The sequence below is a fragment of the Acipenser ruthenus genome, chromosome 14 (genome assembly GCF_902713425.1).
Source record: "Acipenser ruthenus chromosome 14, fAciRut3.2 maternal haplotype, whole genome shotgun sequence".
In the NCBI taxonomy this organism is placed as follows: Eukaryota; Metazoa; Chordata; class Actinopteri; order Acipenseriformes; family Acipenseridae; genus Acipenser; species Acipenser ruthenus.
The window spans coordinates 10,078,602-10,222,780 of NC_081202.1; the positions used below are offsets into that span (position 1 = coordinate 10,078,602).

General features: G+C 35.6%; 3 protein-coding genes across 24 annotated transcripts; 1 reads left to right on the forward strand and 2 right to left on the reverse strand.

The window, feature by feature from the left end:
- Positions 1-1,348: 1,348 nt before the first annotated feature.
- On the reverse strand, positions 1,349-92,660 carry LOC117419619 (neuronal cell adhesion molecule). 20 transcript variants are annotated; one of them, XM_058985760.1, is made up of 35 exons: positions 92,462-92,660; positions 73,298-73,372; positions 52,616-52,683; positions 49,218-49,296; positions 31,131-31,320; positions 29,818-29,835; positions 28,743-28,848; positions 28,250-28,443; positions 27,118-27,240; positions 26,497-26,667; positions 26,116-26,172; positions 25,473-25,584; positions 25,052-25,236; positions 23,150-23,281; positions 22,919-23,062; positions 22,381-22,492; positions 21,811-21,977; positions 21,510-21,657; positions 20,213-20,337; positions 18,625-18,654; positions 17,614-17,715; positions 16,933-17,130; positions 16,721-16,791; positions 15,973-16,198; positions 15,402-15,517; positions 15,077-15,281; positions 14,266-14,388; positions 13,694-13,870; positions 12,757-12,792; positions 10,956-11,021; positions 10,324-10,446; positions 9,039-9,197; positions 7,424-7,555; positions 6,785-6,863; positions 1,349-3,749 (listed from the first exon to the last, which is right to left on the reverse strand). In XM_058985760.1, the coding sequence occupies exons 5-35, from the start codon at positions 31,219-31,221 to the stop codon at positions 3,515-3,517; spliced, it is 3,963 nt and encodes a 1,320-aa protein (XP_058841743.1). In that variant the 5' UTR covers positions 31,222-31,320; positions 49,218-49,296; positions 52,616-52,683; positions 73,298-73,372; positions 92,462-92,660; the 3' UTR covers positions 1,349-3,514. The 20 variants fall into 20 exon arrangements, with proteins under 20 accessions (XP_058841743.1, XP_058841745.1, XP_058841742.1 ...); XM_058985762.1 differs by lacking the exon at positions 73,298-73,372; XM_058985759.1 differs by lacking the exon at positions 52,616-52,683.
- Positions 92,661-98,769: 6,109 nt separating this feature from the next.
- On the reverse strand, positions 98,770-120,732 carry LOC117419995 (calcium-independent phospholipase A2-gamma). 3 transcript variants are annotated; one of them, XM_058985781.1, is made up of 10 exons: positions 120,497-120,732; positions 116,248-117,432; positions 115,421-115,570; positions 114,987-115,138; positions 114,185-114,279; positions 113,155-113,326; positions 112,598-112,676; positions 110,858-111,052; positions 101,322-101,517; positions 98,770-99,180 (listed from the first exon to the last, which is right to left on the reverse strand). In XM_058985781.1, exons 2-10 carry the CDS (start codon positions 117,316-117,318, stop codon positions 98,906-98,908), a joined length of 2,385 nt encoding a protein of 794 aa, XP_058841764.1. In that variant the 5' UTR covers positions 117,319-117,432; positions 120,497-120,732; the 3' UTR covers positions 98,770-98,905. The 3 variants fall into 3 exon arrangements, with proteins under 3 accessions (XP_058841764.1, XP_058841765.1, XP_058841766.1); XM_058985782.1 differs by lacking the exon at positions 120,497-120,732 and adding an exon at positions 119,424-119,529; XM_058985783.1 differs by having other exon boundaries at positions 98,772-99,180; positions 112,598-112,655; positions 120,497-120,731.
- A 12,928-nt stretch (positions 120,733-133,660) lies between these two features.
- On the forward strand, positions 133,661-138,438 carry LOC117419705 (arg8-vasotocin receptor-like). The gene is made up of 2 exons (XM_034032717.2): positions 133,661-134,703; positions 136,842-138,438. The coding sequence occupies exons 1-2, from the start codon at positions 133,794-133,796 to the stop codon at positions 137,042-137,044; spliced, it is 1,113 nt and encodes a 370-aa protein (XP_033888608.2). The 5' UTR covers positions 133,661-133,793; the 3' UTR covers positions 137,045-138,438.
- Positions 138,439-144,179: the final 5,741 nt, after the last annotated feature.

Genomic DNA, 144,179 nt, shown 5'->3' on the forward strand with positions numbered 1-144,179 from the left:
TGCCTCTTCCTCTCAAGGTTAACACAGGCAAGCTTTTTTCCTAACATTAGGTAATGCCTGCTCTCTCTTCTCTGCAATAGTTGTTTTGCTGGCTTTAGATTCTTTAAAACATAGTACCGTTATTACAATATCTTAATAGTGTTGCAGTTTCACAAATGTTCAATTTGTATTCCAAAGATCGTCCTGCTTCCAGCATCGGTGACAGTCTTGGGTCAGTTTCTGCTCACAGGTGTGGGTGACAGTCTTTAAAAGCCTGATACCTGCAAAAACTTAAATCTTGTTAGCCAGACTCCCATCTCTACTTTCTCATTCCCATCATCAGTGGGAAAACCTCAAATAAATCAAGCTGGTTCTATCAAAGAGCCATGCATCTCTGCTGCATACACCTTTCACTTAAAAAGGTGCTCGCACCTTGTACAAGGGAAGAAAGGTTTTAGGGTCACAGGTGACAAGTCCCTCAAATGAATCAATTAATTACTAGGCAGTCAAATGGAAATATCTGCCATCACAATACATACATAGAAGTCAGAGGACAATGATAAGTGTTCAGGAGCAGGAAGTGCTCAGCTAGATGACTGATTACACCACCAATGTCTTTGGAAATTCTTAAAGTGGTAGGTTAAGCAAAACATTTTAAAGTGATGCAAAAATGATGCACTGTTGAAACAAGTGTAATGTTCTGGGTATTTCACGGATGGAGCAAGGCTTTGAAACTGTGAGTCAAACATAGATGATGAGGGGCCTGGATAGGGTGATTAAATAATTTTAAAAAATATATATCAAGCATGAATAAAAGCGGAGCAGTTGTGTATTTTTAGAGACGTTTCCAAACCCATACAAGACTTACATATTAGACAGAATGTGAGATATGAGATGACAATGTGGCTTAAATGTGAAATCACAAGGAGTTTAGCTTCCACTGCTATAAAGATTGGTAATCAAACATTACTTGTTTTTTTGTATAACTGTATATCTTTCAATTAGAAAATGTCCCAAGTGTATTACAGGGAAAATCTTTATAGTCTTGGTATGACTTGTTAGGTATTGGAAACCCCATGATTGTTGTATGTTATACAGTAGTACTGTATAGGTAGTATAATTTAAGATATCTGGCAGTACACCTACTAAAACTCTGTGACAATAACACAGGAGCATACAGGTTTTTCCAGAGAAACACACCCTATGACAGGACTGGCACAATAAACCTTACGAATAGTTTTTTTTTTGTTTGTGGGGGTTTGCTTTTCCGAAATCTGAAAGCTTTTTCTAAAATACAGAGGTCAGTCATCTCATAAATTCTTTAAAAAAAAAAAAAACGAAAAAACCACAAGTGAGAAATCAAAAAAAGTGATAGTGAAATTCTGAAACCACATTTATTTATATATTTTTTAATACAAAATCTTTTGCAATAATATTATAGAGTAACCAATTTGGCAGCCTTTCATGCACAGATTAGTTTAGCATCCACAGTTACCAGAGTATCATTCCTCTCTTACATCAGTAGCAAAAAAAAGGGGGATTTTAAGAAATCGTCTGCTGGATGTGCTGTTGCTTTTCTGCAGGTCTTCTTTGTATTGGTTGATTTTCAAAAAGAATACAGGAAAGGAGAAACTGGTTCCACTTGACAAACAACATTATTTGAAAGTTGCACTGTGCCTATCTTCTGATTTTAAGCTTGTGAAAAAAACAACATTTGAAAGGCTTGCCGTTTGTGAGTAATAATTTACGAAGTTCACAGCAAACAAACTTGTATAGTAGATAATATTCACTGCAATTCACTCCACTGGCCATATCATTTCATACACAGTACATGTTAGGCTGTCTTCTAATTTCTTCAGGCCTTAATGAGTCTACAGCAGAACAGGCTATATTTACACATTCAACAACATATCGACACGTAAAAGCATAACATTAAAACTTAAACTTGATGCAAGTCATGAAAACCAAATTATGAAATCCTGTAGTTTCAACCATAAGGCTATTACATTGTCTATAAGTACTTTAACACTAATCTATTTTAAGCCACATTTAAATTTGTACCTTTGCAAAATAGTGATGTCTTTAGCATGTTGTACCAAAGCCATTTGTATTGTATTGTTTGCAACTGAACACGCATGCCCTACAAGTCAATGGAGGAAACTGTAAAAAATTTATCAGAAAATGTTAAGTGCTTGGAATATATTTCCAAAATGGCAGTGAATCAGTTCCTTAGTTAGAAGCTGCCAGATATATAAATAGCAGATAATAATCCTGAAGGTTCTGTAATCAGGGTGTCTAAAACTGTAGCATATTGTTAACAAAACATGGTTATACTGTATATTTACAGAACATCATTATAAGTGATATCTATCCACATCTTGTAAGAGACTTTTAAGAAATCCCCTGCATTGCCATTACACAATACAATTGTATTTGTATTTTAAATATTCCCCCATAACTTGCAGTACTCAACTCAAAATGTATTCACTTGTATAGTAGTCGATGAAAAACACTGTTCACTACAAAGGCACTATTTACTGAGGGTCACTCACAACACTTTTCTTTTTTTTTTTTTTTTTGAGAATGCAACTAGACATCTGTGAAGTTTGATGCCACTTTAACCTTAAATGTAAGTACCAAACAACTTTTTATATCACTGTTCACATAGTCAGCTGGAATGTGAAACAGACAAAGGCAATGCAAAGTTATGTTAATGGTATTTTAATATTTTGACACATGTAGCGTGTTGAGTATCCTTATTAATTAGTGCAATTGCAATATGAAATAAGTCAGCCATACAAAAAGTCCTTTAAAATCTAAAAACCTATTATCTTATATATGTAAGACTGCTGAATGCTCGAAAAGTGAAGGTGACTATAGAGTACTTACACACTGAGAACAGATGCATAAAAACTATTTCCCCAATTTCGAGGTTCTACAGGTTGTCCTTTGTAAATACTGTATATACAAACAGCTCCTGTCTTGCAAAAAATACATATAATAGCTATACATTTAATCACACTTTTCATAACAATGTCCACGACATTGATGCTTTATATAATACCAATATAACACTTTGACAGTAAAACTAAAATGCATATCAGTAATTGAGATGTGCACTGTATAGTCTAAAATGAATCCACTGTTTTACAGTATACACTGATCTGTCTGTGTTAAGTGCGGCAAACATTGCAGCTTTTTCTGTTCTCATGCACTATTAGAGAAGCTGATGAAATATGGATTGGGATTATGTAGTTGCCAATTCATTATATATATATATTTTGACAAAAAATGATGTATGCAAAGCATAAGACGGCAGTTACACAACCCACTTTCTTTACCTCACACATTAGGCAGCCTGTGTGTACTTGGAGTACAAATCCCCCCTATTGCTTTAATGATCATTCGTAACATTAAACATCTTTCTCTATTTTCAAAAAATTTTTGTGCAGGGGATGGCAGGTCACAGTGTACATGGATCAGCCTGTAAGGTAAAGGTGTATACAGCCACTTGAAAAGTTTCTATTTCCCCAAGTTACACAAAGGAGTTCATCGCATTAACTGGAGAAGGGGCCTCAGAGCTCTCATTGCCTTCTGCAGTTTCTTTTTCTTTCTTTCCACTATACTGTCCAATAAAAGAGCCATCTTCATTGAACTGGCCGTCTCCTCCTTCACCGTAGTCAACTAAACTGTCATCACTATCCTCTTTTTTTACAGTCCCATTGGATGGGGTCCGGCTTCCTTTTAAAGGTTTATGGTCCTCTGTGTCACTAGAAAAAAAATAATAGGTCAGGCATTATATCTGTAAAACACAAATACAAATCTGTAAAGATTTCTTTTAGTCCCAAATAAAAAAGCATGCCACTGATGCCCTTTGCATGTGTATTTTCTTCTCGTGTAGCTTGACAATCAAATCTAGTCAAAATATACACTGTAATGAATCTGACTTATTTACTAAGCCAGTAAACTGTGATGTTTTATGCAATGGTGTTATGAATTTGCTGGCCGCTTGTTCTTCTTTAACACATTTTTATATTTACTTGTACTTATTGTTTTTTAATATGACATACATTGGAAGACTAGAAACACAAAGAAATTGAATTATTATTATTATTATTATTATTATTAATAATAATAATAATCATAATAATAATAATAATAATAATACATCCTCAGCCAAAAAAACAGTAACTGCAAAAACAGAAAGCTTTTTATGCTGACAGTTAGTCTGTGTTAACCTTAAACGTGGAATAGCCAGTGATGTTTCATGGCAGTGAATGTGAAATGAAGAATAGTTAAGCAATCATTTAAAAAGTTTTCCATGGGGCAAAAAGATTAAGCAAACACCACTGCCTTTCAAGTCGTGTGTATTAATTATGCATTCCAGGCTTGCGGATACCATCTTACCTTTCAAGTGACCTATATGTTCCGTTAAAAAGAATGCAGGAACAACAAATGAAAATTGTCTAAGAGGAAAAGCAAAGTCTTATTCCTATCACTCATGACAACACAATCTGCCACGAAATGCCACAACCGGGTAATAATATGCTGTAGTAATACTGAAAGTAGCATTTATAATTACATTTAAAAGACATATTCTGATTGATCAGTCTCACTTTATGTGAATGAGCACAATGCTAACGTCATTGGGACCTTAGGTGTTTAGTATTTAGTTAATTTGTTAAAATTGTATATACTGTGGAGATTTTACAAACTGTTAATGTTGGCTGTTTTTCAAACTGTTTCAGCAGTGAAAGTAGCTCTGGAAATTAGTAAAACAAAAACAAATATCCTGCATTCTAGACTTTGTATAATAACGCAAAAAAAAAAAAAAATTTTTAATGTGATACATTCTTGACAACAACACCCCCCCCCCCCCCCCATGACAATCTCCAATACTGCCCCCCAATCCCATTTATAGCTGGCTATTATGTACGCTCAGTGTGCTTTACTCCAGTTTTATCTGCCTGTTACATTCGGAGCATGCTAAAATGTGGGCTGTAAGGGACATCACAGGAAATGGCTCAACTTCAGGATCCAGGATTGGTCGGAAGTTCAACTCTTAAGCCAGAGAATGTGTGATCTTAACTGTTTCTTGCCATGTCCCAATCAAACACAAAACCCTGAATACAGCCTCCATAAAATGGTTCCAATAATTACACTATAGCCGTTATCAACTGCTAAGTGGTACACGCAGCTTTGGAGTAACAGATGGTATTATCTAATATTCCTCACTCACACTCAACAGACCCCACTGTGTAAAATGTGGTTGAAATTCGAAGATGACCAGGTTGGTGTAACTGGGAATTACAATACAAACTCATTCGACCATCACAAAACTAGACACTCTTCCTGCGTTATGTTAAGAGCTTAAAAGCAGTCATTTCTTCCCACTGTAATTAACCTTAAACTGAAAACTATTTCAATTGTGTGTCAGAGCGTGTTTGCATTTAGAATTATTTTGGAAAATATTCCAAAATGATTTAACAAGGTGACACAAGAGAATTACAGTAAAGTCAAACCAAACAAAATTTGTGCATTTCATTTATTTCTTTATTGAACACCAAAAATAGGAACTTCAAGTTATTCCTTTTCAGACCAAGTGAAATGATGTTGGTATCAATTCAAAAGGTCATGTACACAGCTGAACTCTGAGAAAGGCACCTGCCAGTACATGTTGTGCCTTGTCACAGTAAGTCATTTTTTAAAAAGTACTCTTTAAATGTTCTAAGTTTTAATTTTTCAGTAAATTAATTGTAGATTCCAAAATGTTCTTTTTCAGCAGATTTTTTTTTTTTTTAGCAGCCTATCATTTTCAATTGTGCTTTAAGATTTATTACATTTTAGTCAGCCATTCCTCTGAAAATGCTTGCACTAATATTAAACTGTACTCCAGTAGCCATGCAGAATAGATCAACATACATTTATCAATAGCACGTATGTAACTACAATATGCACTGAATATAAAACAATATTTAAATATATACTATATAAAAAGCAATACACTATTTAAAAATGATAATGCTGTAGAACTTCATCACAGGATCACAAAAAACAGGATCCGAAAAATACAAACTGCAATTATTACAGAAGAAAAAAGTGTGACAGCAATACAAAGATATCAGTATTTGGAAAAACAGCCTTAATATATGTCAGTAACAGACAAAAGGACCGCGAGTATTCAAAATCACCACTGAGAGTTACTTAAAATTGTGTTATACAACACAATTAAAACATTTTTAAAAATCCAATTTCCATTTTATATAAATATAATTAAAAATGAACAGTTAACACAACTGTAACAATGTAAATGAAAACATGGATTGCATTAAATTGTATTCAAACCTACATACTGTAAATCTTTTGTTTCAAAAGCTGCTGGATAAAAAAACATAACTCCACTTCACGCTGAATATAGAGCAAACGCAGAACACTGACACTGCTTCTCCAATAATGCAACACTATAAATACACTCAATGTACATGAAATACACGTTACCCGACACACAATACAGCAAAATACACCATTCCTTGGCACCTCTGTGCTTTGTTTTTTAAAATGTATTCAGCATCAGTTTCCGTTACTTTAATAATGCCCTGTGTGTGGTGGTGGCTTTTTTCAATTTTTCAATTTTTTTTAACAGTCCACTTTGAATTCAAGTCCAATGTTGTTATTTTTTTCACTTACAGACGTAGTTTAAAGATGGTTACTTCTCAACAATAAATAATATGATGGGCACCACTCCAGACCAGTTGGTACATCTTCAGCAGAGCATAGCAGTCGTTAAGGGTAAGTGGGTTCTCACCTGTATTCACCGAATGTTCCATCATCATCTTTCATAGGCTGGATTTCTGGATCAGGGTGGGCATCTTCTTTTTCTTTCACTGCAAAATGACATGTGCAGATACTTAAAGCAAACCAAATCAATACTATTGTTTCAGTCACGTACACTAATTCATTCATTCATTAATTTAAAAGGACTGTAATCACCCGGTGAAACTACTAAATACCAGTACATGGTTGTACAGTATTTAATTTACAGCTGTAAATTAAAACAGTGGATCCTGTATATCTCTGTTCAATGACTATGTTGTTAATAAGTACAAAAAACAATCAATTTTAAAACTGTTGCCACAACATGAATTTCACATTCAATGAAATATTATACATATACCTATACAATATTTTAAAGACTAATTGTACCTATTAATTATCCCATGATATGTGCTCTTCATCCTCATCCATTACCTCCTCTGCACTCCTAGATATACTGCATTCCCCCAATAACACCAATAAGAACATATATCATGAGATAGTACACAGATTTTTAAAACATGTATTGCGATCTGTTAGTGCTGCCAGGTTGCACGGTATGTTGTTGGTTTTGTAATATTTTTTTGTTAACCACAGCTATCAGTAGCAGACATTCAACAATGAAACTGACCTGGGTATTTACCACCTTTGTTTCTCTTGACAAAGCAAAAAATCAATAAAACCAGGATTAGAAGGGCAATCGCACACATCAAACCAATGAACCATCCTTGGGTGGCAATATCTACTTGTCGACTTGCCATTGCTGAAAGAGTGTTGAAAACAAAACAAAGAAAAAAGGAAAATGTGTGAAAATGCTGATTGAAATATGCTGCAAAAGACACAAACAACTTCCCATAAAAGATAATTTACTTGATAATCATTATGTTAACATATTATAGATAATAACACTTAACAGAAGGTAAGTAACTTCATACACCTCATCCTGCATACTGCAGAAAACACACATTTCAATCTTACATACATTCAATGTAAACATTCCATCAGATCATCTGAGTCAAGTGTTATGAAGTACACAGTGGACAAACAAAAAAAAGGTGACAGGTTAATGAATGCAAAACCAACACAAGAGGAGACATCAAGTAACATGCGCAGGTTCATGCTGGGAAACACAAGGAGTGCACAGGCTGATACATGGAAAGAAACATCATATTATATATAAGCAGCTTCCCGTATTCTGTGATTTCACAAATTAGTGCAAGTTATGGGATTTTAAGGGTTTTTGAAAAAAAGCTCAGAATAACTGGGTTCAGATGTACGAATGATTATGTGTCCTACCCGCATATTAATTCAGTACCATCAGGAAAAAAGGTTGGCTATCCGAGATGAACGCGTAAGCTGCTGATTCCACAGCATCCACACACATTACACAGAAAACAGTCCATTAGAAACCCAAACAAACCAACAAACTATAGATAGACTCATGGGAATAGAAACAATGTTTTGAAACTGTTCTATGTTTACCAATTAACTGGCCCTCACGAGAATTACTAATTAATATGAGTCTTTCTATAGTAGCAATGGTGTACAGTGCTCCCTCGCTATACAGCTATCTGATTTACACATTATTGAAAACAGTGACTGAATGGCCCTTATGCAGTATAGTACATGTCCTGACGGTGAATTACAGAATTGTGACCCAGTGAGGTAGCACTATATATGTATGTGGATCAGCTTTATGTTGACAACTATATGTTTAGCAGAACCAAAATGACAGTATAATACACATTACATTTAAGAGCATTGCCTGTGTTTATGTTTTTCCACAAACATATGTAAAAGCAATAAAAGTCTAGTTGAAAAAAAAACAAAACAATTTTCCCAAATCATGTTGTTTCAGCCTAATATACCAAAAAATAAATAAAACAATAAAAAACATCCTTAATTTCTTATGCAGAGATGAATATGAATACCCTTGTCACACAATGGTAGCATGCAGAAAACTGATTCCACTGCATACAGTATCATTGCAAGCCCTCTACACCTTCCATATGTTGTTGTTTGCTTTGCACCTCAAGAGGTTCACAAAAAACACATTTTTATTTATACAGTAAATGATCAATGCAGACACGGTTTAATAATTCATTTGTTGTGCCAGTTTGGATGGCGATCTTGTCATGAGTTCCTTAGTTAAGACTGAAACATGCAAAAAACTACTAAAAGCAAAATGATATATAATGCAGACAATGAGGCAGGATTTGCTTATTTGACAGGGTGTTCTGCCTCACCTGGATCGGTTTTAAAAACTTCTTCTGTACTCTGAACAGGTTCATCAGAATGACCCTTAGCAACAACTCTCACTTTATATGTGGTTCCTGGCATTAAGCCTTTTATCACAAAGAAGGATTGAGTGCCATTTACAAACTCTTTTTTCCAGTCTTCTTTACCTAAAAGAATTTTAGGAAGACAATGAATCCGAAACAACATTTGGTTCAATAGATGAAGCAGTAGTGAAAATGATGGTGAAATCATGCACCTGTAGTTAATCCACATGCAGATTATTTGGCATTTATTATAAAGCTCTTTCTTTTAGAATTACTCTTTCAGTCTTTATAAAATATGACTTCAGTAGTTGTTTATTTAATTAGTAAGTCTTTCATTTCTTGTTAATTGTGCATTCTGTTAATATTAACACATTACTGTATAACCAATGCTTTTCATTAAACAATGCCTGATTGCTGATTTCAGTCATGCATTTTCCAATAAAGCAACACCATCTTCCCAATATAATTAAGCACTTTTTAAAACCTCAATGAAATATTATTTAAAAAAGCAGGTTGTTAATACTAGCCTATATGCATGATATTAATAATGCACTTTAAGGGAGAAACATATTGAGTATGTTATATGTGTAGCTGTTGTTGTTATTATTATTATTGTTGTTATTATTGTTATTATTATTATTATTATTATTATTATTATTATTATTATTATTATTATTATTAGATATGTATGTTACACCCACTGAGGCAATATCTCATTTAGTGGGATGTCCACCATAATGAGGATTTGTATTGAAGTAAAAAAATAATTAGTAAAAAATAATTAGTAATTCTGAAATGTTAAATTCCTAGTTTAACTACAGTATGTCTGTATACAGTGTGAATCTTTGTGGCCATAAAAATGATCAATTCAAAAGTATTTAGTTTCAGTTTTCTGTTTTTTCTCCATTCATATTTACAGGAAATGATGTCATATTAGCGTGTGAGTTGAAAAGCTTTAAGACGCTGAAATAAAAGACAGGTGTCGGTACCCTCATATTTCTTTTTGTTACTGTTATCTTTACAGTTGTAAATGCTCATAAAACATCAATGTAACAAGTGTTTTTACATTAATTATTTTTTTTTATGTAACTGGTAAACAGTAATCAATCATTTTTAGAACTGAAAAGTCAAAATTGCAATACTGTCCGGTAAAACAATGTCTTCATTTTTGTATGTATGACTGGTTATATTTACTGGTTATATAAAAGTTTAAGATTGCTATAGAGGAACAAGCAAAATATGTTCTTACTGTCTTCTACCATATATTCAATATAAAAGCTCATATCTGGTCCCCAATACTCCCAACTGATATTTGCAAAGTCCTCCGAAGCAGTTGTATTAATGTTTCCAAATACTGGACCAACGGGGCGGACTGAGTATGCAATAAAAAAAGAACACATATTATGATACTAATAGTATACTTCAAGAAACAATCACATTCCTTATTTTATATATTAGAAAAAAGTCACTACACCAACTACAGTACCAACACAGATTAGTAAAAACATCATATTGCATCTTAATCAGAAAAACAAAATTAAAAGACATGTTATAATAATTACTGTAGGCTGTTTTGTAAGAGTAACACAACAATAAGACAGCATTCTCCATGAAAAAGATACAGCTCTCAATCTTGTCAACAAAACTTGACTACAGGTACTCCAAGATTAATGTTTACCAGGGTCTGTGAAACCAGCAAATCGCCAATAGTTATTAGTAAAAGGAAAATGTGTGTATATGTTAGGATGCCAGGTAGAAATATGACCCGGTCAGTTTGGGGATAATTGTGGAACGATCACATCGACGTGGGATCCTAACATGTACATTAATTAACCCGAGAAAGTGACAATGATAAATAGCTTCATCAAGAAATGACAGTACCCTTGTGGAATGTGGGACGGAGAGTATGCATTGGAAGGGAAGTTGCAAGAGGGGGTTCTGAATACCCTGGAAGAACATGGGAAGGGACAAAGAAGAAGGTAAACAACAGAAGACACATACAAAGACAAGTCATAGACAGGTTCTCGTAATGGGCCAAACAAGAACTAAATTGTAAAATATAGTCATTTTATAACCGAATACCGGTATACTGTAGGTTATTAAATTACTTTAGGAAATTCACAAAGCGTTTTACTCGAAAGCATAATTTTGTTTTCTGACGAGAAAAGCACCCTGCTCATGCTAAAATCATGTATTGTGTATTACCTGTTCAATATCCTATCCTGTCATGTCTACTAACTATTCCAGCAGAAATTGCTTCTGAAAAGACTTGTTAGAGCTGACTGTGGGGAAGTGAGGTGGGGAAGTATATTACTGTTGCGTTCTGCACTGAGCCTGTGCAACACTGATATACCTCCACAATCAGCCTTGAAGAGTCTTTTGAGAAGCCAGTAGTTAGTAACCATGGTAAATAATGATCTACTGTAAGCACAAACAACAATAAGGAATCATACAGAACACACACCATAGGATATTATACAGGTAATGCATCAATATATGGACAAAGAAGATGGTATGAGCCCTAAATTGTTATTTCACACGGCTTTGTGATTTCCCCCCTATCTGTGTATGCTAAGAGGGGTCAAAAAGTCTTATGTCCCTCTTCAACATTCCACTACTAGGTTTAGCAAAACTAATACTTATTTGGCCGCTTTTGAAAATCGTGCCGACAGTATTAAATCACTTGACAGGCAATAAAAGCAGTATTAAAAGACAAGAGAATAGAATTTGTAACAGCATCGTCATGCAACATTTGGAATTTCATGCAAGTTACAATACATAGTCAGCAAGCATGAGAAAATCAACATCAAGTATTAAGCCAACAGAAGTGAAAATCAGAAACAGGCCTAACATTCCTAATGATCAGTTCAATACTAATGATCGAAGAACACGTACAGAAGCATAAACAGTCAAACAATTTGGGGGAAAAAAGTGGTTCCATGCAGAAACTATAAGAAACGTGCCACAGAGTTCTTATGTGAAGTCTTATTTAAGGATAAAATAGTCTGTTTCATTTGCAATGTTCTGTGTTATAGACTGTAAAGGAATACTGTCCCTCTGAATCTGCATAACATTTCTTTTTTTCATCTGTTTATTATCCTATTATGGGCTCCATTCAAATGTATGTTTTAAGGGCTTTATTTTAAAAGATAGTTATCATACATTCTCTTGGGTTAAAAAGTGCTTCGAAAATTGAAAATAAGCTTCTCTCAAACAGTTTTTTAATTAATCAAAAAACAACAAAATATATTCCTGAAAGCAGTCCTTCAAGGTTTGTCAAGTATGTGTAATTATGATGTATTACTGTTTCAGCACTTCTGGTCATTTGACATGTTTAAGGAGCATATTTTACCTTTGTGGCTGTCTGATGAGACCAGTATAAAAATGACCACTAGGAGTGTGTGTGGGTGAGATTACTGGTGCAAACCCTAGTGAAACTACAGTGGTCATTTTTATACCTCATTACATATACTCTACCTTGCTTAGACTGCTGGGGAGTTATTAATAAACAATTTACAGGGAATAGATAGTAAAGAAAAGAAATATCACGCAAATTCAGAGAGCAGTCCTTTAACAACATGCTCTTTGGTTTAGTTGTTTACCAAATACACCATCCTGTCACACTGTATAGTTGCATTTAGTTTCCAACACTGCAAAAACCAAAATGCAGATCCTTTTTTACCTTTGTCTGCATCTACAGCAGGTTGATTAATACGAGCTTAAACAAAAGAACAATTATAAAAAGGGAACTGTAATTAGGCACAGCACACATGAATCACACTAGTAACCACGTATCATGCACAAACTATATCAAATACTGGTTATTGCACTGATATGCAGAGGACAGCCTTTACTGAATGATTTTCAATGGCAAAATACAAAATATGTTTATGAGGCAATTCATTATAGAGTTTCTGGGCCATAGTCTGATAAGCACAATACATATGTAATTATGCCATTTACTTTGTGTGAAGCTGTTTTGAAATTTTCAGGTGATGAACAATGGAGGTAACATAGAAAAATAAAGAACTACTGTAGACAAGGAACTTCAATTACTGCCTCGTAGAGATATTCTGAGGACAACTAGGTTAAGGCATAACATAGTTATGCTTGTCGATTGCCAAAATTGTTTAGAAACAAAAAACACCAAACACCAACGTTGTTAAATTCTTCCTGTTTCATAAGACAAGGAAATGATACGTAACACCACACAGGTTAGAAACAAACACAATGAAAAGTTATCAGCAGGAAAACACATAACATCACAAAACACATCCAGCAGCACGTACATCCTTCACATACAGACCGATAAGGACAGCATTTAATAAGGTTCTGTTCTCAACCTTTTCTTTTCAAATAAAAGCTACTATAGTCAGTAGGGCAGCTTTCAAGAGCTGTTGAGGATGGTGAACATGTTGGTTGATGTTCATGAAAGCAACTGTAATGTTTAAAAAGGTATATACCTTAACACCATACTATAAAACAATGAAAAAAGCCTACTGTTTACCCACTTGAAAAAGTGAAAACACTTGACTTAGGCCACTAAAATCTGTTTTCAGATGTTTTAAAAAGTATTATTAAAAATGAAACCCCCCATCATTTTATAAATTATATTATACCTTCATCCATAATTGTTACAGCTTCTTCTGTTATTATGTTTCCAGGTCCCTTTGATGTTTGGGCGTGAAAATAAAATTTATAGCGTGTGCTGTAGTTTAGGTTTTTCAATGTCCAGTTAGTTTCATTGGCAGGGATTATAATCTTCACCAGAGGACCCAGTTCATGGGTGTTGTTGACTTTAAAAGCAAGAAGGAGAAATGTTAACCCATGCAATGCATTTTAAATATACAAGACCACATATATTTTAATTTTACAAATTATTTTAAAAAGTACAGTAAAATGTGATATTTTAAGCATGTGTATGATGTTTTAAAAAAAAAATATTACTAAAACTTCACTTTGACAAAATAGTAAGGAGGCATCTGTAGCTTAAAATGTAATTTACAATTTCTGTTTCTACAATTTTTGGTGTTTGCAATCTTTGAGTGTTTATGGGTTTTGTTGTTCCAATATTTAGTTATTATTATTATTATTATTTGTTGTGTCTTTCCTGGCTCTTGGCTCTAGTACAGTATCCACAGAGTTTAGTTAATATTGACCTCTACATGTGTATTAGTCATTATGCACTCACTTGGTTGGTACTTCAGTGTGTAGCCGGTCAGAAGACCATTGCGATGAGAAGGAGCTCCCCACTCCAGGGTTAACGAATCAAGCATTGGGTTCAAAATCTTCAAAAACGCAGGAGCACTGGGTACTGGATTACAAACAAGAGTAATGAAACAAAAGCACAATACTTGAGTGAGCAGGAGGAAATTGTTAGTGAAAATGTACACTACTCTAGATGCGCTAAGGAAGCTGAGAGAAACTAAACTTTTGTGCCAAGTTTAAACATTTTTTTTTAATAAAATGAATGCTATTAGAAAGTACTGTAGTAAGAAATAACCTCTGAGCATGAATTTAACATTCAAAGGAGTTTGCCTGAATTTCTAAATTTTGCACTACAGTACAGTAAATATGGCCCACTGTATTCCAGATACATGAACACACACTCAGGTTTGTGGGAAAGACTTACTGCTCTTAATAGCAACAGGTTTTATTCTCACAATGAAATGGTTTATTAACACAGTATCTGATGGAGCATTTTGTGTATCAGCTCTTGTGTGCATGGTATCCCTACCGTATGCATATACATTACAAAAGCAATGTACAATCTGCAAACGTATAGGTTGGGGAATATTATTGTAGTTGATATATAAATCAAGAAGTACACAGACATTCTAAATCTATGAGCAGCACAGAGTTTGAGAGTGGTCCATGCTAGGTTAGATTTTAAAATGCTGCCATCCCAGCACTTTTCACGAGTAACAAAATTCATCCCAAAGAAACTGAAAAAAGTGTCCCTGAAGTAATGAAATTAATAAAATAAAGGTTTGTTGCCATACCTCCTTCAGGAGTTTCAAATTGTTCATCGGGGCTAGGAGGCCCTTCTCCTTTCCCGTTAAACACCCGCACGTTGAGTTTGTAAAGGCTGAAAGGTTCCAGTCCCGGTAGCTTCCCGTGAGTCTTGTCTCCACTGAATGTCAAGATCTTTTTCTCTACATGACGCCGACTCCGTTTAAATACACTTCTCTCTTTCCAGTAGTAAATCTACAATCGTGCCAAAAACAAAGTACGTTTTTTTTTGTGGAGGTAAATATTTCAGGTATAATGCATGTCTTTATCTAAACTGATATCTGTTTATTTTTTAAACCCAGTTTTTGCACTTACTTTGTATCCTTTCTGGTGCCCTCTAACACTTTTCGGAGAAACTGGTTCCCACTGGACTTCTGCCAGTGTGCTGTTCTCCACACGAACTCGTACATTTCCAGGGGCCGCCATTGGTACTGTAAAAGAATAAAATAATGATTTAAAAAAAAATCTTAGAGTGTTATAAAATGGCTTGGGCAACTTAAATGCTGTGATTGGCTGAACAAGATTAAATAACCATGCAGTAAAAATCGTTTTATTCCTCACTATGGGCTAATCACCTCTGAAAATCAAAGCGCATCGGGGTGAACAGCTTAAAACAATCTTCGTGCTACACAGGAAAGTACAACCATATAACATGCAGTATGTGTACTCTAAATAGTATTGACTTTTGCGATATTACATCTTTTTAAACTAAGTTGCTTGAAACCTTAAATTGTATTACTGTAATGAAACATGGAGCGGATGTGCAGTAGCATTGGACATCCACTAGATGGTGTATGGGCAAAAGGGGGCTTTCATAGCTTAAACTAATCTGTTCTTAAAGTGAACAAATATGGTTCTTTGTTGCAGTTACTCAAACAATACTCACAGTCTTCTCCTGAATATCCAACAACAGTAGAAGGCTCAGGAGCAATCCCAAGGTCATTTAAAGCTTGTACTTTAATCTCGTATGGGACGAAGGTCTGTGTACCCGAAACAATGTACTTAGAAACATTTGCAACCGTCACAGATGTCCAGTCATCATCCACATCTTTTTGTCTCCAATGAACTTTGTACTGGAGTCCTGGTCCATTTGACTGTATACCTGTTAGAGTCTGCATTAACAGAAAATATGTGAGCCCTGTGCACTTGCTACCACTCGCAACTGGAATAAAACATTGGCTTTGCAAATTACCTACTATGATTTTTATATTTTGAAATTCAGCAGTAGTCTATTGATGAAGCACAGAGATATTTCAAGTTTTGAAAGTTTGCTGTAAGAATGTTTTATTATTATTATTATTATTATTATTATTATTATTATTATTATTACTACTGACTGTTTCTGGGTCATGTATTGAGCACCACAAAGTTAGTAAGAGAAAATGCATTCATTACATTTTCTGTCAAAACGGAAAAGCATAAATTAAACACTGCCGGATGCTATATTACCAGATTTGCGACAGTGGTAATGTAAACGAGATGGAATTGTTTGACACATAAAAGGAATTAAAAATAGTCCCTGATTTTTCCTGATCAAATAAATGCTAATACGTAATTGTAACTCTTTTGGGTCAAGAGTACATTTTAATGAGAATTGTGTTCTGAATATTTCTGAAAAGATAACATATTCCTACCTCCCACGTTATCACCAGATTGTCAGGTTCATTTCCTGCACCTTCTACCTTTGATGGGTTTTCATCTGGTGCTGTGAGTATAAATATATATTAATTCAAGAACCAAGACCCTCTTTGAAAACATTATTGTTTAACAGTACTACTTCACAGAAACTATTTTGGAATCTATTTGGGGATTTCCTTGTTTTAAAACAGAATTACTTTTTACATACCGGCCGGTGCTGTTTGGTACTGTCGAGAGGGATAGCTAGGTTGGCTTCTTCCCACTTCGTTGACGGAAACCACACGGAATGAGTAGAGCACATGTGGAGATAGTTTTAGATGTGCATTGGTCTTTGTTCCAGGGACCTCGGTCAGATAGTGCCACACTCCTGGTTCATGAAGTCCATCTTCATACTCAACTATGTACTCTACAAAATCACAATAAATAGGCATTTGCATTTCTATCAACTGTCAACTGCGTGGTTCTTGTCAGACATCCAATCTTGTCTAGAAAAAAAAACAAATCAGCTTAACACATTTTAGGGTGGCAGTATTGATATCTGTTGCAGTTTATATTATTAAAAAAAAAAACTTTGGTTTCATATCCTGCTTTTATCTGGCTCATTTTCAGGATCTGACAGCACTGTTTCTAAAACTGTCAACACACACAAAACTCCCTAGTTTCTTCAATTCATATGTTATCACTACACCAGTGAGATTTTCTCTTAAATGATCTTAACAATTTTATGTTGGGTGTTTGTAAAACGCTTTAACTAAGACTAAAATACAACAATGTAAAAGTGACATGTTTACCTCAGCTTAGCAGGAACACAAACGGTTCAGTTGCGAAGCAGTCAAAATGTAAATTTTTCATAGGGCTAATAGTATTCTCAATAAAGAAGTAAGCCTACTTTGAATGATACTGTTGTGGTCAAACCCTGGAGTCCATGTGAGATGAATGCTTCTTTCACGTTCATCTGTCAGCTCTAAATCAGTGGACGGATCAGGTCGATCTGAAAACCAAAAACAAAAATGTCACCCTGGTCCAAAGTGAGTGAGTGTGTGCGTGCGTGTGTGCGTGCGTGCGTGCGTAGTATATGAATTCAATTTGACCAGCTACAAACATGTTACCAATTGACCTACAATAAGTAAACACAGAGATAGTGATCTATTATTCAGTCAATACAATAGCCATACTGAGAAACTGCTCTACAAATTTAAAGGCTTAGTGTAGCTGGTCTATTAAAAAAAAAGCAACCATGAATGAAAAAACAAATGACATTGATTTAAGCCAGAACAAAATCGCAACATGCATATTTTGAAAAAATGTAAACCATCACAGTGATATTTTTTAAACTCCTTTGGTTATGTCTTTAATATTTCAAAAGCGGGTATGCAAAACCCAATTCAAGAGAGTTATAAAACTACAAAGTGATGTTAACTGTTTCTACATCACAAATAACCTGTGTTTTTAATATTGCAGCAATCCATTTCTGGAAAATACTGAGGTAAATGTGATAAAGACATGATCATTCCACTAAAATAATATCAAAATAATTCATAGGTGACAACAATACTATGTACAGATGACAATAAACACAGTTAAGTTTCATTTGAAGGTCTTAATCATATGTGCAAAACACTGCATCACAGAATAATAAAACATTTTTAAAAAGCAATATGAATGATATACAGAAAACAGTGGAAGCAATGGCTCAGAACTGACGTGCACAATACGTAATCTTCCTGAATAACTACATGATGTGTCATGAATGGAATCATGTGCCATACTGGATGAAATAAACATTTCCCCGATAACAACAGCATGCTTCAATACAAAAAAAAAAAAAAAAAAAAAAAGTAAATGTCCCAAGTGAACTGAAAGTGAAATATGCTCAGACAGACACTTGCTGTTGGTTTACCGTAAATGACAGCTGGAGTTGGGGTAGCAGCTGAAAGGACAGCAATGTAGGGTTTACGTTAGCGTTAGTAGTTAGTAATACAAGCACAATAATACATTATTCAAGCCACAAACTATGGTTCATACAGTAGTCTGAAACTATCAATGCTTGATAAGTCCCACATTTAGGAATTAACATATATTTTAATGCTTTGACATTAAAACTTCAGTTTGAAGTCTGCCATAAAATCAATATGTTAGAAAACAAGATGACATGTGATGTACATGGATTCAACTGATAACATCCAGAAATCCCATGTGTAATTCTCAGGATAAGGAAATAAAACAGATTTTACAGACCCACTGGCAATTATTATTATTATTTATTTCTTAGCAGACGCCCTTATCCAGGGCGACTTACAATTGTTACAAGATATCACATTATACATTATTTCACATTATACAGATATCACATTATTTTTACATACAATTACCCATTTATACAGTTGGGTTTTTACTGGAGCAATCTAGGTAAAGTACCTTGCTCACGGGTACAACAGCAGTGTCCCCCACTGGGGATTGAACCCACAACCCTCCGGTCAAGAGTCCAGAGCCCTAACCACTACTCCACACTGCAGCGGCAATAATCTTAGACTAGCTAATCCAATATTAGTTCCAATTAGAGTGTGCGAAACCAGCCAGAAAATGTTTCTCCAAGATTTTAAACATATATGTATGAATACTGCAATATAGTTGTTAGTGATATTAAAGGAAAATGTTGAGGGATGAAGATAGTCACTTCCTTAATTCACTTGTCTTTGAAGGAAGACAATGTGTGTTTATTAACTGGAAGAATTCCCCCCAAAAGTTCTCACCATATCATTTTTTTGTAATTATTACCCAAATTGATATGCGCTACAATTACTTAGTATGTTAACATTATGTATATTTCATTACATTTATACTAGAAAAAATAATAATAATCAGCACAGTATAACTATTTGTGGAAAATTATATATTTCTAGAAATGTGTGTTTTGTTTTTTACTAAATGGATACTGATAACCAAGTTAACTGAAAGTGAAATATGCTCAGACAGAAACTTGCTATTGGTTTACCGTGCATTCTTCACATTAAAAAAACAATGTAGAAACACTGTACACCCACAAGTCCCCCTTGACATTCACTCATATATGAAAACCACCATGTCAACTAAAGGCTCAAACAGATATTAAAACACGGAGCACCAATATTAGTATTTCATTAGTATGTTTAAAAGTGAAATTACATTACTAAATACATTTAGTACCGATATGTGAAGAATACTTTCAATAAATGACAAGAATAAAATCAGTAAAGGTAAAAAAAAAAAATAGCAATCACTTAGACAACTGAAAGGAGTCTTTTTAATAGGATTGATTACCCCTAATTGGCCATTTCTACCCCACACTATTTTATTGCATTTCATTTTAATAAACCCCCTGCTGGGAGTTGGAACTGAGATCTTCCAGTGTTTTAATGCTGGCAATATATCTGTAGTTTTTCAAAACATATTATTTCTTAGACAAAACATATAAAGAAAAAGAAAAAAGACAAATAAAATGATCTTACCAACAACAGTCAGCTCAGCACTGGCAGAGTCCTTGTCCAATGAGGTGTTTGCTACACACGTGTAAGTGCCTTTGTCGATTTCAGTAACCTCACCAATAGTCAGACTGTCTTCACCAACTATAAATCTTAAACAAAAACAAAAACTACTGATTTGAACACAATGCTTCCATTTCCATGGTACTTTCTTACTATCTGGAAGACTGTACAGTGCTATCCAGAGACTAAGACAGTACCCATTTAACTACTTCTGTACTTCTGAAAGTAATGTCACATCACTGTGATCAACTCTATTCACAAAGAGTTTGAAAGACAAATAATTGTGTGCCAATGTGTTTCACACAAAATCACACACAACTGAATAGAGCTATAGTTAGTTATGTACTATGAAATTAGCTGGTGGATGTGTTGCAGGCTATCACAATGGCAGAGGCACAAATAATGGACGTTGCTTAGGGTTAACTTAATGTTAATAAACTGTCAAATTAAATACAAGACATACACATTATTTAACAGAATGGTGAAGCAACTCACCAGAACGGGAAACAACAAATTGCTTGGCGACTTGTGTCTGATTCAGGTTTTTTTTTCAAGAGCTTGGACAATTTCCAACTTTGTGTAGCAAGAGAAACAGCGCCGCATTTTTACATTTGTTTACATGTCATTTTGTAGCGATGACGTGCACTCGGACATCAGAATACAAAATAATTAATTTAATAAACCAATCAATGTCCCTCAAGACGCTCTTGCGATGAAAAGTCACTTTTTTACAAAACAGTACTGTATCCATTGTGAACGAATCGCTATCGGTGCCAAGAAAGTGTTCTTGTAAGCGAAGTTCCTGTTCCTTTAGCCACAGCGTTTACAATGGAAAAAATCAGTTTCACCACAAGGGTGTTCCCTTAGGCGAAGTGTTCTCTTAGGAGGTGTTCCTATACGCAGAGGCTACTGTATATACAGACACACATATACACATACACCTCAGATCCTACTGTTAAGCTAGTTACTTATTTTTACCTGCAAAACCTCATGATGTTACTAAACCCTGAAGGCCTGGAATGCCAGGATGCGTTAGCTAACTGACCAGGAGGGGTCGCCAAAGCATGATGAGCTAATTTTCCTCGCCCGTGGGAGTGCAAAGACTAATGCAGAGCAGTCTGTGGGTCCCAGCCAAGACCTACAACTTGGAGTGATTGGTATTCAAATCATGGTCACAAGACACAGCCTGCACTACAAGCACCAGTGCTAGGGACCCACTGATATGGCATTCTAATACTTTAAATGATCTACCAGAACATACCTCTCATCGTCTGGTAATTCTTCATTGTTCTTCAGCCACATAATTGTAGGTGTGAAGGTTGGATCATGTTTAACCTTGCACTCAAAAATAACTTTTCCAGCAACTTGTACAACTCTGTATTCAGGCTGTTTTATTATCCTTGTTGGGTCTGGAACATAAAAGAGTTGTTAAGAAATATTTCTCCAGAACTTCAAAATAATTGATTCAGACCCCTGATAGATTAAAACAAAGTCCTTTATCTATAATGGGGTTGAACCTTTACTGTACTTAAAATCTATAATAACAATTTGGAATGACTTACCTTTGACTTCCAGTTGGACACGGTTCTCTGCTTTTCCCAAGTCATTCATTGCTATACAGGTATATTTCCCGTTATTGTCTTTCTGTGCCACATGGATTTCCAGTGTGCCATTATCATGTATAACGTATGGGTCTCCATCCAGAATACTCGTTTGATCATCTTTGAACCTTGCATTGGAAAAATCTGTGTTTACTTATCAACAAAATGTTTTGGTTATTCCCCCAGTCTTTGTTGATCGGTTGATTCTTTAGTAAAAGTAGAGGAGTACCAATTGTTTTTCAGTTACTGTATTTATTTTCCAATGTATTAAAAAAAAGCAAAAGGGCCAATAAGTTCAGAAGACAAGACAGAGCAACCTGGGAATATGCTCAAAAACACACTCATATGTCAAACATGATGCAAAAAAAGTTACACCAGCTAGTTAACAACCTCAGGGTACGACAAATTGAAAGACCAATGAACATTAATGCTTCATTAACGCATTTCTCATTGGACCCTTCTAACTCTAGTACTGGGAGTTCTGTTATTCTAATGCAATACTTTGAAATCTTTGATCAAAAAGCATCTTACCAATTAATTTTAGGTATCGGAGAGCCAAAGGATGCACAGTCTAGTAAAGCACGGCTGTTGGTAATGACCTGATACATCTGGTTAGTTGGAGTCAGGATTCTTGGTGGTTCAGCTGAGATATATATATATATATATATATACATAAAGTTAGAATTTGTAATTGAAATTGAAACTGAATGGCATATACACAGAAAATGTAAATATCATTACTCTAAGGGATTAACACATTCACAGCTGTCTCTGTATTTTCCCCAAAGTGTTTATTATTGTTTTTTGATTAAATATAAATTGGGAGATTATCAAAAACATAAAACTATGCCTAGACAATGTTACAGATTGGATCAAATGTGCCAGAGACTGCTGAATTTGATTTAGAAATGAAAAGCTTTATTTGAACAATTGTCTCTTTTATGTTTGCTTGACAATATACCATACAACAGATGTTAAAAATAAATGCAATTGATACAAAAAATGCTACGGTATCAATTAAATAATTGAACTTACAGATTAGTATATTACAGAAGTTTAATAAACTTACCAAGTACATTAAGAAATGCATTTGCCAGCAAATATCCAAATTCATTGGAAACATTACACTGATAAACAGCACTGGATCCTGTTTGTACATCAGAGAATATTATTGAGTCACCGTCTACTTTCCTGCTGAGATCCTTAGGAGAATCTAAAACAAGGTAAAGCAAGGTACAGTTACAACATTGCAGAATTAGCTTGTTTAATCTTTTTTTTCTCTAAAATAGATTCAACTTACTTTCAATAGGAATACCATTCATTAACCAAGTGATGGAAGGATCAGGACTTCCATTGGCTCGACAGATAAGAACACCAGTCTCTTTAGGGGCTAATACAAGATTCTTGGGTTCAGTTATCCAATATGGACTAGCTATAATAATAAAATGAAATGCAAAAAAACATATAGTCAGTAATTATACAGCATGTGTTAAAATATACCTCATTGACTTTTTTTCTTTTTCAGCGCAACAATATATATATATTTAAACTGTATCTCATTTTGGGATCTATATTTAGTTTGTTTAAAACCAACAATAGAATGACTCACTGTTCCAAGTGATGCTGCGTTGCTAAGCAAATGTGAAGCTTGATATTCAGATTTAGGCTTATACATACCAGTGTTTGTGTTTTTTTTTGTCTCATGAGGACAGCCATAAAGAGCTTGTTTTTGGAATAACTACAGTACTCCATGGACGTTCATGAAGTATCCTCTATTTATTTTACTATTGTTATATTGTTCAACATAAAAGATGGTTAGAATATTCCCAGGAAAACTTGTCCATCACACATAACTGACAATCAGTGCTGGCCCCTTTATTTATGCCCATTTTAAAATTTACAAAGAGAAAACTACAGAGGCGAGGGAACCTGGAAGACATCCTTTTGTTCACAGTAAAGGGCTGCAAGCAAGACCTAGTAAACAAGATAAGAAGCGTTCTTTATCCAAACCACACAACGCTAGGGTGATCTAAAAGTCTCAAGATAGTTTGTTTCCAATATAATGCACTGTTGGTACATCTGTTCAAAAAAGATAGTACTGTTGCTCCCAGCATTATTAACCTCGCAGAGTGCTCGCAGAATTGGTCTTGACTGGATGAACTCCCAAGTCACAAGAAAGAAGCTGCACATTCAAAAAAAGCACTTGGGATTTTGCACCACATTATAACTCATTCAACATTATTTTCTATCTGTATTACTGCAACTTGCGATTAAAGGTTATCTATGTATGATCAATTACATTGCCAGTGCTTTCCTTTCAGACTGGGCTAGAAATACTTTAATGCACTGATCCATCATGGGTTAGTACCTATTATGAACCCACATTGCACTAATATTTTCTGGTGAAATCCTTAGATTGTTAAAGTAGGAGATGTCCTAAAAGCCTTCCAGTCTGACTACAGCTGTTGGAGCCATGGCACCAGCCTTAGCTGCATCCTTATGCTATAGTTTGCCTATTTTAATAACCATAATCATCATCATTTAAAAGGAATATAATAGGAGTGGTAAATAATATTCCTACAAAATATATGAGTACCACTGCATTTATTAATAGTGTTTTATCATGTGGTTAAGCACTACATTTTATAACAATACATTCGGCTCATCTAAGCTCGTCCGGTTCTTAGTAGCTGACTGATCTGAAAACTCTGTCAAGTTGGGAGTTAAAAGGTCCAAGTGATTCTGTCTCAACAACATGACTAAGTAACCCATCCCATACCCTCATCACTCTGTGTGAAGAAGTGTTTCCTTCCCTCTGTCTTAAGTCTACCTCCACCTAATTTCCAACTGTCCTCTGGTCCTGGTTTCTGTACTAAAGAGTTAACTCCTTTTAAGATTTTAAAGACTTCAATCATGTCCCCTCATTCTTCTTTGTTCCATACTAGACAGATTCAGGTCTTTCAGCCTATCTTTGTAGCTCAATCATAAGCCCTGGGATTTGTACTCTACACTTTTGGCTAGATAGAATTGTGTTTGCCTTTTTAATAGCTTCCACACACTGGAGGAGACTGTACCCATTTTATTTCTGAAAGTCAACAAACTTTTTTTTTTTTTTTTCTAAACGTAAATAGTTATAAAAAGTATATTATATATTTTGTGAGGAATGTAAACTAACTAATGCATTAAAAAATGCATAGCTTACCCATTACTGTAACGTTTATAATGTGGTGTATAGAGCCTAAACTGTTCTTTGCTATACAGCGATACAGTCCAGCATCTGCCTGTGTGACATCAATAATTTTCAGTGTCTTCTGAAAGTTTTCATGAAAAGTCCTCTTGCTTGGTAGTTCTCCACTTTCTTTCCTCCAGTGAATTTCTGGTGTTGGCCTTTAGAAAAGAGAAAATTAATTAAACCTTTTTTTTTTTTTTTTTTTTACACAGTAACTGAATATTACTACTAAGCAGCAAGCAGCATATTACAAAACAAGCTATATAACTAGCTATCAGATCCACACACATTTAAACTACAACATCAAAATGACAGACTTGACATTACAGTAATACACGGTTACAATGTAAACTGTGTTAAACTGAAAATTCAAACTTGTACTGTGATCACTTACAGCCCTTCTGCAATGCATTCCAGCTTGAGCACGTGTCCTCTCAATACCAGTTTATTACTTGTTCGTCCTTTTGGAATCATAAATGTTGGGTATCTCTCCCCTGCTGGGCTATCTAAAACATTTAATGAAAGCATCAGAAAAGTCAATATATTTCATCAGGCTTTTGCTATCACTTATAGGTCCTCTATTTCTGACAAGCCAATATGTGTTTTGCTCCACAGTCACTCTTAATGAAAGATGTGAGAAGTGACCTCTGTAAGTTCCTAGTGCTAGATTTCCAGTAAGGTGCTTCTAGCAGTTTTGAAATGTCCTACTCAGATCCAAGTTGCCGTAAGTTACTACTGTATTTTCATAAGATACACAGTTTTTCATACAACAGGAATTGTTCAATGGATGTCTATAAACACTACAACGGTCACTTTAAACTGAAAAAGAAAATGAGAAGGGAGATCATTTATGATGCTTACAGTAAGGGTCTTTCCTTCCATGTTCAATGATAATTAACCATATTTTGGGGGGGAATAGATGACAATATTAGGATTTCATATTTATTTATAATTGAACAGGGATGTGAAAGTGGTTAGTTATCTAGTTCTACTGTTGTTAGGCTACTGGGTTATCACTAGGGTTCGCCAGAACTCACCACTATAAAATTCAGTGTCATTCAAAAAAGCTGCAATAGTCTCATTGATTGCATCCACTGTAATACAACAAAAAATCATAAGCAGGCAAAGCAGTGGGGCAGAAGTCAGGTTGGCTTCAGAGATCAGGAACGTTCGGGGTCACAAGTGCTTCTAACTTCAAAATGTTGACTAAAGGAAAATCCAAAATTTTAAAAAAGAACCCCCACCTAATAAACTGCTCCCTACATAAGGTATCTGGAGAAGGGAAAGGCTACATCAGGTTCCACTCCTTCACAGGTATGGGTAATAATGCATTTTATTATTATTTTTTTTTTAACATAACATGTTTTGTCATAGGGCTTATTTCTGTGGAGATAAAAGTAGTTGGAAATGGTACTTACTGGACAAAACCTTCACTGAAATGGGTTGTTTCTGTTGTATAGTTTGAGTGTGGTTAAATCTGGCGTAACAAATATAGTCATTTCGAGTGTCTTCTGTTCTTACGTTAGAGAAATAGAGGTCTCCATTCAAGCCTTGGGAAACTCTCTCACTTTGTGTCAGTCTCTGAAAATCTAAACAGGGAAATAGTGTAAACTGAGAACAGTTTTATAGAAACCATATACATGTAGCCTATAGGTTAACATCTGGAACACTATTTCTGTCAGCATAAATAACTCATATTGCCTTTATTCCTAAGTGCCCTTTAACAGTAGATTCAACCACCTGGCTAAGTGAAATACACTGTGAGTCTACCCATTATTGGAAATCAAGTAGCTCTTATCATACCTTCAGTCTTGTAATTAGGGTGCATTAGTGAAAAAATGCTTATAACTGATATTTTTTAAATGTGAATAATCGGCTTGCGATTGAAACATCAACAAAAACAATTGAGTCTACAATCATATTTCACGGTTATGTCTGACATAACACAATTAGCCGACATCCAGAAGCACAAAGATGCTGAGGGGGAGGTTTATGAGTTCCGTCTGGACATTATTAGAACATACAATAACCATACTTACAATTATCCATCCAGAATATGATGGGTGGAGGGAGACCCACCGGGGGTCTACACTCAAGTATCAGTGAATTCCCCTCTTGGATTAAAATGGGATCAACTCTTTCTTTAGACCACAAGGGGGACCCTATGAAACAGAAACAAAATGAATATTTCCTCAATATTCATTCATACAATAACCTGCTTAAATTCCAGACCTGTTCTGTATTCACTGTAATATTTGGAATGCCTTTGACAACCTTTTCCTCAGTCTTTGTCCTTAGTGATTGTGAAGATAAATAAACAAGGCACTGTGTATTTAAAAACAAATGTAATTCAGTGTTTATTTTTTAAAGCAGTGCTAAGTGAGGTTTTATTCACATCTTATTAGCAGCAATATCATGGCTCTTCCTTTACTTGTGTTGAAGGTCTTTTGGTTGATTTTTCTACTTGTTCTTGTACCTGTTATCTAGCCACTTCTTGTTCTGAAGGCCATATACCTGGATTGAAGCTATACCATTGGTGTGAAACCAAGGTACATCACAGGAAGTGACTTGATACCAGGAACTTAACAACTTATTTGTCTTTATTGCTTTTAAAAAACATGCATATTCCATATTGAAGTATAAAACACAAAGAACCACAAATATATTTATAATACTGTTAGCTCTAATAAGAACCACCTGCCAAATCTTGGTTCATGCTCCTTTAAGTCCTGTAAGTGCTACGTTGAATGATATATTGAAAGAACCTAACAGAACGTATGTATTTAACAGGGAACAAAACAAACCAGGTAAACCACAGGGAATGAAAGATTTTCAAATCACATTTTGTATCACAAAGTCTTGAAATGGTGGGTGGAACAAGGGAGTGAAAAAATTAATATAGGAAAAATTATACAGATTTCATGCAGATTTCCCAGTTAGGCTGTACATTTACCTTCTAGATAGATGAATTTGATGATTAAAAATATATCTTTTTTAAAAGAGAAAAGAAAAGAATTACAGATGAACCAACCAGGTCAACGGAAAACACATATACAAAATGATAATGCCAAAAATGTAAAGGTGTTTCACAAAAACAGGTTATGAGTATGAAAGTTATAGTTGGCTGGCTTAGGCTTGCATTGTAAACTCTATAAAAGAGTGCTGACTTACTGGACTGTCGTATGACTATATTGTTAGAAATTGCTGTTCCGTGTTCATTCCTTGCAGTGCACTGATACACCCCTTCATATGCCTCGACTTTACCACCAGTAATGTCAATGAGCAGCGTTCCTGAATTGGGCTTCATTGTTACTTTTGCATCCTTCTCTATATCAAAATGTGTTCCATTTCTTGTCCAGGAAAAGCTGTGCATGAAAAAAAAAGAAATTAGAATGTCAATTAAACACAAAAAATATCATTATTCTCACTGTATTAGTATGGTCAATACTCTGCAATACACTTTTCAATGCTTAATTTTGTTTATACACAATTCAAAAATAAAATTAGGTAGGTTAGCATTAAACAATTGCACACAGTAATCATTGTTATCTATCTATCTATAAAGCTTTTTGTCTTGTGGCTTATTTCTTGTTTTGAAAAAAAGTTCAAACATTGCACAAGAGCAAAAACAAACAATATCTCGTGCCATATCCATGATACTTACCTGGGGGTAGGCTTCCCTTTCGCTTCACAATGTATAACTATATTCTCTCTAGGGTCTACTATGTAGTCCTTTGGAGACTGGTGAGTAAGGGTGGGTGGTTGTTGCACTGTATCAAAGACAACAGTATTAGACTTGTGAATATGTAGGAGGCAACTCCCGACATGCCACCACAATTGTTGACTTACAAATAAGCATGGGAAATCTATCATTGACAGCAATACCGAGTCAGCACACAGAGCACACATGTATATGTCATCTCATAATCAACACAAATGACATAAGAGCGTGTGCTAAGCCAATAGAAATTGTATTGCTTGAAAGCATCAAGTCCCTAATTATATTCACCAGTACATCATGCCATGTGTAGGCTTCATTTTGAAGCCCAGATATAATTGTAATAATTTAACAACACTTCAATTACACTCCAAGAACATGTAAATGCAGCCTTTGTATGCTTGTCTACCTTTGAATGCTTGTCATTTATTATTTTGCTACTAATGGTCCTAGCTAACATATTTCACAGTCTTTTACCTGATTAAAGCCGTGGGTTCAATGGCAATGAGGGAAACTGAATTACTGAGTTACAGTATTTTGCTTACTATTACGCCTTGCAAGAAACTTTAAGAAAATCTATAAAGCCTTGCTTTGCATCGGCGGCGCCAGATGCGTCTCATTTTTACCCCAGGTTCCAGATTCTTGCTTTCTTTACTGAGCTGAAACAAAGCTTTCCAATTGCTCTATTTAGTAATGTATTTATATCTTTTAATTCATAAGTGGGAATGTCAGACAGAATCCACAGCATTGTTTTGGTCAGAAGTAAGAGAATATGAAATATGCTTGTTAGGAATTCATATCTTGATTACAATGTCAAATTAAAACATAATACATGGGTATTCAATTAACAAAGCCACAGTAAACGAAACCACACACATTGTGATGCATGCAAATTCCACACAACTCCACATCAGCTCAGCTCAACATTACTTCAAAAAGTTTATAGAACAGCAAACAACAATGTGGTGAAGTTGCACAAGCCTTTACATGCACATCGCCGCACTGCACAACAGCAACTTACATCCTTCCAGAACTTTAGCTTTTCCCCCCCAGGAATCAGCAAAACAATTGGTAGACAAAGATTAAAGAAAACCAGATGTTAGTTTAGAGGAAGCAATAACTTATAAGCATATGGTAAATATTTCCTTAAAAATGGGGTTACTCATTAAGTTTAATGTGCACAGTGATTGAAATAGTGTACTGAACAGTGCTAGATATTTAATGAAATGTGCATGAGATGCCACTAAATCTCTAGATCAAAAGAAAGGCCACAATGGAAGAGTAAACTTTTGCCACGTGGTACCTTTGTTGCTCAATGTTACTCTAGTAAACAATGGCAATTAAACTTGTAACCACAGTAACTCTCAGAAGGTACTTAAAATGATTTTGGTAAAGACATGAAATGAGATTAGTAGGAAAAACCTAATTCTATTTTGATAGTTTTAGTTTTACAGCAGTGACTAAAAAGATAAGACTGTACTGTACCTGTCTGGTCAATACTAAAGCACATGTTATATTCCTTATGAAACATGTATTCAGTGATGGGACCAAATAGTCTTTTAAGAGTTAAAACAGAACCAGTCCTACTGTGTTTCTAGAGGCAGTGATTCATGGTGCTCTGTTGCATATTGCTGCCTTTAAAATATTTATTTCGCTCAATCTAGCCACCATGTCTTGCTTTTTATACGACTCAAATACACTGCAAATTTCTACATTGCAAGGGCATTGACTAATGTGGGCTAATTGGACAATCAAAAAGCATGTCAATATTATCATATTCATATATATATATATATATATATATATATATATATATATATATATATATATATATATATATATTTAAACATATAAACATTTCCTTAGCATACAAACAGCAGGATCAAAGAGGACCAGTATATCCCTGGGGTGATGCTGCATAATAAAGCACCCAAATAGATAGGAGGTAATATTATTTGAATTTTAAATCAAGGTCTTTCAGCTAGTCCTGCTGTAAAGCAACACTGGCTAAATAAATAAAATAAAAAAAGAAAACACAGTCAGAAGAGATTGTTTCTACTGTGAGTTTCCCACACTTTGCACTGAGCTCAATACTTAAGAGTTTGAATCCTTCTGCAGCTACTCTTTATTGATATATTATAATGTGGATTATTAAAATATCAACATTTCAACTCCCTTTCACACACTCATATTTGTTCTTACTGACGCTTTAAAAATGGTATTTGGAAAATTACCTTTACAATAATTTTGAATAGCAACTGCATTTGAACCAGTTAGAAATGCATTTTGTGTTCACCATCTTTTTTTTGTTTATTAAATTAATGTGTTACTTACGATCAAGCGGTACATCCAAGGCTCTAATTAAATGACACACAAGAAGAATCAATGGAGCTCCTCCAGGGGTTAGATATCTCTTCCTCAGCATCTTTTAATACTGTTAGTGGCCTCCCACTGAGAAAGTCCCTCTTCTCTCCTGAATCAGGACTATACCTTTAGGATTCAGCACATCCAGTAGATCCGCCAGCTGAAGGGAGAAAAGAGAGCAGTCTATTATTAATAATGCAGGCAGGGCTGGGAGACAGGGAAAAGAGGCTTCTAGAAATATTTAGGACATAACATCAAACAAAAAAGAAACACACATCTCCATGCAATTTTCAAAGTCTCCCTTTTTCAAATGGTCTTCAGAGGCGTCTGGCACTACAATGAGAATGGTTCTGTTCGGGGGGGGGGGGGGGGGTATACTGTATGAGCCTCTGGCAGAACAGTACCACATCGGTTTCTTCAGTCCAACAACCTGACATTATATTGGTATTTCAATGGCATTTGTCAAACATATACAGTATCAATAATATTACTGTGCTGTATTCAACAGTAATGAACACACATGCTGTGGTGTTTACCATCAACATCACTAAAGATTTGTACTTTATTTTAGACTGAAATGGTCTCTGCAATACAGTTCCCACAGTATGTGTTGAGATGGGAACAGGTTATGAGATCTCAGATACCACTATAAAACTGTGTTTAACAAACTAAATTAGCATTAGAAATGTTTCAAACAAAACCTTTATTTAAACAGATATTATAAGCTGGGAAATAGTTTGTTTCATACATATTTTCAGCACATATTGAACATGGAAAATATTGTACAGTACTATTTGCCCTGTTGCTGTGTGATTAAATCATCCTTCAGTTTTATTAACTATAAAATTAAAACAGTAACACAATAAAAAAAAAGGGTGATAGAATTTACTTTGTGCAGTCTTTGAACTGGCTAAGCAGATGATAATGTTGTTTTTAGCAAATAAGATCCTGTTTTATTTTGCCTTAATAATCTAGCATGTGTCACAGATATACTATGTTATAGGGTCTGTTTCATTATTTGCTTATTTAGCAGACACCTTTATCCAAGGCAACTTACAGAGACTAGGGTGTGTGAACTATGCATCAGCTGCAGAGTCATCACCTGAAAGACGGAGCACAAGGAGGTGAAGTGACTTGCTCAGGGTCACACGTGTCAGTGGCTGAGCCAGGATTTGAACCAGGGACCTCCTGGTTACAAGCCCATTTCGCTAACCACTGGACCACACAGCCTCCTTTAAGCAGCTATTTTTTATTCTTTAAATATTGTTTTAACCCTCCTTGCCCATTTATATGATTCAATAAAGCTGATATTTGTTTTAAATAAATGCAAGCATATAGTCAGATTTCAGTTCAACATCAACATTCAACATCTTTGCATTACGACAAAAAGCAGTTTGTAATACTTCTATGCAGCATACTTGGCTTCAACTAATAATTCACTATTACTTATTAATCTGTTAATAAAATGTATACCACTCACCACTGCGTCCTTCAGCTTGGAGGTACAGTTTAGCTTTAAATAAGTCAGACTGCTCTTTCCCAGGGTTATAAGCATTTGAAATGCATTTATTGCAGATTCCAATGTGTCTGTGCTGTTTGGCCATACACTAATTATTGACAGAACTGGAAGCTGAGTGCAATTTAATCTACTCACTGAAGCTCTAAACAAATGTGCTAATGTGATTTTGTGCATGATGGCAAATCAGTAGGCAGAGTGATTGATCAGACACTGGCGGTTCCCACTATCCCTTCACAAAACCGGCATCGCAAATGTCATTTCTGTATTGTACCAAACTGCTACACGTAGTCTTAGATGAAACGTCACAGTTAACTATCATATACTATCATTTTAAGGATGTTCTTCAGAGACAGCATTTGCTGCATGCAAGTATGCAGTGCATGTAACACTACAGACTATTTGCATACAGTGGTAGAAAATAAATTTCAGAAAATCATGAAGGAAATGCAGATTCACTGAGCTCATTCAATGTAGTGATTAAATGAACTGCGTCATTATGAAGCTTTAAAATGTACACAGCTGTGTCTTGTGGATCATTTTATTTTGTAAATCCTTTACATATGAAATGCCTGTCAGAGATTCAAATATGTATATTACAGTCACCAAAAAACTACATAAATGAAAATGGAAGTGGAAGCAAGCCTTATGTACATATTACCATCTGTGGCAGGGCAGGGCCCTGCCTGTAAATAATATTGTTTTGTGGTGTTTTGGTGGTGGTTGGCAGGGATGGGGTTAATTTCCTGTCCCTGCCAAAATACACTTGAGAATGTGGCTGGAGCTAATTGAATAATTGATGATAATTAGGCTCCAGCCACATGGTATAAAAGGGAGAAAAGGCCTGTGTTTGAGGGTGAGGGTGAGGGTGAGGGTGAGGGTGAGGGTATTGGTATTGGTATTGGTATTGGTATTGGTATTGGTATTTTGGCCCTTGAGCTGGTTAAACTGCAGCTTCATTGAGTCTTTCCCAGCTGACACCATCTGGGCCTGCAACACTACCCTGTCACACCACCCAATAAGTATTGGGGCATAGTGGGGCAGAGTATTGTGGTGTCCAAATACTGTGGCAATTAAACTTGTTATTAAACTTGTTTTTAAACTCAATCTAGTCCTCAAAGAGTTAACATTTCAAGCCTACAGCAGCATTTTCCCCAATGACATACTGTATGTTGGTTCCGGCTTCCCCCAGGTAAGTGGGCTTGCTTTACTTGCATTATTTACAAGTACTGAACTTTTCTGTAAATCGCTATGATAAATCATTAAGTACCAGAAATGATAGATTATTACCACATTTACCACATGCAATTTAGAGAAGCACAATTAAAGTCATTAGAAAGTTACATTATTCAGCTGCAATGCAATAAAGCAAACTGTTATCCAACTCAACAGGATGATGCCAATTACTTTCATCTCAATGACTGGTTCTGTTTTCACAAGCCATTAATTCACAGCTTCAGGGTTGAAAGATTAATTAATTTATATATATATATATATATATATATATATATATATATATATATATATATATATATATATATACACACACACATACAGCTCTGGAAAAAATTGAGAGACCACTGAAAAATTATCAGTTTCTCTGGTTTTACTATTTATAGGTATGTGTTTGGGTAAAATGAACATTTTTGGTTTTATTCTATAAACTATTGACAACATTTCTCCCAAATTCCAAATAAAAATATTGTCATTTAGAGCATTTATTTGCAGAAAATGACAACTGGTCAAAATAACAAAAAAGATGCAGTGTTGTCAGACCTCGAATAATGCAAAGAAAATAAGTTCATATTCATTTTTAAACAACACAATACTAATGTTTTAACTTAGGAAGAGTTCAGAAATCAATATTTGGTGGAATAACCCTGATTTTCAAGCACAGCTTTCATGCGTCTTGGCATGCTCTCCACCAGTCTTTCACATTGATGTTGGGTGACTTTATGCCACTCCTCCAAGCTCGGCTTTGTTTGATGGCTTGTGACCATCCATCTTCCTCTTGATCACATTCCAGAGGTTTTCAATGGGGTTCAGGTCTGGAGATTGAGCTGGCCATGACAGGGTCTTGATCTGGTGGTCCTCCATCCACACCTTGATTGACCTGGCTGTGTGGCATGGAGCACTGGAGCATTGTCCTGCTGGAAAAACCAATCCTCAGAGTTGGGGAACATTGTCAGAGCAGAAGGAAGCAAGTTTTCTTCCAGGACAACCTTGTACTTGGCTTGATTCATGCGTCCTTCACAAAGACAAATCTGCCCGATTGCAGCCTTGCTGAAGCACCCCCAGATGAGTCCAATTTTCAGCTTTGCCCAACACCTGGTTGTCTAATGGTTAGACGGAGACCTGGAGAGGCCTACAAGCCACAGTGTCTCACACCCACTGTGAAATGTGGTGGAGGATCGGTGATGATCTGGGGGTGCTTCAGCAAGGCAGGAATCGGGCAGCTTTGGCATGAATCAAGTCAAGTACAAGGTTGTCCTGGAAGAAAACTTGCTTCCTTCTGCTCTGACGATGTTCCCCAACTCTGAGGATTGGTTTTTCCAGCAGGACAATGCTCCATGCCACACAGCCAGGTCAATCAAGGTGTGGATGGAGGACCACCAGATCAAGACCCTGTCATGGCCAGCCCAATCCCCAGACCTGAACCCCATTGAAAACCTCTGGAATGTGATCAAGAGGAAGATGGATGGTCACAAGCCATCAAACAAAGCTGAGCTGCTTGAATTTTTGCGCCAGGAGTGGCATAAAGTCACCCAACATCAATGTGAAAGACTCGTGGAGAGCATGCCAAGACGCATGAAAGCTGTGATTGAAAATCAGGGTTATTCCACCAAATATTGATTTCTGAACTCTTCCTAAGTTAAAACATTAGTATTGTGTTGTTTAAAAATGAATATGAACTTATTTTCTTTGCATTATTCAAAGTCTGACAACACTGCATCTTTTTTGTTATTTTGACCAGTTGTCATTTTCTGCAAATAAATGCTCTAAATGACAATATTTTTATTTGGAATTTGGGAGAAATGTTGTCAGTAGTTTATACAATAAAACAAAAATGTTCATTTTACCCAAACACATACCTATAAATTGCTTGGACTGGATACCTGAGAAGTTGGTACAATATAAGAAAAATAATGTTCTCCTTTACAAATAAGACCATTTTTTTCTTATTAGACTACCAGCCCACCAGTGATAGATGAGGACCACTGAGATTGTATCAGCAGCAACACCAGTCAATAATCATTTCATCTGCTGGAAATGTACTTTCATTTTAATAATGAGAAATGAATCCATAAAAAAAAGACATAACCTACATTGAATATGTTTCTAATGTATTCCTGTTACTGTCATTCAACACAGCTGTAATAATTTGCATACTGGTGACATAAAAGGGCATACATATTGTTCTAGTATATGCTGTCTCAACCTGAAACTCCTTTTTTAAAAAAAAACAGCATTTAGCTGATTCATTTGTCAAACTTCGTGTCTTAAATATTTTACTGCACTGTATGCCAAAACTGCAATTGCAAAATTGAATTGTAGACAACAGTTCAATGTAAAAATCGAATATCTATCAACACAAATAAATGTCATTAAACTTGACTGACCTGCAACATTATTACTTATTTCTTAGCAGACGCCCTTAGCCAGGGCGACTTACAATTATTACAACATATCACATTATTTTTACATACAATTACCCATTTATACAGTTGGGTTTTTACTGGAGCAATCTAGGTAAAGTACCTTGCTCAAAGGTACAGCAGCAGTGTCCCCCTACCTGGGATTGAACCCACGACCCTCCGGGCAAGAGTCCAGAGCCCTAACCACTGCTCCACACTACTGCCCTGTAACATGCATTCTCTCAATAGGCGACTGATAACTTGGGATCAGTGCATCAAAAAATGCTAACCAAGAAACCAAACAAAAGAAGCAAACCAAATAAAAACCAGGGCTTGAAGTTAAAAAAAAAAAAAAAAAGGCTGAGGTCTATATATCAGCTTCTACACAGCTGAAACAAAGAAGTCTGTTACATAACTCCTATATAAGGTAACTATTTACATTTGAATATAGGGATATAAAAGAAGCTACACACTTAACACTGTTCAAGCAAAACATTCCAATTGATTACACAACAATACTAATAAATGTCAGCCTTATGCAATAGTGCTGTTTGCATGCAGTCAAGGTACTAATTTAGTTTAATCTGAATGACTAACAATGGTACCAACATTTTCTTGTTTTTCAGGCAGAATTGAAGTCCATTTAATGAACTGTAATACTTGTTTGGCTGTTTGTAAACAATATACTCCCATCAGATGATACATGTAAAGAGCACCAAACATTAAAGTTAAAGCAGATGAATTCTGTTTTTTTACAGTATGGCAAATAGCCAAATGATTTTGTGTATGCATTTGCATGTCACTGACCATATTATATCTTACAAATAATGCCATTATTTAACATAAGCAACTTTGCTCAACCTCACAGTATTTCATATAAAAATAAATGACAAAAGTCAAAGGCCACAGTGGGCTTTTCATGTAGTATACTATTTGCATATATCTGACTGGGTAAACCATGCAGCTGAGTAGTTTTTAAATTAAATCCATTGACCCATGACAAAGATCAGGAGTCTCTTATTTTCACAGTTTATGTATTATGTTTTTTTTTTATCATAAACTTGTGATATATACCATTGATTTTTGGGGGTTAAAAAAAGTCAACGAATGTATTCAGTGTGCAAAGAATGGATGCATGCCTCTAAATGTATCAACCCTGGTTTGGATCCGAGTATTGAATAGATCAGTCTACCGAGTCAGAAAACCAGAAATTTCAGCCCTTATTGCAATCAAATGACAGACGAAAGAAAAGGGTATTACTATGACTAAGTTTGAGCAATTGCAGTCTTTATTCCATTTCAAGATAAAGAAAGCACTGTGCTGGCAAAAACACATTAAAGAAGTATTTCCAATTGATAAGACACTGAAAATAAACCTTCACAATATCCCGGTACATATTTTGGTGTTGCATTCACATGGAACACAAGCATGTGATCTGGTCTACCGTGGAATATTGAGTGCTATTGAATTACTAGACGTTGCAATGTTGAGCTAACACTTAATATCAATCATTAACTACATTTCTGAACTATGTTAAAACCAATCCTTGCCCAGGACAACTGGAAGCTGCTAGAGACTGGAAAATGCTGGCAGATGTTGGTCAACGGCTTATTTTTCCAACTGAGATTGCCACCACTAACCTTCGACCAGATACTGTCTTGTGGTCTGGATCAGCATGCCTTGTTCACCTGGTAGAGTTAACAGTGCCATGGGAGGATGCTGTAGATGAGGCGTATGAGAGGAAGAAACTGTGGTATGCTCAACTAGCCTCTGAAGCGGAACAGCGAGGATGGAGAGTCCGGGTTTACCCAGTGGAAGTGGGTTGTCGAGAATTTGTGGCACACTCTACAACCCGGTTTCTCAGAGACGTCGGATTCAGTGGCCAAGAGTTGCGTCGCACAGTGAAGAACTTATTTGAAGTAGCAGAAAGGAGCAGCAACTGGCTGTGGTTGAGACAGAAAGATTCTGGCTGGGGATCTCAAGCACAATAGAAAGAAAGAAACGCTGATGTACAGGTAAGTAAGCTGGGCTGAGTTGAGTGGGGGACGGAGGGGGGTGATGCTGGGACGCCAGAATCACCGTCGAGCCCTCTTGAGGTGTCGTGGGCTAGTCGACGAAACACTGAGGATGGAAGGTGCCCACTTGAAGACCCCAGAGATGTACCCTACTTAGCTCAATCCAGACGGTTGTCATGCTGATGCGCTGGGGAGACCGCACTGTGGTTGATCCCCGGAGCCAGCATCGCAGCCGTTGTGTGTGCTGATGCGCCAGGGGAGCAAATAAGCTGATCCCTGGAGCCAGCATTACATTTCAGCCATCAACACCAGACAGAAGGATATCTACTTCATCATATGGAAGGAAATGCAAATGGATGGAGATGCAGATGGATCACATTAGTTTACTGTAAAGCTACGTCTTAGTTGGTGCTTATCTTGGCAAGAGCCGGGTTCAAATCAGCATGAAGTTTTAACATCTACTCTTGTGTAATGTAAATCATGTCGGTGGGTGTTGCAGCTGCTTGTCTTGAAGGTTTCTATAATTTTCTAAGACACCAACGCTGTTTCAGTTGAATCCTTGATCTCTACAAGTAGAAAAGGATGCAGGCATACTAGCTAAGTATCTATAGTTGAAGATGGGCACACAAGCATTTTTTAAAAATATGAAATCCATTTAAAAACTGTAGGATACAAGTAACACCTACAAGATTAACACTTAATAATAATGATAAAAAAAACACAATACTAGCTTTAAGAATTGTCCATTCAAATAAATACAATTAGATATCCAATATAACCGATAAAACAGTTGTCACTGTGGAATGATACAGGTAAATGCTTTGTGGGATATGCATGTGACATATGTTATTTTTGAAATGATGCCCAGTTTATTGGTTCAAATGGATATACTTAGATTTGTTTTTAAATACAATAGATTGTCCATCTTCCGTTGTGTTATACAATTATGTTAGCCTCATAAAAATTGCTTTTCAAAAGAGGACAGGACACAGATAAGCTCTGCTTGGTAATCTGACCTGCTCAAAATAATGTATACGCAAAGGGGAAGAAAGATTTACAGACCTTTAAAGATCAAAGCCTTGCATTTTGAAACTGAATGAACGACATTAAATGCCACAGTGAACAACGTTAAAGTAATATTAGATTAACTTGCCATAATACATTGTTAATGTTTTACACACTTTTACTTGTGCACTCGGTATTGGAATAAAATCTTTTAAAATCATGTCCTACAGTGACATTCCACCTTGTGTTGTGCCATCGTAGATTTCACCTAATCTTCTAGCTACTTCCCATAATTAGCAAGGAATGCAAATGAACGGTGTAGTTAACATATGAATGGGCAGTTGATTAGAATTGCATGCCCAATGGGTAAGATTATTAGAAGTATCCTAATAAATATTCAAAACAGGTGATTCCCACACAAAACAATCTAATGTGTAAAAGTTTAATGTGATTTTAAGGCAATAGTACTCAAAACATCTAAGGTATTTTACTAAGTAAAGCAAAATACAACAAAACATTAATACATTTTGAGTTCATTTATACATTTGTAATCCCCTTCCTTTGTAATTGTAAATGATACTGTTCATGGAAAATATGTCACTTGATATATCATTATCTCAAAGCTTTCTCATTTAAAAACAGAATGTTTATGTATGTGTTTGTTGTGTGTAGGGTGACACTCCCCGTTATTGGGCAATTCTAATCAAGCAAGCTCTAATTGTCATGCTTTAAGTGAAAGCTGTTTAGTATTCATAAAGCTGGTCTGAATTGCTATATAATTACATCATAAACGATGCTACAGTATTCAATGAAAATAGTACATAAAACTAATTCCAGCAATACATAGTATTCATTTTAATGTGATAGCCCTCAGGCATTTATTTCCTTTTTTATTACAAAAAAATACATAATAAATTTAACAGGGTATTTTATCTGCCTGAGAATACATTTAAATGTAGCCCTACTTGTGTAATATAATTGATCTACAGTACTTTAAATATTTATACAAGAGAGACCCTTTGGGATGAAGCATATCAAACACATGGCCATAGGGGTGTACTACTCAGAATAGGGCCACAGTAACACAAGCAAACTCTACAATCACACAATAATAAAATATAAAAACAGCTGCCCTATCCACAAAGCTTTAATCGTTAGTTATATAAAGATTTTAAAATGGAAGGGAATTTCAATACTGTGGTGCAGATAGGAAAGCCGTAATGAATCACATGTTTAGCGTGAGTAAGACCAGAGATGTAAGACACCAGTACTGCCTCTAAATCCAATGTAGTGCGATGAGAAACAGAACTGGGTCTCCACCATCTGTTAACTTCATCGTGGCTTAAAATACTATATTGAATCTTGTCAATTTCCTTTGCCAAGTAATGATGATTTACAAACAGTTACAGTACTGTAGCTATGCATCACTGTCATCCTTTTTCTTTTTTTCATCCCCATACCAGGTGTCCAGTGGCTAATGAGTGAGTAATCAGACTCATGACTATGAATGAGCACACCTTCATTTACTTCAAATCAGTTTAATCTGGTATGAGGCAGGTAGAAAACCACAAGTGAAGCAGGCTGCTATATTGAGGGATACCAAAGCTAGCATGTAAATTGCACATACTGAATCTCTACTTGTTAGTTCCTCATAAAATGGGTCAAATTTATTTAAAAACCATAGTCAGTAGGAATTCCGTTTCGTTGTGTCACAAATCCTCACAAATTTTGCCAGGGATCCCATGATAACAACCTACCCTTTTTAAAAAACTACATGTAAAACCTATGGAAATGCTTGGCCTAAAATACTGTGCCTATGTCAAACAGGACTCAAAACAGAACACATTATTAACACCTAGATAAACTACAGCCATTGTAGGCAAGATTCAATTGAAAATAAACCACACGTGGAACAGGTTGTACTTGCCTATAAATTATAGAACAAGTCAGTCTTTACAGAGGATTTTGTTTTCAACAGCACGGAATCCTTTTTTAAAAAAGGATTCAAATACTAAACCTTATTCATCATGTCAACACTGTGTTTTCCTAAAATGAGATCAGAAATAATGTATTTGGATTTCCTAAATCTTTAATAATTCCTATTTTATATGTAACTATTCAATATGCCTCAGGCAGATTAAGGGCTTAAGTTCATGTGTGGTATAACAGAAATTGCATATAGATGGTAATGCCCTCTCTGCCTTCAAGCTAATTATATAATGTCTTTAGAAATACATATTGTAATTTTGTAGCTATGCATCCTCATCTACTCGAGCTCTCAAGTGTTATTTTTCTTAATTGTTTTTTTACAAAAAGGGGGGCTTGTCTGGAGGTACAGCAGTGAAATAAACACATTTTGGAAAGTGCCAACTGAGTTCAGAGCTAAGGAAAGGAACAATACAATCATATTACCCACAGTGCTCTAGTCACACAGGTAGATCTGTTTAAACATACCTGCAGTACTACAGTACATGTGTGGTACCTTCCAAAATGGCAACACCTTGACTAGACGTTTAATGTCACAGGCTGCAAGGTCTAACCAGGTGAATCTCAAAAGCAATTTATTTGAATAAATGCTAGAATAATGTGGGGTTGTCATCAACTAATGTTCAGTTAAACTCTGTAGCTTCCGTCCTTTTCCATTTGTAATAAATGCTATGCAAAGACTGCCAAGGGTCTTGAGATCTAAACCTCAATGGAGAGCTCCAGTCCAATCAACAGGATACTGCAGATAGAGAAAGGAGATTCAAATCGTGGAAGCTGCCCAGCATCTTATTGTCAATACTGGTGGCATGATGCAGCACTGACATTAAAAGCCAGTCAGGGGAAAAAGCTCAGACGTGACATTATATTTATAAACTTGGCTTGAAAAGTTTAATTACTGTATACAGAATGATGGTACAAAACAGGTACAAATTAACGCAATTAATATGTGCAGAATCTGGCTTTCTAGCCACCAAAACTGACAAACAGTCTGCATTAAAATAACACAAATGCCAGAGACGGGACATTGTTTATGGACTAGCAAATTAGCCTTTATTTAAAGATAAGACAGTATCACTTGATCAGTTAATCAAAAGTTCTGGAGCCAAAGAAATTCAGTGTGAATCATGTAAATGACATCAGAAGAGTGGTTTGATCTCTTTGCACTAGATTTTCTTTTGTGTTGCTGGCATTAATTATGTATTCAAAACTGAATTATAGACTCCTATCTTATCTCCATTCAGCCATAATGAATTTTTATTTTCTTTTTTTTAAATCTGGAGATAATCCACAGACCTTCCTGTACAACCCAGGGACGAGCACACAAACTAGAATAGTAAACTTGCCCTGTTTATTGGTTTTGTGATGAGAAACTCTATTGAAAAATGTATTAAAACAGCACTTATCTGGGGTGACAAGTTTTGAAAGCACAACTAACAGCTTTATTGTGAATACTCTAACTCCTCCAGTTCTTATATCATCTCTGTAAAAATAAATTACATCAGCCCTTTTATTAGTAAATGTCTACCTATTCACAGTGCTGTCATTCCAGCACTGTCCTGAATCAATAACCATTCTCTCATTCGCTTTCCTGGGCTTTACGAACTGCACATTGTCAGCAGCATCCTATGCAAGCGAACGCCTACTGTATTGTTGCATTGTGCTGCTATGTTCAGCTGAACACACTGCATGTAACCATCAAACTAGCTGTGTTCTAGTTATATCACAGGGTATATCAGAGGTTTTACAATCTGTTAATAGCTTATCGTACTGAGAATATTAAAACTGGTAGATGGAAACATATATTTTTCCTTTTATATGAGCACATTGAATCTGTTTTTTTTATTGGTATTACTGCATCATGTTACTGTATAAGAATATTGCTATTTTAATTATTCTGAAACCTTCTGGAAGGCTTTCAAAAGAGTGTTATTCAGGTACATCTAGTTTCGACTCGGCAGCGATAACTTTTCAGCTTCCAAAACAAAACACGGTAAAAACTACTGTGGGAAAATATGTAAAAACTCCAAACAGCTGCTTAATATACAGATACTGTATGCGTAAAGCTGTTCCTCCTCGATTTAATTCAAAATGTTTCTTTTTAAAAAGAAAAAAAAAAATGTACCCCTAAGTGGCTAATTCAGTAAAGGCACCACCAGACTAGGTGCAGGTCAATTTATACAATCAGGAGTTTGCTGGATTGACTCCTGGTCGTGCTGGTTTAGGCTGGGAGGACTAAAACCCACTGGCATACAGAAGTTCATTTCATCATCAATTTGTTAGGCCATGCCAAGACCTAAAGCAAGTAAAAGGCAGAAAGATCACCCCTGATACTGGAAACCATGACACAAAGGTTCTATGGTACCCGATGGAAAGAAATAGGGGAAGAGCCAGTGAAAGGGTTAAGAAAGGACCACCCCTGTAATGAGAACTAAAAAATATAGAAGTGAACAAGCTGATCCAGGACAATCGTGGATTCACAGTGGGTTACAAACACAGGCAAAAAAACAAACAAAAAAAAACAAAACATTACAACTAACCATTAATAAAATAAGCACAGTTATATTTCTAACTATTAAACACTCTGAAGTGGCAAACATACATGTTGGATAGAATGTTCTCTTTTAGTTACTGCTTTGAACAAATCTTTACAAGTGACTGGTAATTTATCAATGACAAGGTCCTGTGTGAAAATATTCCCTAAGACCACATATTGTTTGTTAAGAAAAAGCTCCACCTTCTTTTGCATTCATTAACTTCACAAAAGAACTCTCCTCCTTTACAATTGTCGTTCAGTCTCAGCTCCACCTGCGCCTCTGAAGGGTCAAAGCAGAGGAGGTCCATAACTCCCACCAGCATTGAGCTTTCGGGTCTCAATGAACTGAATGGCAATATCTGCGAGCCAGGAAATGAAATCAAAGGCTCTTTGGGGTTCAGAGCTCTGAAAACCTCTCATTGTTCTGTTGGCTTTCTTTGCACAACTAAAACTAATACTATAACTCCAGTAGGCATTTCTACATTCCCTTTCATATTCTGCTCACTTTGTCTTCTTTGTATCTCTGATAGACTAATTTTGTGTGCCTTTAATGGAAAGGCTTGTAGATGAAATCAAGAAATCCCAGAAAAAAAAACGAAAGGCATAAAATTGGTCAACTGTGAAAAGTGTACACAACCCATTAGCAATTTTTATTATGAATGTGTTTTTTAAATACAAAATGGTATCATAAAGCAAAACTATCTGGTGCATTTACACTATACAGAAATCAATAAACTGTCTGAACCACACAAAGCCTTGAACATACTTTTATTATTTTAGTATTATTATCATTGGGTTCCACCATGCAAACAACATATTAAATAAAAAATCCACTGATGAATGCAGTGTAGAATGCTATAAATAACATTAACAGAAAACCTGTTTTTAATAAAGTGGCACACAGCCATGTGATAATAACAGACTTATACACGTCTTAGTATTTAACAAGGGCAATATCAAGGAAGCTGCTGGAAACAATAGCAGAACGAGCTAAGGGTATTCAAAACAAATACATAGAACAGGTGGAATTTCATGAACTTGCTATAACAATAGAAGGAATAAGAGGTTAGTCATTGGTTCATTTTGATAGCTTTTCCATTTCTCTGGTGTTGGAGTAGTAACATAAATGGCAATACATTCAGAATGAATAGCATCGAGCTTCTCAAAAAGGGCACACTGCAGTGTAAATCAAGATCAATCGTATGTCACGCCACAGTTCTCTGAATCCGTCAGCGTGCTTCACAATCAGCTTGTGTCATTAATTTCAGTAGAACACTTTGTTTTCCCTCTGGGTTCACTTTAACTCAAACAACTTTGTAAAAACTCCTTGGCAGCGCTCTACATATTGAAATTGTATGTGGATTCAAACTCAGTTTAATATGATTAGTTTAGTACAAATATTTGGCACCAGATTTAAACGGTACTGCTGAGCAATACAAATACAATAGCTATGTAAAATTACTGATCATGTAACAAAAAACAATTGCAAGAGACAGGAGATGGTGTGCCATAAAAATCAGTAATATCTCAATAGAAATCAGTGGAAACATACAATTAAAAGTGGATAGGATATGAACAAAATATAATAGCAAATGCAAAAAAAAATAAAAAAATAAAAAACATATATGTTGTCTAGATTGTTTCTAATGAGAATTCTACTGCTGGCACTCTGGTGTTTGTTTGCATATCTACACAACACCATTCAAGGACCAGCTATCATTTAAACAGGGTATCCAATGTAAAAAATGAAACACTGGCTTTCACCATCACATACCTCTTCATGTAAATTCCAAGTAATGCTTCTCTTGTTAAAGAGCTAAACATTACCTTCTCCCTGGTTTTAAACTACAATATAAAACTTCTGAAGCTACACAGTCAACCACAATACAGGTTAGTCTTATCCGAGTAGAAGGTATTAACTTCAACAAAGCCAGGGCAGTATTACCTTCAGCTCTCTGCAAAATCTTAACACCTTTTATGCAACACTGGAGTAAAAAGCTGTTGAAAACATGTCAAAGAGTAAATGATTAACATTAATGGTATGGTTATCATTTTTATCAGACAACACATCTACAGTAGCCACTACAATTGTATATTCATTTAAGCTCCAGCCTGCTGCACGTATAGCTATATCACCAAGTCTCTTTACAGCTGTCTTCAGAACTGTATTAATGAGAGTACTTCAGGAGTCAGAAAATCTACACACAGAGCATACAGTATCTCTGCATCATTTACATTCAGAACACTGTGCTATTTAAATGTGCTGCAAACATCTAAAGTGCTCAAGTGTGCACTTTCAAGATACAACAATGTGTTGTGGTACTGTACAGTATATATGGATATTCAATAATTTCACTGCAATCCATTTTAAAAAAGATACTATTCTGTTAGAATTGTGTGGTTTGCATAATTTTCTAAGGAATCTAAAAAACTGTTTAGAACCAAAATGTGTTGTTTTTCTGTTTATAGCAGAAAATCTTTTTTTTTATATATATATAATATGAGTATAATATCTGCTTTGTTTTAGTTTGCGGTCTATTCACAAAATGGAGAATGCCTCGTTTGAATATCAAAGACATCTAAAGAAGCTTTTCCTCTCTTGTACACATTTTTGGCAGTGTTCTCATCCTGGAAAATGTTATTAGAACTCTGTGGTAATGCTGAGAAAAAGCCAATGTTGATTAACATTATGATACCCTCTTTTCCTGTTCCCAAGAAGAACCAAAAGCACCAATACAAATCTTTAAGCATATCTTATCAGATGACTTCAAAAGACACATTTGCAGCTTACAGTTCCCTACCCACTAAAACTGTTTTTTTTTTTAAATCACAGCATAAGCTAAAGAAAAACTAACACCCAAGTCAATTCTGTGTTATAGTATGTTATAAAAAATAAAAATAAACAAACACATCAACAAAGCTCCAACAGGCAGCTATAGCTGCATAGGAATTCTTGATTATGTATTGCATAAGACAGTTACATAAACTATTTCTTTGCTATCAAATTTGCTTTATATAAAAACTTGGTATAAATGAATACCTTTTTGAGAAACTGCTAAAAAAAAAAAAAGAAAAGAAAAAGTCAGATGCAAAAAGAGGAACCCCTGCTAGTGCACAAATCTGAACCAGTTTCAGAATACAACACAAACAAAAGATGCATGCCTGACTGTTTTAAATTGCCAAATCAGTCAATCATTATTTTCCATTCACATTCTGACCTTCTAGCCTCCCTTGCTGGGCTGTTGCACCAGAGTACATATAAAGGGGATTCGGTCCCATTCTTTCTGAATGTATGACCCAGAAAATGTGTAAGCATACTGTGTGCAAGTACTGGATACATACATACCACCCACCTCTGTTTAAAGCTAACATACTGTAACTTGAGGATAGCCATACTGAAAATCAAATACATATGAATGGTTTAACATCACTTTCAGGTTAGCTGCTGTCTGTTACACCTATAAACAGTTCCAATTTTAAATTAGTTTTAAGATATCTTCCGAACCTTCATATTTTTGTCATTACCCCTGCACTGTGTCCACTGTCTTCCGGGTCTGACGTCACCACCAGCCATCCGTGTCACATGCATGTACAAATACTGTATTGTATTCATATTCTGTTTCTAGTTTATCCCAAGCAGTGCTTCATGTTCCATGTATTTCTGTCCTATGCTGACTAATCTATCAGCATATTACTAAAATCAATCCGATCATTACTTCAGAACACAAAACCTGCAACTCGTGTCCGAATCATTAACACACAACACATTTGACATGTTCAAAACGCTACAGGTTTTACAGAAAATGAATAAATAGCAAATAATTGCATCAAAAAATGACCAACTATCACATGCTCTTTTGTTGTACTGTATAATAAAATAGTGGTTTGTCTTGTGTCTGACTGCTGGAGAGCTGCTGATACAGTAGCTGGTTGTTGTGTTGTTCAATGACCTTTTGGGCTTTTTGTGCTGAACAGAAAGAAAAAAAGCATTTCAAAACATTCCAAAGACCTACAAACAGCCACTGACCAATGCACCACCACAATGCACATTGCCAAGAAAACAGTTTTTCATTCATTTATTTTTAAAACAACACACAGAGACAGGCCAGGAACTCAGAATGAGATGAATGATCTCAAGAGATGTCCACTTTCATTGTAGAACAGTTATAATGGGTAGAATTATCTCTTTAGTAACTACTTCTTGGATCTTAAATGGAGTGCACACCCTTTACAATTGAAAAAGAAAAGCGATTGTTGCTTTTAATGAATGTATTTTACTGCATATCCGAGATGTGGGAATATAACAGATTCCTTCCCCAGTCCACCATACACACACTGTTTATAGAACAGGGGTCAGTTTCACAAGCACATCTAGCAATTAGCAGTAAAACTTATTTTAGCCATCTTATTTCTACTTGTTTCTCAAACCTACTGTGCACATACAGTGCTCCCCCTTTATAAGACGGCCCTTTATACTGTGGAACAGGTTATAAGGCGGTACGGTCATGGCTCCCATTTGCCCCATAACGCCACTACACTAACACTAGTATCATTCATTATAAGGCGGAACACAAATAGCATGGTCTGTGGGCAGCAGTGTGGAGTAGTGGTTAGGGCTCTGGACTCTTGACCAGAGGGTTGTGGGTTCGATCCCCAGTAGAGGACACTGCTGCTGTACCCTTGAGCAAGGTACTTTACCTAAATTGCTCCAGTAAAAACCCAACTGTATAAATGGGTAATTGTATGTAAAAATAATAATGTGATATCTGTATAATCTGAAATAATGTGATATATTGTAACAATTGTAAGTCGCCCTGGATAAGGGCGTCTGCTAAGAAACAAATAATAATAATGGTCTCTTAACTATGTTTCCTGCGTTATGAAGGGGCAGCACAGTATATCAGAACAGAGCTGCATATTTTTGCAGAAAGCATCTCGGCTCTTTTTTTTGTATTTCTTGGGGTTTATTCAATTGATCTTAACATGGCGGCGCTAAAACACTGCCATCATTTAAAACATTAAAATAACACAACAACATCTATAACGGTGCGTGTTGGTCTCCTAAATGCATTCTTGACTTTAAAAGTAAGTATAATGCATGTTTGGACCTAATATTAAAACGGTGGCCACCGTTTAGATACATTGAATAGATCCCCTTTTTCTCCTATCAAATTAAACTGGATTTATTAGTCTGCTACACTACCTAGAAGTTTTTTTTTTTTTTTTTTTAATATGGCACCCAGGTTCTACCAATCTATTTTACATATGTATTCAATATTGTCATAACTGAACAAAAATATGTTCAAATGTAAAAATATATAATTGAAAATAACAACTGTGCATAAACGATATTGAATTTTGTCGAACCTGCAGTTCCTTGTTTTGTTCTCCACTTCTCTTCTTGTGAGTCTTTCTTTTAGCAAACCTCTTGGATGCACTTTGAAACCTGAAAGACAAAGTCACACATCAGGCACTGTGCAGTATTTTGAAAACCTGCTGAAGTTGACACAGTTTTTGAATAAAAGGTCTGTGGGTGAGTTCTGCAGCATGGAACACAAACCTAATCCACCTCCGTGCCTCGAAATAAAAATCTAAAGAAAATAAAAGGCGGCTTCAAATCCATTTGTGTTCTGATCTTTAAGCAGTGGAAGACCAAAACTAATAATGATTTCATTTTTGATTAGTGAAGTGAAACCTTTAATCACTTCAATCTTCTAAATGTACAGTATATGGTCCCTTATAAAAGTACCATCATTAATTTGCATGGTACTTTAGCAGTTTTTACTAAACTTTCCTAACACCAAAATTATACAACTAACATAGTTTACCATTGCAAGCCAAGGTTTTTACCATGCTTACATACATCTGTGCTTTATCGTGCTTGATCTATGCTTTACAACACTTTGTTATGTAAACCTTCTAAAGTCATCAACAACTATGTAAAAGATAATATTCAGCACATACAGCCTTACCAGAGATACCTGACCATTTTTGCCAAACTGGTTTGTAGACACTAATAATGTACTGTGCAAGGGTATTACTGCAAAGTCAATGAAAAAAAGAAAATGCTGTATGTGTGCTTTCTAATTATTATTTAGTAAATCAGCTTGTTTTCCAGACACTGACTTCATTATTATTATTATTTTTTTACGTTTTCCAATAAATCAGGAGCAGTGTTCCCAACCTGCATTATAAACTGTGTGGAAAAATCCTGCTCCTACAGCACCTCATACTAGCCTTGTTTTAATGTAAAAAAGAATGGTTTGGATTTTAGAGTTTTGCTATTCTTGACTCTGCTGCTCAATAATGTATGTTTTTTTGCTTAAAAAATGAGATTACATGGGAGTAACAAGATGAGAGTTTTAAAATCCCTTTAATTACAAAGTCTGTAAAATTGACTGAGAACAGATAATGAAAGCATATTGTACGACAGGAATACAAAATGAAAACTTCTTGGCTTGAGATTGTGAAAAGCTAATTTTAAACCTGAAAAAGGGTTATGTCTGAAAAAACAGTAGACTGAAATAAATAAGTTTATTATGCAACAAATAAAGTGTTAGAGACAGTACAGATCAATCCAGGCAGTTGGCTTTGTTCAGACAATCACACAGTACTTGGGGCAGAGTATACTGTACGGCTTCTCCTCATTTGCACAATTTGTTTTTTCTTTTTATAAATGGTAATAAAAAAATCTGAAAAATATCAGCTAAATTACTATTCAACAGTTATGTTTTTTAAATGTCAGTAGCAGGACAAAATTTAACAAAATTTTACATGTGAAGCAGTTGTGTTATTTGTATGTCTGTGTTCGGCAGTTGTAACACCATATTGTGATGAATGATGGAGGAAAATATAGATAACTATTTTTTAATATTCTAAGTTTTGAACAAAGGCATGACATTCTTAGCTTAGGAATGTTGTCACTGTTGCAACAGTATTGCTTTACAATTAGCATACATTTCTGACCTTTTCTAATCCCAATACAAATTAATATACATGTATTTCTTAATTATATATTATAAACATGACAACATATTTTCCATTTTGCAATATATATTCCTATTCTCTTTAAGGCCTACTGCCAATAAACACACGCTGTTTTTTGTATAACGACCATTCTTTTTTTTTATCTATTTAAACAGCAGGTATATAAATCTTAAATCAAATACTAACAGCTGTTCTGACAGAGCGCTTGAACTGCTGTGATGCTCCAATAAAATACAGCCCTGACCTGTGCTGTTGCTATGGATACCAAAGGAAGAAGGGTGCATACATTATTGAGTTAGAGCTAAAAATGCTTCACCCATGATGTACAACATTATTCATTTATGGATGTTCTTACCAAAATCAAGAAGTCTAAGGTTTAAGAATAGCATGATAAAATACCAACCAACCTACTTATCTATATCTATCTCTCTATCTATATATTATTTCTTTGTTTATTTAACAGACGCCTTTATCCACAATGACTTACAGAGACTAGGGTGTGTGAACTATGCATCAGCTCCAGAGTCACTTACAACAATGTCTCATCCAAAAGATGGAGCACATGGAAGTTAAGTGACTTGCTCAGGGTCACACAATGAGTCAGTGCCTGAGTCAGGATTTGAACCAGGGACCTCCTGATTACATGCCTGTTTCTTTAACCACTGGACCATACAGCTTCCTACACAGTGCTCCCACTTTAAAATGCTGCGGTCGAGAGCCATAGTTAAGAGACTGTGATGTTTGTGTTCCGCCTTATAACGAGAATACTAGTGTTAGTGTAATTGCATTATGGGGCAAATGGGAGCCATGATCGCCTTACAACCTGCAGTTATAAGGGCCGCCTAATAAATGGGAAGAAGGTTGTTACCTCACAGGCCCATGCTGAAAATAGGTTGTTTTTGTGTTACTTATAAAATGTTATGTAAAAACACCAAATAACTTCCTTTCCCCTTTCTTTACATATTTCTTCTGCTTCCCTGGGCTAAAACAGCGCTTACAGTATATATGCATTCATAACAACCGCTCCCCTGCCTGCAGGTACATGTACCGTAGCAGCAGGAGAATAGCGGTTCAGAACAGAGTGACAGAGATGCCAGAAAGATTCAAGAAGGGAAGAAACATTTGTGCCTGCAGCTGAAACTACCTCAGGTAATACAAACGAACAGCTGACTGCCTGGTTTCTGATGAAGCACAGTGCACAGAAGGCTAAACTATGGAAGAATGTAGTAAACATTCAGGCAGGAATCATAATTTTACTGTAAACATTGTAGGACACTGCTAATTACAGTACACAAATACAGCGTGTGTGTGTGAGTGTATTATATATATATATATATATATATATATATATATATATATATATATATATATATATATATATATATATATATCAATAAAAACCTTCCTTGAAAGAATTGGACAAGAAAGCTGAAAGCTGAAAAGGATCTTACCAGCACTGTAAAAGAGCATGCAAACTTACCTCTAAACTATATAAACACAGAAAGCTAAGCAGTTTCAGAACATTTTGTAAACATCACAAGTCTGTTCTCTACCCAACACAGACAAACAGATGCATGTTACTGTACCTTACATAATCCACTGATAGACAAACAGACAATAATAGCCTAAAACAACACAGTAAAATCTTAAAACTAACATGAAGATGAAAAATGAGGACTCATTGTACAAAAAACTAAACACAGCAACTTGTTAAATGCTAGCAAATGCTAAGCAGATACTTCCAAGTGAAATTGTTCTACTTAGAAGACCTAAAATACCTTTTATCCTGATGTTGTATTGACCTCCACCTTCTATTTTTGATATAGTCCTCTCTCTCTCTGGAATCCTTGAAGGCAAATCAATAGTTTACTGGTACTGATCAGATCTCTGTTGCTGCCGACTGAAAATGTTTTGCAGCCCAACAGTCCACCCCACTTTCCCTGAACTTCCCTTCACTGTGTAATTAAAACAGGCTTTTGTCATTATACAATGGGGGTTAAGCATTTCCCGGTATCATTTGCAAGCAAGCAGAATCAACACAGATTATCCTAGCATTTGCTAAACATTCTTTTTTTAAATCTTACTTTGCTTATTTTCATCTTACTATTTTACATGTGTATATGTATATGTATATGTATATATATAAAAATATGTTTTAACTTTAGATTTTAATTTGTTCACGGTTATGTACCGTATGTAAGATATGCAAGCCCGTTGTAGATTAAAACTAACATAGCATAATAAAAACAAAATAACAGATAGATTTTTAATAATATATAAAACATACATGGATATACTGTAGACATAGCGACATTGTTATATATGTATACATATACTGTGCATACATACATACAGGTACATATATATAAATCTGGACATTTGAAAACAAAACAGGTACAGCTTTGGACAAAAGTTTTGCTCACCTAGAATTTTAGGATTGAGAAAAAAAAAAAAAAAACACCACCTATATGAACATAGTTTAGATCTTTTATTTAACATCATGTAATCAAAGAAAATACTAAATGATATCGCAAAAGTCTACCGGAAGCCATTATAGTAGTACAGTATTTCATGTTAGATTTCGAAATGTCACATTTCTTTGTCATATGTAAAACTACAAAGTGGTATGTAATTCAATATGTTAACGTAACATTATTCAGTAGGTTTCATTCAACTTTATGAAGCAAAATGAGTTAATTCTATAGGGCGATGCAAAACTTTTAAGTATAGCTGTGCTGTAGCACAGTAACTGATACTGTTCTTTAGTTTTAGCCATTCATGTTTTGGCACATAAGTTGTAAAATATCCTGAACAGATGTTATGTGCAACTCTATCCTTCCGACACTTTTTATGTATTGGTCTGTTTTTTAGTATCTAACTAGCATTACTACCCTTTAAAGGAATGGCATGAAAAACTTGTTGACATCTGCTAGCTATGGTGGCTGCCTGCAACAATAGCAAGTGCTATCCCTTTGAAACGCTTTGCTATTCTCAAGAATAATACTCTCCTTCACAAAAGCACAGCTAATGTAACATAAGCCCCTTCAAAGAATATTGTCAGCCAGGGACGACAATGGTCACAGGTCTTAATGATTTACTCTAACATCTTCGCAAAATCATTTTGTATCAATTATTAGCGGATTCTTGCATTTGTAATGCAGTACAATTAAAGTGACTTCAATATTAACATAAGATACACTCTATCCTGTTTTTGAACCATTCCATCCACTGTCACATATACAGCAGGCTACAGGCTACACTGTATTTTTTAAAACAATATCTTGCAATTTGTTGCAGTATCTGCACAGATTTTTTAAAACAATGTTGGATTTTCTTTTAACAGAGAATTCAACAACAGAGAATTAAAACTGGAATCTAAATTACTTCTTGCAAATCAAAATGGTTGAATTCAATGATCTACCATATTTTTGCTTGTTTAAATGTGTCTTTCATCTCATAAAACAAAACATGATTTGGTTTATTTTAAAACAGTCAATGAGGGCAGCCTTTGCTTGACATCAAAAGGTGTTTTTTTCATGTTCTTTAAAAAAAATAGATAGATAGATAGATAGATAGATAGATAGATAGATAGATAGATAGATAGATAGATAGATGCAACATTCAGAAACTAGTGGAAACTCTAGTACAGATCATAACAAAACATATTGGTTAAATCAATTTGCTGATTATGCAGCCTGATTGGCTAAGCCTAGTCATTAAACTATTAAACACTAAATGATTCCTGATGTCCATTCCGCATTCAACCTCATGCTGTGACATGCTCCTCCATAGGAGGCTGTGTGGTCCAGTGGTTAAAGAAACAGGCTTGTAACCAAGAGGTCCCCGGTTCAAATCCCACCTCAGCCACTGACTCATTGTGTGACCCTGAGCAAGTCACTTAACCTCCTTGTGCTCCGTCTTTCGGGTGAGACGTTGATGTAAGTGACTCTGCAGCTGATGCATAGTTCACACACCCTAGTCTCTGTAAGTTGCCTTGGATAAAGGTATCTGCTAAATAAATAAACAAAAGACAGTAGTTCTCAGTGGGCATCTTGAAACACAGAATTAAGGTGCGATATTTCAATGCCAATTTTTTATTCTAGCTTTTGAAATGTAGAGGAGGCGAGGGCAATAAACAAGGTTAGGCAGGAAGAAACCTGGGGGGTGGGGGCTGTCAATTTATACACATTGTATACAAACAGTGCAACACTCAAGCAGTTAACATTCCTACAAGAACCTTGCTAAAGCAGAGACATCAGTATCATAATAAAGTAGATAACCATGACCTACATCCACGATATGTACATGTAAAAATGTAAGTCTGACAGACAGAAGGACAGGTTCCTCCACATTCCCAGATTCTGATTCTCTCGATAACGTGCACTAAAGAATATACTAAACGCTTCCTCACAAAGTGTTTCTCTAGGTATTCTGAATACAAAGCAGCTCACGTTTCATCAACACCAACATGTATATTTAACTTTACTTATACTTTACAACCCCAATTGTCTACTATAGATACAATCACCTAACACCTCAGCTTCATTTTAAAACATCATCAATTCACTTCATTTGCTGTTTTAGTCTTTCCTCTTGTTTCTATTTGGTTAGTCGATATTTTTAGATGTACCACTTCAGTGAGGACAATCCTGTTTCTATGGTACCAAGAACCGCAGTATGCAAAAACAAAACCACTTTATTAGCAGAACAATGCCATGAAATTCAATTTAGCCCCACTTAGATGTTGTTAATTCTTTTTTAATATTATGGCCTCACTGGGACCCGACAAATCATTATTTTAACAAATAATTTGTGGGTTCTGTTCATGCGGTCTTTTGAGTTTTGTTCTGAAACAATCAGCACTATCCTTCCTGATTTACAGTACTACTCAAATATTTGCATGTTCGTCTTTACAATAACATGTTTTTGTTAAGCCTTTCTAGTTCTCTTCAACTTAAAATCGTGCTTTTTGACTGCTGTATGCCCCTGAAGATACAGTAGAACTTTATCACCAATGTAGGTAGTAGATGAACAGCTGTTGACCTGCCTAATTAATGAAAAAACAAATACTTGAATTGCATTTGGATATCCCTGATCATGAAGTGGGTTGCAACTGTGAGATGACATTCAAAATGGCCATTTAAAATAGGGTAGAAAAACCAGAGTAAAGAATCTGTTTTTTTTTAAAAAAAAAGTATTTGCTATTCTTTAAAAGTACACAAATGTATCACTATAATTTGCCACCTGGAAAAAATGCAAGTGAACAGTTTAACATTTCAGGCACAGTTACCGAACCCAAAAAAAAAAAATTCAATGCAAACTTAAATAATTTTGGTGCAATACAGCACGCACAGAATTATTTAAGGAATAATCGTTTTAATTCCTTCATGGAAGTTGAGCGTGAAAATCTGCAGTGATGGCCCATGCTTGGTAAGACATCTGTAATTTGGGCAGTCTCGAATTCAGAAGTGTTTGCATACTACCAGCCCTCTATCAGATTTTCAACAGGGGGGTGCAATTTATTGTATTTCCATAACAAACTGATTATGCATATATGTTATATATCAGAAGTGTTTCTAATATGTCCAAGGCCCTGTATATTATGCAATCCAGGTACTGTACCAATAGTGGAATATTCTACTTTCTGAAATTATTTTGAATCAAGCTTTAAAATTGACTTTGATATTTTCCAGTTCTAAATCTCACAGTAAATTAAAAGGTCAATATCGTGGTCGTGATTATATTGAACGCCTCTATCTAACAGAAAATTTAAAATAAATCTCTTTGGTTTCCATGATTCTAAGTAGCAGCCAAGGGCAGTTTATTTACACAAACTGAGTGTTCGCATACCATCAGACAGTCCTTAGTGGAAAGAGAAATAGCAAAGCATAAGAAAGTACAAAGGAAATGTAAAGTGATTAAATCAAAGAGATTTACCACCCACAAGCCAGACAGTTTTATAAAGGTTAAAGGCACGTAGTGTCCAGAATGCATCTACTATGTCCTGGCTTAAAGGGAAAAGTACAAAGTTATCGAGAAATCATGGATGTAAACCACCAAGCAAATTAAAATTTCTCTTTCATTCCCTGGGTAAATCTGAAGGGACGATGGAAAAAGTAACAGATGGTTCCAGAGTAACACAGCATGTGAAGAAGGTGAAAGCCTGGGTGGGGAAAACATTAGATCAAAACGTTTCATTTGAGAAACACGTTTAATAAATAAATCAACAGCTGAAAACACAACAGTACCTGGGCTGGAATATACTTGTTTTATATGATAAGGGTATTTTTTTTTATATATCTAAACAATGCATTCAAAATGTTTATCCTATGCACTGCCAAGTTATTTGACCTGTATTCAACACTTCAGTTCTGCAATACATTTATAAATAAACAACTAGAAAATCTACAAGAAAATCCTAAGACTTCAACTAAACAGAAGAAAGTTTACCTTGTCCAAATTATTGAAGTTCATAAAATCATTAATAATTTGGATTTATTGATCTTTTTTTATTATTTATTTATTTAATTTGACCCGAAGATTTCTTTATCCTCTGAGTAAGCCTGCTTCGTGCAGTTAAAAAAATAAACTAACAAACAAAAAAAAGACAATTAAATTATTCATATTTTGAGACATTACTGGATAATTGGGAAGAAAGTCCATTAAGCCAATCATTGTGCTCTAAATAAAACAACATTGTGGTTCCCAAAGCCTCAGGCAAGTATTTTTAAAATATAATGAACACTGGAGCATTAAATGAAATATAGATTTAACGATGTTGGCAATCAAAACAATCTGTTTCCTAAGTATACTGGGAAATGCATGCATGAATAATTCAAATCTTTATGGGTTGACCAAAAATAAACTGTTAATAATGAACTTTATTTGCAAAAGAGCATACCACTGTTTTTAAACATCACTAGGGAATTATGTAATACATATATATTTTCTGTTAGCTCTTGTCTTAACTACCAGCATGCTTATTTAGAAAGAAGGCTGTAAAGTGATGGACTTGGAGGTGAAAAGCCAAGGTCGGTGTCTCTGCTATTCTTGTACCAGTCTTGTGACATTTTAAGTGTTCAAAGCAGACATGTATGCACCCAACATCTTTATCTGCACGTCACTGTCAAATCGCATCTTGTTAGCTGATGAACTTTATAGGTTACCTCTCATTGAGCTCACATTGCTACTTTCAGTAGCAGAGCTACTGTATCACAACACATCCGGTCTAAAACAAACAATTTTCTATAAACTAGTCCATATGAAACTGTGCTGTTATTTATTTATTTTTTTAATCCTTAATCTGGACTAAATACAGTAGATTAGAAAACAATTGAGTGAGAACAGCCAATCAGCCAACCAGATCTAACAGGCTTCTATTTTGCATAGATGCCCGCTGGAACGTTGAAGTGCTTAACTGTAAATAAAATTTTAAATCAATCTGCGCATAAATACCGGCTTTTTCCCTTAACATTCTAATCTACAACTAATCTGATAACATAAAATGCAATTTAAACATACTTTCTGATGCTGGTCTAGAGACAAGTGAAGTCATGTCTGTGACAGGACACCGTAATGAAGGCTCAATTGACAGGTACTCGACAGCAAATCAACAGGAAAGGCACGATTGGCCCACAATTCTGTCATTAGCTGGATCCAAACACCCTCCCTCAAAACCAGCCAGTCAAACTGCCAACCCTATTTCAGTTCTTTCTGCACTACTGAATACTACTGAATAGGGTCATTTTTTAATAAGACAGCTATACAGCATGCCTGTAACACGCAGAAAAGTTTTTCTTTCTTTGTCAGTATTCAGTTTGTGGCCCCTATTCAATTTTCTTTTTTTTTTTTTAAATGGGTCCTCCAAACAAAAAGAAAAATTGAGAACCTCTGTTTTTGGTGATGAGTCTCAGACAATTTTGACAGCATTGCACTGTAAAATCCAAAGAATGCCCATCTGTAGTAGATGGCTACACTTCTGTTTTCACCACATCCAACCCCCTCAGATCCTTGACTAGAAAGAACACATGACCTTAACATTACAGTCAACTCCTGGCAGCACATTACTGTCGCACAGTTGGTTTAGTTCTTAAAACACAGTTGAAACAGTATGCTCCTCTACCCTGTAGTTGCTGTCATTAACTTGTTGAGATGAAAGCTTGATGCTACCTGGGAAAAATGTCTACTGCCACTTTTTAAAAAGTCTGAGGTCATAGTGGTAGCTCAGATATATCGGAGATTCACTTAAAGGGTACATCAATACTACATGAAAAATAAAACATAAACTATCCCACCTTGCTGTTCCGAATGTATTTGGTCATTGTATAATAATCTGTATGCTCCCAAATATCTGCATAATGCCACACTGCTATGTCCAAAAAAACTGGTTCTCAAGCATCTCTTCTGCATGTACCCTCACATGTACTCTGAACCTACCGGCGCATGCCCAATGAAGCGTTGTATAAGCTATATCACCTCCGTATGGAAACACACTAATCTGTGTGACAAACACGGTCCGTCTAATTTTCCATAAGGAAGGAACTTGTACCTACTTTTGTTTTGTGTAGTAGACATCATTCACACTGTACATGTTTCCTTCACATGTTGTATTTTGATGTATTATTATGATTAATGTTGCATTCAATAATAAAAAATAAAAAAAGTCTGTGCTGTGTAAGTGGTTGCGGGAAAAAGAAAACCCAGGACAGAGTTGTTCTCATTTCCAACTAATGGAGGGACCTACCCACAATTATAGCAGCACTGTTTTATTTCAATATACATCCGGAAATATACAAACAGAAATTCAGATTCAGCAGTAATTAAGATGCTTTAGAAGTTATTATTGGGTGTAACAGTATACATGCTATAAAACTGCCAGTCTAAAATGTTTTGTTAGCAAACAAACCTTGCTTACCCAATAAGATGATGTAGGTAGACGAAAGCCTGAATTGACAGATTTTTTTTATGAGTGTCATATTGCTTTTTTTTTAAATGAAAAAAAAAAAACAGAAAATCAGGCTGAATGTAAATAAGAAACAAGGTTAGACGTTTTAAAATTAGATAGCACATTATGGTAATACAATACACATACTATGTTGTGTTTCCAAAATAACAGAGCTGAAGCAGGTCCACCCTTGCCAGTTAATAACACCAAATTAAGTTGAGTCAACATAATTAGTCTAGTAAAATGTGTTTCTTTTATATGATTTGTGTTTTCTCCTTTTTACAAAATAGCAAAATTTGCACAGGAAAGAAAATCTTTGAATATCTCTGCATTCAGCAGTTTGTCGTTTTTGTGGTCGTTTTTTTAATCAATTCTAGAAACATTACGTACAGTACCGCTAAATAGTTTGCTTTCATCAATTCATTAATCAAAATAGGAACATGAACAGCAGTTTTGATTCCCAGCAGAAATCTGGCTCTTAGTAATGAGACTTGATCTTTGCCTCTCAAAACCAAACTACCCATTTAATATGCTGTTAAAAGCTAATGGTATTGATGAAACACCCATTAGCACTGCAGTAAAACACACAAACCCAAATAAAGAGCAGCCACAAAAAAGACATTTCCGTAAAAAAATTTCATCATTTATCAAAGTTATTTTCAGTTTCAAAGCATGACAATGTTTTAGTGTTAATACTAAACTGTACATCCTCTATACCTGTCCTTTTGGGTGAAATTATTCGTCTTCCAACTCCAAAGTATGAGGTTAAAAAGGTGAGAACCGGTTAACATTTCTATTGGAATTGTATTATACTCTGGTCACATGTAACTCAATCAGTATAAGAAATTAATAACTGACGAAGCTATTGTGATTTGATAGAACTTATTTCATTTCCCAGTAAGTACAGTACCTAGGCTAATGTTTACAACAACTTTTGGCAACAAAAACAGATCCCTCTAAAATTATGAAGCATGACAAGCAGAATGCTCCAGTTACATTTACTGTAAACCCGGGTGGCCAGGATTACTGTAAAATTGCAATGTTTCTGTAATCTTACAAAGTTGTTGTAAACATCCTTTTTAATGCAATGCGCATGTAATTCACAGTATGGTTCCTGCGCTATCCCTTCTTAAATGCCATACAATGACACCCACTGGCATACATTGAAGTTTGCTGCAAACCCATATCATGATATAAAAAGGACAGGGTCAGTGGATTTCTTTTCAGGAATAGTAGTTCTACTACCATATTGTGCTACCTTGATTTTTGTTGTAAAGGTATCCAATGTCCTTAAATAAATGTGTAATTTTGGTGGACAACAAAAATGTATTTTAAATTTATAACTGGAATCTCTCTTAAATTCACATTCATTAAAATTCCAAATCCTGTTATAACTTAAATATCTGCTTCTAACCATTTAGTATAAAATACCCTGCTATTGGCCTCAATATACAGATTTTTGTTTTGTCTGTTTATTAATGGTCAGTTCCCTAACAAACGACACGCTTTGTTGTGATATTACAACCCAAAGTAATTATATGATGTGTTAACAACACTAAAGTTATGGAAAAAAGTTTAATTGTTAAAAAAAAAAAAAAAAAAAAAAAGAGCAAACCTTTCAGTTAGGAGAAGTAACAAGAACATCTTTACATGAAAAGGAAATCCCATGGTTTATCAAAGAATACCTCACCTCTCTGTGAGGTATTGAGTTTGATTCAATAAGTTCATCTGAAATGATGTGCCCTATATGTCTCACGGTTTCGCTAAACACTCAGAAGCAAATTTGTATTCTAAGAACACGAACCTTCAAGGCTATTTCAAGATAAAGAAAAAACAAACATGTGGCTTACACAATATGTAAACACAGCCATTTACACAGCTGTTCATTTTCAGTGATGTGTCACTAGCTGCAGATGCCTGGGTGACAGTAATTACTTTTAACAGTGTTAATAAAAAAAATACAACAAAATTAAATGTTTTTAAACTCAATAACACAATCATTTAAAGCTGTTGTGAAAATACTAAGCAGCAGATCATCTTATAAGAAGCTGCTGAAGTTTTCCTTAATTTCATACCACCTAAAAAAATGTTAATCTCATAAAACGACTTCAAATCAGTTCACAGCCAAATGCTTTGCAAGACTGGAACTATTGTGTTGTGCATTTATACTATAAACATAATGGGTAAACTGGAGCAACAACCTATTAACAGAATTAGTTTACTTCTAGATAGCTTTTCATTAGCGGTCATTACAACATTACTGCTGTTCACCCAGCTAGGGTTTTTCCATGGAAAATCTTGGATTTCTAGTAATTTGTCATGGCACTTTTTAGAAGGCATACTCATTACTACCTTCATACGGTTCACTGACATAATTGATCAACCCCAGGCACATAAAGCACATTCTGCATTCAGGATTCTCAACTGCATATTTCCTGCCTAAAGCCAGTATTCTAAATTGATGGCCGTAAGCAAGTCATTTTTTTTTTCTTTTTGAAAAAATTGCAAATTTCTGATTTTATTAAGTTGCATACTGTATAAGATATAGCAGTTGTGAACCCAAGTCCTCAGGGAAATAGTCCAGATTTTTAGTCAATGCTATCTGCGAGTGCTGTCTTCTGTGGAGTGCAGAACAATGGAAATATAAAAACTACATTTTAGTGAAACCAACTTGAATAGGCTAAAGACCGGACAGCTCCAGTTATGTTTCTGATAGCGAGGTGTTTTAAAAGAGGGAACAAGTGAGGTGAGCTGAAAATCGATTAAATACAGAGGGAGTTTCCTTTAGAAAAATGTTCAGACCTCCGATACTTTGTCAGTATTCAAAAATAGGGATACAATTTTAGGCTGGGTTCAGAAGTGTTTTATATTGACAAAACTAGTAGGTTTAGTCCTTATTCCACCACCTGACTGTGTTCACAGTACTGCAGCGAAACAAAAGGATATCTCCATTCACACTTATTGTTATCATTCCTGTGGTTTACACACTATGAAACTGCTGATACATTATTTCTTTTTATCTTCTATGTGGCTGTGTTCAAACATCTGCTTTATCAATGAGCACACCTCAGCATTTTAGATTGTATTAGCCTAAAACATATAATGTTCCTATAATGTTCCCATAGCTTGTGTCAACCAATCATTGACGCAGGTTCATGAAAAACTAACCATTTAACAAGACACCATACTTCAGATTCAGACACTGAGGGGCCCTTTCAAATGGTAAACGGCTTTCAAAGGTGGTGCCATGTAGTGTATCCATACAATAAAAGTATCAGCTTTATGGCATGGAAAAATGCATTGTTTGGAGGGGTCTGAATGGCTTAGCGCAGGAGTCTACAGCTTCTTAAATGTAGCAGAGCTTTAACCATGACACGGACGGGTGGCAGCTATAGCTTCATGGTTTGCTTCAAGCTGGGTCAGTGTTTTCAAGAGCAACTGAATTAACAATGGGCAGTAGTTTTTTATCCCCATGAGCGATCTTTCAGATCTTTGTTAAATAAAATAAAAAGTTTCCCACTGGTATATAAAGTGCAGTCATTTTTTGTTCCTGGCAGCACATACTGACACAATCAAAGCCTAACTGGACCCATTCCAGTCTAGTACAGCTAAACCTAACACTGACACTTTACAGCGGGCAGTAAAAATGACAGATTTAACTTGACATTCAGAAGTCATTTTAGTTATGCTCCAAAGCCTTTTTGTGGAGGCAATAAATTAGCATGCCTTACACTACAGTTTGCATGGAAAACAAATTTGGTTTAATTTTAATTTTGTTTCTATAGTATTACTTCTGCAGTATGTTTTAACAATTCTCAACAAGTCTGTTGGTGGATCAACATAAAAGTTCAAAAGTTTGTTTAAAAATGCAACACAATGTTTTATACAATATCTTCTTCAAACTTGTGCCATGGGGCAGAGAAAAGGACTGCACATCTATAGTGTCCCTAGCATAATAGGGCACAGATTGGGTTTTGACAGGTAGAGTGCCCCATACGAAGCTGTCAAAACTACTCTTAGGGTCTGCTATTTCTCGGTGGTCTCCAGTCCGTCCCCTCTTTATATGCAAAACATGTCTCACAGTAACGGTCTCCCGAAATCCATTTTCTAGGAATGCATGAAGATTGGGTTGCCAATTTCTCCTTGTTTTTACCACCCTCTTCTGAAACGTGGTGCCAGTCTTGTTGGTCACCATTGCTTTACTTTTATCTTGTGTCTGTGCACTTCACTGTACTGGAATGACCCCTTGAAGGTTAGTCATTTACATGCTGTGGTTAAAGGCTCGAGTTGGCTGTATAGTAACACATGACTAGGGGTCTACTTAAATCGCGGTAAATTTACGTATTTTTCACGGGTATGTTGCGGAATAAAATGAGGATTTCGTGGACATTTCGCGGACATGTTTAAACATTAAATAAACCTAAGTAGACAGTATTTCAGAACAATATAAAGCCTAAAAATAGTGGTACTTGCTTCCTTACTAAAACAGAGTGCTGGCATTTGTTAAAGGCGAGTATGCAGCATCCCCCTGCAGTTAACTTGCCCATACATTGAGACTGCACGTCTGCATCCACTGAATTGGTTGGAAGTTAAAGGCAAAGCTTTGCCAAGTTATCCAGATGTGGAAATTGATTAGAAACAGCCCCAAAACTCGGTTACACAAGGGCGGGCATCTAGCATACTTTAATAAAGTCAATGTATGCCGCACGTTCGTTGTCATGTTATTTGTCCCATCCAATGATTTATTTTATTAGTACCGAGTCAAAACAAAGAAGACGTGGCTATTCAGGTCTAAAATTCCAACTGTAAGCAGCAGGTTGAAGCGAGGTGGCTGTGCTGGATCGTTTTAGTACTGATTTAACTTGCAGACAGGAATACTTCTTGTCTGCGCTGACTTTCCAGTTTGTTTTCTGAAAGCTGCTGTTTATTTTACGTTCTGTTCAGCAGCCTCTGTAGTAGCCTTTTGTTTAATGTGTGATTCTGAAGCTAGATAGCGATCGATCGTATTTTCTCCAAATACACATTAAGATATGGAAAGCAATTACCTCAGTCTGCATGTAGTTTATTTGGGAAATATCTTGAAACGATCATCAGCCGAAATATACTTTGCTTTCTTTGTCGTCCATTTCTACTATTTTACCTCCAGCTCCAATGCTGAAAACTAGATTTTAGCAATCTAAATCAAAACAATGCAGCACAAACTTTGTCCCGCCCCCTCCTGCACAGTACAGGTCACATAAAAGCAGTAAAGACGCACTGATAGGGTGAAAACTTTGTCATTTGAATAGTAAACAAGAACGTTAACTGCTTTGGAGAATTTTTGTGTGTAAATGTTATTTGTGGTCGTTTTTTTTTTGTTTGTTTTTTGCTTAAGTGCAATGCACACGGGACAGCGAAGGAATAAAAACAGGCTATCTAAACAAGGAAGATACGTAGTTTGCGTCGCTTGCATTGTGCAGTAGTTCATTTAAACGCGGTTTCTTTTTTTTTTTCTCTCCGTACTTGTTTGTATGCATTGGCCCCTAAGAGGTGAATTTCGCGGTGACCCCTCAATTTCACGATTTCCGCGAAATCCGCGAAATCGCGAATTAGGTAGGTCCCTACACATGACTACTTAAAAGCCATAATCAAAATGTAATTTCTCTGAACCTTTTTTTCCCTAAGGCATGCATCTAAAACTTAGAGCACAACTAAAGTAATCATAATCATTGGTGGTCTAGCAAGACAGGATATATGTTTTGCAACTGATGTCATCTATAATCCAAGATTGCAGGACGTTTAACACATTAAAAACTATTTTGTTTATACTGATGGTTCATTGTCATTGAAAGATTCTCATGGATGCATATAAATCTAATTGTGTAAGAACCACTCTATGATGGAAAAAGGCTGGCTAAGTTAGACCAATTACTACTTTACTGCTAGGGGCATGCAGGTGTGATACATGACACTATTTCATAACTTCCCATGCTGGGTGATACCGTCTTCAATCTGTCTAAGGAGAACGAAACTATCAGCAGGAGGCTGGACTGTGCTGTCCAATAGAGCACATAATGAGCCTTCAATGGATATTTCCTTTCCAATTTAAATTACCAAAAACTGCAATTTCATATCCATGACAACCTTACCTTTGTTTATTGTTACCAAAGCTCCATTCACTGACTATGTACTATATGTGCACACACTTTTTGACTTTTCTCTGATAGTATTGTTATGTTTGTATCTTTTCTTTCAAAGTGTTGTGGTGTGCACATCCTGTGTTCCTCCAATTACAGCTCCAATATAATTGACACTGCAATAGGCAATAATTTAATATAGTACATTTGCTTATACAGTGTGTTGTCTGTCTGAACTTTTTGAGTGTAGTCTCATGGTTTTAAAAAAATGTTTGGACATACATTAGAGGGCAATTGATTTATAATTTGATGGTTTATATTTCACTGAGAGGAATGGTAGTTCCTTGCGCCAAGTTATCAGCGAGAACTGCCAGACTCTCTATACAGCAAGGATAGTTTACGTGGTTTCAGGGTATTGGCGCAGCAAAAGTAAATCAGCCAAAAGCACCATTTCACTTTTAATTTGTAGTTCCCAACACTTTTAGGTGAAATGTAGAAAAAAAGTCAATACCTGTCAAAGTAAGAGAAATAAGTTGCCAAAGTAAACTTCTTCTTCTTCTCCTCCTTTGTCAAGATGGAGATATACTAGGGAACACACTTATTGTGACATCTATAATATTATATAATATAAATATTAAAAAAAGTTCTGGCATGCGTGGGATTTGAAACTATAACCTTCAGTTTGCAAGCGTGTTGTGTTATTGTCAGTACTACACAATTACTTGAGAAAATGCAGTGTTTTGAAAGATGAAGTTAGCCAACTGAAAATTCTCAGGACTTATTTTGGAGATTTTTCAAGGCTGCCCCAATTGCTTCTATTAACTTGGCTTGTGTTTTTCAGGCACACTAAAAGCAGATTGAACTTTTATTATTATTATTTATTTCTTAGCAGACGCCCTCATCCAGGGCGACTTACAACTGTTACAAGATATCAGGCAGCAGTGTGGAGTAGTGGTTAGGGCTCTGGACTCTTGACCAGAGGGTTGTGGGTTCAATCCCCAGTGGGGGACACTGCTGTTGTACCCTTGAGCAAGGTACTTTACCTAGATTGCTCCAGTAAAAATCCAACTGTATAAATGGGTAATTGTATGTAAAAATAATGTGATATCTTGTAACAATTGTAAGTCGCCCTGGATAAGGGCGTCTGCTAAGAAATAAATAATAATAATAATAAGATATCGCATTATACATTATTTCACATTATACAGATATCACATTATTTTTACATACAATTACCCATTTATACAGTTAGGTTTTTACTGGAACAATCTAGGTAATACCTTGCTCAAGGGTACAGCAGCAGTGTCCCCTACCTGGGATTGGACCCACGACTCTCCGGTCAAGAGTCCAGAGCCCTAACCACTACTCCACACTGCTGCCTTGCATCAAAAACACAAGCCAAGTTAGTAGAAACATTTGGGGCAACCTTGGCCCCCATCGGTTTTACAGTTGTGCCTATTTGCTTGGTGCTGGCCAAGGTTGCCCCAATTGTTTCTTGAAACTTGGTTTATGTTTTTGATATCTCTACTTTAAATGGCTGGGCACTTTTGATAACTTGGCTTTTTTTTCACATTTCCAATGTGTTTTTGTTTTATAGGAACATACCCAACTACACACACAAACAATGATTCTTAATTATTTCATAGTCATATGAAACACCAAGGTCCTTTTATAACACTATAACCATGTAGCTATTAAAAACACTAAACTGTAATTGGCCCTACTGTATATAAAGCCCAAGTTCAATTGTCTTCTTGATATAATGCATGCTGACTCACTTTTAGGTTGCATTTGTACAGAAAATGTCAAGTCCCCCAACAGTCAAAATCAACTTCCAGAGTTTACAAGTCGCTATTGAATAATACATTATATTATCATGCATGTAGGGAAGTTACATTCAACCCAGATGATGCACGGCATTTACTGTAAAGTACAATTGCAGGGTTTGAAAAAAAAACAAACATTTTTACATTTGCTGTAAAAAACAAGACCGGGCCTGTTTTTGCACAATCATGTTTTAGCCTTCTTTCACATACAATTTAAAGAACAATAAACCCTTGTTTTCTAATTTAAAATATCTGGACACAGTCTTTTATTTATGCCACCTCAGAGGCAATGCAATTACATTCCAGGTTATGCCTGCAGACATCTATGCTGTTGTAGGCAGTTCTTTTAATTGCAATAGCGAGGCCTATAATTGGTCAGTGAACTGCCACACATACAGTACAAGTGAGGCAGTTGTTGTAAACTGCATTTTATGAATATTAGTAATGTATTTCTATGTCTGCTGTGAATGCATTGCAAAGTTATGGAAATATACATGTCATTCAGCCTGAAGCATGTTAGCATGCAGGTTCTGTATTTATTTATGTTTAACAAATACATGGTTTACTGTAATTTTGCTGCAACATTTAACTGAAAATGTTTTGTATGCTAGTGGGCATCTAGACTACCTAAAATGAAAGATTTAACTCCAATAATCCCTTTCTGGCCCTGGACATAGTTATGAACAGGTTTAGCATCTCTGCAAATGCTAAATGTTACTTCAGGACATGACAAAGGGAAAGATATTTTAGACATTTTAAAATGCTAAATATTGAACTTTCAAAGAAGTAAGTTAATAATAACCCTGTTGTCTTAATAAGCCCTGAAACCACCACTGTGAAAGTGTTGCAGGGGAAAGGGTTAACCATTACACTCTGGTGTACCAGCTGAACTTAGACAGTAGACATGTTTCATAGCTACAGTATATTGGACCCAAAGGGATGCTTTAAACTTCTGAGTTTTAAAAAGAAATGAGGATGTGATTACTGGAACAGAAAGTGATGCACCAAGTGAGTCTTAGGCTGAGTTAGTTAGGGGGGTTGTTCTGAACTCAGTATGGTGAGACAGCCTGAGTTGGATGGTTGATAGGGTTGCACGTCTGCTGCAAGAATTAAGGGGAACACTATGGAGAGTGAAATAAACACGGTCGTACACCAAAATCCGGGCAGAAGTTGACAAAGAGAATGCTCTCCCCCTCCAGCTCCTGGACTGTACTTTCCACCCGTGCTCCAACTGCTTCAACACATGCTGACAAAAAACAGAACAATCCACCAATCACTGCCATCTTAAAAACAGCCCAAGATTCATTGCAGACAGTGTGAACATCCGGTCCACTAATGATAAAAACAACTAACCTAGATCACTTGCAAACATTGTGAACACAAATTAATTCACTTCCGTAAAAACCATTTCACACCCAAACGAACTGAGCACATTTGCTTTCAGCAAGCAAACAGGTTCATTGTTGTAAATCAAAGTGTTCTGAGACTGTTTGAAACAAACCCAATGTGAACACGACCTAAACAACCCGAATACTACAATAGTTACTGTAAGAGAACAGTGATATTTCATGTGAGTCAAAGACAAAACACAACAGGCAAATGAAATGTAAAGTGAGTGAATAGCCAGGATAAATGTTACAAGTTTCTGGAACATAAGCCAATGTAATTATTTATTTATTTATTTATTTTACATGTTCTACCCTTAACACATTCTTCAACGCTTCAGACTTTTGAATAAGCTATTTTCTTTCCAAAATAACACTACAGATGACATTTAGGCTGTTGACAAGATTTGTAACCGAGGAATCTTCATTTAGGTGTCCGGTTATCAAAGAGACTGGTACTGACATTTCTTAGCTCTGCATAAATCTGCAAAGAGGGTTTTATACTGTACTTCGATTGAGTGCATTTTCAGTGCTCATATAAAGCTATAAATCTATATGTATTTTAAGTAATTTACTGATATATTGACAAAAAAATATGTTCAGGGATGATAAACAGACTTTTTCTTACATGTTGGCTCTGACTTGTCCTGTTTGCTGGAAAGTCTGTTTTGCAATGTTGAACGGCACACTTCCTCCATGTCCATGCCATATGAAGCATTTCACATAAAAGAGTTTTAAAAAGCGAAATTATCACATTGATGGACAGGGCTACTATGATGTAAATTAAGAACATCATCCAAGTTTGGCATTTGGTTTTGTTGCGAAACATAATGCTGTCTTCCAAAAGATAGAGCTGTCTTTTTACACTCTTGAAGGCTTTTCAAATCGAGGAGCTATACCAACCTTTACAGACTGTCTTTGGGTGACAGCCCTGCTTTTCTTTTCTTAGACAAGAAAGTTTGGCATTTTTACTGGGCATTTTTTAATTATTTCTACTGCCTGCACTCTGTTCCTTTTTATTTACCAGGGAAATGTCAGATTAGAGTTGTTGTGTTTTTTTTTTTTTTCTTATGGTCAACACACTAATTTTTTCTTTTTAATAAAATGGTCTCCCCACATCTTTTTTTATTATTAACTAGGAACAAATACAGCTTATGTTGGATGTCCTTTTAGTGTTTTGTATTTTTCACTATGGCAGTTTTAAAGATCACATTTTTATGGCACAAAAGGAAAGTAAAAAAACATGACTTACATTACACGTACATGGTCTGTTGCGAGTGTGAACAATTTGGCTGCGAAGAAGCCTCATTCACCATTATAAATCCTGTATTTTGTGTGCATTTAAAGAGCACACTGAATCTGAACAAAGGAACTAACACTGTATAACAACACAAATTACATTTAGGTGTTAATCATCTTTATTCTTAATATGAAAACTGGGATTATATTTATTTGCTTGTTTTTTTGTTTTTTTTCACCATTTAAAAAAGAGAATGTTAGTGACTGTGTTTGGGCCTCCATAATATATGACAACATACCGGTAGCAGATTCCTATACCATCTACCTTACAGTTTAAAACAATTAACCATAATACACAAACTGTATATATATATATATATATATATATATATATATATATATATATACACACACACACACACATATACATATACATATACATATACATACACACACTGTGTGTATATATATATATATATATATATATATATATATATATATATATATATATATATATATATATATATATAGTTTTGTGTTTTGTTTTTTTAAATAATGATTATGCTTTACATAAACTTTATTCTATGCCAATATATCATGTCCATATTTTGAGGGAGTACAAGTACAGAAATACAGATTTTGACACACATAATGTCAGACTTATTCTTTATATTTAATTTCATTGGAGATCTAGTTATACTAGGTCAATCTTTCTTGTGTAGTCGAATCATTAATGTTTATAGTTTTTAAAGCTCACTATTTTCTTTCATGTCAGTTCTACTGAAGTGCAACTTTAGCCTAAGTTGCAAAGCATTCCAGTCGCTGGCTGCAGCGAACCGAAATGAGTGGCGACCAAAAGCTGTAGCAACCCTAGACGGCACCAATTTAATCAATTCATTGGAACTTAAATGATAAAATTAGAAAGAGATTTGTAATAATTTCTGCTAATAAATAAGAGTTTTACCAAGCAAAGTTCTGTAAATTAACAAATACCAGTGAGTCAGACATCTCATGTATAAAGCAGGCGAGTTAACCAGGGGGTAAAGATCACAGTGGTGATTGCAGACAACCTTGGTGCCAGTAAGGTGTTTGAGCAAAAGCGAGTAAAAAAACGAAAATTGTTCCATGATGAAGTGGTCACCGACAATACTGACCATAGAGCTCCAGAGAGCCAGACGATAAATTGATGTTATTACTTCATGAAAACGTGTCTATGATCACTGTTTACTGCGAAGAAATGGCAAATGGCAACGAATGAAACAAAAAAAGTAAAAAATAAATAAAATGCTGTGTCAGCTTTATGTACCATTTATTTGGGGAATAAACAAAACAATGTTTAACCTGTTATTTAGCATCCTTTGTTTTGTAGTTAACTCACTGGTGTAAAGTAAGCCCTACACAATGTGTTCTTTACTTGGGATATTTTTGCTGTAAAATAAAGGCACACACACACACACACACACACACACACACACACACACACAGGGGCCACACACCCCTGCCCCTGCTGCTATGCTGGCTGCCTGCCTGAGTTCTGAGCAATATAATGGACTTTATTACTTTTTGAAAAAGATTGAATATCCAAACAAATATTTAAATTATGAGTGAATATCTGAACATGAAAATCCTGTGTTCGTCCCACCACTAATATATATTATTCCTCTATCAAATAGGGTTTTAATCAATTATTAAAACCCCTGTCTGTCAAAACTCAGGAACAACTGGCAGTCAAACAGAACTAAAAAAACACACACACCATATTATATATATATATATATATATATATATAGATAGATATATTGGATTTATTAATTTGCATTTACTTTGATTAATTTCAGTGCAGTACAGCAAAGGAACCAGTGTATAGAAAACAACACACAAAGTGGCAATGCACTAAAACATTCCTGTGCCTAATGCTCTGTGAGACATTTCTAAGTGCATGAATACCAGTACTTCATCTGTATAGTTCTGTTTTTTATGTGTTCGTCGTGTCGCCTTGGGGATGACCAAGACAGAAACAAGGTCATAGAAATAGCCATCTGCCAGTATTGTGGGTTCCGAAAGGTTAGGACCCTGTCTTGTAATTACTGGATTTATAGCCTGAATTTTAAGGGCCAGTTGTCAAACTGTACTCCATTTGATTATTTATGGCGAACTGCAAAAATATTATACTTTAATCTTTCTTGTTTTTTTTTTTTTCATCAAGACGACAGCAGGCTGGTTCAGAGCTCTCCAATTACAATAAAAGAAAACACATATTCTAGTAACATACATATCCCCGGCCACTGCTGTAAATGCAAACTCTGAGCTACAGTATCAGAATCATGAAATGAGTACATCATCATAAAACCACATAAAAATGCAAGTGTGACATGACTCCATATATTGTAGACCTCAGATTTGGATACTCCCAATAATGTGTGCTAAAGAATGTTCATGACAGTTGGATTGCAGTTGTCGCAGTGTCAATGCCAATACTGCACTGCCATGTGCTGTGGTGACGCACCACCCGTTTAAAAGGTTACCATAGTATGTTCATAGTACAGTCATTTTGCAGTTTCTCATGGTTATACAGTACTATGCATTTACCATACTTTACCATGGTTTGCCTTCTCCTTTAATATGCTTTACATTACAGTGTGATTTTTGACACGCCTCCCGATGCCTTGGACCGTCCAGTTCTGTCAATTCTTCTTTTTATGATCATACCTTCTACAGATACTATTTCCATCAGCACAGCGAACGTTCGCAAAGTACCAGTTAACTTGGGAAGACGTGGCTTCGACTTGCATAGATTCTGCTTCATCATGCCAGAGAGCAGGAACATTAAACTTAATCAGAAACCAGAACTCCTACGCATCTTATTCCACATGTAAAGTGTGTATACTGAGATTTTTATTACACTTTGCTATGCTTTTACTATAGGAAACTTTCATAATGGTCAACTCACCCACACTGTGTAAGGAATCTGTTTCGACTGCTGTGACGATCAGTCGTTGAGGGTCTATTCATAAAGGGTTAACGCCTGTCGAATTGAAAAAACAGGAATACATGATCAGATTTTGTCAACCTGCTATTCATAAGAGTGAACCACAGCAAAATGCTGTAGATAACTAGGAGTTATTGAACGCTTTCTACAGTCAAGTCTAAACTAACGACTGTAGCTTATATGAAGGAAAATGTTTAATATAAATATATACTCACACAAGAACGTATTCTCTGGCATAATCATTTTGAAACATGATAATGATAATAATAATAATAATAATAATAATAATAATAATAATAATAATAATGGATTTGTAAGATTAACATTTAAAATTATTATTATTATTATTATTATTATTATTATTATTATTATAATTATTATTATTATTCAAACGTCCTCCTACAGTGCTTTTTGTTTAGTTTTTTTTTTTTTTCATTTTTTGGTCCTGCAGTTAAGAATGGAAATCTTATGTGTGCGTATGGAAATGTGTTTACCAGTTTTGTCAAACAGAACAAAAATACAAAGTATTTATTTAGAAAATACTTTTTTTCTAAATGATGACATCGGTAGTAGCCTACTGTCGATGGATTCCGTTTTTCTTTTTTGCAACAGCTACCGACGCCACCCAGGTAACATTAATAATGCTGATGAGGCGGATTTTTGTTCTTGAATAACTCTATACCCATTCATAAAGTGCTTTGCGACAGTCGCCCCAGTTTGCTCAGATCATTTTATGAATAGCAATATGGACGACTTTCGTTAGCTTTAAACGAAATTCGTTTTATTGTGGCAGTCGGCAAGTACTTTTATGAATAGGGCCCTATACGTCTATGTTTCATGTCAACCTTGCTTTTGACTAGTCATATAGCTGTGCTTTTTGTTGTGATTATCATTTTTAGGTTAGACCACCATTTGGATTCAAAGTTTCTGTTTTGAATTTCTACAAAATGGTTATATTAAAAATGTATAGTATTTTAAGCATTACAATAATAATAATAATAATAATAATAATAATAATAATAATGATAATAATAATAAATAATAATAATAGCATTTTCTCATATACAGAATTCAGTAACTGCAAATATGGCACTTAACCTGAATTCTTGGCCTCCTACAGATACTTTGTAACAATTATTCACCCTGCCCTGACAGCAAGCAACAATAAGCTGAAAGCAATCTCCCCTTCACTGCCATACCCAGTGCTTTGACTGTTTATTGAACCCCTTCAATTTTTATTTTAATCCTAAAACCACAATGTCAGCAAACAAAGAACCAAAAACACCAAAATTTGCCATGCTGTGTCTGTTTCTGGAGGACAAAAAACTAGACTAGGATACAGACGACAGAATTACCAACAGTAAAATATTTCCTTTTGAAAATGTAATCCCACTTTACATCCAAGAATATTTTTGACAGCACCAGAAAAGGAAGATGTCGGAAAAACAAAAGAATAAGCTGCCTGCTGTGCTGGAACTACAAAAAGAAAAAAAAAAACACAGAAAAAAAAGAGATTTGCTTTAGCAAGCATGCGCTACAATCAAAAAGAAACCTTCTCTGGAAGCACATGTAGTTTTACTACATCCCAAAGACAATGTCCTTAATTTGACTAGAAGCACAGTAACCACTGTTTTCTTACTACAGCATGATAAAAATAAACAACAACTTAAAGCTGGACATAAATATTGATTGTTATACCGCTTATGGTATCTTTTTATATTATGTCATGAAAAACAAATTACCTGATCTTTTTTTTTTTTCTTCCCATTGTGACATACAGAAACGCACATACATTATAGTGCTACTGTAAGCACACTGCATATCATGTAAAACTCTATTTACAAAGTGTTGATAGTCACAAAACACAAAATAATTTACGATGCATGTCAACTTTGATACATCTTGAAGATATTTTAATAGAGTAATTTTAAAAAGATTTATGAGACACCGGTTGTGAAGAACGCACTTCCCATCCAGCTTAACTGTCGGAAGGGATGAGCTCAGTACAGCCTACTCTATATACTACCTTGTAAAAAGTAATAGGGTTACCTTACAGTACCTTCAAATGAGTTAGCTACAGCATTCTTACTGATATCTTATGTACAGAGATTGGAAATAAAGCGGGAAGGATTGTTTTGTGTCCAGTTTTTAACAACCACATTAACTCTATTGAGGGAGAGACAAATGCATGTGTTGCCAGTTTTAAACCTTCCCATGGCTTAACAATATTTCTTGATGATCATTACCACTCCATAGATCTGCTATTTTATATTACTCTTTTTTGTGTCTGCCTCCTTATTTCACTGTACAGCTTTTAACACACTGTATTCGGGAGCCTCCTGAACACTGTGGAATCACTGTGTAATTGCAGTATGAGCATTCCTTTGCTCATTGTACACACACAACACCCCTTGTTCTGGGAATCCTCTAATTAATTAACATAGTTACATAATTGTGTGTGTGTATGTGTGTGCAAAGTAACTGCAGGATACATTACTTAGAACCATCCTACAACTTAGTTAAGTTATGTGGAAAGTAAGACCTCTCCACATGTACTGCATTACATGCATGTGGTCCAGTGATTAAAGAAAAGGGCTTGTAACCAGGAAGTCCCCGGTTCAAATCCCACTTCAGCCACTGACTCATTGTGTGACCCTGAGCAAGTCACTTAACCTCCTTGTGCTCCGTCTTTTGGGTGAGACGTAGCTGTAAGTGACTCTGCAGCTGATGCATAGTTCACACACCTTAGTCTCTGTAAATCGCCTTGGATAAAGGTGTCTGCTAAATAAACAAATAATAATAAAAATAATGGTTAGGCCTATATGTTAAAATGTAAATAATCATGAATTTACATTTAAACCTGAACATGTTTTTTTTATTTTTTAAGCTGTGTAAAATGAACCAGTGCAGGCCCATACAGGAGGGTACTCATAATCCTATAAGAAGCACAAGGTTATCGTGAAATGCAATCTGAAACTAGGAGTGTATAATAATTTCAAAGTCTGATGAAGGTTGGTGTAAAAATCAAGGTAATTATCGTGTTCACCAGGTATAGTGTAACAGATGGACAACATATATATTTTTTTTAATGGGGGCCCTAAAAAGGTTTAATCAAGATAAATTGCTTTCAATGACCTTGTTTAGTCACTTTGCACTGAAACCCATATGTGCCCTTTGAAGTAGCTTTTTCTGTTTTTCATTCTCTTGTATAACTGAAGCTACACCATAAAATGAAAGTGCTAAAGAAACTGCAATTGCTTTTTTGATTTATTTTTTATACAAACTGGCACCTTAGGACAGTGTCTGACACAGTTTATAAAAGTGAGTTGCAGATAGCCAGTAGGTCCTGGATCATCATTATTTTTAAGGTATACTAATTATAAGAATATTACACACAGGATCATTTCTGCATGTTACAATGTATTTATAGAGAATGTTCTATAAATGCCCTTTATATACAGTACAAAGCGTGGGTGTAGTACAGCTTGCTGTGTTGTGATGTTTTTGCAACAGTAGTTAAAGCTGTATATATCATAGAGGTGTGTGTTATAAGTACGGTAAGGATTACGACTAGGACCTCGCAAGTGTACACATCACTGTACTTCTAAAATGATGAGAAAAACAGAAATTAAAACACTGCTGCTGTGTAAAAGTGGTCTAATAAAAGCATGCAGCTTTGTTTATCTTCAAGCTGTGAACTGCAAGATAACAATGTGTTCCCTCATACCCCCAGGTTTCTGCTAGGGTATATCAAGCTGACAATACTGCTGGATAAAGCTTTGGGCTGCAAACACTTAATTGACTTTCCTTTATTCATGTGGACCAGAGATAATATATTCACCAAGCAGCAACTTGCACTTGTATTTATTTTATTTAGTGTGCAACTTAGCACTGATAAATAACTTAATATAATACATTTATGTAACATTTCTATCACACACACACACACACATATATATATTATTAAAGCGCTTTATTACCATATTATGAAAAATGCTATTAACAGGTATCTGACAAGTGTTAAAAAGAAATGTACGAAAACCTAAAGCTGCCCCCAAATCATGATTGTAATTTAACCTTGTGAATTCCCCCTCAGGCATAATGAAACTGGAATACAAATAATCACACATTTCCTAAGGGGATAAGGTTACCATAGAACAAAAAAGTTTGCATCTCTGATTTCTGCAAGAAGGAGTGGCACGCTTAGTGCTTTTTAGGAGCCTTGCATACATGACAACAGGCTGCAACATCAGGTCTATCCTTTTTCACAGAGATCCCCTTTTGAGTTTTGAGCCTATTATGCAAAGCCACTCATGTGATCTGGCAGCAAAAGACACAACGCTGTGAATGCTATCTGATAAAAAAAAACATCAAAAATGTCTAAATAATATCCTGCTCACGTTAAAAATATTGATTGTTTGATTGTAATAAACAGGCATTTAAATGAACAAATTGAAAAATAGAGATCAGGACACATTGAAATACGTCATTTTGATTTGACGTCTTTTGTATCCTTCTCTCTTCTTAGAGGAGTCCAATCTCTCCCCCATCCCCCCACCGCCACTGAAGCACATTTTATTTGGCTTGCCTGCATCTCCTGAAGGAACAGTCAATGCTTGCCAGTTTGATGATTTGCAGGGAGGTTTCCAATACCATTGCTAATAAACAACAAACCATGCTGTTTGCAGAAAAAGACTATTGGTGATTTTTGTCCCCCTCACCTCCTGGATAATAATTACCCATCTCCCCAAGATCCCCACCTGCCTGGTTTGATCAACATCCAGCAATAAGTATATCATGGCCTGGATCTGGATTTAATGTTGTTCCAAAACAAGTATTTGACTGCACGTTTTCTTTTATAGGAGAGGAGTCCACTGCATAATTTTTGTTTAATAAAACAAAAAATAAATATTCAAAAAGAAATCTGTACATAAATGTTATAGATCAATATTATTTTGAAAATAGTGTGCCAACAAAAGTTGTTGGTGGGTGTGTGGATTTGTGGGTGTGCTTCTGTGTGACTAAATAAAGCAGAAACAATGTTTGGACATCTGAAACAAATATTTACAAAACAGAAAGCTAATAGAATAAAATGTACCAGAGAAAACGGCCGCCCATTAATCAAAGTGGCATCAGGATATAAAAGCTCCGCGGAAGCTGGCAATCTATAGAAAAATCATGTCAGACAATTTAATCTGGAATTCATACTTGGTAAATAATCACTTGACCTCCGAAAAGCAAGTTCAATGCCTGTGAAGATTCAACAGTGCATGTGCTATTCACAATAGTTCATATCCATCATGTTTATTCAATGCAAAAAGAGGGGGAGGGGGAGGGGGAGAAACACAGCTGTGTTCTAACAAATTTGCAGTTCTGCCTCCTGCTGGATTATACAGTACCTAGACTTTAACGGGAGTTTAATATTCAAGTAGACTCTAACCACAAGTGTTTCTACAACTATGTGTAGCAGAAAGTATAAAGATGACTATAAACATTAAATAAATATACTTTTTCTATTGAAAATGAGTATGGTCGCTTTGGAAGCTTGCATATCTAAGACCGGTGTTGAATATGAAACAGCCTAATCATTGAGAAATAGTAAAATGGTGTATCCTCGCAGAAAAACATACTCAGCTTCATGTGACGACCCTTCACTTCAGCAAAGGTATTAAGGCAGGTACTTATCATATTTTTGTTAAGAACATAAGAAAGTTTACAAACGAGAGGAGGCCATTCGGCCCATCTTACTCGGTTGTTAGTAGCTTATTGATCCCAGAATCTCATCAAGCAGCTTCTTAAAGGATCCCAGCGTGTCAGCGTCAACAACATCACTGGGGAGTTGGTTCCAGATTCCCACGAATCTCTGTGTAAAAAAGTGCCTCCTATTTTCTGTTCTGAATGCCCCTTTATCTAATCTCCACTTGTGACCCCTGGTCCTTGTTTCTTTTTTCAGGTCGAAAAAGTCCCTTGGGTCGACATTGTCAATACCTTTTAGGATTTTGAATGCTTGAATCAGATTGCCGCGTATTCTTCTTTGTTCAAGACTGAATAGATTCAGTTATTTTAGCCTGTCTGCATACGACATGCCTTTTAAACCCAGAATAATTTTGGTCGCTCTTCTTTGCACTCTTTCTAGAACAGCAATATCCTTTTTGTAGCCAGGTGACCAGAACTGAACACAGTATTCCAGATGAGGTCTTACTAATACATTGTAAAGTTTTAACATTAATTCCCTTGATTTAAATTCAACACTTTTCACTATATATCCAAGCATTTTGTTGGCCTTTTTTATAGCTTCTCCACATTGTCTAGATGAAGACATTTCTGAGTCAAAATAAATTCCTAGGTCTTTTTTATAGATTCCTTCTTCAATTTCAATACTTGAAATGGTGCCTGTATTTAATTTAATCAGGAATCTGTTATAAACTTGATTGGTAATCATCCATTTTTTATACAAGACATCCAACAGAATATATTTTATACAGGGTCACCAGACTGGGACCAGCCAGCCCTATAAAGACATCTATTAGTTGGTTTCACACAGGAACCTTTTTATCTCTATCCAGCCAGAAATCATACATGGTGATTTTGGTTTATACACACGCCTTTTAAGGAATACATTTTATGCAGCAATCCTTTCATACAACAGTCACTTTCTATTGTTTTAGTTAAATTTGTCGATAACATGACATTCAGAAAATTGAACAGACAGAGTTGCCAAATTAATCAGTCATGTTCTGTTGCATTAAATGGCAAAAAATGAGATTCAGTCGTAATGGTTTCAATTCCCCATTTCTATTGCCTGAGGTTATTTTTATACACTATGCAGACATGATGTACAGTATATTCAAGAAAGGATCATTACACAATTATATGAAGATCACGCTATTTTAAATTGTTTTAGTAGTACAGCCTGGATTTAATCTGCTACAGTATGTATTTTAGTTTTCAAGCAGAAATTATCCAGGATTTGGATTTCAGAAATTTTATGAGAGACATCCTTATGTCACTGTAACATACAGTAGCAAAATAGTAAAAGAAAAGTTCACCGTTGAAAAATCTATACTCCCAATGGGAAATAAAGCCATTTAATCTTCTAGGTCAATGCTATTATACAGCACTCTTAAATATAATCCAGTATACTCTACAATATTTCATATTTTAATATTTAACAATCAGAAATACACTGTGCACAGGAGGCTGTATGGTCCAGTGGTTAAAGGGGCTTGTAACCAGAAGGTCCCCAGTTCAAATCCCATCTCAGCCACTTACTTATTGTGTGACTTTGAGCAAGTCACTTAATCTCCTTGAGCTCCGTCTTTCGGGTGAGATGTAATTGTAAGTGACTCTGCAGCTGATGCATAGTTCACACACCCTAGTCTCTGTAAGTCGCCTTGGATAAAGGTGTCTGCTAAATAAACAAATAATAATAATAATGACAAACATGTACCGGTATTATAATCTGCAGAATTATCTAGCTACAGTGGTAGCTACAGCTAGCTATTTACCTGTCGTGATACTGTTGCGGTGAGACAACACAAACATGTTACAGCTTTGCAATCCTGAATTTTCTGACTACAGTGCAGTATAAAAATTACTTTAACTCAATGTAAGCTTTGCACTTTTGTTATGCATGAGCTTTAGCGTGTGACAGCCACTGGTGAAACCTTTCAGTAGTAATCTGTAACAAACCAGTTTCTAGTCAGATAACGCCCTGTAGCAGTTAACAAAACTGCACATCGCATTGACTTCAGTTTTACCGTGGCGAGTACCGCACCATATTTCAACATTTTTAGCTGGTTTTGGCTCCCACTGTAGGTGCACCGTGATGTGGATGAAGTTGTTACTGCATGTCTATCAGTGGATAGAGATACAATTTGAATAGAAACTGGTAAAAGGTCTAAGGGGAAAGATTTTTTTTTAAAGTACAGTGCTGGTTTCTGACCTGTTTTATGGTGCTTTTCTATCACACTGTCATAGGAAGGCATTCACCAAATAAACCACTGCAGTAACAAAAGTGTGTGCAGCCCTCATGGAAAGATGAGTTTGACTGAATGTGCAACATGGAAGAGATATTTATAATTTTTGACTGAATCCCTATTTACTGTAATTGGGTCAGAAATTACAAAATACACACGCTCCCACACATAGATCTGCTGTTAACACAGTTACATGTGGGCAGTTCAAAGCTGATGAATGCAAAGGATTGAAGCAAAGACATGTATTATTGAGTACTCAATAATATATTTATATTTTGGATATATTTCAATTTTAATTTCTTGTTTGTAAATTAATAAAATATTGGGTGAAAAAAAGATGTGTTGATTTTCAAAAATACTGTATACCTTCAATCAATCAAACTTGATTTACTATAGCACCTTTCACAAAAGCAATGCCTCAAAGTGCTTTACATGGCTAAAAAAGATAATAATCCCAGTAAATGAAAATACATGAGCAGGAGAGTAAATGCATAAATAAATAGATAAAACAGAAGTAAATAAAAACCAGATCAATAAAACATATAAATAAAAACAAGATCAGCGAAACAATAAAACCAGAGACAATAAAAGAAAACATTTTAAGATAAAAAAGATTATAAAAATGTGTCTTCCGTCTTATTTTAAAAGCTGCAACCGTTGGTGCTTCCCTTACAGAAATGGGCAAATCGTTCCATAATTTAGGGGCCCTGTAACTGAAAGCTCAGCCACCAATACTAGTTTTTAAAATTTTGGGAATAGTGAGCAGCCCGGCATCCTGGAATTGGAGAGGCTGCCTAGGAACATATGGAATTAGAAGATCATTCAGGTAAGAGGGAGCCAGATCATGTAAAGCTTTGTAGGTTATGAGCAGAAGCTTAAAATCAGCCCAAAACCGAACTGGAAGCCAATGTAGGGCTGCCAATACTGGTGTAATATGGTCATACATTCTTGTTTTAGTTAAAACCCTGGCAGCAGCATTTTGTACAAGTTGCAAACGGGATAAAACATGACTTGGAATGCTGGAGCATAGACAATTACAATAATCAATTATAGATGTTACAAAGGCTCTCTGGGTCTTGTAGTGAAAGACAGCATCTTACTTTGGAAATATTTCTAAGATGAAAGAAATACACTTTAGTTACTCTCCTAATAAGAGGTTCAAAAGACAGAACTGGGTAAAAAAAAAAAAAACACCCAAGTTTCTCATTTAAGCCTTCAGTGCAATAGGGAAGATGTTTCCAGTAGATGCACAATGGTTGGTCTTACTTGTTTTTTTTTAACCTAGCAACATTACCTCTGTTTTATCTGAGTTTAACAATAGGACGTTTTTTGACATCCATAGCTTAATCTCAGCGAGGCATGTAGTCAGAATATTTACGGCTGCAGTGTCACCTGGTTTCAGAGATAGATATAGTTGAGTGTCATCGGCATAGAAGTGAAAGTTTACAACATGTCTGCGAACAATATTGCCCAAGGGTAGCATATATAAAGAAAACAAAATCTGTCCTAGAACGGAGCCCTGCAGGACACCACATGTGACTTCAGTTCAAAGAGAGGAGTCATCCCTTTTAACATGTGACAATTAAACCAAGACAGAACATTTCCAGACAGTCCTTTGAGGTTCTCAAGACGTTCAATCAGAATTTAATGATCAATAGTGTGGATCGCTGCACTTAAATCTAAAAAAATAAGAACTGAGGGGAAGCCCATATCTGAAGATAGCAGCACATCATTTACCACTCTTATGAGGGCAGTTTCAGTACTATGACCTGGGCAAAAACCTGACTGAAATGTCGCATAAACATTATGAAAAACATTAAGAAATGAGTTAAGCTGGTTTGCTACTACCCTCTCCAAGACTTTAGATAAGAAGGGAAGATTGGAAACAGGCCTACAGTTGTTAAGAACATTTAGGTCTAAAGTAGGTTTTTTAAGCAGGGGTTGTACCACAGCAACAAAACCAGATGAGAGGGAATTGTTAATAATGTTTAAAACAGTAGTATCAATCATAGAGAATGCTTCTTTAAGTAATATTGTGGGAACAGGATCTGAAACACAGGTAGCAGATTTTGTCTTAATAACCAATGTTAGAAGATGAATGCTCTAAGCTATCTGAAATCTGATTTCTTACATTACTAATTTTCCTATTAAAATGATTCATAAAATCATCGCTGCATGCTGGTAATCGGGTACTTAATAAAGGCTCATCTTTGCTTGTTTGTTAGTTTAGCTATTGTATCAAAGAGAAATCGAGGGTTATCTTTATTTGTTTCTATAAGGGCTGAGTAATAGGCTGATCTAGCTGAGGACAGCGCAGCCTTATAGTTCAACACACTGTCTTTCCAAGCAAGATAGAAAACCTGTAGTCCTTTTCCGTTTGCTTAAATATACGTGTTGTATCATGAACCATGGTGAGAATCTTTTACAAACCACTTTTTTTTATTTAATAGGTGCAATGGTATCCAAGATATTACTTAGAGTGATGTTACCAACACATCCACTGATGCTGACTGAATAAAGGCTGAGGTTGACAATACTAGGAATTTAGCAGTGTTGTTGGAATTGAGAAATCAAGCTTTTATAAGTTGTGGCGAAGGTATTATTGGATTTGGTATTAACAGTTCAAAAATGATAGCAAAGTGATCTGAAACTACGAGATCAGATATATGCAGGTTCTGGAAGTCGACACCAAGCGCGATAACTAAGTCCAGTGTGTGGCCATGGATACGGGTCGGGCCAGAGATATGCTGGGTAAAGCCAACAGAATCAAGTAATAACACAAAATCTTTTCCAAGATCTAGGTTTACATCGACATATATATTAAAATTACCTAACATCACAATTCTGTCATCAAGTGTTGATAAAAGGTCACCAAACTCAGATAAAAACAGGAGTTGGATGTAGAAGGACGATAAATAACTACAACCTGAATATTATTATTATTATTATTATTATTATTATTATTTATTTCTTAGCAGACGCCCTTTTCCAGGGCGACTTACAATTGTAAAGCAAATACATTTCAAGTATCACAGTACAAGTAATAATACAATTAAGAGCAAGAATAGGGGTTGGATCACAAACAACAAAGGATAGAATTTCAAATGATGAATAACCTTCTGTGTTCTCATTTTTAAGATTAAATTCCTTGCCGAAAATGGTGGCAATGCCACCACGACCCACAAAACGTGCCTTCTGAAAAAAAGAAAAGCCTGTGGGACAGGCCTCTACTAGTGTAATATTATCGTCCTGCTTCAACCAGGTCTCAATTAAGGTTACAATATCTGTTTGATTCCAAAATAAAGTTGTTGATTAGGAGAGATTTATTATTCAGAGACCTTGTGTTTAATAATGCTAGACGGAGAGGGAGACTAATAGGCTTGTCACTAGCTGAAATATGAATTTTAATTAGATTCTCGGAGCATGTACCCCGGAAAAGGGCAGGAAATTGATAACGGGGGACTGATGTTACTTCAGTGAAATGTTTTAGATGCAAAGTTTGAATATAAAGCTGAGGTTTGTAAGTTGCTTCACCAAATGGCATACCATGTAATACTGTGCTTATGTTGGCAGGGGGTGGTTGAACTGAAGAGATAGGGATGCATGTAAAATGATTATGTCATGCATTATTACAGTAATTCTCTATTTTTTGTGTTAATATGAATGAGCCGTTCCTATTTGGGTGCAGACCATCTCTTTAAAAAAAAATCCATGTCTTTCCCAAAAACTATCCCAATTATCGATGAAGCCTAGGTTCTCTAAGGCACACCATTTAGATAGCTTGCGATTCAGAGAGAAAAGTCTACTAAAGGCTTCACTTCCCCTCCTAACTACGGGGAGAGGGCCAGAGATACTTATATTGTTACAGGTTTTTTTTTTTTGCTTTTAGACAGAGTGATTTAAAATGATCCTTAAGAATCTCTGATTTTCTAAATAATATTGTTTGTCCCCACATGAATAATCAGCCCAGATACTTGACCACGGTGACCAACCAGGTTTTCCAATTTAGCAGCAACATCCAGGACAGCATTCTACAGAGACCGTTTGTGTGTTTGCAAGTACTGGGCTGACATCTCTAATAATAGAATCACCCACCAAAAGCATCTTGCTTAAGATAGTTTCATGTCCCTTTCAAAATATTCACCAGTTGTAGGTTTTAGGTTTACTTGACACAATCCTATATTCAACAAATGTTTTTTTTTTTTCCCCTACAACTTTTACACAGCAACAGACATGAATGTTAAAGAAACAATCTTGTTTTTCTTTCTTCTAAAATGGCCTTATATTCTATCCCTGCAAATATGCATGGTGTTTGGTTGGCACCTACTGGAGTCTGCTCTAAATCAACCTGCTGTCTTGTTGCTATAAATATATGGCCATTGAAAGTGATTGCTGCACTGTAATCTGTCAATTTCCTAGATTTGATATAAACTGAAAACCACTGGCTTCTGGTGGATTCCACACAGCATAGACAACCAATAAACAGGAATGAGTTTTAATGAGGTTATCAGTAGCAGGCCTCAGAGCTGATAAATGAAGTTGCATAAGGAAACGTAGCTGTTCATCCTCTTCATGTTCGACTAGCTGATTTGCAAAGGCCAGCTGCAGAACAGTTTATCTAATGACAATAGTATTCATTCATGACGCACTCAAGCTCCATGTAAACTGCAGAATGGTTGTTTCTTTCGGGTCAGACGTGCAGGAGATCTCATAAATGCCACTGTGTTTCACTTTTTTATATTCCTGCTCTCGTTAAATCAGGATTCGGTAAAATCAAAAAGTTACTTCAGGATCTACAGTACAATCCTCTCACTTTTTATCTCACCCTCAATGCGAGTTTTAAAGTGTGTTTTCCCTATTTCCAATTAATTAGGTTTGCAAATTTCAAAACACTGAAGTTTGCTAACGATTATTTTGTATTAAATTAATGTGCTTCGTCTGATTTGAGGCCATCTATTATTTTGGGTGGCATATGTATAACATTTGGAGTGCCACTGTACTTGTTAATTAAAGTAATGTTCATACTGTATATTTGAAGAGGAACTGCTAGCTATGCTAGCTATCATTAAACTTAATTAAACAGTGAAGACAATGAATAGCCCCAATCTGGTTAGTAAGTGTAAACACATCCCTTGTTTGCACACTGTAAATCATATGGGGCCACTACAGTATCCCATGAACACATATCAATTTATAAATGCTTTTGACAGGCACTGTACGGCACCGTTTAGAGAAATTGAAAGCACAGCATTTTTTAAAATATAGCATGATTTATCACCCCCAAAATGCTGATCAAAATGCTTTCTTGAAGAAAAGGCTTCTGCAATTTAAGAATTGGTGACAGCTGACAGAATGAATTATGATCTGACAAATATTTAATACTGATCGTTTTGACATTGGCTCTGACTGGATGATTCAAAAGATTTCTTACCATGCGAGATTAGACTTGTCCTTTGATTTGGTTGTGGTAGGAGAGGAGAATGGGTTTTGCACACTAATGTTATGATCTTAATGAGTTTTTTACCTCAATCTTCAGTAATCATGCTGCAGCCCAAACATCGATTATGCTGGTATAGATCATGATTTTTCACAACAACATGATACAAGACCAGTGTGCTACCATTGTATTACATAGTATAACATTCACATTCAAGTTGATGCAACTAGACCGTTATTGAAGTACTGTATATGACTACAGTATAATGATTGAAATCAATAAGACAAAATGAGGAAAAAGACTTGGGTCTTGAGGCATTGAAAATTCCATTACTAAAAACAGCAGCCTAAAAAGTCGCAGCTAAAAGGCTAAATGGAGAAGAGAAGGGTGTGGGTGGTATTATTCTCTGTTAGGTGACTGATAGAGCTATTACTTACATTGTCTATCACTGACCTTCCAACCAGAATAAATAAGTCTAAGACACCTGGGTAAGACTGGAAAAATATATCCAGAAAAAAACACTATGCAACTGATATTCATCGTAATAAAATGTGTTGAGTGAAGAGGAATGTTAAGAAATTCATATTTATATGTATTTTTATTGAATGTACTTTTAGGATGCATTAATATGTGCATATGTGATTTAAAATCAGTTCAGGTGTTAATATTATTCTTCAAATGTAACACTATTTAATAAAATAAATACATAAATCAAGATATAGCATTCACACAGCTTTGGTGGTCACAACGTTGCCTCAGTTTGATACCCAGTAATACATGGATACGTCCACAGGTGTGCAGTACAAAAAGCCTCATTAAGGATTACTTATTTTCTTTTCTTGTTTTTTTTGTTTTGTTTTTGCTTAATTAGCTAGATGCTGATTTCCCCTGTGCAATATATATATATATATATATATATATATATATATATATATATATATATATATATTTTTTTTTTGTATGAACAACAGAAAGTGGACCTGTGCCAAATAAACTACAGCACTGGTAATACTGTAAACATCCAAAACTTAAAAGGATTAAAAGGTAGGCTGAAGAATCCTTTGTAAGAATACAGATTAAGTAACAGTTATATTCAGTAAAGAAAAGAGATAAAAGTTATACTGTATAACAATCCTTATCCTTCTGTTATAAGAAATGACAAACCACAAAGCTTTCTCCAGCAGAAAGCTTCCAGATTATTTTGGTCCCTACAGTCTGAACTGGAAACATAAAACTTGCAGCAGAGTTTTGAGTCATACTCAATAAGTAAATGAGATACAGACAGCATGACATGCATTTGGGTAAAGATTGCCTTCTGAGAAATAGCTCTTAATGAAGTCAATATTTTATTGAACACAACTTAAAAAAGGGCACAGTCTGCTTGACTTACGATTTTAATGTATTAAGTCACACAGTTCAAATACACATAATATACAGTACTTACATAAACAAACAGAGGGTAATTTTGTTTTGAAATCAATAAAAAAAAACAATAGAAATGTATTTAGATGATGGTTTTGAAACCGGAGTAAATTTGGATGAGTATTTGTGGAGCAATTAAGCAACACAAGTGGCCCAGCATCCTTGCCAACTGAAAGGGCCTCTTCTTAAGTCTATGCAAATGCCTCAAGTGTTATGCAGTGTCTAATCTAACCCATGCTTCCAAGAGAACTCACCAGACAACAGGCTTCTCAGTGTGGACTGTTACGCAGAGCTGAATGCACAACTGCTACTATATGATTGCACAGCTCCTTCCACTACAGTGCTGCACCACTAGCATATGTTGCCCAGAAGTTCTACAGATACTAGGATCGCAGTGTGCATGAGAACATACTGGGAAAGCACCAGAACGAACTTGTAATTCAAATTGTGACATAATGCCTGAATTCTTTTGTAACGTCCCTCAACTCTGACCCAGCAGTACCCCCTACTTGACTAGAAAGGGCAAGGACAACAGCCCAGCAAGTGGGACAGAGAAAACAGGCTTCCTTTGTTCCCTGTTTTTCTTTCAACATTCTATTGAGGTACATGATTCTAGAGCTTAGACAGTCCTCAATGGAGGACAGTATAGCAATACAACTAGCATACAACTATGTAACTTGTGTACCAATTCCTCAAATAAGTAAACAATATAACATAATTGTGTACAGGATGAGATAAAGTAGAACATATTTTTTTTATTCATATTGACAAAATTGTGGTTTGCTAAGTTGAGGGAAAGTGCATGTGGAGTTGAACAGTTCCACTTGAAAAATGAATACAGACCCACACATCTGGTCACTGTAGTATTATTTTCTTCTAGAAAGTGTGGGGTTTTTCTCTCAGTGATTAAAAGCATCAACATCGACACAAATGAGTGTGTGTTCCTTAATTTCTCAACAACTTTAGCAGGTTAATAACACCATCATTCAGTTTACCCCAATACTGGTTCTGTAGGTTTTAAATGGCTACACTCGTACCGGTAGTAGTATGAATAAATTATATCCACAAAGAGGAAATCGACAAAAAAAACAGTATACTACTGATGAATCAATATATTGTGAATGGCAGGTTAGGTAGGATAACAGCTGTGAGATAAACAATGCACAGTAGCTACTGTATGTATTGCAGATTGATGCACTGTTGTGTTGCAAATTGGGGGCTGCATTTCTCACACTGTGGTTGGTGATTTGGGGAACATGTATGGTGCCTCGACACAGAATCAAGTCAAAGCAAATATTAATCCGTCCCTTAATACAAACCAGTGGCAGTTGTTCCTTCTAAACCTTGTTCATGTTGAAACACTTCGGTCTTCCGTCTCCTGCCTTACCATGAGAATGTTGTTCAGAACTTCCCAGTTCAACCTGCTTGATGCCTCCTACAGTAAAGACAATGTTCCTGTCCAGTGTTGTTGACACATCTGGCAACCATAGCAATGTATTATGTAGTGACTCAAAAAGGTATTAATCCACTGTTGGTTTGTGGAGACAGCTGTTCATATTTTACCTCGCTCAGACTGATTGCTGTCTTACTAAACATCTTGGTATCCCTGAAAATGTAAGCATCCCCTCTTCAAATTCTTTATGATTTTAATTAGCAAATGCATGCAAATGTTATCTATTTACTACCAATGCAGAATGACTGGGTGGGATATATTTGTTCTTCACTTTTACCCTAAAGAAACGCCTGCAATGGCAGCTGCAACAAATAGATATAATAAGAGTTCAATAGTTTTGGGGTTTTTTTCCCCACTGTCCTACAATGAGTAACTGACTGAGCAACCTCTATACACTCTACCTACCAATGTGCTGTTGCCTAAGGAGAGTATAAAAGTCCACGCTTTTATAAAACGTTTTGAGAACTTAATACCTCTCCAGCTTGTTATCTGTCTATGAATGTGTATCTGTTGTATGTAGCTATCTACTGTATATTCATGAAGAGACATCATGTAAAATTCTGCTTAACTACAGCATACTAGATAATAAAAAATACAGTACGCTCGCATTGATAAAATTGTTTGGATGCTTAACAGCCTACATTGGAAAAATAAGTGAAATTCATTACCGTCTTGCACAGAGCACTGCCTCCTACAGTTTGTTCCCATGGATTTGTTTCAGGTCTTTACGCTATTTGTATTTACACTTCATTCCAAATATAAATACAATGGCTTTTTAATCTATACCCAAGCAGTATTCTGCAAGATTTTAAACCACTTTCTGTAAATCACTGATTGGCAAAGAAGTTGAATAACCTATGCAGTCAACCAATCTCTGGATAACTGCAATGAAGAATACAACGTGTAGTTCCGTATGGCTTTGAGATATGTCAGAAAGAAGGTATTATTCATAAGTGCAATACAAACAGACAGACAGAGGTCACTTTAACCGATCATTAAACCACCCTTATTTGCAAAGGGTATAGGAATGTTATTAACACCACTTGTTGAGCATTAACTTTCGAACCGCTTCAGTATTCATTTTCAGTACCGTATTTGCAAATATGTGTGTGTGTGTGTTAGTGTGTGTGTATGAGACGCCCGTTGCCCATTGTCAATTGTCACTTTCCTCCAAAAGGTTTAACTATTGAAAAACAAGGTATACGAGGACTTGAGCAGTGAGGTTTGGGCTACTGTTCTTTAACAGCTGGTGTAATTGAAAACTTAAAATGCCCCCAAATTTTAGGTTTGTAGGTTGGTATGTATAGTTTGGTATTAGTGAATCGACCCTAGCCGGAGTCAATGCGAGACCTCACGCACCATGGGTGACAGACATGTATATGTGTTTGGAAAGGGGTAAATGTTTGCTCTGCATAAATCTACAGACATTTGTTTGAAAACCTATAAAAGGGCCACTGGAGCCTGAAACCACATTACAAACAGCACCTAGGAGATATGTGATTTTTTAAAAATAATAAATAACCTTCATTAAAAAAAAATGTCCCATATGTACATACAATTATATATCAAATTCTTATTTAGATTGAATCTTAAATATCACTATAATTGTATTGCAATGAATGTACATAGTTCTCAACTGGATAAGAATTCCATGCATTTTCCCAAAAATCTAATAAAGATTAAAAAAAAAAATCAGTTATCATAAAGCATAGCCATAATCAGTTATCAGTTTCAGACTACAGTACAAAGCAACATTATTGTGTCCCTGAGCGTTGTACTGTAAAGTAGCCTATATGCAGCGTAGTACTACTATGCCATTAGAAACCAATCGTATATTCCTATTAATGGAACTAAACTACAAGACCTTGAAAAGGCTAGAGAACACAAATTGCATAGTAGTTAACAATTAAGTACAGTATGTACTGGTGCTGTACACACAGTATTTGAATTAATCTTGGTTAAGGGTAAAACAATATCGATACCCAACAGAAATTAATGAGATCCGCTTACAATAACATCAAGCCGACAAAATGATCCCGCACAAAAGTGTTTGTAAAATAAATAAATAAATCTAAAGTAACCGCGCCTCTCACTGACACCGAGGAGCTGGAAAAATAAATAAATAAATAAAAATTTAAAAAAAAAAAACATTATGAAAATTACAGTCAGCGCTGCTATACAATATACCCAAATGGCAGCTGCCGTCATAAAATGAAATTATTACTTTGAATGCACTATTATGTGTTTTATAACAAACATATTCATTATTTGAATACAATTTTATTAATAATTATAATAACTACCGTTACGTATGTACTGCACAATATGAACTAAATATGCACCTGCAATTACAAATACCACCTGTATGTCTCGCACTGAAATTAATTAAGGTATTAAATCACCCAAAAATAAACAGTAATTTTAATAATACCGTTCGTGTACGGTAGGAGAATCCATGCATTAATGCTTAAGCATTCTCACCCTTTAAATAATTAATATTAGCCGCATAATGTACCATCTAATTAATTAAAGGTGTAATCATCACATAACGCATTATTTGAAATTTCATCATGACCATTTTACACTACCTAGAAAACATATTTGTTTTTCTTGGGGCCTATGCATTTCACACCTATACATACATTTCCTAGACATCCTCGGTTGCTATGGGAAATAGCGCGAGGAAAAAACATCCTCCGTCTCATGTTGTCAACTACTGCAGCTAATGCGTCTTTTTTTTATCAAATGTTCAGTAAAACTGTACCTAATGATGTTTCTAGAAGAAAATCCATATCCCTTGGAAAATTCTGAAAGAAAAAAGGTGCATTGCTCACCGGTGTAACTGCAAAGCGACGGGTGCCTGTATCTTTTCTGTGCATTGACTGGGATGTTCTGGTTTTTTGCTGTTTGTCAGTGAGAGATCCTTGTAGCGCTCTGTTTCACACCAACAGACTCTGGTCCTCTTCCACCAGCTCCAGCTCCCTGTAAATCGACGAGAGTGTCATCCTGCGCACGCTCTGTGCATCTGGGACTGCAGCGACACCGGTGGAAGCTGGGCGAGCGTCTGGGTAAAATACAGAATGCGGTGCGCCACTTCTTTCTTGTGGTCATCTGGGTAACAGCTGGTTGTCTTTGTTATACTGTGTATATTGTAAAATAATAGTTTGCCAATTGTGCAAATCACTTGTCTTTTAGTGTATCATAAAAATAAAAAAAATCATATCATAAAAATATAAAAAATATCATATCATGTATCATAAAAATAAAAAAATAAACAAGTTGGAAGGTATATGCCACAAATTTCCATCAAACTATGGTTAAGGTGCACATTATTATAGAGACCAACTGAGCTAATATACAGAGAATGCTGCCTATTTGGATATAACTACAATATGACTTCCCTAATGTCTTTTTGAAACTATTGGTCACATTATTACAATGCTACTTTAAAGCCATTTTGCCTCTGGTGATATGATGGCATTCAGTAAAATGATGGATAGTTTTCACGCAGCAAATACTGTTATGTGCCTCAGGTAAAATACAGAGAGTGTGAAACCATTATTGCTGAACAGGAAGAATTGCTCAAACTAGTGATATACCAATTATTTCTTCTAGGGTTAAAGTTTATTCTGCATGGCTGGTGGTGTAATGGAACTGTTTTTACTAAACTCTGCGGCAAGTTGAGACTTTTAACAAATATTTTCTTGCCTCTTACAGGGCACCCACCAGGTATATAAAATAGAGCTATGTAGTCATCAAACAGTTGACTTTATTTTAAATTTACCATTAACAGATTTAATTAATTTTATTGGACCAGCTTAACCAGCACCAGTTTCCTGAACCAGCATGACCAGGTTTGCATGCCTTTACCTTCACGTACTTTCACCTTGTGAGTGAAATTGCCCCAATCCCTTTCCTATCATTAACCAAACAGCAGCTTCAGGTAATAACAGACATGCTTTGTATAAATGCTCTTTAAATAAAACATCAGCTCAAGTGGTTTCATGCATTTCTGTTTGTGGTTTTGTGCGCTTTGTTGTATTCAGTGCTCTTCTGAATTTAGCCAATTTGCTTGAAAAAAAGAAATGTGCTATAAATCATAGACATCACGTGCTGCTCCGAACCAAGATTACCCATTTAAAAGTCTAGACTCGCCCCACGCAAATGCTCCTACATCAGGTTGAAATACATACATCAAAACTGACCATCCAGAAGGGATTTACAAAAGCTGCTCAATCACTGTATTAGACGCTGATGTGCAGTGAGTTCCCAGCAGATGCGAAGAATGGCGCTAAAGAAAGATACAGACCCTTTTCACTATCTTTAGTATGCTGGAATCTCATCTGGAAGTTTCAAAGCAGGACAGATACCACTCAAGAGGATATTTATAGATGCCAGAGCTTTTACACTTAGGAGACACTTGTGGGCATAAGGAGAAGAATGTTATTCTCTGCTTTAACTTTAATATAGTAACCACAAAATCATCAGAGCTACAGCAAGAACAATTCATGCACTATCAAGCGATAATAAAACATATGATAATACTAATAATACTACTACTACTACTAATAATAATAATAATAATAATAATAATAATAATAATAATAATAATAATAATAACTGTAGTAAATAAACATCAGTTGAACTTCCACAATGAGGACTCATAGGCAGACACACATTTCTGTACCTGCATACTGTATTATTATGCAGCATTATTAGAATCAAAGGAAGAGGCTGAATAGATATTATCTAGGGGAAAAATGCAATATTACAGTCATATTACAGAGAAACAGAAGCCAGATCAAAACATGATTATGGTAGATCAATGTGTCTATTAACTGGCATCACACAAGCACTTTATTACTGCCAGTTATTTTTTGCACATGCTGAATGAGTCATAATAATACAATGATTTCTGCTATAAGGGTAACTTAGGTTAGGCTTGATGTATTTAATTCAGTAGGAACTGATTTCAATGCTAGGAAATGGGGTTCAGTGGGGTTCAGTGTTCTTGATTTAGGGTCACTGTCTTTGTAACTTATATATTCACTGCCATTCAACAAGTACTTGCTATTCTTCAGCTGAGCTCCTTGCTTTCAGCCACCAGAGCCATCAAAACAGATATGGGTCTCTGTGAGGTCTAAGTGCATAGAGTGCTGGGTAACACAATGTGTCTGCGTTTGAAATATGCTGCAATTACACCCGAAACATCAATAGGTGCCTAGAGCACCCAACTTTATCTACAAGCAATCAATATACATTTGCATAGACTGCTGCTTCCCACCAAGCTGCCCTGCCAATATGATACAACACTAGACTGAAAAGTTTCTGTACCAGGCTCTCTGCTGATCCAACCTTGCCAATACCAACATTAGGGGCAGTTTCATCAAGTGGACACATCTTGTAGGAAGATTGGCGAGGCCACGATAATTAATTCCTATGGGACCTCGGCCATTAAAACTAAATGATGCTTTCATTGTTGAAAACCTCAACTTCTTCTGCTACCACAGAAGCTACTGTAAGTAAAGTTAAGCTTTGTCAGTTGTCAGATGGGAGGCCTCCAAAAACAAACCCCCTTGGTGCTAAAGGAGGTGGTGTTGGAAATTCTGTCTGCAGGAAGCACTGTCGCCTGTATCCAAATATTAGCTGCATGTATGTTACCTGAACAAGCTTATTTTAATTATCTATTCATGTGTATACCAGTTATACTTACCAGGGATCACCCATTAGGTCATCTTAATTCAATCATTAATTTGTTTTAGGAAAGGTATCCGAGACAGTAAATTATATTAGAGCAGATACTAATTACAGACAAGTAAAAAATAATTCAAGATCCACATCCAAATATCTGAGAGCACCAAGGACAGCACCTCAACTTGGGACTTTGGAATTAGCTCAATATTGATGTCACATTTGCAAAAACGATGTCACCAGTTTCCAGGCAGGGGTGCTTTCTCCACACAGAATGAGCTCCATCTTATTATTATTATTATTTATTTCTTAGCAGACGCCCTTATCCAGGGCGACTTACAATAGATCTTACACCGAAACTAGACAAAACTACATATAATTATACATTTGTCTAAAAAATAAGAGGAAGTTAGCCTTAAGATGTATTTTAACATTTTTCTGCAAATATTAAAGGTCAGCAAATAAACTGTCAGCTTGTTCCATCTCCCTGAGATTAGGTGAACGCTCATGGTGTATTAACCCTATATTATTCCATTACAGGTGCATTCTTTTTCTGACGAGGTTAAATCAAAGTCTATCTTTGTTTCACATTCCAAAATGTGCCAAAATAGTGGGAAAATTAATGCCAATGTGATCAGGAGGTGTCTGTCTCTCAGTGATTGTGCTTTAAGATACTCTTCTTTGTGAAGGAATTAATCATCTTATTTTCAGAAAATCTAGGAAATGATTATTCACGTATTTATTTATTTTTTGTCATGTTGTGGGCTGCAAGGGCCAGGGCTATGTTATTTAAAATTAACCATGTCTACCGCCATAGCGCACCAGAATATCCTAATGCTTTTTCCAACTGTATTTTTGTTAGAACCAATTCAAATCTAATGATGCAGGAGATTAACATGAAATGCACTTGCAGCATGATGAAGCGTAAATACTGCTATATAAAGAGACAAATATATTCATACTAAGAAAGGCACTTTTTTTTTACGACTTGACTAGAATGAAACTAAACTAACTACCCTTTAACTTCACATGAAATGCGAGAATACATTTACTACAAATTAGATGAATTGCTTTGCATAAAATGTGTGCTCCTTTAGGCAAGAAAAAAAAAAAAAGAAAGATTATACTTTGGACATATTATAACTGGTTCTGGTTTTACCTCCTTGCAAACGATCACTGGTTTGTGCTTTTGAAAATCACTCTTAACACTAGTTACTCCAGTCTAACACACTTTGTGCTTCCAAGTTAGAATAAAGGATGGAAAAAAACTACTGTTGACATTTAGTGGATAGAACTTTCTGGGAAATCTAGGGTTTTGCCACAGCCTTTCAACTTATATTTCTGGACAGCTCTAAACATTCCAGCATAAAAAAAAACATGACAATATTTTAATATATGCAGAGAGACAGGCAGTCAGAAAGTGAAAACATTCTTGTTCTATGTTAGAGGATAAACATATTTTTGGAACAGATCATCTAATACTATTATTGTTAAAATAAACTTGTTTGGTTAATAGGTTTTATTCCATGAACTCCGTTAAGCTGGGCAATAGAACACAACACACACCAAGGGGGTGTTTTACCCACAAAACTAAAAAGTCTGCTCATGTATCTAAAAATATATATATTCTAACTGTAAAGAAAGTCACAAAGGAAGTTGTCCATAAAATTGAACTTTAGCTTCTCCCAAAATCGAATTTCAGATTTTTGGCTGAACACTAGAAGAGTAGCATTGTCCTTTTTAAATGACAAATTCAGTTTCATGGCATCAAAATACAGTACTGATGCTTTCTAGACATAAATAGAACATTCATAGAAATATCGATGAACGTTAAGTGAAATAGATTTATTTTGTATTGTTTTACTCTGAACCAGTAAATGATACAAACACAGAGCATTTAGATTTTTTTAAATTTATTTATGTTTTTCTTTGTTTGCTTAGCCTAGCAGCAATTATAAATGGTCAGTTTCCAATTAGTATATCATACATTCTATTTACTGAAAACCTCGATGATTATCATTTTTCACCATTGTTTAAATAAATATGGTTAAGTAGACCTTGTCATATTAGTGGTATTATTCATATAAAACAAAAATGAAAAGTAGTCAGAAAAAACAATCAAGCATTCAACTATTTATTTTATTTCTTTGACTTTAAATAGGTTATTTTAACTAACCTACTGTACAACACAATACATACGGTTTGATAAAATGACATACAAAAAAAAAACCTTTCTTTCTAAACATGGTCAACTTTACCCCAAGGTCTCAACTTGATACACAACAGAAATTAAACTGGTTAAAAAACAGATGCCCTACTGTGCTACTTAAAACTGTTGAGAATACACAGGGTGATTATAAAGTCTCTTCACTATTTCATTTCGCTGCAGTGGATGTGCAGAGCAATGGGAATTCTTAAGTGGAGGTAGCAAACTAACGTGTTGTTGAGGAACACTGTGCAGGATAATGGGATTAACTGCTTTATATCACCCACATTTGTCTCGAGGTTGGGTCCCATAGTCCCAAATTCAGGACATTAAAAGCAGCACAATGCAACCTTGTGATCGGGTCACAAAACACCTTTGATTAGGCAAGGTCTTTCCAACAAAGAAGCAGTGGCCACTTGTCTTTAAAATAACCTGCATATAGTGCTGGGCAACTGTGCATAGCGTACCCATACTGTAATGTAATACAATACATTATGAAGACCTTAAAAAATACATCCACCCCAGTTATAGGGACAACAAGCCCAGGGGCAATATCTGTCCGTCTACAGAGCAACTCGACTATGTCATTTGTTGAAATACATGCATTTATTTTAATTTATAGTATCAATCAAGCATTAATAGGCATTCCTATTAACAAAAGAAAATCTAAATATATTGAGACACGTCAGACGTTTAATGGAACCTTCAAATGAGACTGGAAACACAGAAACAGTGAAATTGTAATGGTAGGTTTAGTGCATGCTTGTTGGTTTAATTATATTTCAATATCAATGGTATAATGAATATAAGAGGTCAAGGGGGGGAGGAAGTATGGCACACTACGTTTGTGATTACAAGTTTCAAAATAAAAAAAATAAAAAAAACAACTGCATTTTATGTTGTCAAAGACTGAAACTGATTTAAATAAATAATCACAAGTAAGAACAATAAAAGGACGTTGGTGACACTATTGCATTAAAATTACACTGCTGTCAAGTGCTTTTCCAGAAAGCAAAAACTATCTGAAGTTGAAATTACAGTAAAGCAATATTCAGCTTCTGCATGACTGAAACACATGGCTCCAGTCTTCTGCTGCTCCTGAATAGTCATCATTTTCCCTACACTTGCCTTGTTCCCTTACTTTCCACTTAGACCAGGGGTGGGCAATTCCGGTCCTGGAGGGCCGGTGTCCCTCCTGGCTTTTGTTCTTACTGTGCCCTAAATTACTTAATTGGACCAATTAATTTAGAGCACAGTTGGAACAAAAGCCAGGAGGGACACCGGCCCTCCAGGACCGGAATTGCCCACCCCTGACTTAGACCAACAGGGCTGAACTCAGCTTGAGTTAAGCAGAGTTCTCCATTTTGCTTTGTTAGTTGCATTACAATTTTGATAAACGTGGCAGGCCATCATACATGTCAGTTTTACATTTTATCCAGTCCTTTACTCTCTGAAAAGTCGTCTTGTCCTGCAGTAGTATTTCAGCAGCTTTTTTAAGCTTTTCCTCATTCCTCTCCAGATAACGAGTCCCTTCTGTCTGCAACAGGTTCAGTTTTTCTTTCCGGTTTTCATTCAACTGTATATCCTCATTCAAGTGAGGGTTGAAACGGAAATATGTATTTGGAGGCAACAAGGCATCAAGCATTGTGTGAACCTCTAGAATGAAGGGGGGGGAAAAAAAAGATTTAGTTTACACATATTACTCTTGCTTTTTCATGCAGGTTATATACATTCTTTTCCTCCCCAAGCAATGATGTGCAAGTGTGTGGGAGTTGTCTGCAATACATTCTAGTTACTGCAGCTCAGACCTGACATCTGAAACACTTATCTTCTCTGATAATAGTCCCCTGGATTTCTGTAAATGTAGCAAATGTAATAAGAGATAGCAACTAATCAAAAATATCCATGCTCAACCCATCATGACATGTAATATGACTTAATAAATCACAATAATGACTATTAGCTTAGTGATACTTCAAGTCTACCTTTTAATATATCTAAAATCACACAATATTTATTTCTAAATACTCAATGTTCTCAGTAAAAGTGCCATTCCTGATCACTAAATTCTGTCTTGTGAATACATAATGGCATCCAAGCAAAGCACTGTGTGGAATTTCTTTACCAAGCAGGAGAAAACGGAATTTGCAAACTCTAAAAGGAAATATTTCACTTAAAGGAGGAAGCACACTTAGTTAATGTGTTCCACATTATTTTCCCTTTGCTTATTTATTTTTAAAGAAAGGCTACTTATTTGATCTTTTTGGTAAGAAACTATATCTGCACATTAACTGTAGATAAAGCATTCCGTATTGGAAGCCACACGGTTATTATTAATGGATCACAGAGTTACCACTGACATAAACCAACAGGATGTTGTTATGTTGTTTTCTTTCCGATTTAGTTCCGGAGAAGAATAGTCGTCGCAGTTATTATTATTGAGGTGTACTTGCCGCTCGCTGTGTGTTATTGTTTTCTGTAAAACATGGATATTCTGTCAGTTAAGAAAAGGCTTAATGCAAAAAGCTGGTTTTAACGTTGTCTTTATTACGCCGGCCAGAGACCCACACTTACAACTCTATTGTCATATTTTCTACATTTTCTTTAAATTCTCAAATTAATAAATTAAAACCCGGGTATTAAAAAGAGACCCGGGTATAGCTGCATAATTTAAAACCTGACGGGTACTCTGGTTTTTGGGTACCCGTGCCGACCTCTAATATACTTCATTATTTATGTGACTGAGCCCAATTAGGTTGAAAGGGAGCTTTGAAAAGTGCAGGGAATTATGGGAGTTCAATAAAAGCAGGAAAGTCATCACAGCATTTTGGAATTTATGAACTCTTCACTGTAAACCCATCAAGGCTCAGAACAGCAGCCTATACTCTTGAAATGTCCCAAAGCATGCATTAAAAGGCATCCTTCCTGCTGCCTAGAGATACTATTGTACATCTATTCCCAACTATCACCTTTGAGGCAGCACTCTAAGAGAACACTGTATCCCTGCAAACCTGGAACACTTAACTACCATACATTTTCACTCTCCCAAGACTACTGAGTTTTTTAGCAGCTGCTGAGAATAGGTTTGACACTGTGCAACTCCTGGGAAGAGTGGATTTATCAGCCACCTCCTTTATTAACATCGAATGCTTAAAACAACCCTATTTAAACGGTTAATTTAGGTGCTTTACAGGGAGCGCTTTCACAGGAGTGAGTGAAAGCAGGCAGCACAGGATGTTTTATCATTTTGCAGCCAGCTATTGTCTCAAGCAAAAGCCTAGCAAGTTTTGAAGGCCACTACTGACTGCTCATTATTTCAGAAGATGGTTATCAAGACACTTCCACAAGCAGTACCAGTCTCACCAATATCAGTTCAGTGGAGCTTGAAGGACATAAATAACAAAAAAAAACTAGAAAAAAAGTAAGGTCAGGGCAACGATGCATCGACTGTGCATTAAGGGAGTAGTACTTAAAGATAGTGAACTATAATTGTACATGTATAAACTCCTGTCTATATTCTATAGCGTGTTTCTTCCATATACAAAGCACAATTTGAAAAAACAAAACTTAACAGCCTGGGTTATTCTCTAGAATATAAATAACTCCGATGACCTCATCGTCTGCAGGTTTTAATCCCAATGTCAATGACGCCTATAGTCCACAGACGAGGCAAGTCATTTATATCTAGATCACAATCTGAAAGGTTTTAGATCCTGAGTAATAACTTAAACAGCTACCGATAAGCTAGATTTCACTTCCCGTTTGTTTTTTAGAAACATCAGTAACACTCAATTCACCTTCTGTGTCAGTGGCACTGCTGATCACATTAGTTAATTTTGTTTTGAGACTTGTGTAGGTGGCATTGTTCTTGCCCTCACTCTCATAGCGTCCAGTTCCCAGAGATACCAAGCACTGCACAGGGGTATCTGGCCACAGACATTTACACTCATGAATTGCCAATGCAGCTGGGTTGTTTATCAGCAAGCCTCCATCCTGTAAATGAAAAACAAGTAAACAGACGTTACTGCATGAAAACAGGATTCATTTTAACTGTTCATTGACAAAATACATATTTATGAGAATCGTATGACAACTGGAATCTCTCTTCATTGGGATTCAAAACCCTGTCATCGTGCAACAAAAACAATACGTTACAGTGCGGATAAAAATTAAGTCAAACGCAGAACAGAAGCAGTACTTAACTGCCTTTTTTTCTTTTTTGATTAAGAACCAGGACATTACAACAGGGAACGGCTAAAGCACTTGTCATATAGTAGCTAACTAGAGGATGCCTCGGGTATGACTCGGCTCTGTCCCGGGTCTTAATGAATTGGAAGACTGTCCAGGGTTCCCGTTACTTAGCGCCCCCACAGGCCGGGAGGGAGATTTACCACCAAAGATCATTCTATTTCTGTCACAAGGATTCATTTTGCATAGGATAGCCACCTTTTGTGTTATTATGTCATTGTAGCTAGAATGGTTAGTCGTATTTTCTAAACCACGTACCACTCCATAGCCACTGCAACTGTTCTTAAGCAATACAAAGATTCAGTTAATTTGTAAATGTAATACAGTAACAATTACTTTTCAAAAGGTCTAACCGATAGCCAATTCACATAAAACGAATCATGGGATATGTTCCAAGTAACTCATTGCTGGGTGAGAATCGGATATGCTGCACCACTTCTTTGAAAATGCTGCATCTAAACATTAATTATATAGATGTCTGAAAAGCTACTGATTTGCTCTCTTCTTCATTTAATTTTGATCATAATCACCATCACACTGTGCCTTGTTATTATTACACATGAAAATGTAGTTCCCAGATATGGGATCAATATTAGTGTGGCATGCAAACGATGACAAGAACTGCTGAACTGCTATGAATTTCAGGCCCATGTAATCAAATAAAAACATTACAGTTTCAACAGATGGCAAATTAAAGCTGTCTGCATTTTTTTGCAGGTTAATGTTGTGTTTAAAGATTATCAGAAATCACTAAAAAGTGTTTGGTAAAATGTACAATTAACCACAGTGGGTTTGTTAGTTTTTGAACAAGTAATGCCTATAGAAAATCCACCAGGAAGCACAACGAATATGAATGAATACTACAAGCCTTGGCAAAGCACACTTTTCAAAGGTGGTGAACTATGACTTATTTTCACTCTTAGCAATTAGTTAAAAGGTGCACGTCTGCTCGACCAAATAGGCATTACCAAGAACTCATTAATGATATATAAAACAAAAGATCCAACTAAATGTTTGGTTCTCCTGTGTAAAATCAAATGCAGTGTACACCATTTCAATGATGGACTCCTCAATATATACAGGAATCTAATGTAAATCCACTCTTCATCCTTCAACACACTTTTAATATGAATGGCTTGTCGACAAGATTGGAGCATAATTTAACAGAGGTTAAAAGGGCCTGCATGGTTTCAGCATACAGTAATGTATTACGCATTGGTGAAGCGGCTGGTATTTTGAAAAAATGGATTAGGCCCAGGAAAATGGCATTTCAATAAGCACTATATTAAAATACAAAATAGCGGGCGCAAAATACAGTATGTCTGTACTTAAACAAGAGTGAATGATGAAATGTGACAACTACGGACCAGCCTCAAACTAAGCCATTTTCTAACAGACAGGACATCCAACAATCTCAGGTGTTAAACTGGCACTAGCATTTTATACAGAAATAGAAAAAAAAAAAAACCTCAAATACAAAACAGTCAACCAAAACTAAATTCTGGGACGTAGAAAAAAAGGTATTTAAAGCATTGAAGTATTTTGGTCACGAGTTATGGACCCTGTCCAATATTGTTGCACTCTGTCTCACCTCTGAATTTAATTATATATATAAAAGGTGGTTGATTACAAAGTCACATGACCAATTTTAATTGTGCTTTAAATAGTGGCTTTTGTTTTGTAACACCTAAGTGGCAGATATCACATCTCTTGTACAGTATGCTAGAGAAGAAACAGGTTTAATATCTCGGAGACCAATTTAGAATAAAGGGTTATAAGAACACATGTAGTGAAATGTCCCCTTGAACTCAATTTCCGACCTAATATAGCTGCTACAGGTACATGTTGGCCTTAAGACTTTATTGGATTATATGATTTATTATGGATATTGTCAAAGCATAAAAAAAGTTTCCATTTACTCAGGACCACTCTGTGTATCTCTTGCCAACTAAAGGCACAAGCCCCACTATAGTGTGAAACACCTACTGGTACTAAAAAAAAAAAAAAAAAAAAAAAAAAAAAAAATAGATTTCCTTCCTCATTAAAATAAATGTTTTAACTCAAGGACAGAAGCAAAGACGGATTCGAGTTCTGTAGTGCTTTGGCATTATCAATTACTCAATGCACATTTACATTAGCAAGAAACCCATTTTTATCTACAGCTGCAAGAAACAAACAAATTGGATAAGACAGGACTTGATTTTCTAAAGACAAGCAGTGGGTTGTTGCCACTGCATCTCCTAGGCTGGCTTATGCCATTTATGTTGTAAATGCATGCCTCGAATTTTGGGGTACTCTTTATTCACCACAAGTAACTTGTCACTTGAGATGTTATTTTTTGTTCAAATACTGTTTGAATACGCTCATGATTTGCAGCACTCATGAATGAACAGCAGAGGTGTTGACTTTGGCACACTACAACATTGCTTCATGAGATGGGTATTTTTTGGTTCAATCCACCGATGCTAGAACCTATGTATACAGTGTTTAAAAGCCCTAGGGTTTGTTCCTTAATCCCTTCTTTTTCTGATCACTATGCCAGCATTCCAGAATGAGTCTGTTGCAGTTTTACAGTCACATTTAGAAAAGGCTGTGAATCCTGGAGTAAATCTGTCTGCAACTATTTCATTATAACTATTTCAATAAGCACTCCTGTACAGGCTGTGTGTAAAGCATGCATGTTTCTCAAGGATTAGAACCAATGAGGTTACAACCATACAGATTCATAGTTCTGTTATCTTCAGGATTAATTACTTCTCAGTGACAGGTGGTCTACACTTCCCTGAGGCCCCTCATGGCTGGTTCTTCACATCGGCACATTGGACAATGATTTGTGCTTTGAAGGTTTATAATTAAAACAACAGATCCCTGGTTTGAGGGATCCTTTAGCTTTTTTTAAGAAGATGGCAGATTTGTCACCATTATGTTCTCTACTGTATGTCTGCCCAACCTGCTTTATGGTATAGTATGCATAATAGCAGGTGGTAGGGTTGAAAAGTCAAAATGAAATGTGACCTTTCATGAATCAGAAAGGATAGACAAATGGCCTAACAAGAAGACTTAACTATGCAAGCTCAAAACCACTTAATAGACAGCAAAAGTGAATGTTACCACTCCTTCACATTAGTACTATAGATCCCCCACCACGTAAATACAATATTTCAGCAGTGTGGGTGGACAATCAGATGATGTGGTTAAGAATGTCGTACTACATTAGTAGCAACATTTTATCAGGATTGGCCAAAAGTATTTACACCCCCTGGTTTCAGATTCTCTCTAAAAAAAAAACCCATTATCCTTTAATATCTCTCTCTGGGTGTTAATTTACTTACAATGTAAATACCTATTTCTTTTACCATTAGTCCAAAATAAAAGTGACCAATGATGCAATTAGTACAACAAAATCTTAACTAAGACTAAGTACTGATTCCCACAGTGTTTCTTTAAAATGTCTATGATTGTCTTTGTATTTATCACAGTTTTTAGTCTCCACATGCACAAGCGTTTTGCTTGAAGAGATTAAGATTAATGGTTGGGTAAAGAAAACATCTATGTGTGTGTGTGTATGTATAATATATATATATATATATATATATATATATATATATATATATGTATATATTATATATATATATATTTTGGTTTTTGGTTTCTTTTTGATCACTCAATCATTCATCCTTGATCATGACACGCTTGAGTGACTATGTCTGAAGCATATGCACTTAAAATCACCTAATTAGTGAGACAGCTGATTGGACACTGGATATGGAGTGATTTCAGCTGTTTAATTGCAAGCTTGATAGACAAAAGCAATAAAGAAAATCACAGAAAAAAACAAATATGCCACGTCTGTCAAAAGAGCAGCGCCTTCATGCAATCGGCATGTTGGAGGCTGGACTATGGCAGCATACTGTGGCTCGCCGTCTTGGGTGCTCACAGCCAGCAATTTCAAACCTGGAGAAATGGTATAACCTGACACACTGTCAATGACAGGCCATGAACTGATTGACAGATCATTTTGCAGCATCTTCGTGATGTCAATTGTTAATCAGCACAATAAAAAGCCACTGCACCTCCTCTAAAACAGAGTTTGTCATTTTTCGATCACATCTAGTGAATTTTATCCAAATATAAAAGTGATACGTTTCTTTTGATGCTCAAATATGGTTTAAGTCTCTCTCTCTCTCTCTCTCTCTCTCTCTCTCTCTCTCTCTCTCTCTCTCTCTCTCTCTCTCTCTCTCTCTCTCTCTCTCTCTCTCTCTCTCTCTCTCTCTCTCTCTCTCTCTCTCTCTCTCTCTCTCTCTCTCTCTCTCTCTCTCTCTCTCTCTCTCTCTCTCTCTCAATGAAAATCTTTACTTCCTTATTCATCACAAGGACTGAGCATATTTTGAAATCAGCATGTCTGCGCTGCTAGAAGCAACAAACAAAGAGCAACACCCAGGCTTGGATAATCGGTTTCTGGCAGGATATTCTGATGCCTCGTACAACCTGCTAAGCCTGCTGCCTTGCGGGGACACTAAAAGGGAGTCTGACCACTTAATACAGTAAGGGTTAAAAAGACAATCTATAAAATTGTAATTGTTTCACCCAATAAAGATTTATTAAGAGAGGGGGGTGGAATCAGTCAAAATCCAAAGCGCCATTAAATCACAATTAAAAATCAAAGCAAGTCAGCAAAATAATTATTCTGAGGAGACAGAATTCAAACTTCTTTCAAATTAAAAGTACATTTATAGAAAAATAAAAGAACTTGCCTTCATCGTCACTTCATCTACAGTTTAGTTAAGAAAATACACATCATACCACACAGTCTGCTTCATGTATCATAGAGCTGAATACATGAAGCAGAAGCTGAGCTAGATTGATGCCAAATTATTTACATGGAGATATGCATATTTAATGTGGCAGCCTGAATCGGGGAGGGGTATTCTAAAATGTGACATCTGTCTCAGGGTGGGTATAATAAATAATAATAAAAAATTAGCTTAAAATGACACAATAAATTTGTCACCATACCTTAATTTTAGTTCTCTGGTAAAAAAAGCGAAGTATTTTAAAGATAATTCTACTTGCAAGCTTCAAAAATACGACAGAACAAAAACCCTGAAGCTTTTCTTTGTGAATCCAAGAACAAAATAGATCAGCGAGCTACTTAAATCCCAAATTTCTTCAATTCTGGTGCCTGCCTTATATACTTAACTAAACCATGCAATCATATTTTTAAATCAAACAGCAATAAGACAGCAAGAACAGTATGACAAGGGAACATAGTATTTTAAGAATGTTTGTTTCAACAACAAAAACCTTGGTTGAGCAGAGAAACACTACAAATAATACCACTCACATACACAGATCATGTTTATCACATATTCGTTAGCATTGTATTCAATATGGTTGATCAAATGAAAGCTATCCTTGCACCACATAATTGTGTAAACTGGTTCACTTCACTGACCTATGACCCAAATGTCACTGGTTCAAGTTCTCAACTCAAGCTGCAAACGCAGGAAGGAAACCAAATTCTGTTCAAGCAAGTGAATTCATATTAGTGAAAGTGGGGACAGTGCCCCCAGGCAGGGAAAGTAATCAAACAGCTCAGTGTCCTCCTCTTTAGGGAGTACAGATGGTCGTTTCAAGCTGTGCCCTTAACCACTGCATGTAAGAAAATAACTGACCTGAGTAAATGTAAAATGGGTTTTAAAAGATACGTACAAAATAAAAAAAAGGATTGTAGGATATTGATTTACTGCAGGAGGTAATGAGGAAAAATAAATACCAACAACATCGGTTAGTACTTTAACAAAGGATGTTGGGCTGCATTAAAATGGGCTTTTCATTATATTACGGCATATAAATAAATGTATCAGAAAAATCACATACTGTAAGACAAGTACTGAAAAACTATACAGCACAGATTGTCAACCTTTTGCCACGCTATTTTAGTTCAACATTAAACTGGGTTAACATAGTTTTCTTTTAGGGACAGAAATTCTCCTTCAAAATTCAAGTGACCCAATTAATATTAAAATATGGGAGGGTATATTTAAATGTTTCTGTCAGTGTTGCATCTCGGCCTTGAGTGACCTGACAGCGTTCACCTTCAACTGCAATCTGCCTAATTTGGCCACCATTCATTAGTGTTAAAAAAAAAAACAAAAAAAAAAAACACAACAATAAAAGAACAGGGTAAACAAACAAGACTTGTACACTTGGATCTGTTGTTTTAATTATCTATAGTACACACACACAGGTTTCATTTTTAACTAATTGTAATTAGCATGTAAATTCTAATTAATTATATGCTTATTTTCTGTGGGGTGATGCATTAAATGTTAATGTTCTTTTTGCACAACAGCGCTGTGTTATTGTTTTCTTCACATTAGAGGGTTTGGTTTTGTTTCTGAGATCTAAAACCTCTTTCTAGAGAGACTGAGAGTGACACAGCCAAGACTAATGCTTGAATGCCTACTTAGTAGAATCCATAGTAACCATTTTACATCAGTGATTCTGAGGACATGACTTGCATTCATCATTGACTGTCTCTGAGACACAAAATGGTCCTTTTAAATAATGCAAACTAAAAGGATCTGGGGCTAAGGTTTCCTAATATTTTGGTGGCATAATATACGTTTAACACGTTTCAAACACTGGTACTCCAACTGACATAATATGAGGCAACGAAGATGGCACACATTGCTCATTACTGCATTCCATGTCTGACCTTTCCTCTACATGTGTCATATTTAATAGATACCAATTGCTTCACAGACAGAAGTAAATGAAGCTCACAAGCCTCTTTCTGCCATACTTCTTAATGAATATGTAAGACATCTACAAAATAATCCATACACAACAGGGCTCGGGACATGTATTTACAGTAAGGAATAGGTCAAAAAAACAAAAGTATGGTCTCATGTGTAAAAATCTCCTCTTAGAGTCCAGCAACCATTACCCTCAATACAGTATAATACCACACACAAAGGCAAAAATATAGCATACTATAGCTTTTGAATTCTAGTTTTTCTTTCTGCATGCATGTTAAAACTAAAGCATTTTATAACCATACATATACTGATAAGACATGTAATTTATTTAACAGTTACATTTTAAAAATAAACTAACTTCTACTAAAAGGACAAGGGTACTGGGAGGCAATACAAAACTAATCTAATGCTTGGCAGTATTTGATATGCCAATATAAGCACAATGAATTTGCAATGAGCTCTTATCTGGCAACAGTGTGTTATGTGGAAGAAATGTAAAAGAAATAGTTCCGGCAACGAAGTCATGCAAAAAAAAACAAACAAAAAATAAAACACAACACTCCACAGCAAGATTTGTTTTCCAAGTAGTTGCTCTATGACCGGAAGGGATGCAAGCCAGTGAACAGCTTCCAAAGCCAGAATGCAAAACCATTGCTAATGATGTTTTTCTTTGAGAGAAAATTTAATTGGTACAATTTAAGCACACTGATTAGCACTTCAGAAATTGAATGGGAAGCTTGATGAGCAGACCACCTTACTCTCTAATGTATAATGTTATCCCATATATTAACTAACTCAACTAAAATGGGCATGTTTAAACAGTACGTTCTTGACAGCCAGAACCATTGCTGTGTGCAGTGAGCGCATCAGCAACTATAATTAAGCAATTCAACTACAAGCTGTATCAAGTGTATGTGGAGAGAACTTCCCACAAAATAAAATCTGAGACAGAGTCAAGGTGTTTAGGTATACCAATTTTATTTATATATTTATTTCAGGTCCAAGATAAAAATAATTAAAAAAGTCAGGTCTGATTTTTGTCCTTTGTGATGTGTGTTTATTAAAACTGTTAGTGTCCTGTTATTGCAGGAGAACGTGGAATATTGAGTACAGTTTGTGTTTCCCTCCTGGAATTCTGCTTCTATATGAAGAAATAATCTCAAATGATTGATGAGATATTAGCAGTTTAAATAGTGGTGGAGCACACAGCGGCAGAATGACAACTGCATACAAGCACCCCACTTAGGGATGCTCAATAAATTACTACAAAATAAGGAAAATAAATATATTATAACTGCCAGGCTTGAGAGTTGTATTTTAATGCACTGCAATTTTAAATTTCACTGGACAGTTTCCACTAAAGAATAGATATTTTGGAGCAATGCTGAATATGTTTATTTCCTTTATTTATTGAAAACCAATGGAATAAATCTTACCAGACGGTTGGTAAATTATTAATCATGTTCTTAATCACACATATATAATATATATATATATATATATATATATATAAAAAAAAAAAAAAGCAGAACGGGTTATTAAATGTATTCAGCTCACGAGGGGAGGGGGTGGGGGGGTGGTGGGTTCTATCAGCTGCCGGGTGAATTCCCAGCTCTCCAGGAATCCATCACGTATTCTCTTTCATTCTGTCTATCCACCTTTCTGAACCTTGAAGGCATTGAACTGTAAACCACATGTCATTGACTCAAGATTAGAAACGGGGGGAGGGTTCAGCTAGTGTAACAGAAATATTGTATACAATAATAATAATAATAATAATAATAATAATAATAAAGAAATAATTAAATAAAAATACTACTAAAGTCTTTATTATTGTCCATAAATTGAAACTCACCGTTATATGATGAAATAGGTCATTGTATTAATTATGCCATGTCCTGTCAAACCTGTTTAATATCACTCCGGTTAACACCAGACTATGCTTATTATTGCCACATTGAAATGTCACTCAATAGGGACAACCGCTCGATCTCATCACTCTGATTAGTATCACACTCTGTTTAATATTAATCACATTTGTCTTTCATGCACCCCAATTAATATGACTGTGGGAAATTAAAAGCATTTGTTTAGAATGTTGCAGTGCAGTATTTTGTTTATGTTTACATTTGTGTTATGTTTTTAAATATTACAATAAAATAACTTAAATATGAATTTTCAGTTATTAATTGTATTACACCATATTTTGAATACAAAATATCTCTGGTAATAATTGGAGATCTCTCCAATTATTACCATTTTAGTCCCAGACTTAAGACAAGCACAGGGTAAACAGAGAAAATGATGCTTGATGGTTCTACCTGATGCAGGTCGTTTCCCAGAACAAATTCTTGGAAATAGCCAGGTGCGGCAGAGGAGGCTCGGAGAGCCTGCCAGAGCTTGTGGTGGCAGCCTCCTAAGTAGTGTGATTTCACTCCAGGGGGAAGGTTGTAGTTCCTGAAGACATAAGCTTTCAAAGGTGTTCCTCGATTCACTATTGTACTCACTGCTGCCACCTTGTGGGGAAAAAAAAACAAACATGTTACCACCACTACACCGTTAAAGAACAGCAGTAGTTGTATCACTATGTAACTGTGCAGATGTTTTGGTTTGGTTCTGTTTCATTGGTAGCCATGGCAACTTTCTGCAAAGCAAGAGCTGCCGAGACCTCTTTGCTATTGTCCAACAGCCTACTTGACTTCATTTCTTAGAGGCACTTTTTTAACAGAGCAGGTTGAAGGGCAAAAACAAGGCTTGAGGCATAGTGCTCCAATGACCAGGACATAAATGTGTCTTTTAGTCAACGGAACATTTTAATTGGAAGCTTTGTCAAAAACAAGCAAACTACTATTTATGAATGGAAATTGCCTATAAGTAATTTTTCCAGTATTTTATAGATGACTCTCAATCTCCCTATTAACACACAAGCATTTTTTCCCCCCATGAATTAGAAGTACAAAGGCCCTTTTGTAAAATATCTTCAATTCAGTTCATCATCCCTAGTCAAGAGTAGTTCTTTTTTTTTTTTTTTTTTTTAAAAAAGATGTTTCTTATGAAAATATCTAAGAAAATAAGAATCTCCTACATGTTATTTCAATACAAACCGAGGTAAATGTCTGTTATGACCCGGTGTGAACATGTTGTACAGCAAGAGTTTATTAAGAAAGTAGTTTAAAATTTGAACACACACACACACACACACACACACACACACACACACACACACATACAGACATTTTAAATTGTGCTCATGGATCCTAATATCTCTTACAACATGTTAAACTGTTCAATGTTTAAAACAACTGGATTACCACCTATTTTAAAACCTTATTGCATTCCCAATAACACTTCATATTTACATTCCCTTTTTTAAACTTACTAAAGAGAAATGTTATTCAAAATGTATTGTCTTGTTTTAGGAAACAATATTAAACTTAACTTTACAAAACACTAAAAACAAAAATATTGAAAAACAAAACCCGATCATACCATACACCTCGTAATAATGTGCAAGTTGGCTGCCTCCCAATAACTGTGATTTAAAGAGGCAGTATTAATTTCCCTGTCAAGGAACAAGTCAACGGTCTCACAATTCTCCCACAGACCTAAATTAGTAATGCAATGTTTTAATCAAACACTGCATCATTTAGTTGGTTGCAAAAACAACATCTTGAAAGGGAAATATAAACATATAAATAGAACAGTTTCCTTAACCAGTTGGAGAAAACTGAATTTTCAACTATGGGATTTAACAGAGTTGTAATCAAATTATTATGGATGCCTGGTAGGTTGATGCCTGTAAAAAAAAAGCATGTAGCTGAATATATTTGCCTTCAGATAGCCATGTGTATTCAACGCCTTTTAAACGTGGGTACAAAAAAGAACTGTTCTAATGCTAAAGTTCAGGCCTTTGCAGCGGAGGGCAATTACCTGTTAATTGTATTTCAATTAGTTTCTGTTTCACCAGTGTATAAATAATTTGAATGAATTAGGGAAGAGATTGTCCCTGCCCTCACCCCCCAAGTCTGTAATATCCAATGGGCTTCATTATATTAACTCACCTTTGGACATTTTGCATTCCTAGCAGTTTCTATCATGAGATCAGATCCTATTCTTTCCCTGTAGAAAATAAAAATACACCTGAAAAGGGAACATCATGGACAAGACTTACTTAAAATATTAATCAAACAAAGACAGAAATTAAAAAAAAACATAAGTACATAGGAAAATTAGAAAAGACAGAAGCCCACTGTCCATTCGTTGTTCAGAAGCATGCATACTGATTGGATGAAAGAATCACAGAAGACAGAAGACAGATTTGCACTAAATACAAAGCCAATATCTGAAAGTAATCGCCACCATTTTAAAATTAAGTCACAAAATTGCAAAACAGTATGGACGTTAGCTACCAGCTTGTTGTTTGCGTATGAAGTCTGTACTGTATCTGAAATGGTTTAAGAGATACTTCAGCGTGTTCAACACATGGCAGAGGTGGATTTTATTACCTTGAAATATCTACTATAGGAGTTGTTGGGGACAAATAACCTATTCGAAAAATGACTCTACCAAACAGCAATTTATGTACCCAGATAGGTCGAACCAGAACATGAAGACTTACTTCAATATGGTTTCCCATATTTCACTGTCATAAAAGGCATGGCTCCAGCCCATCTTCACTGTCCCAACAATGACATTCTGCTTGAACACATCAGAGCCCAGCCTCCTGTACAAATCCTCACACTCAGCAAGAGGAATCTGGAACAGCCCCAGCATAAAGCCTAGTATAGCCCCTGGAAGGTACATAGGAAATCTGATGCAGCAAATATTAACACAGTTCAACAAAGTCAATAGAATGGGCTTCACTTGCATGTGGTGTTACTTCAGAAGAAGCTGGCTTTGTTTATCTTTCTGTTCCTACAGTCTTTACATTTTTAACAAGTCTCAGGTCAATGTCTAACTGTTAAGAGGCACAATGCCCTCCACAGCAGTGTTTCTCAACCCTGGTCCTAGGGGCCGGCTGTGTGCTGGTTTTCATTCCAACTCGGCTCTCAATTACTTAACTAGACCCTTGATTGAACTGATCATTTGCTTAATTAGATCTTTAAATTGTTTTCAGCTGTTAAACAGTTGCAGAGTTCAAGTTACATATAAAATGTTACAGCTAACTTGAAATCTGCAACTGTTTAAGAGCTGAAAACAATTTAAAAGGTCTAATTAAGCAAATGATCAGTTCAATTAAGGGTCTAGTTAAGTAATTGAGAGCTCTGTTGGAATGAAAACCAGCAGACACAGCGGGGCCCCAGGACCAGGGCTGAGAAACTACAGGGTACCTGGAGTACACATTTTATTTTTATATCTGGTGTTGAAGGGGTTAATGTGTCCATCCTCAGTCATCTTGACATTTTGTCAGTTACAAATGTTGTAAAGTTTGCCCTCTAATGTTCAAAAAAGGAACTGCATCTTAATTTTAAAAAAGTATTATATAGACTATAATATAGTATATATTGTATGTAATTAACACAGTAAATAAAACAAAAATCAATACAATACCAATAAAAACCCTCTTCAGAATAAAATCAACAGAAAATAAATGATAAATGTGGGGACAACCTGGATTTGATGGATTCAAAAATCTTGTTGCAACATACCAGTGCTAACGCCGCATATATAATCAAACAGCTGATAAATTGGCTTTCCAGTCAGCTCTTCCAGTTTATGCAGAGTCTGAAGTGCGACCAGTCCCCTGCCGTAACCACAAAAACAAAGATTAGATGATAATATTGCATATATAAGAAAGCTAATTATCACAGCAGGGATTACATCTGTATGTATGTCAACCTAGAACAATAATAAGGTTAATTAATATGAATGTATGTTCATACAAATAAGAGCTATAGTATCATCAAAGTATATGCTGCTAACAAAATAATTGAAGGCTTGAATCGGTGAAAATAATTGACTGTTCGAGTGCGTTAAATACATGCAATCATGGAAAATAAATAGAAACCTTTTTAGGGACTTCAACAATTAGACAACATTGTAGACTATTTTTAACGTTGGATTAAAACACAAAAAGTAGTACTCACACAGACTACTATTTTTTTTGTAATATAAATACGCCTAATTACATTTTTTTTAAATGGAAATCAGAAAAAAATTAAATGGAAATCAGAACAAAATAACAAGGATTCCATAGGGCCCTATTAATGGTAATTGACTTGAAGCAGTTAAAAATATCAATGCTGGACTTGCTGTCAACTTTGAGAGGTTTCATGAAGAAGAAGCCGAAAAACATCAGGCACCGGAAAAGCAGCAAATGATACTCATGCGTGAAGCTTCTGGGAGTTTGAGTATCCTTTACCAAAAATAAATAGCAAACATGTTTATATATATATGCGCTGTAGTCAAATAATTGACTATTGAGAGGGCAGACAGTGCTGTGAACTTTACCTTGTTCCCCCACCATCAATGGAAAGCACTCGAATGCCACGCCCTTTCACTGGGTCTATGTATCCCACCAAAGACAGAGCCTCTCTGACAGCAGCCTGCAGAGTCTCATCACTGGCCTGTCTTAGTCGCAACAAACAAGGAATGACCTTCTCCTGATAACAGGAAGAAGAAAATATTACAACCTTTCCATTTTCATTTCTGTATTTTACATACTTAGGCTAAACACTAGACCGACACTGTTTTGTTGTTTTGTTTTTTTTGGAATTTTTCTGGTACTTCTGGTAAACACAACTATGGTCATTTTTGGCCTTCATATACATTTCAAGCAGTATTTGTCACAGCACTTAGAGTGAAGTTAAATAATGCAATTGCTGTAATAAAAGCTTGACTGCAAGTCTGCTGGTAAAGCCTTTTGTGTCATGGTCTTGGCCTACCTTCACGGCTACACCTTTGGTTTCTGGGAACTCTAGTAGATGATAACTCAGTTCCTCAACCCTGTTGATATAGACCTTTACATCAGAGGCTCTCTGTAGTGCTTGGACTAACGCTCTGGTTCGGTTATCCACACTGACTCTTGCAATGATCTGAGGAAGAAAACACATCAAACAAAAACACAAATCAGCAGATTTAAAAGACCTTGAACTAAATATGTATATGCTTCCTGCCACCCACGTAAAAAAAACAAAAAAAACAAAACAAAACAAATATACAGTAAATTAAAATTGGCAGTACCATTATTATTATTATTATTTGTTTATTTAGCAGACGCCTTTATCGAAGGTGACTTACAGAGACCAGGGTGTGTGAACTATGCATCAGCTGCAGAGCCACTTACAATTACGTCTCACCCGAAAGACGGAGCACAAGGAGGTTAAGTGACTTGCTCAGGGTCACACAATGTGTCAGTACCATGCTTTGAGTACTGGAGTCCTGCAAACTTTGGCTTGCCAAGCAACTGCTACATTTTTGCATCTAATGATACAATGAGTGCTCATGAAATCCATAACCTTAACTGTCAGATATCAAACAGCTTGAAGCCACAACACACACACTGTAGTGGCAATTCATAAAGAACCTATTCTGTGGAAACCGGCCCTTAGCTTAAATATGAAAACAATCAGGATTATGTTAAAAGAAAATTGTTGTGATGTGGACAACATAGGATACAGAAAAGGTAAAGTAAGCAAAGTGTTTCTTGTAAACACTGCACAGGGTTCTGTAACACTTTAAAAGTACAGAGAAAGAGCGACCCACAACCTACCTTTTCTCTCTGAAGTGAGAGACGCTTGGCTTTGTCATCTGAAGTCTTGGGCTCCTTAACATTCACTGTCTCCTCCTTCTTTGCAGTCTCTTCCACTGCTGACTGCAGCGTATGTTTGGCTTCTGCAATACTTTGAGGCTCGGACCGAAATCTCGGTACCAAGGTGCCGAGATAGCTGCCCATAAATGCCTGCACACTATTGGTAGAGTACGACAGGACATGGGCTATTCCCTTTTTAGGAGAAGTTGGGACAGCAGCAGCAGGTGTGGATTCAGAAGATACAGCTGAATTTGGAGATTTGATGGTATCATCTTTATCAGGCTTTACTTGATCCATGTCTGTTTTGCCCCCAAAATAAACATTCACGTGAGTCGCTACAAAATTGTAGGTTTCACCAAAATTTGTGGTAAAGTAGCTAGGATGGAACAGATCTGGTTTTGTACCTTTAGCAGCTGAAGAATCTCTGGACGTTTTCTGATCCAATTTATTATTTGCAGTACTTATGGTGGATGCTGAATTTCCATGAGCTAGGATGGATTTCTCCAAGGGCTTCTTTTCGTCTTCAAGTTTATTAGGTTTTGGATCAGCAGCAACCGACGCAGGTTTGTCAGAATCTTCACATTTAAACTGTACTATGGGTTCTATTTCCTTCCTTGCTGCACTCGCGCTTGGCTTCAGTCGGACAATTTTCAACAGGCGCTCGGTATGAGTGCTGCTGACGGCTTTCGAAACAGAGTCCAAGGTGTTCTTGATTCGAGACATGCAATGGCTCAGGCTGGTTGATCCACGTGATAATGAGGTACTGAACTGGGAAATGTTAGAGTATAAACCAAATTTGCTCCTGAGGTAACTTCCTCTACTAAAAATGTTGTTTTTTGTGCATTGACTCTGCTTCAAGTATGCTACTTTACCACCGAGTGGTCTTCGGATGTGAAGGATCCTGGTCGGATTTATCCTGGAGTGGATGCTGGTCGACTGTAAAGATGCTCGCCTTTGACCCTGACTGAGCCACAAGTTTCCCGCCCTGCTCAGAATATACAAATAGGTATCTACAATCGAACTCAAAGTCATTCCTTAAGAGTCTGGAGGCCCTATTATTGTCTAAACAATTCTAGTTCACTGTCATTATCAACATAATCTTCCCTGTACGATCATACAGCATTTTCTTCTTCTTCCAAATAACATCTGCAATGAAAAGAAGATCACATAATTAGGGTTAAGCAACAACTGTTCCTCATACTGTTATTTATTTATTTTAATTAAATTATTCACATGTTCAAGTACAATCTTATATACTACTGTATATTATAAACAGGCATCCTATATTCCCGGAAAATATAGGTGCACACATACTGTATGTTTTCAATGGTCCTAAACATTTGAAAAAAAAAAAACTATTACACTATTATACTATTACAAAAAACACTATTACACATCTTCATTAACAATTTAACACCATTTGTGAATGATGAGGCACTGTGCCCGATACAATACATTCTGTACCCTGTGTTTGCATAGTCAGACAAACATCAAGCTGATCTCACATAAAAAAAGGAAAGAGATTCAATCAGGGCACATATGATGCAATCACAATAAAACAATAGAAGTGTAAAGTACTTTAGATAGTTCAGCATAAAAGCAATCAAAGTTTCCAAGGTACTTCAAAACCACAAGAATGGTGGCGCACACACACAAGTATACCCAAGAGTAGTGACACTATATTTTTAGTGCAAAATGTAGAGACACCAGAAAAAAGTGCACATGTGGGAAAATATAAGAGACATTTTGGTGTCTCCCTAATGTTTATGGCTTTGGCTTATCAGTCTGAGGTGGCCCAAAGATAAAGGCAATGTGCTTAGAGTTGTATAGAGCATTTAAAAAAAAAAACAAAAAAAAACAAATCATAAAACTGTCATTACAACAGGAAAACTGAGCCAACCCCAACCAAAACTGCATGGCTATTTCACCCCATCTTCTCCTGTTTGCTGCAAGATGACCCATGCCCATCAAAATCTATATCAGTTTCTGACTGGAGTGCAGCAGAACTGATCAGAGCAAAAATAAACCTGCAATGTAATCCTCTTTGTAGCCACTCAGCTGTTCCCCTCCAGACAAGAAAGGCCACATTCTGAATACAAAGTTGCTTTCAATGCAATTCTTTGTAATACCCTGTGATTGTGCTCTGAAATCTTTATCATAAAATTACACTCCTGTTTTGTTTTTTTTGTTTTATTTTTTTAATAACTCATTTATGTAATTTAAAAAAAAAAGTGTATTTAATTGTAATTTTTTTACAAACAAATTTTGATTTTTGTTTTGGAATATAAAAACTCATTCATATCTGTCCAAATCGGTTTCAATTTACTTGCCTTATAATAAATTTAAATTATGTCTAATTTGAAACTTGCACACTAGTTCAGGGGATGAAAATGTCTTTCAAAACAATATACTAACATTTTTTTGGAGACTAATGTATCTGAACTTTAAAATCTGGAAGTGTGCTGCATCCCTGAAATCAACCAGTGTTGTTCTATCAGAACCCCACACAATGCCCTGCCTTGCTCTTTCAGATTACTTTCTGCCAGTTACTAACTGAGGATGTAATAAAACTGCAAGAAACTGGGGATGCATTGAAAAAAAACTATTTCCATGGCGTATCATTGCAAACCCCTTCTAATGATGTCGATTAACATTAACAAGGCAATACAAAAGACTTAAAGACTAGTATTTATATAGATGAAACATGTTAAAATGTCAACCAGGACAACAGTTTAACAAATTAGTAATGTGTCAGTAATGGAAGGGTGTAACTAACCAAATAAAACAAACAAAGAAATATGTTTAAAGGAGCTGCTCAACATTTCTCAAACTTCTCATTTAAAATAGCATTTAAAAATAAAGTTGTGGACCTCAGAAAATTCACAAACTATAAGCAGCAAAAAAATACCTTCTTATAATGAGCTGGAAAGCACAAATTGTTTCATTCCAAATGAATCACACAATTCATGTATGGGTTCATCAAAACAACATTTCTTTAAGAAACAGTACAAGGCCAGCAATAAATAACACTATCAGTAGTGTGGCTTTTTTTTTATATATATATATATAAACATGTTTACAAAATGGGTTTATTTCTAAAATAGGCACAAGACAAATGTAACAAAACTGGCCTATACCTTAAAAAAATGAATCAAATTTAATTATTCTGTTCTTCTTCCAAAGTACTTCTGTAAACTTCTGTAAGGTTGTGCAGTCATCATTGGGTAATTTTACTTGGAATAATCCAAAAACAAACCACAAAAATAAAATTCAGATACTAGTAGCTTCTTATTCGGATATGTACTCCCAAACATGCAGTTTACAATGTGGGAAGAAGTTTAACAAGCAGGTGGTGAGATGTCCACCAGGAGACTGAAGGCTAAACAGAGCGTTTGGTTTGTGTTGCCAAACACAATACGTACTGACGATGGTGAAGTTGGCTTCTTATTCGCATCCCGCAAATGTAACACACATTAAATACTGGGGTACTTCAACTATTAAACCGCTTGGGCCGGTTATTTCAAAGCTGATTCTCACAGTGGGGGAACCCCTCTACGTCACCCATATGTATTTATTCTGGCCCAAAACAAACTTTGTTACAAAAACTGCGGGCAAAGCAAAAAATGGCACAGATAGCAAGTTGACATGTTATCCAATAGCAATGTTACCATTGAAATACCCCAGTTACTTATTCAATGTGGTACATTTGCGAATAAGAAGCTGGAATGCGAAAAAGCTGGTTGAATAAGAAACCAACTTCAACATCGTACCGAACTGTGTGTACAGCGGGCTCGAGTTTACAGATGTATGGTGCGTTCAAAAAAGTGGGCCACAGTGCATCAAGTAAACACACAGAAAAAAAAGGAACATTTTGAAAGAAATGTATTCCATGGTATTTATGCATATATGTAGGTTTTCTTACTAGAGTCAATGTATCAGCAGTTGATACTCGCGTAGTTTAGTTAAGAAAAAAGGGTATTAGTAACTTTTAATGGGATACTGCTGTTTACTGATGGCATGTTATGCTTCACCTCGCTAAACGTTCGATGTATGTATTTAGTATTTCTATCGATACATTAAGCTTCCAGTACTGGCATATCAATACTAACATTGAAACTGCAACTTAATCATAACATAAAATGTCAACAAGCCATCATAATCTTCAGTCCCCTGGACAGAGAAAAGACAATACAACAAAAAACGGACTTACCACTGCCGCTGTGTTTCACAAACACTCCCTATTTTTCTGCTTGCCCGTCTCGTTTTGTACAACGTATTATTATTTAGTTTAGATTAAAGTTCACTAATATATTGCAAAACATTGCTTTTCTTCCTTTCCCAGTTCCCGTCTCCTAAAAACATAAAATCACGTGATCACATACGGTTATTGGATAGGGCATAGCGCTGCAACGATAAAGAACTCAAACTGCGATTGGTTGATACCGACAGGCCACTGGCTGATTCACCAATGCTGGGAGGATTTCTGACATCACACCCATATTGTTGCGATGCGTCAGTGGCACAGGGGTAACTGTGGGGCAAAGAAAAATGTGTCAAAGTATAGTACAGACATTTCAAAGAAAGTAACCCAATACGTTTATTTTTAATCGCCGCTTTCTATAGCCCATGCCCCCTTGAACAGTATCTTAGACTTGAGTTTGAAACAAAGCACATGACTTACTAAATGGAGTGCTTCAAGAAAAAAATGTATACCAGTTAAGTCTGTGCATCTTGCATTAGTAGAATTATATATATATATATATATATATATATATATATATATATATATATATATATAGTAACAATATATTTAGCAACTTTTTAGTTTTCCAAAAACAAAAAAACAAACAAAACATTTTTTTTTTTTTTTTTTTCACAAACTAGAAAACATTATCAGGAATGTATCAATAGGTAACTTTCACAAATCACTTGTCAAATAAAGAGATCACTAGAACACAAATGCATTAAGTGTTTTGAATTAATTATTTCAATAAAGCCATCATCTATTTAATAGACCCCTACATGAACAGCTTATTGATGTTAACATATCAAGACCATTCTAAGAAAAATATTATATGTCAGCTGGTGCCTGGAGACTGTGGGGCCTGAAGTTATCATGTGTATTGCATTGTAAGTCATGTTAAGCATTTGAATGAAACACTGATAGAGGATACAGGTCCTTCAGAGGAATAATGAAACTCAAAATGCAGACTAGATCTATACAGGACCCCCAGTTCCCTGTGTAGTTCCCTTTGCAGAGCTTGTACCACTGAGAGCTGCAGTACCATCACATTTTGCTGTTTGTAGTGATGACATGCATAATCTGCATTTTTTTTCAGGTTGTTGTTATCACTGTTAAGGCTGTTCTTCATGAATCATCTTTAATGTTGGACACAGCTGCACTCCTATCAATGTCTGTCAGATCAGCTGCCTTGCACAATGTAATAGAAACTCGCAACAGGTAGATGCAGCCATTAACAGTTACAAAATCAGGGATTCCATTTGAGCTTCGAATGAATCAAGCATGTAAGTGTAAATCCCATTTTAACACAAGTTACAAGCATGGCAATTTATAGCAGCTGTTTGTCCAATCTCTGTTGTACTTTATATCTCTGCCAATTAGACCAAAGGTTAATAACATCTGAATGCAACACCATCAGCTGCTTCCCGTGGGCGGAATAACCATTGTTTTGCCATTGTATATTTAAAACAGATCTCCTTTAACCAGGTTTTAAAAGGGGCCTAAAAATATACTTACTGGAAATAATTTGTTGGGGCTCAACCCAGGCCATTCAGGTTTATCAGAATCAGAGTAAAAGCAGTAACAGAAAAAATATATATATATATATAAATGATCTTCATATAGTCTGTCAAATCTTGACACAGGCAGATTTTTCTTCCAGACTAATATCAGATGAATGGATAATATCGGATCATATCGGCTCATGCATCAATATATTCCTTGAATAGGTGTGACTGAAACCTTTCAAATTTGCGACCCTGTAATCTTTAATGCAAATACATTGTAGAAACTTTTAGAATCTGAGAATAAAACGTATGCTCAGGTCATGCTATAGGTCTTCTGTGTTTATATAAATTACTATTTTACATGTATGACATAAAATGAAAAATGCACAGCTTTTGTGTTCATCGCCTAAGCCGTAAAGCTACAGTACAGATTGAAATACAATTGTCCCACACTATTGAAGCACTAGGTGGCAGACAGAGCTCAATGTAAAGGGAAGTGTATGAACCACAGATACATTGAACAAAACCCAGTGCAAAAGAAAAACATTGGACAAATGCTTTAGAATGTGTTCAGAATTAGCATATTATGTGATTCTATAAAAAAAAAAATCCAATTCCAATTAAGCACTCACCTAATGGGTGCATAAAAAATAATAACTTGTATCTTTTTGGATTAACCTACAGTACTGTAGTTAATGAAGCTAAAATAAATAAGCTTGAATAAAAGCAAAAATACACAAAAAGGTTAACTTCTTCACAATTAAATGAACACACTTTAATATAAAGGATAAGTAGGCCTACTGAATATAATTTCACAAAAATCCATTCACTCACTTTAAAGCAATCGTTTTAACAGGAGCCATAATGGAATAGATTCCCATGTGTGGTTGTAACACCTTTCAGGTTTTAAGTCAATACCCCTGAAATACAGGACAACAAATCCATCACACATCGATCAAGACAGACAGCTCTTTCAATTGCTCCCTTGGAAACCTGTTATACTGGAACTGTCTTGAGTTGGATATTAAAGTTTTCATCCTTTCTGCCTGCTACTTCAGCTCCTTTGCAGCGGTATCCTTCGGGCAACTGGGTTCTCTTTGAAAAGCTGAGGTCAGATTCATCATGTTCTACCCTACTGTCTTAGAAGGTATAACTACCAGCAGTTTAGGAGAGTTTTGAATTTTTTTGACTTCCAATTTTGTTACCTCTAGCAGTTATATTTCTACCACACTTGCTTCAAAAGGCTGAATGGGTTTACTTAAATGTAGTTTTATATGGAGAGAGAGAGAGAGAAAGAGAGAGAGAGAGAGAGAGAGAGAGAGTATAGAGTTAGTATACATGTGAATGTGGTGCAGAAAAAGAAAAAGAAAAAATGCAACACAGTATTTAACAAAAGGTCAAATATTGACAAAAAGTAAAATATTACTATTGTGCTAATAGGTAGAACAGCCTTGAAATGTTTCATAGATTACATTTAATTACATCAGCTCCCAAACTGTTTTTTAAATTAGATTTGTCAAACGATTTTCTGACAAGCTTGGGCAATACAATAAAGATAACAGTGACGACAATGCCTCTTATTAAAGACTAGAAATAGTGAAACCTCCACTTGTTCAAGTTTGACTCTCATAAACCCATGGTCTGATTAATTATGTCTGGCAGTTCCTTATCTTGGTAAACTGTGATTCGTAGGTATTTGAAACGCTCATTACCTGTCTTCTTACGGTAGCTTCCGTTGACCTTTTACAACAAAAAGGAACACAATCTGATAACTAAGATGGAGATAAATGAACATCTAGAACACGTCATCATATTGTACAGAGTCACTGTACGTAAAACCACATTGTGCATTACATGTCTTCAGACTACAAAGCAAGTGTGTATTTATTTGACACACATATTGGTATATTCAAATTGTTTTATCTAAACAGCAGTGGACATAAATTCTCCCATTGTTTTCATTAGCCTGGTATAGAACATGTCCTGTTTTAATTATTGTATTGAAACTAAGTGTTATTTCGATCTACCTCTATTTATATCATGAATATACATGTTATTAGAGCTGAAGCAGTTCTGGCATCAATTAGCAACTAGGAATGTGAGCTGAATGGTCTCCACTCGTGTTCCTTATTTTTTGTTTCAATTTAAACAGGATCTAATGTCACTGTTTAAATACAAATGGTCCCCTTTGTGCAGCAAGGTTATGAAAATCAGTAACAACAGTATTTTTCTGGGTGCAAAACTTATGTAAAATACCAGGGAGGTCCCTGTCTTAAGGAATTTTAATGATGGTGATATTAAGATCTGCCCGCATTAAAGAGTCGCGTGGTTCTGAAAAAAAAATAGTGTTATACGTCCCCACAGGTTGCTGCAACTGTTTAAATAATGTACCTGTAATTTCTCTTTTCTTTGTTAACATCCTGACCACGTTTTATACATAACTTTAAAATCTGTTTCAAAGCTCTTTTCAAAATGGCCGCTCTAGTGCACTGGGGTTTGAGATCTGTCCTCTAAATCACTGTAGGAAGCGATTAAAAAAACATAACAAGTGCTCTGGCTTTTCTGTTCCATCCCATTACCTGTTTGACAATGTGGGCAATAATCCTTACACTATCAGTGCATTAGAGTGGCCATTTTGAAAAGAGCTTTGAAACAGACTTTAGTTACAGTATAAGTGTAAAAAGTTGTCAGGATGTTAACAATGAAAAGAAAAATTACAGGTATGTTATTTAAACCATAAAGTACCATAAAATACGGTCTCAAAACAAGTGTCTCAATAAAGTCGTACTTTTTAAAAACAGTAACCTTTTTCCATTCATGTTATCAGTGGCTGTTTCCAAACATTAAAAACACGCATATTGACATACATACATGTGCGTGATGTACATACCCTTAAATATGCATTTCAAATCAGCCTAATCAACACAAGACTTTGTGATGCAAAGTGAAAAAATAACTTAATTTCAGAAATGGAAAGGATAAAGAGATCATACACCACACTTAGAAGCAAGCTTCCTTACCAAAAAAACAAAACATTTTTAACAATTATTTGTCAGTATTTCTGATGCTTTGGAATCCTGGTTGCTTAGCTTTTATCACTTGTCAAGTCTATTAAAGGTTTACTCAAATGGCAGACTCTCAGCTATTATCCCTCACTGTAAGTCTGTAAAATAACATTGGGATTCCATTATACATTATTACACCAGCCTTAGCAGAACACATTTCTGGTCACAGTAGGATCTGAAACAAATATTGCAATACTACTGTCTAGCCTTTAATTCCCTGTGGTACAGACACACTGCATTGCTATTTTTGTACCACAATATTGCCCTTGAAGAGCATACAGTGAGGGGTTTGTTTTATATTTAACCCCTGATTTAAAATGATACAATATAAACTGTGTGTACTATTAAATAAATATGTTCCCAAATATCAATGTCATGTAATTGAAATGTAGTGTTTAGCACTAAGTGATTGCAACCTTTTTCTTTTAGCAATTGATAAGCCAAACTCATGTTTGCTAAGCTGTATTGATTTAATAGCTTTCCTAACTTTAATCAGCCCATTTCCTTTTGACTTCCACTTGTTCTTGCAGTCGAGTGCAGTCATTCCCACCCTGAACACTCATAGTAAGTAGGATGATCAATCACCACACGTGATGTGACTTTGATCTGTAAACCATTACACTTGCAAGCAAAGGGGGATTATGATGTGCTGCAGTGCAACAGTAGTGTTCATATTGACATTTTTTGTTACCAACAGCTGGAACATTCATGCTGTCTGTTCATTCACGCTTTATTTTAAGGGCTGTTTTATCAGTTTATTAACTGTTAACAAACATTGTCAATTTTTAGCTTAGAGTTAGGGTTAGGGTTAGGGTTAAGGTTATGGTTAGGGTTAGGGTTAATAAAAACCTGTTTTAATTTGCTAAAGATTACTACAGTAGCAATCTGAAGCGTATTGATCATCCATAGGGCTTGGGTGTTTGATTGATCATCCATAGGGCTCTGGTGTTTGATTGATCATCCATAGGGCTCTGGTGTTTGCAGTTTTATCTGGCCTCTTATATATTATTAACTAGCAGTTAACAGAAAATAAATAATGTATATTAACATGTTTATTAGCTGTTTGTTAACAGTTAATAAACAAGAAAAACAGCTCTTAAAATAAAGTGTGACCGTCTTTTCTATATCTTGATGTTCCATCAAAATGTAAATACAGTTTTGAATGGAAGGCAGAAGCACTCCTGGGATAATATGGCAAACATGCAGTTCGAACATCATTTCTGCATACTGGTGTATTTAATATTTCTAAAAAACTGTTTTATCGGTTACAGTTTTTTAAATACACCAATTCTAATCGGGTGGAGATGTACAATTTGCATAGAAAATGCACCAATCTTGTATTTTCTTGATGAATTAATTGTTTGTATGTTTGATTTAATAATAACGCTGATAACAACAAAAAAATATACATTAAATTATAGAAAATTCTATAATTATCTTTTTTTTTTTTTTTTCCATACAAAAAAAATAAACATGGAATTGCCTGGAATTACAATCCCACAATTGACTAACACTTGAAGGCATCCTTTGTGCTGAAATGGTATTGATACACACTGATGATAAATGCCAGTTCCAAACAGGAGGCTCTGAACAGTGACCTGCAGCATGGAAGCTTTAGTCATGAGAAACACTTACTTCGCTGGTTTATTGATTTGCACAGCATGATAATGTACTTTACTGCAGAAGCTGAATTTCTAAAGAGAGTTCAATACATGGTCAGTGTTAAATATTCAGTGCAGATAAAAAGACTGCTATTAACACAAATTGTATGGAACATTTAATTAGATGTGAGACATATTAAACATTGCAGTCTCTTGCATTTACTTCCCACCAAAAAAAAAAATAAATAATTTAGTCTAGAGCAATAATGTCCAACACATCTGCTATTACATGCAAGATTAACTAGCCACTGTAACATTAAGGCAAGGGCATTTAACAATAGACAAGGTCAGTTATCTACAGGTAGTGCCCCCTCTGGAGGATATTAAAAGCTATTATAAACTGAATAAATGCTTTTGTGAATGAAGTTCTTTTTTTGGGGGGGGGGGGGGGGGGGGGGGGTATATTATTTGTTACAATACATGGTTTTAAATACATATATTTTAAACAATAAGAAAAGTGTTGAGAATAACATTGTAAAACAGAATTTAAATATTGTACACAAACTTAGGTATTATTTTTATTTTGATGACATTTGTTTGGACGGGAGGGGAGTGGGTGACTACATGTATTATTACTAAGAATGAGTAGAACATTTGCTTGGGTTTTTGGAGGGTGGATTTGGATGATCTCCTCGTCATTCAAGAGCCTCTGCTTTCTGAGGGCCACCAATCTAAACTGCCTAATATTCCCCATGGAAGGCAGTTGGCTGAGGTAGTGTTGTTTGTTTTGGTATTGACAGTGTTTTGTTGTGTTCATGTACTGATGGTAGAGTTTGTTTTTAAACATTAAGGTTAGCAGTTTTATCATCAACCTATTATACACGGGTAATCTTATTGTACACAGGTAATCTTATTATACATGGGTCTCATGTCTCCACCTAATCTTATTATACACAGGTCTCTCGCCACCACTGCATATAAAACACCAACGCTCATAGGAAAATGATCATTCACCATGTATTATATGTTGTTAATACATTTTACTTGTAAACAAACACCTTTTCCAAGTATTAAAAAAGGCTTGGTCGGATTAAACAACTTTCATGTCATCTCTGTCATAGCTGCATCAAAGACTTTTCTATTTGTGACTCAGCATAAATGCCTAGAATAAATATGATGTGTTTTGTTTGATGTTGCATATCATTAAAAGCCTAACAAAATTGGCATGGTGAATTTAACAAAACAAATATTGGTTTTATCCTTATGGATTATGATGGAAAATGAAAACACTACATACCAGGACCTAGACAGTTTTTATTTTAATGTGGTTACAAAAGCTTTTAATATATTGTGCAGCTCGTAAAAGAGGTAACATCAAACAACGTCTTTGGATTTGCTTCACACTGAAAAATGATTCTAGGCAACACTGAATCTGTCAATCTGCAATATATTATGGATAACATGCATAAGTGCTGAAAAGCCACAGTGAATTGTCAAATTCCATGAAAAAAACATTACTTTGAAGACTTGTACGCTGGTATTATATATATCTGCACGATTAGTGATTTTGTATGCTGTTTCTTAGGCCTAGACAATGTCAGATATATTAAAGATATCAACCTATTATTTAAACAAGCATGAAGTTGATACTTTAGGCTATGCTCCCAGAATAACATTATTTAAGGCCTTTTAACTTTGTAATGGTGTATGTTTATTTCAACCTTCACAAGTCAATTTACATTAATAGTTAAGATTGCGGTTGTTAGGGTGAAATGACTCCCTTTTGATTTCAGGCTAGTAAGCAAAATACTAGAAAACAAATATGTACAGAAATGTTACATTGATCCATCCTCTTCCAGCCCATAGAAGGAGTCAGCTAATGTTCTTATATGTCTATTTTCTTTCATTAAAGGATTGTGCTTCTCAAAAAGTTTAAAGTTGTAATATTCACTATAAGGAGTGTCTTGGGAGTGGCCTGATCACTCTTTGTCAATTCAGAGTGAAAGTAACTATGATGCAGCTAGTGGAGTGATATACCAATAATAATAATAATAATAATAATAATAATAATAATAATAATAATAATTGCAAAGTACTCTAACACAAGGTTCAATTTTAATTTCTGATAAGTGAAATGTGGCATTATAGGTGACCTTTAAATGACAACAAATGTCAAGCACTCAAGTTTATGTAGGGTCTAATAAAGAGTCCATGAACCAACTTGGGACAACTTGTATGTCTACCATTATAAAAACCTACTATAGGAAATTCAAGATCAAAAGTCACCAAAAAGGTAGGTTTGGTCCCATAAAAAGGATAATAGTTGCATTGTGCTCATCAGGCCATTCCCAAAGAAACTTGTGCTTGTCTAATAGAATGTATTGGCTTTAGTGCTGCTAATAATACAAGCTGTCAATAAAAGGAGAAAGACACAGTATGTTTTTATTACTTAAAAGCCAGACAGTGAACATACCTTTCTGAATAAGTGGTGCTTGTACAGTAGTTGCTTATGCTGCCACGTCTTGATGGGTACTAGGGAATTAAATCAATTGCTTGCTATGCTCATAAACAAGTCCACATTTATTGCAAGACTCTGATGAAGACACTCCGGTGTCGAAACGTCGACTTTTCAGCTGAGTGCGTGGTTATCATCTTTTCTTTTTTAAATGACTTGTTCTCATTAACCTGCACCTCGCCTACATGATTGGTGTGCGTACCTCCTTTTTTGTTTTCGATTAAAGGTCTCGACACATCAGACGTGATGCGATTTTTTTTAAAATTGGCAACGAGACACTTTAGCAGTGACATGACCATAAAGCAGTGGTTAAGAAGTGTGTGTGTTTCTCCTTCCCAGTTTCCACCTAGCATATGTCTATTTACAACAACAATCATCGCTGGCAGGCTTTCAGAATGGTTCGGAATTTCAACAGGAATAAAAAATAATAACACTATGTAACACAATTTTTGTTCCTGGGTAGTAAGTGTTATTTCCTAATTGCTTATGCCTCAAAAGTATAGAAAATGGCTATTATTCCCCACAAACTTTGCTTTTGTGACCAGGACAGTGATATTTTGAAATTTACCTATTTCCAGTGAGAAAACGGGCGAATTTGTGTCTTTTCGTTCACATAAAGTCAGAAAAAAACAACATATGAATCCAAATTAATATGTATTTATACTAAAGTAATACAAAAATGACTACAAAAGATTTAGAAGTGAGTAGTTTTTTGAGATTTACGATTATACTGTAAATCACTTTCACGAATCAGCCCCCAAATGTAGTCTCCCATCATGTTCTCGTTATATTGTCCTTGGTAGCGGCGTTCAAAGTCCAGTATATCCTGGTGGAAGCGCTCGCCTTGCTCCTCCGAGTACGCTCCCATGTTCTCCTTGAATTTATCAAGATGAGCATCAAGGATATGGACTTTGAGGGATATCCTACAGCCCATTGTGCCGTAGTTCTTCACCAGAGTCTCAACCAGCTCCACATAGTTTTCGGCCTTGTGATTGCCCAGGAAGCCCCGAACCACTGCGACAAAGCTGTTCCAAGCCGCTTTCTCCTTACTAGTGAGCTTCTTGGGGAATTCATTGCACTCCAGGATCTTCTTTATCTGTGGTCCGACGAAGACACCGGCTTTGACCTTTGCCTCAGACAGCTTAGGGAAGAAGTCTTGAAGGTACTTGAAGGCTGCCGACTCCTTATCTAGAGCTCTGACAAATTGTTTCATAAGGCCCAATTTGATGTGCAGTGGTGGCATCAGCACCTTCCGGGGGTCCACCAGTGGCTCCCACTTGACGTTGTTCCTCCCCACAGAGAACTCGGTCCGCTGTGGCCAGTCCCGCCTGTGGTAGTGCTCCTTGGTGTCCCTGCTGTCCCAAAGGCAAAGATAGCAGGGAAACTTGGTAAAACCGCCTTGGAGACCCATCAGGAATGCCACCATTTTGAAGTCTCCTATGACCTCCCAGCCGTACTCATCATACTTCAAGGCGTCCAGCAAGGTCTTGATGCTGTTGTAATCCTCTTTGAGGTGCACCAAGTGAGCCAGGGGAAGAGACGGGTACTTGTTACCATTATGGAGCAGCACGGCTTTGAGGCTCCTGGATGAGCTGTCAATGAAGAGGCGCCACTCATTCTGGTTACAGGCGATTCCGATTGCCTCGAACAGACTGGTCACATTGTGGCAGAAGCAGAGCCCATCTTGATGGGTGAAGAAGCTGGAAAAAGGTTGGTGACGCTTCCTCTGATCTGCGACTTGCACACTTTCATCCAACAAGTTCCACTGCTTGAGCCTAGACGTCAAAAGCTCGGCATTGGACTTGGTGAGACCAAGATCTCTAATCAAGTCGTTGAGGTCTTTTTGGTTGGGGTAGTATGGGTTTCTCTCCTCAGCTCCACCTCTGAAATTGTCATCTGGATCTACAACGTCTTCCTCGCTCTCTGACTTGCTGCTCTCTTCTAAAGACGGCTGCTCTCTCTCCGGAGGAGTGGGTACGGGGAGCTCATGGCAGTGTGGCACCGGGGCGATGGATGAAGGAAGGTCCGGATACGTGATAGCAGGTGCGTTCTTGCCAGTCCGACGTTTGGAAGGGTCCACCATGCAGAAGTAGCAGTTGCTTGAGTGCAGTGGGTTCCCGCCAAATTCTTGGGATAGCGAACTTCATGGCTCTCTTTTCCCCTCTGTACCATCCTACAAAAATACATTTATTTCACCCATGACTAATGTGTAAGAGATTCTCGCAACATTTTTCATATATGATATATTTTTTCAATAACATTGAAAATTGTAAAACAATTTAAAATTAAAAACTTTTACAATTTTAAAAATTTTAACAAATTTTATAACATAAAATTCCGAGCAACAATTGTCCATCTTACCTTCCAGAGTTTTTTTGCAGTGCTCGCAGGTGAAATGAGGTGCCCAGGGTTTGTCTTGATCCCCTACAGGCATGCTGAAATATGCCTTGTAGGCCTCACATATCTTAGCAGATGCTTCCACAGAGTACTTTTTCGCTCTTATCTTGATAAATTGGCCGCAGACATAGCAAAATGCGTCTGCCGGATGCTTGCAGCCTCTTGATGCCATCTCAGAAAAATGCAGATATGTATCCACTTAGGCAGCTGGAACTAAACTGAACTGGTGGGCTTAAGGCCCCTGTATTTATACTACTATTTATATTACTGGAAAGTTCTAGAAAGTTCTAGAAGTTACTCCAAGTTTACTCAGCACTGAATCTATCTGGAATGTTCTGGAAAATAGGTAAATTTCAAAATATCACTGTCCTGGTTACAAAAGCAAAGTTTGTGGGGAATAATAGCCATTTTCTATACTTTTGAGGCATAAGCAATTAGGAAATAACACTTACTACCCAGGAACCAAAAAAAAAAAAAATTGTTACACGGTGTAATAAAAAAAAATTGTGAGGGAGATAATCTTTAAAATCATTCACAATGTGTAATGTTCAGTTTTTTTAAAAAAATGTTGTCTCGTGCCATGACAACACAACTAAAGCCTGATCACGAGGAGCTTAATTTTCTTGTAAAACTCGTAATTGACAAAAAAAAAAAAAATAAACATCATTGAAGAGGTGCAAATTATAGCCTGTGATAAGCAATGCCTCAAGCAAGACTCAAATCCCCGTGTAAAAAGCAAACGTTATCTATGCGTGTAATGACACACTTTGCTTATCCTCTGTTCTTTTTCTTCTTACAGTGACAGATCATACTGGTGTTAGTATGCTTGGTGTACCTCTTCCTTTTAAAAAAAATCAATAAATACCGGAAAATTCTGCAACATTTCTTGCATTTTTTTTACAGTAGGTACTAGCAATTAAACAAGAGCAGCGAAAAAGTAAACAAAAATAATACATTTAGCCTACACAAAACCTTGGGAACATGTCAACAGTAATTAAATCACTTACTTTTTAAGGCAGTTTATCTTTGCACACTTTACTCCTTGAAAAACGATCTACTTTACATGTCATATTGAAGAAAACAACAAACATTATATTATATTTGGATACTTTCTCATACTATCATATGTTTACCAGAAATATACACACACAGTGTGTGTGTGTGTGTATATATATATATATATATATATATATATATATATATATATATATATATATATATATATATATATATATATATAGACACACACACACACATCTTATTACTTCAATGGGGCGCCGCTTAAAAGAGAGCGGCCTTTATACGACGGCCACCTTTATTAATAATACGATTTTCAAACGCTGCAATATTTTATTACATGATTTATGACATTTCAGATGTATCGCGATTGCTTATTTTCTGTAATACGGCAGCTTACCTGCATGTATCAGCGTGTGTGGCTAACCTGCTTTGACTAGAGTACATTTATCATTGGCAGTTACCGAGAGTCTTTAGGTGGGATTTTGAAGGTCAAGGGGAGTAAGGCTACTGTACAGCGAATCTGGAGTGTGTATTGTTTGTTAAGGGTCTGAACAATGCTGGTGTGGCAGTTGAGTCCAAGTGTGACAATCTGTTTTTGCACCAAAAATTGCCTCAGTTAGTATCAGTTTGATTTCTGTAAAAACTACAATATATCCTACTCTGTTATTTTTTTTTTTCTCACTGTAACTTGTTTGTAATTTCTCTGCAAGAGAAACCGAAACTAAATCTTCTGATAGGTAGTAAGTAGTAAGCACATTGTTTTATAAATATATATATATATATATATATATATATATATATATATATATATATATATATATATATATATAGGCTATTTAATATTTACCTGAAGCACTCAACTAGTGTATGTCTCACCTCTGCGCTACCCATTCAAACTAACCATATTCATTATCAGACATGCTATTGGCTCATGCCGTGGCGCTAAACCTCAGTGATGCTTGCCTGTGAGATCAAATAAACAGCAGCACGTATTTAGAAGCAGACGAGTTGAAGTATTTCACAGAAAGCATATTAGCAGTTGCAGGTACTGTACGGCAAATATATAAGGTATTTGAAATCAACTGTAACGTTGTGATCATTTATGTTACCAAGTGCGGTAATGTTATAATTTGTCTTTCGTATACGAAATCCGTTTATAACATGAATAACTTTTCTCTGTCACATGCAACGGAGCTGTTGGTTAGCAATGTTTTTGAAACAAGATTTAATAACATGGACAACAACTCCGATGTAGCCAGCAGACCTGAAAGGAACCAAGAGTTAGCCTGGGCTGAGATCACTCTCCTGGGGTTGATTTTCATTTCTGCCTCGATCGGCAATTCAATCCTGGTAATGGCTCTTTGGAGAAGAAGAAAGAGAATGTCTCGGATGTATATTTTCATGATGCACCTCAGCGTCGCTGATTTGGTAGTGGCAACCTTTCAGGTTCTCCCACAGCTTATCTGGGAAATAACGGATGTCTTCTTGGGCCCCGATCTTCTGTGCAGAGGCATTAAGTACATGCAACTAGTTGGCATGTATGCATCTACCTACATGACAGTAGCAATGACTGTCGATCGTTTTCAGGCTGTTTGTTACCCAATGGTGACTTTCCAAAAGAAAAGGGCTTTCTGGAATGCTGCTATCTGTTCGAGTTGGTGTGTGGCTTTTATCTTCAGCCTGCCCCAAGTCTTCATCTTTTCCAAAACTGAAATTGATCCGGGGGTCAGTGAATGCTGGGCTAAGTTCATCATGCCCTGGGGTTTAAAGGCTTACATAACTTGGGTCTTCAGCATGATATTTTTTATTCCAACGATTGTACTTCTCATATGTCAAGTTCAGATTTGTAGAATAATTCAGATCAATATATACAGCAAGACTCACAGTGATTTCAAGCATAATCAGAAGCAGATCCAGTCATACCGAGCCAGTAATGCCAATTGCTTCTCAAAAGCAATGATTAAGACAGTGAAAATGACGGTGGTGACAGTGGTCGTGTATGTCTTATGCTGGGCTCCTTTCTTTATTGCGCAGTTGTGGTCTGTTTGGTTTCCCAGTGACACCACTCAAGGTGAGTTTCAGTTTGTAATTCTTTTTTTGACTTGTATCGCTCAAACAAGATTTTTCAAATAACACATGTAATTAATAAAGCGGTACCATTGTAATGTGATGCTTGATCTAATTTCCCCTCATAATTATATGAATACAGCTAAAAAATCAGGGAAACTGCTATTGTAGTACTGAAGTCATAGGCATGTGCAGTAGTTTTTCACAGTACAAAACACAAGTAGTGTTTCTACAAAAGTTACACGATGTGTCTAATTACCTCACACTAAAAAATGTAATGTGTACATTTGCCATGAAATAGGTTTAATATTATAATAGCATTTTTTTAAAATAATTAATTGTGCGACAATTTAGTATATCCTGATGTATGGTAATTCAATTACTATTACTCGACACAATATGTTAATTGTGTAATTTAATATTTTCCAAAATGCTGTTACCAACTAAACACATTTAAATTGTGTTTACTTGTATGTTTTATTCCCTATTTTGTTCATTGGCACTGCACGGTGTATTTAGGGCTGTCAATCAAACCCTTATTGAGGTGCCGTGAACATGTATAACAACTTCAGCACCTTGGACAGTAACGACTAAATCATACTTCACCATTCCCCTCCAGCAGGGGGCAATCTTTATCACAGTTTGTACCACTCTTGCACGTGAAACACCTAAGAGCTATATATATATATATATATATATATATATATATATATATATATATATATATATATATATATATATATATATATATAGGAAGGATTGCCTTCATTTTCTTACCAGTAGGGTGAAAGTGCTGTATAGGCAGCCAAGATTGAACTGGACGTCTGCAGGATATGATTTTTTTTATTTTTTAAAAAAATGTATTTTAAAAATTCCCTAGTCTGAAAAGACTCTTGCGTTACAACATCTCATGTTCAAGAGTGTTCAGGATCCATCAAACAAACACTTCTGATCAACAACCATTCTTGCACTCAGCAAGCACACCATACACTATAAACAAGGAGGAAAAACATTTTGCAGCAATAGCAGCAGTTAAATCGAGGTACATGGAAAGTGAAGCTGTCATCTTATCTTAAGGAATATGCTGTGGACCTTGCAGTCAGGCATTTATATATCAAAAGCAACCAGCAGTACATTATTTTTACATTCAAATGAAGCCACCAGAACACAGATCACAATGATCTGTGAAGTAATCACTCAGAAGCACAGATCTGCATAATGTGAGACGTTTGTATAACCTGTGTTGGTTGTAAATGACAAGTCAAAGCCACTCTGTGATATTTTGTTGTGCTTAATTTGAGCCAAAGGGACTTGACCAATCCTCAATGATTGAAAATTGTAATACCTTCAGGGTAAGTAGATCAGAAATCTGCTCTTAATCAAGTGGAAGTCCATTCTGAATAATAGCAGGTAGAGTTACTCATTTTGAGACGGTTAACTGTGGACATGATTAATATGTAGAGCCTTGCTTATGGAAGAACCTGCAGCACTAACTATCAATCACATTTCATCAAATCTGCAAAATTGCTTTAAATGACTGAACTTGACTTGCAACAGGAATATTTAACCTGAACATATTATAGAATGTATCACGGAATACTTTTGTGTGTTATTTTTATTTATTTATTTTTTACAAATATATCTGTCATTTGAGGAAAAGCTTTTTTACACAAACGGTCTTTCTAAAATAATTTTGTCCAGTACAGTATTTTAAGAAAATTGTAACGCTATACTAAAAAGAAAAATTTAAAAAAATGTTGACTTTTGAAATAAAGGTATAAATGGAAAGCAAGAAATTTTGTAACAAGCTGCTACAAAAGTGACATATTAAGGGTTATTTTTCCACTTTTTTCAATCATTTTCCTACTGAATACCAACAAATCAATCTGATATGGAAATGCTACAGCAGCAACCAAGATCTCAAGGCTATAGTGTACAACTCACAGCACCAGCTGCTCAAAGCATTCAAAAGGTGTTAAAAATCATTTTCCTAGTCATTTGATTGAAGTGCATGTTATTGAAATAATGATAAAAGATAATCAGCTTTCAAGGCTGATAGCTTGATCGCACAGAATCTCTCTCAAGGTGCAGTACAGTAGGTTAAACAATTTGTCTATTTATTTATTTTTTGCTTTTCTTCAGGTTCCGTGTTCACAATTATAATGCTGCTGGGGAATTTGAACAGCTGTACCAACCCTTGGATTTATATGTATTTCTGTGGTCACATACCCTGCTGCAGAAAATCTCAAGACAGCAGTTCAATCCGTGAAGACTCAGCTGTGTCAATGACAGCCAGTATCAATTTAGAAGAAAAGACACCTATTGATAACTTCACATCATTATAAACTGTACTGTGCACCCTTTGGACTGTTCTTAGGAATGCTTTCCTCATTGTTTATAGCAAGTCAATGTGATAAATAGGAGCTTGCTATTAAAAAAAAACAACTATTTTTTAAAGAGAGTATAAACAGTTAGGTTAAAATGGCCTTTTAAGAAAGGTGAATGCACTTCTAACCCTCTCTAAACCATTTGAAAAGAACTGCAAATCTGATTTAAATAATCAAAACAGGCTTTGTAAAAACTGCCTTTAACAAAACATTCCTTAGAACAGTCCCTACAGTTTTGTGAACGGGATCATATATTTTGTTTGTTTAAAATATATATGTACTTGTTTAGTAAATATTAAAACATATATTTCCGTATACTATTTCCATTCAGAAATGTATTTGAATGTACCATACTAAGGAATTGCCATTAATGGGAGGTTGTGGACACATCTAGTTTCTACCTTGTTATTCATTTTGTGTCTCTTTTCTGTGGTAGGATATTGTATACATGTTTCAAAAAATGTTTTTTTAAATGTTTAATCTTTAAAACAATAGTGTGGGTTGTGCTGGAAAACCACCTCTCTGTGGCTGAAGTCACGGGTCCATCTATATTTAGTTACATAGATTAGACCTTCAAAAATAAAATCAGTTTTTAGAAATAAGCAGGTAATTCAAACTCATGTTGCTGTTTTGTCAATAACATGTTTAGTATGCATACACTGTAGGCATACTACCCTGAGTGTATTTATTAACGCTGCCCCCATTCTTTTGATTTTATTTTGATGACTTGTTAGGTTCCAGAATTAATTTGTGGCTAAGTTATTCCATTAAAGGAGCATCATATTTTAATAAAATTGAATGCTTAAAAGGACTACTATACTTGTTTTAAATTAGATATTGAAATGAATGTGAGGGTATAGGGACTGCCTTGTGGTTTTATGAAAATATATATAGATATTTAAATTAATGCGAGGGTAGGGACTGTTTTGTGCTTATTTTCTCTATTTAGCAACGTTCGCAAACCCTAAGGCAATCGCAAAACACTTCTGCGTACAGTTAGTGCACCAAAATCTGGTGCACACGTGGGCAAATAGACTTTGCCCATCTTATAAATATCATAATAACTGTAATAAAAACGCTCTGGAACAATGAGCATTTGTGCACATGTAAATTAATTGAAATACAAAAATAAAGCATAAAATGCATAAATGTGAGTACATTTACTCAAAATCCGAAAGGAAGGTTTGTAACGTTCCACACTGTAAATAAAGTGTTAAAGGTTGAAACATAAATGGCATGCACTGTATTATAGAAACATTTCAGTGGCTGTGTAATTTAAACTGCAATGTTTCCTCTTGTATGTTTTGTGCGTGTAAAGTGTTGTCTAAAACAATTCAAATTAAATGTATTTTATCATCTGTTTCATCAGCTTTATGTAAGACTCTTTTGGTTCAATGTTTCTGTAAAATCAAAACAAGTCAATGGAAATCAGTTCCTGCTTATTTCATGAACTGTAAAATACAGGGGGTAGAAATTTCCCCATATGCGCCACTTATAACCGTATGCCTTGTTATTTTAAAAATTACTTATTTCATGCTGAAAAAGCGTACTTGTGTTCTTTCCTCCAAGTTATGGAAGTCTTTTTCACTCTATACTTATTTGTGACTTGAATGAATGTGTGTGGATAAATTATATTCTGAGGAATTCAAAAGGTGTAACTGATTTAGTATCATATCTATATACTGTAAGTTAAAACAATATATGTGAGATGTATTATACCTTAATGTTATTTTCCTGGGTTCTCTTTTCACCTGAAATAGCTTACAATTATTTTTTGGAATATAAACATCTTTGTGTTACTGCCAATCTCCCCCCACGTTTACATTTTGATTGCAATACCAGAATTAGGTGAGTCTCTCCGATGTGGGAAACAAGAGAATACCAAACACAGAACACAGCAAAACAAAGTGTCAAGGAAATAAGCTATGTATTGATCAGCTGTGATCCACAGAATTCTCTTAGAAAAACAGAAAGACAGAAATATATACATGCAGTTTATATGATAAATACCAAAACCAGTCATTTTAAGTTAGTAAAAGATTAAAAGCCCAGAAGATCCAAATGCAGACGTGGTGATTGAGAGGGGCTAAGGTAAGCAATGCAGCTAAAAGAAGCCTTCAGGCTTAGTATGTGAGTATGAAGAATTTTGGATAATTCTCTGGTTCTAAACATCTAAAAGTGGATTAATGCTTTGCCTGAACACATATATGATTATAGTACAACATTAAAATTTTAAACACTAGCAAGTACAGTACTACAATTTCTGTTTGTTTCAATTGCAGTCTGTTAAGTACAGGCACTGAACAGCCTTCTTCATGGCTGTTCAGTCCAGGCAGTTTAGATTTTCAGCCAATGTAAAAGGAAGCCCCAAACAAGGCAAAGGCAGATTTAGAGAAACATCCTATCAATTCAATATTGGAACAATAGAACTCAGAACCACCATAGCAAACATCATACAATAGTAACAGAAATACCTGTTAAAATGACATTTGAAGCTACCTGCTTTTTAAGCTTGTGGCCATCAGGGAGGACTACTTATTTGTTTTGAAGGAATCCTGACAGCCAAATTGCTGTGGAATTTCAGTAGAATCTAGAGTTTCATTACGAATATGAATCCAGATCTGGGGCTGGGTCCCAGCCCTTCAATTTCATCTTTTATTTTAAACACTGGTGCTGCTTGTAAAGTTGGGTGTCCATTAAGAATCACACAGATATTTTCTCAGTATCTAGAATGAATAAGTTTAACTGGTTAACTAAGCTTTCTTATTTGTTTTAGAATCGGAGTTGGTGTAATTTGGAGGAAAAGCCTTGATACTAATCTTTTAATTTTGGGCCCTGAGCTGAACTCCAGCATGAATTTGACAGTTTCCAGTAGACTGCAGGCTCTTAGTGTATTTGGGTTGAACCCACCTGTATAGCATTTATCTGCCACTGATTTGATAAGCATAGCAAACTCATTTCTGGTATTCCTGTAGCTGGCCTACAGCTTGAATGCATTACATTGGTTTGATTATAATCATACTCTGTTGCTCTATGATTCAATAAGTTGTGATTCGTTCCAATGTATAAATGTACAAATCAAATATTGATTATTTTCAAAATAGGTAGACATTCAATTGGAGCATTCTTCTAACTGCATCATTTCTAAAGCTTACCTTTGGGGTTCTTTTTTCTTTGATACATTTATTTACGTCATAATATAATTCACTTTATACTCTGGATATTATACATACATTTAGGGAAAGGATGCATGTGGCATGTTCTACTCCTTAAAACCATTTACATTTAAATAGTATCATAGCAGACTTTGGCATTTAGAAAGAGCAGCATCATATTTAGAAAAATTGTGGGATGTATAAAACCATGTCATCCAGTTTCTTTGTCAATTTGAATAACATTCATTTTAGTAAATATTTAAGAATAGCAAAGGTTATAAATATGTATTCATTTAGATTAAGTAACCTTAGAATGAATGAGTTTAGAGCAAAGTTTCTTTATGTTTTATTAAGCTTGTGTTATGCTTTATGCTTTAACAGTACTAAACAAAAATTTTAAAGATATGGAGAGACAGGCTAATTTGTCTTGAGTGCAATGCTTAGTCTTGTGCATGGAAAGAACCAGGGGACTAAGTGGGTGTGAAGAGCATAATTTAGGTATGAGTAATTATAAATGATAATCAATACGAGTAATATCACAAAGGTGATATTCAAATTATATATGATCCAAATCCACATTTTTAACATAAAAGAAACATAAGTCACAGTTCTCCTTAATTAATGGATGATTAATTGTTGTACCTCTATCAGTAGCCAATGGCAGCTGAAAATTAATATTCAAATTTAATTGGGTATTTCAAATGGGTAGAAAAACAGGGTTGTGTACAGCAGATGGAGACATGAGTTTGAAGGTTAAGCCCTGAGGTTACTTTAAGTGATAATTTGTTCTATGGTGTAGTGTTCGAGGAGATAAACCTTTCAGATTCTAAGATGCTTAGCCTAGCAGAGTCATGTATCACTACACATAAAAACTATATTACTTACTTTATATACTTGAGCACTTTTACCCTGATCTCTTCTATGATAGTCTCCATGGTTGCGGGAATGGTTTGATGACATTTTGGAAACTTTTTCAGCACACTAGTTCTATTCCATACACTACTGACATCAAAAAGCATAATCTTGACATAATCTACTGCAGTGGATCTGATATCGTTTGTGACATTGTAGAATGAATCGATAAATACAGGCGGCATCACGTGTGTAGGAGATAACAGTCATCCTAGTGGATAAAATCTGTGGGTCAGATATTTTATACTAGCATTGATGACTGCTGTCTCCAAAAGATCCTTTTCATTTTCTAAGGTCCTGGAATTTAATAAAAAAAAAAAAAAGGTCAGTAATGTGCTGGTTTGACTTCAACTGAATTAGCCATTCAGCTTGGAAACGGGCTGCTGTTGCTATGGACCCTTGCTTACTCTTGTGGAAAGTAAAAACTGCTGTCCATCACGGATCATATGTATGATTTTGTTCAACTACTTTTATGATATGTGTTATTTCAAATGTGAGTTATTATTGAAGATAGTATGCAGAAAGCACTGTGTTAGAATTACAAACTGTATACCATAGATGTGAACATCTACTGTTTACATTGTCGTTGGAATGGCACTGGTAACTATGGTGATATGACAGGGTACCTGGTCATTTTACACAACGATGAAAATTGCTCTTTCCATGAAACCTTGCAGTTTGATTGCACTTAGACATAACAGATTCTGGATTATGTTGTTTATAAAAGCATAATATACCAGAGACAGATTTCTGGATGTTATTTAATTCACTTGAACACTGGCTCGTTTTTGAGAGGATGTCAAGTTCTGACTTTTAAATAGGGCTTTATTAAATCTTTCAGTTTTCTAAGAGATAGGAGATTATATATATATATATATATATATATATATATATATATATATATAGATAGATAGATAGATAGATATATATATATAGATATATCTATATATCGATATCTATATATCTATATATAGATATATCTATATATCTATATATCTATATATTGTAACCAGCTGCACTCACTCGGGTTCGTGCCCCTTTAAAATTATGACCCAGCACACAGAAATGGAGTTCAAGCGCTGACGCGCTAATTTTTAATAAACACAAAAATAAACAAAACACAAAACAAACACCTAACTCCGATTTGGAGCACTTACTACACAGGTATTTCCCTGACTAACTTGCAGGACGGCTAAGCCGTTTACCTGGCACCGACACAATCACCAACTCAGGTTTACACAGCACTTACTCTTTTTCTGACTGCTCAGAGACAGAGCACCTCTTCTGCCTCCTTCTACTCAGCAGCCTTGAGCAGACTGACTGCTCCTCTTAAATACCCTGCACCTGGTCCCAATTTAGCAATAGCTACCAGGTGCAGGGGATAATTAATAATAAAACAATTAACAAATGATTAACTAAAAGGCAAAACAATTAAACAAAACAATAAAGCAACACAATCAAACAACAAGGTGCATTTTTTTTTTCTTCTTTTCTTCTTCAGGGAGGTTTTAACCCCCTCCCTGCTGTCTCACACAACACGCTGTCTTACAATATATATATATATATATATATATATATGTATTAGAAAACTGAAAGATATATATATATATATATATATATATATATATATATATATATGTATATATATATATATATATTTCCTCTCAAACTTGGTTATATATATATATATATATATATATATATATATATATATACACACACACACACACACCCTGGTTGATATGCTTAATGGAGAAATGCTTATGTAGTGGTACAGCTTAGTAATTTGTTAATTGCCTCTGCTGGAACACATCGTTTATTCCTGCTAATGTGTCTTTAAAAAAACCAAAACAATTGACAGGAACAATTACTATTCTGACCCCAGAACTCAAAGTTAACTGAGTTAAATTGGATTACTTAATATGACTCTGTGGTCTTTTAATTTAATCATCTTCAAGTTCTGACTTTTAAATAGGGTTTTATTAAATCTTTCAGTTTTTTAAGACATTTCTTACTGGGAAATACACATGACTTTAGACATAATTATAAGATAACCAGAATCCACTGCTGGATTACTGTGACAGAGAAAGAATGAAACTTGGTTATAAATCTCCCTCCCGACCTGTGAGGGTGTTGTGTAAAGGGAACAGAGTGCCTTGGACTGGATGGCCTGACAATTCATTCTCAGGGTTAGGTGTGCGGAGCTACGGTACACCAAGTCATCGACCCAGAAGGGAAGTGATGTGGCAACCACGGATTGGAGGAGAAACAGCTGTACTCACTAACCAAGGGGGCATGACTGACGGTATATAAGGGGACGCAGTGAGGTGATCTATTCCTTTTTTTATGGTTAAGCTGAACCTGAAGGAGAACTGTGAAATTATCGTGAATGATTTGTTTGTTTTGTCATGTCTAAAAATCTACTTGTTTGTTATTATTAGACGGCTAACATGATCTGGAGCTCTCGCAACAGGCCAGTACTAAACTTGGACAACACTGCACCATTGTACACAAATAAACTGTATTTCAACACGAGCACAATAACAATTACACAGTCTGGTTAGCCTTTTGAATTGGTGTAAAGTGGCTGGGTATCAATATAGCCTCAGCTTTAACCACTGTACATACTGTATACCGGGGTTGTCTGCAGGGATTAGGTCCCATAAGCAATTAGGATAGCACTGATACAAATTGATGAATCTGCAAGGCATTCAGTATTTTGGAGGAATATATGATTATACCTCAATGACTACCACCTCTAATTTCTTCTGACAAGTTTTTGTTCATCACTTTGGAGACTGTTGTTTGTGAAAACTCAGTATTGTTATCAAGTGTCTTGTCCTTTGTGACTGAAACTGACATGCAACAGGGAGTTGCAGCTTTTACATACTGTAGTATAAGACATATTAGATGACAAATTACTGAGTCGTTGTAGTTCTGTATGAAACTTGCGTCACAACTAAGATGTTTAGATTGTTTTTTATATTTAGTTCTACATTTATAATTGTAGCAATATTTACAAGCAG

Bases quoted from the DNA above. Each gene is read 5' to 3' on its own strand.
- LOC117419619 (XM_058985763.1), bottom strand. From the start codon at position 31,221: ATGCTGAGGAAGAGATATCTAACCCCTGGAGGAGCTCCATTGATTCTT. The intron at 15,518-15,972 runs GTGAGTATTGTT...ATTCTTTTACAG, and splicing joins TGGATATTCAGGAGAAGACT to TACCAATGGCGGCCCCTGGA. The intron at 9,198-10,323 runs GTAAGAACATAT...AAATTCTTTTAG, and splicing joins TGAATATATGGTAGAAGACA to GTAAAGAAGACTGGAAAAAA.
- LOC117419995 (XM_058985781.1), bottom strand. From the start codon at position 117,318: ATGACTTTGAGTTCGATTGTAGATACCTATTTGTATATTCTGAGCAGG. The intron at 114,280-114,986 runs GTAAAGTTCACA...TGGTTACGGCAG, and splicing joins ATTGATGGTGGGGGAACAAG to GGGACTGGTCGCACTTCAGA. The intron at 113,327-114,184 runs GTATGTTGCAAC...TGTACCTTCCAG, and splicing joins TATATGCGGCGTTAGCACTG to GGGCTATACTAGGCTTTATG.
- LOC117419705 (XM_034032717.2), top strand. From the start codon at position 133,794: ATGAATAACTTTTCTCTGTCACATGCAACGGAGCTGTTGGTTAGCAAT. The intron at 134,704-136,841 runs GTGAGTTTCAGT...GCTTTTCTTCAG, and splicing joins TCCCAGTGACACCACTCAAG to GTTCCGTGTTCACAATTATA.